Genomic DNA, 117,813 nt, shown 5'->3' with positions numbered 1-117,813 from the left:
AACCGCATCTACAAAATTCTCGAATTGTCTCAAAGACGACAGAACGTCTAGGATTCCAGACCTCGCGAATGCCAGCCAGTCTCGAAAACTATCGCGACTGGCAGGTCAGAAAGGAACCAGTGATCGGGGCTCGCCCGTAACAGTATCACGTGAATTTGGTTTCAAAAATACAACCCTATTATAGTAAATGTTTTATCAGTATTCTGAGAAATACCGTGAGAAAAAAAAAGTAGGCATAAGGCAAATAAAAATATATAGTCTTAAAAAATAATAACCCGCATAATTTCTACTAAAATTTTTATTTTTGTCTGTATTATTTTGTAAATTCACTTTGTCTGAGCTCAAGGGGGGGGTTAAACCCCTAAGCCCCCCCCCCTTGCGTACGCCCCTGGCAGGGTGGTCATAATGTAATGGCTCTTCGGTGTATATTACGCGAAATATAAACGCAATTGCTATTGGGAGTTTTTAATGGTGATAAATTCCATTAGGCAATAATATGGTGATACTTTATTTTTTAATTTTTTAGATAATGAGGAATTAAAACTTATTGTGTCGTCAAACTTTGAACTCCAGTTGGTATTTTAATTACTTCCAGTCGAAATTTCTATAAACGATTATTTATGTTTGGCTATAATAAAACCTCTATTAGGCTATAAATTTGGTATAATAAAAAAACAAATTCTGCTTGTAAATGTCAGGAAACGATTGAAACTTATATTATCAACAAGCACAAATAAACAAATGTACTTTGAGCCCCGTAACCAGTTTAAAAGTGTTTGAAATTCTAATTGGAGTCAATATGAAGATAAATTTTGTTGATTAGAAAAATTTATCAATCCATAAATAACCACATTTGCAAAACCTAATTTCAAAAAATACATTGAGAGTATTTATATTTGGTATCAAATCTCGAAGCACAACGGAGTACAGCGGGGCGGAAGTGCTACCTTCAAGCAGACATGAGTACAACTAGACTAACTTATTACAGCTCAACCACGGATGCTAAACAGTATTTCTAGAGGAGTTTTCGTTGGTTAATTTATTACTTTAGTAAGTTCTGATGTAACCGAGATAAGGTGTACAGACTTGTTGGACATTACGATTTTAGCTAAGCTAGCACATGCTTAAAATACATTTAAGTTTACTGCGTTTGGTTTACTGTTATTGAATGTTCGTTTACGTATATTTCTCGATTAACCTCACCTTTTAAATTTGAATCATGTCTCCAACGCAGAATGAGAAAGTACTCCATTCAATATAGATTTATGTTAGAAATGAAGGAGCTGCGATTTCTTCTTTAACTTATTGTGATTGATAAGAGAAGAAAATGTTCAATTAATTGAAACATATTTTAAAATAAATGTACCACCACTTTTTACCAATTGGTGAGGTTTTTTCCCATTCTGCCCAGCAAGCTCGGTCTTAAGGATGTTAGACCCATTATAATAGATGCTTTAATATTTAAAACTACATAAATATAAATTAGCATATTTTTTTTCTGAATTTGTACTACTTATAAGGTTTTTTGAACAAATTTACACTGCGTTCTGCCCCATACCTGGGGCAAAATGCAGTTTAAAAAAATTAGGGGTAAAAAAAATTAATCTTTGGATTTGTTATATGATTGCTATTTAAAACAATATGAAATATTAAGTGCCTTTAGAAACATTTGTAGCTATTTTAATCAAATATTTGGCTTTTTTAAACGTGGTGCTACATTCATTTGTTCAAGGAAATGAAACACACTATTTATTGTACAAGCTTTAATCCCGAAAGCGGAATTTGAAACACTTTACTAAAACATAGATTGATTTTCTCATTCAATATATACTTACTATAGCAATTTGGTAAACTTAAAAGAAATTGGAATTTTATTTCTTCCTTTTTTGCATCCTTACAATCGTTACGATCACAAAAGGAAAAAACTAAGATTAAAAAAAAAAGTATAAAAGCGCGAGATTCTTTCTAACATTTGAAGAAGAAGAAAAGCAACGTCTGTAAATGAAACGAAATTTTAATGCATCACTGCAACTGCCTTAAATTGAATTTTGCTCTGGTATTTCATTTATTTTTTATGTATACAAGTCTAACAAAAACCAAATCAGACAATAAAATGATTACGAAAATTCAAAAAACAATTCGTCTTCTTGTAATAATTTATAAATAAACAAAAGGATATGAACCAGATAACAATCCATTGTAATAGTTATGGGAATAGAATTCCTCCTGTTTGTTCAAATAAAATTGATTTCACTTAGGTAACTATTACTGGAACTCTAGAAATATAATCCTTTTTAAATAGTAATCATAATGAATGTAAACAAACTGCATGCCAGACATTTTATTTTTTACGATTTGACAGCATGGAAATTCGAGTTAAAAACAATTTTATGCGAACTTAAAACTCTATTTTGACAAGAAATACTAACTAAGATCTATCCTACAACAAATTACACTCCAATATAAAAAATATATCCGTATAGAAAATTTTATTCTGCATTTCGTAATTTTATTATTATTATAGTATTGTTTTCAAAACAAAAATTAAGGTATTATTCTCATCTCTGTATTTTGATTTTACTTTCACTAGAAAAACGGCTGCGTTTCCCTTACAGTCAATTCATAACTTAAGACAATTCAGTTTTAGACAATTCATAACTTAAAAAATAATTTTAACTTTGCAGTACGTGTAATTCGGGTAAAATGCATTTATATTTTAACTCGAATCTCTGTCTCTCTCTGCCACCATTTTCTCATTGAGAAATTAATTGTTTTGCACATCTTAGTGCAAGAAATTTCTCAGATTTATCTTTATAAAATATGCTTATTTTTTTTAATTATTTAGATAATGAATTCTGAATTTTGATAGTGATTTTTCTTCAAAGTTTACAAGTCTAATTAAAATAAAACTATGAAATTATTTCAGAAAATAAATATATTTCTATTACAATGCATATTATTAACTTAGCCATAATTTTTATTAGCAAGAAACTATTTATTTTGCTTATAACTAGATATTTCAATCTGTTACAACACAGAATACAATAAATATTTAAATAACTTATATTAAAGCTGAAACAAAACAAAAAACTCAGGCCTCATCCATGGGTGCAAGTTGGTAAAAAGGCCAAGACTGAAAATTCTTTGACTAAAATACCTAACATACACAATACACCCTCGACACATGCAAAATATCTAAGAAAGCTTTACCATAATACATCAAGTTTAAGTACTGTACAAAAAATATTTATTCATCTGTCTTTTGATAAAATAACAACAGGACATAAGAAAGTAGACCAATAACATAGACCTAAAAAATATTTTAAGGACAGAAAAAAAAATTTCCGATTTCCGTCTACGAGTCAGTCTTGTTTCCGTCTTTCTTACGTCCGCGGACATTTTCGAAAGACAGAAATCTGTCCTGGGGACGGAAGACTTGCACCCATGGCCTCATCTATATAATTCAATGTTTATCAACAACAATTTGCTGATTTTAGAGAATATTTATATAAACACTTTTTGTTTTGTCTGCTCCTAAAATAAGGAAATTACGATTTTATAATTAAAATGTTTAATTAATACGTTAATTTTTATTAAATTATTTTCTTATTTATAAATCTAATTTATATTGTTTATAGTTAAAATTAACAGTTTCTAAATACAACGATCTAACGTTTCTAAATAGCACGTTTTGAACATAGAAGTGAGTGAGCAGCGGCTGTGAAGTTCTCCCACACTACGCTCCTTTCTTGATCCTTAGAAATCCAGAAAAATTATATGTAATTGTAGACGAAAACTCGTGAAATATATTTTAAGGTGAACTCGAATTACATTAATCTCTAAAAAAAATTTACTTTTAATGTGATTAAAAAATTTATTTCCCCTCTATTAACTATGGGTAAGAAAACTGATCATTCTTACTTCTATATGATTATCTCGTCGACTAGGCAACGTTCGTGAAAATGCGCAAATCCTTTGGCCAGTTTCCAAAATAAACATTTCCAACCAATTTCCAAAATAAACATTTCAAACATATTAAAGTTATCGAAATAATTATAAAATAATAATAACAAAAAAAATTAAGTGTAAAAATACGTAATAAAAAAGATTAAAACAAATCTTTTAAAGCGCAAACAAGTCATTATCCTTTGTAGTCGCCGCAACATAAATTCGTTTAAATACACTAAAGAAAAGTAACTCGCGTAGTCAAGGTATACACAGTAAATATGATAAAAATTGCGGTTATTGGCGTAGAAGCTACCTTTTGGCGATAATATCGGTTTTGGCGAAAATGGCCGACGGGATAATTCCAAATTACGAAATTAGTCGAAGAGATTATGCCGAAGTATGAAAAGGTATAATGACGGGATAATCCCACAGTACTCAAATGGTCCGCGGAATAATCCCAAAGTAGCCTATATCCATTTTAGTAGATTTTATTAAGGCTTTGTTATAGTGACGTTAGAATGAAAGAGTTGTTTAAATTGAATTTGTAGAGGGAGAGTAAGCATAACAGGATACAACAAAAGTCCTTTTGTACTCTAATATAAACAGAGTTCTTTTTTTTTCTTCCCCACCTTAGGGGAGTGCTGCGTGGATGTGAATGTAAAGAAGCACGTTTTACTGAGAAATGACCACTCATATTGATCCTTTATAAAATATCGGTAGTAATTTCTCCCACACTTATTCTAAAAAATTGATATTGCTGAATTGCATTTCTACAGGTGAAGACGTGTGGGGCTAAAATTTTACTTAGATTTCACTGGGTAAAACTTTAGTTAATTTCCTCTGATGGATGCTTACGAGGCGATAAAAACTATTCGTTCTTTTGTAATGCAAAATGAAAATTCGAATCATTTTTTGGATACAGTTAATGAGTTAGAAGACTTCTGCAAATAAGAAACCAAAACAGCAAGCTACTACCGATTATTTTTTCTTACTTTTGTAACTTTACTTTCTTTTTTAAAGTAATTGGTTGCATTTATTCCAAAATGCATAGAAGTTAATATTTAATTTAATATAAAGTGCAAAGTTAAAACAAAGTAAAACATCAAAGTAAAATGAAATGGATATTAATTTACATATTCATAATATAAATTTAAGATAAAAACCACTATGAGATAACAGGTATAGATAATAGAAAATGTCTGCGTAGTGTATGATTTTCAGCAAAAAATTTCTGCACTGATAACGTGAACATATTTTTTGTCCCTCTTCGAGTTGACGTTAACGAGGTTTGACTGCATTATTTTCCCAATTATATGTTATTGTTGAATAACAAGAATTCTGACTATCAAAAATTATCTTCTCAATAAATGTGTATTCTTTATATATATCTTCAAGTAATTTTGAATATCATAAAATTATTGGTATTTTTAATTAAAATACTTGTAAATTATACACATACATGATTATAAATATGAATAACAAAAGCAGAAGATTCATAGAAATTTGTCTTTATAATCAATAATGAACTTCTTAGATGATCTTATAATATTCTGGTTTTAAAACTAACTTTGTTTTATTAAATTTATTGCAAAAAATATTCATAGAAGTACGTAAACATTATATATTTAGTGCGTGTTTGTATTCAATAATTGTTGGCTCATGCCTCTAGATATTAAAAATAAAAACAATCTTTGTACCCTAAAGTTCATTGTAAGCTAAGTATTAAACAAGTTAAAATCGCTTATTTTAGGCATTAGTTTTTTTAAATCAAGTATTTTAATAGCAACAGACAGAAACTCTTTGCTTATTTAAAATTGGCTCATGATATGAATAATATAATAAACAATGAAAAAGGTACAATACGTGACGACTAATTAGATTTATATAATTATACTAGGTCACATTAAAAAAAACATAGTTAATAACTAGAATATAGAGTAAAATAAGTAAATCACCATCATTAGTATGTCGGCAAAATGCGCCAACATCAGTGATTGCAAATTACCTACCCAATTCTTAATTTATTATTTTTTTAAATACTTATCTAAGTAGGAAATCTTAAAAACTCAGGCAAAATGATAAAAATCTGAAAGAACTAGAATTTTTTTTACTTTATTTATTCATTTTTAATTAATCAATTTTATTTCTTAGCAATATTTTTATTTCCATCAAATTCGAAAGCAAAGTTCAATTTAATGACAATAGTAACAATCATAACATAATTTTCAATTTAAAAATACATATGCTACAATATACTGAGCATTTTTTCTCAAACAATGTTATTTAATTACAAACAATTATCATTAGTAGTAGAAATTAACATACAATCTAATAGTACCATTGAACAAAATATAATAAAATTTAGATAATGAATTATTGAAAAAAATATTTAGAATTTAGTTTTTGAAACTTAGAAAAAATAAAATTTTAAACATAACATTTTCTTTTCAAATAATTAGTGATAGGATAAAACACATCAGGTTAAAAAATGATTAGTACTAATTTATACAATGCAAATCATGAGACAAAAACTAAGAAATATTGAACAGTCATTGGAGAAGTGAATTGAGGAGGATTATTACTTTTTGTAAAAAAATTAAAATGTTATCAAAAAATTGAGTTAATGCCCTAAAAAAATACTAGACAAAATGTCTTGATTTTAACAGTTTTCTGGTAAATGTCAAAGGTATCTTAAAGTCACATTCTACTTCCTCTCATCTTCCATATAAGCCTATATATGTTCCCATATCCCTCATGTTAATAATGCTTAAATGAAATTTGTTTTTCAATTTCTTACATTAAAATATATTTTAGTTTTTAAATTACTCTAACAACTTTTAAAAAAGTGTTCAAAGCTAAAACTACGATTAAACTACTTCTTAGCAAAAAAAACTAAAAGAAAAGAAACTTTCGAAATTACAATAGTAATGTTGAAAAAGTTTCAAAAAAGCCTAAAATATATATTTATCGAATAAAATTAAACAAAAAGTGGTGGTGAGTATTATTTGATAAGTAGAGAATAGGCATTCATATAATTTTTCTTTAAATTAACATTAGAAATGTGAGGTGAAAAATAATTAGATTAAGACATCTTTACCAATATTATGAAGAGCATAGTGCATAATAAACAATAAGTGCACAATAAAGAAACTTTATCCCTTTAGTATTTCAATGCTTAGCAAAACTGCACAAAATCAAGACAACTTTCTCGAAAAATAAAAAGGAATAAAACAGGTTTTTGCTGCAGAAAATAAATTTTACAAAGTGGCTGATTTTACAAACTGAATAGGTATAGCCTTATAATTTTCAAAGATAAGCTTTACAAATGCAAGTTAAATTAATTGCTACATTTTTATCTTTGCTGAATCTACATTTAACATTTTACTTAAACAATAGATTAGCTAGATTTTTTTTTTAAATTACAGAAGGGTTTAATAATATTGCACATTGTTGTTTGAAAGAAAATTTCATAAAAGTTTCTGTAACTTTCAATATTTTCATTTCATTGATGTAAAGTTCACTTTAAAATATGTAGCGCTTTTATGACATCTATTAAAAATAGATTTATCTTATTGAATAAGTTATGAGCATTGAGTTTAAATGATGATAGGAAATCTATAACATTTCTTAATTTATAAACAGTTTTGATTTAGATTTCTTAACCTTTTCTGTTTCATAATTTTTTTTAACTCCCACCCTTTAATTTTCCTAAGAAGTGTTATCTATAAATTGTTTAATTTATTAAATGAGGTCATTTTTATTTACATGCTTTCAAAACAGGCAAAATAAAGCAGAGTTATCAATTATTTTAAACGCATGCCCTATAAAATTTGATTTTACAAAATGGCAAACATGATTTTTAAATGGACGGATTGATTTACTCTATTCTAGCATCTTTTTAGAGAAAAAAGTTTATACATAAAATATAACATTACTATTAAAGTCGGATAAAAAAAGTATATCTAACTTGAGACATGTAATAGAGAAGAAAAGGAATTTAGATAAATATCACAATATTATTTTCAGCTTCACCATAAAACTATTATGGAAAAAACAATAGTAAAATTTCATTCTGTGAACTGATTTGATTATTCAATATCAAATAAGTTTTCAGACAAAACTACCACACACGACAGAAAAATTAAGTAATTATCAAATGAAAAATTTTTATATTTCATATAAGTGCAACAGTAAATAGAAAAAGTTATTCATCTATTATATTTTAAATTAAAATTCAAAAATAGACATGAGAAGTTTTAACTACAGTTTGTCTAAAGTAAGAACTCCCCTAGCCATTCATCTGAACCTGTGGTGGTGACAGGTTTTGGCTCGGGTCGGCGAGAGAAAGATAATCTTTTTACTTGGTCAACTGTGTTAGCCCTAAAGTGAAAAGAAGCTACCCTCCCTGAAATGCACGATTCTTGTTCCCATAGCAGCAGACAGCCTCAAACTTTGTGGTAGGAGGAGTTCTTACTGTAGACAAACTACACATTTTTTTTAAAAAACTGGACGGATTACTCGGAAATATCACCACATTATCAGAAACATAATAATCTGTATAAATGTAACTCATTTAAATGTTATATTTACAGTTTCCAAAATACAATAAAAGTAGCATACTTTGACTGATGTATATCAATTAATAAACAAATAGAGATGACAATTATTTTTGCTTTACTACTTAACTAATATAACGTACAAAAAATTTTAAAACTATTTTAGATTGCTTATATTTTAAGGTGAAAGTATCAGCAATCTTCATTTAAATTCAGAGCTTATGAATTTGGAAAACTGCCGAGCTTTAATTAGTATTTTGTATAACACAGAAAATATGATAAATATATCCAAGAGCTAACTTGAAATAAAATAACTTTATTGAAAGAAACTGTAAGGCAGTAAAAGGGAAAAAAAATTTTGTTATAAAATATCTATCAAATGTAATTATGAAAAAAAAAACATTAGGTTTCAAACAAAATTTAGATGGGTTTTTTTTCATTAAAATTTTATTCACTTTTAAATATAAATAAATAATGAAGATGGTAATGATTCATGATGTAATGAAACATATTTGTTACAATGATTTTCGAAACAACAAAAGACTGTAAAAATTTATTAAAAATTCATCAGATGAAAAAAATGTCAATTAAACAGCATAATGATTAAAGAACATTAGATCGAAAACTTTATATTGAATAATTAGATTTTTTTAAAAATCAATTATTTAACTTACATGAATCAATACCCTAAAACAAAAATTTTAAATATATTGTTAACATGTGCATACAATTATAAAATACATAAACAATATATAACATTTAAGAGAGATCTATATTAATATTATTAAAAAAGCAACATCTTAACATAATGTAATGTCTTATATATTATAAACATTGTTTCTTTATTCAGGATATGCAAGCATAAATTAAGGATAATGCTGACATTAATGCTGCATTGTATAATAAAGTAATGAAGTAAATCTACTGAAAAGTAGTGATTTAAGCTAATTTAGAAGGGAGATGAGCATAAAAAAAATTAGGAAATATTTTATGTATACTAAAATGGTTTAAAAAAAAAAAAACTTTGTTCTCATCAAAATTGATATTGACTGGTAGAATAAGCTTAAAATATCCTTCCTTATTAAAAGTGATGAAACGCTCTATCAACTAGACCACAACATTCAATGAGTTTAATTATTTGTGAGCTTAGTGGAAGAAGGTTCTAAGTAACATTTTGAAATAGATTGTTTTTTTAGAGATGATTTAACTTTAGTCTTAATTAAACAAATAACAACTTATTTTACCAAATCTTTAAGTTATCTTATCACAATGGATTAAGAAAGAAAGAAAGAAATTTAGTGGAAGAAAGTTCCTAATGCATTTGGCAACTATGAGTCGAGTCAACAATCTTAAAAAGTTTCACTACCTTAACCTTCAGTAGATGGCTTTTGCCATCTATTTAGGACACTAAGAGTGTAAATGCTTAGATGCAAACAGTTTTAAATATGTGTTATGGATAATAGATCTGACCAGCTAGAAACTTGTGAAAAAGAAATAAAGGCACAGCACATTCTCCAATCAAATTCTGATTTATTTTTTTTTAAATCAGAAAACACGTGTTTATCTTTACAAATAAAAATTTAATTGACCAATGACATCTAACTTCATATAAATAATACTAAGTGGAGATATGGTAAATTGGTGCCTCATATCATATAAAATATTTAAATCATGAAACTGGGATCATTATGTTAACAATCGCTCAAGCTGTTTGCTAACTGTAGATACTGAAATTTGTCACTTAACATTTCTCTTCATCTAACAACTAGTTACTGTCTCTCTCTCTCCTCATCTCACTTAACATATAAATACTCGTCAATTTTAGTTTATTGTTATGTTAATGGAAGCAGACACCATTAACAAAAGTCATTATAAATCATCTTTCATCAAAAGAGTCAAAGCTAAATCGTTATACTTTAAAATTGTAAGGTAATGAGTAATTTCTTCACAAATAAATACAACATAGATATTAAATGAAGCAAGAAAAAAAGAGAAACATACAAATTTAAAACTAAGTTAATCAATAGAACCTTCATCCATTTAACTAGTCAGTTAAAGAGAAAAGAAATACTCCTTAAATCAATTGCACAAAATTTAAGTACACAAAAATTAAAAACACAAAACAAAAACACAAAATACACCAGTTATGCAAATAACATACATCCAAAAGAATAAACATTATAAGAAAATATGACTTCATTGTTATGAAAAATGATGGATTAATCTGAACGAAAAATATTTACTTGAAGTGACAATTAATAAATATTTAATCTTAAATGAAAAAGGTAGAAATTCCTATAAGGTAGTTAAGGTTTATAATGACTAGTCTTTTATTATTCTTTTTTGTTATTAATTTTTTAAAAAAAGTGTTTTAAGTATAACACGCAAAAGAAATATGCTTAGCCTTTAAATAAGAAGCTAAAATATATGCCATAAAGAAATTCAAATATGTTCCACGTCATACAAAAAGTAAATGCCTGAAATATTCTTCTATAATAAATACAATAAAAAACAAAATAAAAAACTCATTAAATTAGCAACATAAAAATTAAGTAAATAAATATAAGGACTGATTTAAAAATATGAAATACTACAATACAATAAATGACTTAGATTTTAAAGGTATAATTAGGTAGTAAAAATATGGCTAGATAGTTATGGTTAATCCAATAAAATACAATTTAAAACAAACATATAAAAGTTACACAGCCTATAATTTAGGCTTAGATAAAATTATGTTAGTATGAGCTAAGTACATGTAATTTTTATGATAAAGATTTCATAGCTCATCATGTGTGCGTTAAAAATCATTTATAAAAAATACTATATTGTTACACCATAAAAAATGACTGCATAGTACATAGAAAAAAGACTAGACAAATTTACATTATTAACCCACATTATAACCAAGTTCTTGTAAGTTCTTTGTCGTAATGTTGAAGCTCACACTTACAGAGCCTTGAGTTCTGACTTTTGTGACTGAAATGTGAAGAGAGAAGTATTAGTATTTGAAATGAATGAAACAACTTACTTTAATTAAGTTAAAATAATCAAAGTTCCACTTAATCCAAAGAAATATTTATGCATATTTTAGAGAAAAAACAGAAGTATATACACTCTATAACAAAAAAATCGATGAACCAAGAAGGAGTTGTCCGATTGAAACGAAAATTGGTGGAGAGGAATGTACAGAATAGCAAATGATTAAAATTTCAGAACAATTGAATAATTTATTGCAGAGTTACAGTAACAAGTTCAATAAGGTGTTGACCCGCCTCTAGCCTGGATACAAGCTGCCACACGGCGTGGCATAGACCGATAAAGCTCCCGGATGGTCTCTTGCGGTATTTCCTGCCAAATTCGATCCAATTGTCGAACGAGGTCATCAACATTCCGTGCCAGATGCAATCGCCTTCCCATCATATCCCAGACATGCTCGATGGGAGAGAGATCTGGTGATCTGGCAGGCCAAGGAAGAGTTTGACAAGCTTGCAGAAAAATCATAGCAACACGTGCCGTATGTGGACTGGCATTATCCTGCTGAAAAACCAGCCCAGGGCGCTGCAAAAGGAACGGTAGCAAAACAGGTCTTAGGATGTCGTCCACGTACCGCTGTGCAGTAAGTGTACCTCTAATGACAACCAAAGAGGTCCAGCTGTCAAAGGAAACGGCACCCCAGACCATAATGCCTTGTTGAGGGCCGGTGTGGAGTGCAATAGTGAAGGCAGGATCCCCCCTCTGCCCTGTGCGTCTCCAAACACGTCTTCGATGATCGTCAGGACACAGTTAGAAGCGGGATTCGTCACTAAAGACTATACGTCCCCAGTCGGCATCATTCCAGACATATCTGTTCAAAACATTCATGCATACGAAATTTCAAAGCAATCGGATGATTGCTTCTTGGTGCGTTGATTTTTTTGTTATAGAGTGTATTAATAATACTACACTACTGTATGTGCAAAATATGGTAGTTCAATGCAACATAAATATAGCTATTATTTGGCTTGTGAAACTACTCCCATTCATGTCATCATTGATCCTAAAAGAAAGGGAAAGTATCTTTTTAACATGTTGCCCAGAAACAAGAATTTTAGTGGTAAGTTTTCATCACTGGCATCATATGCAAAATACACATCATGGTAAGTTAATCATATGGACAAGTGCATCTGGGATATGCTGCTGTTGCTAAACTCCATGTTCTGTTGCACCGATAGGAGAGAGAGTCACTAGTGTGTACTTTTTATCCTCATACTAGTGGTGAATAGGAGGAACAGTAGAGAGTGCATGGTAATTGTAAGTAAAATGCAGCACTGAACAGGTCAAAGGGGAGGAGCACCATTTGGTGAGGGTGTCAGCATTCTCGTTGCCAGCTATGCTATTGTGCAAAGGAATTCGTCGAAAATAGCCACTCCTATAATATAGATAGCCACTGTTTCTCCTCCCTCATGTCTCCCCCACAAGATTATTTTAAGCCCTGGAGCTGCACAATAGCTATTGACAACAGTCAAGGAAAGATCCCTGAGGATGATCAGAAGACATACTCCAGATCTTCTACAAAGGAGATGGCTTCCCCGCTTTGGTAGCATAACAATCTACATGCAAAGTTGAGCAGTTTATGATAGTTGAGAACAGTTATTTAGGACCAATATTTTGCACCCTCATTCCTCTTCGCAGGATGATCAAAGTAGTCACCCATCAGCTCCCTTACCACAGCCACAGATGCTTGTCTTTTTGTTCTACTAGGAACTGTGTGCTTACGATCAGTCCACTGCAGGACAAAACGTAAATAGTAGGCGTCATAAAAGAAAATCTTTAAGCATTAACCTTTTAATTATACAGTGAAACCTCCTGTTATGGACACTCCTGCAAAACGGACGCCTCTCAATACGGACATATTTTTAATTCCCCGGGAATCTTCTATGAATAACCCATTACATACATTCTCCGCAAAGCGGACACTCCCGTAACCGGACGCGGACAGTCATTTTGATCCTGAAGCGTTGTTTTTTATCTCTACAAACCGGACACTACTTTTTCTAAATAAATTGCAAGCTAAAAAATGCAACTTTTCACCATTTTTAAAGCATGTAAATAAAACTTTTTGCCTTATCCATAACTAAAAATATTGTTAAGCTATTTCACCACCGAAAAATCAATCTTTCTCCTGTCACCTTGCCTTATCTTTGTAAAGAAAGGAGAGAAAATGGTACTGCACTCCTGAAATAATTCTGACATCTTCATCTTTTGAACTTTTCATCTGGACCACACAGGTTATGAGGCCCCTCAAGTTGAAATGACTTCTCTCAATGCATCTACCCCATTGAAAATTTCTTTAATTTTCTTATCAATTTGAAGACTGTATTTAACACAACTGGGGTAAAAAAAGGAGAGCAGAAGTATAATCTTTGAGGTGTTTATATTAATGAAACATTTATTCAGACACTTGATAGCTGATCAATTGTGAATAATCATCTCCATAGGTCCTCATGACTTACAGGTATGCATTTTTTTTTCTGCGAATCATGGGAGGTTTATTTTCCAAGAAGGTATTAACCATGTTCCCTATCAAATGATAAGTAGGTGTAAGGGGATGTGAACCTAATAATTGAAACGGACTGAGGACAGTACGCTCATACGTCTAGCATCATATGTCTAACTTTAGTATCATATGTCTAACTTTAGTATCTATGCTAATAGGAAAATTACATTTATTTATCTGTAGCTACATCCAGAATTATGTATTTATATCAAACCTCTTTATATATTCTTTTTTATCTTTCTTATTGTTTAAATAAATATTCTTGTAGATATTTACAGTATCCTTGTAGATATTATTTAATTATTTCTACATCTTTGAGAATATTCTAAAAACAACGGTGTAAAATTTCGTTATTAGGGTACCCTTCCCGTAAACGGACAACTCTCATAAACGGACAAATTTTTTGGTCCCATGAATGTCCGTTTAACGGAGGTTTCACTGTATTAACATTTCCAGACCACGAAAATGACACTAACTAAAATTAAAATCATTTGCGAAAAATCATGTACCTTCAAAAATATTTTAAAGACAATGGAGGTACCTCCTAAGAAAGACCAACCTAAATTAAGGATAATTTTACGGTGGAACAGAGAGTGGTCGCTCTCGAGAGGTTATGCTGCAATTCAAATAAATTTTCGAATTGAAGGCTAAAATTGCTTTTTTCCAGCTGTCCAAACTTTAGGATGACAGCATAAATGGATCTGCAGTTATAAAAAAAAAAGACTGGCAGACAAACTTTTCATTATAGAAAAATTAAACTTTATTAAAAAAATGAAATAATGATAATTTTTTAAAAACGATAAATTAAGGTATGTTCTTTACCAAAAGCATGTACTAAGAAATGTTCTGTATATAAAACGCAAATTCAAGAAAACACATTTTTTGTCGCCAATTTATATGCAATTTTGTAAACTAAATTATTTATGTAATTAAATGTAATCTAATTTGTATGTAACTTAATAAATACTTTTTAAGTTTACCTTATGACTAATATGTAATAAAATGATTGTCATTTTTTTTTCACTGCTAAGATATAAAGTCAAACCACCTTAACAATAATGAATGGTGATAAAATCATACAAACATGGCTTTCTTTAGGGATGTTCTAGAGTCAAATTCTACATCCTCACCCTGTCATGTTAATCGATAGAGTTCATCGATATGGATACCAATGTTTTAACTACCAACACTCAAATTAATATTTTGGAATTCTTTTTGTTTCATTACTTTCATTAAAATGGAATTCAGTGACCAAATTAAGCAATTATCAACTTCTTCAAAAATTACAAAAGTTACCATGGTAGTTTTAAAAAAGGATTTTACTTTTAATTTATGGGTTTTTAAACAATTTTGTAACTTCTTCAAACTTTTTAAAAGTTGCTATGTTAAATTTGAAGTTCTAAGTATATTTTCATCAAATTTTAACAAATCTGCTATAGTAGCTATGGAAAAAATTTTTAACATGTTTAATATATTTTAATGAATAAAATAAAATAAAAATTAGTCTAAAATATTAATTAGTAACTTAATAGATAGGAAATTTGTATGCATATAATTTTCCATAAATTGTCCTGAGGGGAAGGGTATAGAGTTGGACTCAAGATCAAAGTTAAGAGAAAGACAGGCTATTTAAACTTTTAATTACGAGCTCAAAAATAATATATTCTTTACCCTCTCGACCTTCTCCTTGTGCGACAACTCGAGGATCAATAAATTCAGGTCTCTTTCCAATAAGCCAGCTGGTAAATCTTTGAAGTACAGAGGAAGATTGGGGAACAAACATTGGTATTCTTCGCCTGTGTCTAAAAAATAAAGACATATTTCATTGTTTAAATTTCACTTGATGTGCAAGAGATATGAAATCATTTTCCTAAGTAATCAGTTCACACACAATATTATAGAAACTTACTGTTACAAATAAAAAAACTAATAATATTGTAGATGTAATTTTGTTTTGTTACAAATAAAAAATTTAAATAGTAATTGTAATATAATGATATTGTTGCAAATTAAACATTTTATTTACATAAGATAATGGATGGGATAAATTGCATTAGTTGATAAAAATAATGGTTTCAGAATTGTATTAGATGGCACAGCACGAAAATAATATTATGAATTGATTGAAATAGAACCAAATTGTATTTGATATTAGATATTGTCACTGAATGTAAAACCAACGCCATTCACATTAAGATAAGATATGCTTTACTATTATTATAATGCTAATTGACATCCAAAAAAAAAAAATAGATTAACAGCGGAAAGTCTAAAATTAGCATTCAAGAATGGATTTCAAGGAATGTCTTCATTAACAAATAACAACTCAAAATAGGAATGAAGAAAAAAATCAAACAAACAATTAGGATTAAATTATTGCAAAATACACCTCACATGGAGCTCATAACAGTTAATTATTGGACTCTTGTTCTGCAAATTAACCTTTCCTCAGGTTCTTATTAGCTTTTGCAGCAAGTGAAAAGTTAGATAAAAAGTGTAACTTTTCTGCTTTAAAATGAAATTTGCTGAAGTATAAATTTAAAATAGCAATATTAATTTATTTAAATTCAATACGGTCTGACAAACACAATTTTTTTTTCTTTTATAATTTTCAAGTTGATTTCACAACAATATCGCTTCACGAAAAATTTTGGAATGTAAATATAGATTGGCTATTGAATTTTTTAATGCCAGTCTACAAAGGTTCTTAACTCGTCATCAAAAGTAAAAATTCGAAAAAAAGCTGGCAAAAAAAAAATGTGATCCTTGTTCCTTGATTTTTCACTATGTACTTTTTATTAGATTTACATGCAAAATATTTTTATTTCTGAAAAGCAAATATTTTTTTGTCTTAACAAATAATTATTCCTGAATAGCCATTGAAGAGTTTTATTTTAAATAAATAAATTAAGATAATAAATAATTTAGACATTTTATGAGTTTCATATAATTTTAAAAGAATCTTTTAGGATTTAAAAAATCTGGAAATTTTAATATGCCCCTATGAGGAATGTTATCGTATGAAACACATGTATAAATTTTTACGTGTTTGAAAATCATTTTAAATTGAAAATATATATGATGTACCTACAATTATTAAATATTACCAACTAGTATATGTTTTTCAGCATGCTACCTTAAAATGGTATTATAAACTTTTGTATTAGGTTAGTTTTGCAAACTTAGTATAAAAAATTTATTAGTATAAAAAAAAAAATTTCTTTTGTGCCATTTTTTTCCTTGCTTCATCCAGCATCTTGACAGTTTTCTTAAAAATTTTAGAAGTGCTTAATTGGTATTTAATGATATTCCTGATTAAATATTTACATGCCCAGCTAGGCATGTATAAGTAAAAAATACAAGAACAATCAAAATTTGTACATGCTTCAAGCATATAAAGCTATATAATTTTAGAGTATCTTTATTATTTCAAAACTAAATTGAAATAATATTTAGTATTGCAAACACAATGAAGAAAAAGAGGAAATAACTTTCAACCATTTTGAATTACAAGCACACAAGAAAAAAACAAATTAAAGTAAACTTAAAATAAAAAATTACTCTTGTCTTCAGACTTTGATTTACATAACATAAAAAAAATTTTATGGATTAATGTTACAAAGACTCAGAGCCATAAAAATTAAAATATTAATAAAACTTAGGCAAAATTTGCTTAGGAAATTTTAATAACATACTTTCCTGGAGCCACAGGTACATGTACAGAACCATATCCTCGAACAACATCATTACCAAAAAAATCCAAGCCATAGACACTAACAACCAGCTGAGGCCCTACGATTTGAAAAAAAAAACAAATATGTAACTGGATTTTAGTTAAAATTTTAGTAGTAAAATTGATTATATACCGAAAAATGATGTTTACCATTTATTAACTTTACAAAAAGATTTTAGAGTTAAAACAATACCTATACAAATCCTGACTCCTTTCTTCTCTACAACAACAACTATAATTACAAACAATTCACAAAAATGATGTAAATAATTTTGTAATACAATAGATTATGAATTATCCAAAGGCAAATTAATGACTTCAAGGTTCAGTTAACTTTTAGAATAAAATTTCTTGGCATAATTCTTACATGAGCATATTGAGAACAAAATCTGGCAGTGTACAGAATACTTCAGTAACTACTAATTAATTCCCATTCTCATGACCAAATCTTCATACCCAATTTTGTCTGAGCAATAATGCGTTCCCATAGATTTATGCTTTTATATTTATGAAATTTTGACTGAACATTTAATTTTTTACCTTAAATATTTTGAGACTTTTATATTCTTCAAAAATACAGTAGAGTGCCGATTATCCAAACTGCTCGGGATCGAACATGGTTCGGATAATGGAAAGTTCGGATAATTGGACAGTTGTTTAAAATCTAGCTTAAATTATTATTACTTATGCACTAACTTCCCTTCACACTTTTTCTAGGTTTAGGACTGGCAGTACTATCTAAAATAGCTCTGGCGTATTTAAAATTTTTCTTTTTTCAACTTTTAAATATTTTTTATTTATTATTTTTAAACTTTTTTTTTCATTCTAAATTATTTTTATCATATTTCAGCTTTTTATAATTTTTTTGTATCAATTACTGATCTTACCACATTTTTCTTTATTTTCCATTGCAAAAGAAATAAAGCAAAGACAAATAAAGAAATAAAGCATATTCAAAGAGGATGATCTTTTTTGAGCAGCCATATCCCTTAATTCTTTTTAAATAAATCAACTGAACTGGATCAACGTCATTTTAACGTTTTAGCCAATTCATTGCAATATCTAATAAATTGCATGCTTCTATATGAGAAGGTCCACTGTCTTGAATTTGATCACCTACTTCTTCCTCTTCGTCAGTGGAGTTCCGATTTCCATTCCAAATTTCAGCAACAATTTCATCATCATTTAAAATTTGAAATCCTGGGTCGTTTTCAGTGCCTCGACACCAGTCTTCTATTTCTTCTGCTGTATAACCTGGCATCTTTTCATTGGGGAGATCTACTGGTTCAGAAACTTCAGTTTCGTTTATTTTTTTGTTGAATTTTATTCCAAGATTTAAGATTCCAAGCACTGTAATCACTAATCATTAACCACAAGTGACAAGTACTCATCCCCCAATTGTAGAACTTCAGCACATATCTATTCATAAGTTCCTTCCTCATTTCAACCATTATAGACTGACAAATTGAAGTTCGCACATTCTTGGAAGATAATTTTCAGTTGAAAATGCTAAAGGGGTATCTAGGTTTAATTGTATAACAATACATGTATGTATTGGCTACAATAAGAAAACTGCTAAAAAAGGTTGTAAATTAAATATGGTCTTCAGATGTAGTGGATATTATTTATTCTTCTAAATTTAGAAAAATTCTCGATAAGTAAAAAATTATTCTAAACTTTAAAAAAAAAAGCAAATTCGGACATGGTTTGGATAATTGGACATTCGGATAATAAGGGTTCGGATAATCAGCACTCTACTGTATATCAATACTTGAGAAAAAAAGATATATTCTAATAATAGAAAGAAGAAGAAAAAACAGTAGATCTTTTTGAAGATTATCCTTCACATTTTCTTTTTCTATGGTTGCCAAGTCACTGAATTTTGTGGATAATGGGAAAGGATAATTATGAGATGGGATTTCAATGAAATGGCTGTTGTGCAATTTAAAGTATACCGAAATATAAAATTTGTCTGAAACAAATTTTATACTTTGAGTTATTCTTCTTAAAAACATAATAAGTATTAAATCACTCTTGATTGCCTCATTCATGTCCAATAAGTCCGAATGAATGTCCATTTTTGAATGCTTGAAACATTTCGACTTTTATTACAAGCTTCATGTTTTTTAAGCTAAGTTTCTAATTGAGGAGAGATTATTATTATAAAAAACACATGCACTAGATATCTTAGATGTTAGATTTTGAGGGGCAGGAGCTGACATAGACCGTTATCTTGTTGTAACAAAATATCGACAAAAAATTACCAGATTTAAATTTAAAAAAGGTGAAAAACTTGAAAAAATTAATACAAAAGATTTGAACGACTAGAAAAAAAGTTAATTTTAGAAAAAACAGTAACAGAGGCAATTGACAAAGAATATTGGGGAAATGATCAGGAGGATTTGTCTGGATCAAAATGGGAAAAATGTCAAAACTTCCTACTGAAAACAGCAAAAGATGCCCTTGGGAATGCAGAAAACACACCAAGAAATGATTGGTTTGAGGATAAGGGCAAGGAGCTCACAATGGAAAAAATCTGACCAGGAAAAAAAAAATTTCTCGTGGGACAAAACAGAATTAAAGGCTCTATACAGAAAAGAGGAAGATCACCTAAAAAAAATCCATTGTAAAAATAAAAAAAAGCAATTGAGCGAAACAGAATACAGGAAATGTTAAACCTTATCTGAGATAAGAAATACCTGCAGAATGCATTCTAAAATAAAAAACAACAAAAGGGAATATGAACCCAAAATGAATTTCTGGAAAAACAGGAACAAAGCTATAAAGATTTTATTTTCGCTACAAAGATTTACAAAAGGAGGCAAAGATTGTGGAACTTTTAGTGAACAAGGAGTAAACTAGATTCAAGGGTATATTCCTTCCCAGAATTCGTGCACAGCAGCCAATTCTTTCCTATTTTCCCGAAAACTTCATTTTTATATTTTAAATGATAGCAAAACTTTTTTTTCAATTGCCTGGATGTATAAATTTAATTTAGATTCACTTAAACCACTACTGCATATAAATACATTAAATGTATATGTACATAATTATATGATTATCATACATTTACTTTTCAGCTCTGGGAAAATGTAAAAATAATTTTACCTATAGTTTATTTTTCAATTTAATTCTAAAAATTGTCACTCTGAAAAAAAAATTTCAGAAAGAACTGAAGTTGTCATTTAGTGCCTTAAGATGAGGTGCTGTGAAATTACTTGGAGGATGAGAATATACCCTGACAGCAAATTGTAATGGACAGAGAAAACGGATGAACTGTGAGTTTAGGTAATACTGAACTTGGTTTTAAAAGGGTGACAAAATTTAAATATCTTGGTTCAGTTGTCACTGGAAAAAAATATTAAAACCCAGAGATGAAGAAGCAGCTGGAAACAGATGTTCCTTTAAATACTTTTAAACCATCTCTGTTCTCAAGAAAGTTAAAAGAATAATTAGACCTATTGTCACATTTGCAGCAGAAACTTGGACTACAACTCAGAAAGAAAAAAAAATACTTATTTATTACTTTTGAAAGAAAGATTCTAAGGAAAATACATGGAGCAATCAAAGATGGTTGACATGCAGAGAATTGGGAGTAATTTAGAGTTAAGTAAACTCTAGAAAGAAAGAGAATAGTAAATAAAACTGAAAAGAATACAATGGCTGAGACATGTGGAGGGAATGTGTGATGACTAGATGATATAGAGGGAGATTTAAAAAAGATGAAAATCATAAATTGGAAGATGATGGCCAGGGATAGGAAAAAGTGAAACTGTGTGGAGAAGGAAATCAAGGTTCTTCATTGACTTTAGAGCCAATGTGTAAGTAAGAGAATATTATTGCAAAAATAAACTTAATCTAACCTTTATTTGCCCCAATATGCAAAGATAAAATACAATAGAGTTACATACAGAAACTTTATGTTGTTTAAATTAAACTAAATACAATCGCGCTTTATTTTGCCCAAAATGATTAGAAGCAGATGCTTATACTAAGCCGAATAAAGAAATCAGAAAGTTTCAATTTAACAATTAAATGTAAAAATAAAAACATTTTAACATTGTGATGGAAGAAATTAACAGAATTGTAATTTATGATGTTATGATTTGAGCCTATTTAAAGTTTCTTTGAATGAAACTCATTACTAAACCATCATAAGTACTTTGCAGACAAATAGAACAATAAGCAGAAAAATAAACATAAAACAATAACATAAATAAAGATAGAAAAATCTTTTTTTTTCATTTCATTTTTAATTTTTACTTGTTCTTAGTTTTTTAAGTGAGCAATTTTATCTTCAGTAGTTCTTTTTTATTATAAATATGAGACAGAAAATAATCTATAATACCCACTGCTGTGCAGGAGGGTTTCGACAACAAGACTAATAAGTAGCCCTACTATAAGAGCATACGGTTAACAGTTTGACTTTGCATTAGACAATCAAATAGCGGTTGGCTGAATGCTTTTAAAGATAGAAAAAAAAATATGGATACTTAAATTAGTAAACAATGTTTGATTAAAAAAGAAAAAAAATTGTAGAATTCTCACTTAAAGTTCATGTATTAAATTTTTGATCGTGGAAATCTTACTTATTTATCTCTTCTGTTTAATATAATAATTGTAATTCAACTTTTTAGATATTTTTATATTTTTTGGGCCTTTTAATTTATCCAAGTTTGAATGTATTTGCTATTATAAGATTCTTTTGTTATCAAGTTTGATTTACTTAGACAATTCTTGAAATTTACTGAACATTGGAGCATGTCATCATAGAAACTCATGAATAAATTTCATGAATTTTATATAATATATTTGCAAATGAATAACCTCAATTAATGCAATTTTATTTTAAAAAAAAATGCTTGATTAGCAGTGATTTATATAAATAAACTAAACAGATTCCTTATCATTAATAATTTTCTGTAAAAACTTATACAACAGTTGAATTTTTCACATGATTACTTTGTGCTACAGTTGTAGCATTCATTATATTTTTACTATATATACATATGAGACCACTTAAAAAAAACCACTATTGGAATACATAAAACATGGAATTTTTCTATTTCTTCTCATGGAAGAATTTTATTGCCTTCTTAATAAATGTGGATCTTAAATTAATGCTTACTTTAAAAAATAAAATTATTATTTTAAACAAAAAAATTTACCTTTTGCACAAGTATTTTTTTTCATTTAATAAGATAAATATGTTTAATTAGCATTCTACTAGTATATCTAACTTATCTACCATAATTTTAAATTTTCATGCTATGCAACTGTAACTTGTCGACATAATGCAATGATTAGAACAGACCACTGTCTACAATAATGTACTTAAATGCAGATTTTCAAATGAAAAAAAAATCCCTTTACTTGACATTATAATCTTGCATTTGTGAGTTTTGATATAATCAAGATGACAAAAATTTTACTTCAATAAGAAAAAAAATTTTTTTGCATGTTTCTTCATTGATTTGTCAATTATTAAAAAAAGGAGATTAAAATCATTTGGGGGAATAGCCTTCTAAAGTACAATTTCAAGCTAAGTTTTCGTTTTTTCTTTTATTATGTTGTCTTTAAAACTCAACATAAAACTCAAAAGTAATAACTTCACATGATGTATACATTTTTTAAAGAACGAAAAAATTTTAAAAATATTTTCGGCATTTTATATACATTTTTTTACAGAATATTTAATGTTTTCTACAAATAAAAAAGGTAAAAACTTTCGTAATCAATTCAGCAACACTATAACAGTCTCCTTTTCCATTTCATCTTAAAAACACCACGAAATATTTTCCTTCTCATTTAAAATGCCATTCCAAGCAATATTATTTTCAAAATTAAAATACATCATACTTATTTGATATAAATTATAATATTTTTATAGTGTGTGAAGGTTATGGATCATCTATCTTTTTATTTAACCTAAAAATCACAGTTTAAAATCCATAATGTTTCAAATGGTATGGAATAAACATTAAAACAAAATGGTATAAATGGTATAAACAATAATATGGAATTAACCTTAAAGGTAGAATATCCAACAGATAACACTGGGGAACAATTTTTTTTTTCTATTGTTTGAGATTTTTTAACAGATCTTCTACAATCAGGAGCCACAGTTTTTTTTAATGACATTTTAGTGTATTTTTTGTGGAAATGTAAGAGTGGAAAAACATTAAAGAAAACAGGAGGTTGTCATGTAAATGCAACAAGCTTCTACGGAAGTTAAGGCACATCATAAGGATTCATGTTGCATAGAACCCCATGTTCGATAATGACTTCAAACCTCGCTAGAGACGGCTCCCTATTAAATGTTTCTTGGTGTGGTTTGGAGCACTTCATAATAGGGAAATGCCACCAGCCGCATATGACAACATTTCTAGGCATTTCCTATGCAATTTCAATCCCTTAATGCCTTAACTCTATTAAAAATTTGGTGCAATATTAATGTGATACCCCGTTGAATGTTTTTAAACTTGTACATTTTCACAAAAAGTAAACTGAAGTGTCATTTACAAAAATCTGAAGCTTTATGAGCAAAACTAATTTCAAATTTAAAATCCCTACACCTGAATTAGGCAATATCAAATATTTGAATAATTACAACAAAAAATTTGAGTAATTTCCACAGAGTCATTACAGAATCATCTTTCACTTCTTTTGATAAAATTGTACCCTTTAAACTATAATCATCCTTACAAAAAAATACAGTCAGGAAATAATGCAATAATTCCCTCCAATATATTCAGCTACTTCTTTAGTTTTGCTATTTACATGAATACAAATATTTAAAAAATTAATCAAACATGAAAATATATAATTTTTCTAAATTGCATGTTGAATAAAATCAAAATTAAGATAACAAACATCTTATATAACACTTTTATAGTTTCTCAGTTAATTCACAATAAATGTACATTAAACTGCAAAAAGAGAAGCATAAGTTGTTAAAGAGTAAATATTTTTAAAAAACATAACTACCATAAAAGCTGCACATAGTTACTGATCAAGCATAGTCAAATTATTAAAATTTTACGGGGTTCTTTTTAGGTCATAACAAAACTATCTCCAAAAAAATGTGGGCAAGTGATAATAATTAAGTGACAACATTTAATAAACGAATAATTAGAAAACTTTAAAACAATAATTAAAAACACATATATATTGAAGATAAGATAAGAAAGAGATAAAAATAAATTAATATTTCCAATCTGGCTTAAAACAAAATCATTCAAAATTTCTACTTACAGCCATAAAGGTTTGTACTTTTAAAAGAAATATCCAAAGGGAAATTAAAAGCAAATACTCCCATTCCATTATCACTTCTTTTAGAAATTTGAGTTATCCCTTCTTCAATCCCCTATAAAGGTCATAAAAAAAAAGATATTTAGAAAAAAGTATTTTATAAACAATTAAAAACAGCATTCATTTTTAAATTTTAGCTGAAATGCTTTAATTTGTATAAAATCGTGTTAATATTTGCAGAAGTACCTTCAACATGAATTACAAAAAAAACATTTACTAAATATTACATAAATAACAAAAATCGTCAAGATCATAATCAGCATCTTCAAGATTAAATGAAAATAACAAAAGAAATGTCAACTTAAAATATAATTAAATCTTTCCAAAAGTATAGACGATAGTGAATTTCAGCTCAAAGATAAACTAGTTCTCTAGGACAATTATTCACAGAGATTGACAAAAATTGTAGAACTTTAGGAACCAGCTTCTAAAATTAGTATAATTTATCGTATTTATTGAAAAATAAAAAAATCAACTTACCAAAGAAGGATTTTGCTTTCATTCAAAAAATACAGAGCTTTTACAAGCTTATAAAAAAGTACCTATTATAAATTATGTCTTAATTTTTTCCATATAGTGTGAAAAACATAGGTTTAACACTGACATTTAACTTAATGCACAAGTTAAGCAGTCAAACAAATAATCCAAAAATAAGTAAGTTAAAGCTCTAATTTCTGTTTAAAATACAATATTAATGACCGTATTTAACTAATTTATTTTAGAGAGTGTAAATTAAGTATGAATTCATTTAAAAAATATTTCTTATCATAATGTTTTAAGAAATTAAATTTTTTAAAAAATACTTGATTAATATGGAAAATAGAAACACTAAAATTAATAATTTTAATTATTTATTAAAATAGCACTGATGTCAAGAAAAATAAATTATAGTACTGCTGTCTGGGTTGGTTTTTTGATAGCAAAAACTAGTTTTTACACTGCCAGTAGCATAGCCTGGTCATAACTGGTAAAAACTGACAGAAATTAAAAAATGTCTTGAATAGTTTTAGCAATTACTAAATAATGTTCATTCATGTAAACTAAAAAATTTAACTACGTGTCATTGTTGTAAAAACTCTATATAATAATTAAAAATCTAATAGGAAAAAAATGCTAAATTACAAAACTGAAATGTTTGAAGCAAAGCAAATTCGTAATTGTTGATATTACTCTGTATTAGAAATTTTAGCCCTGTAACCCTGTGTAAACCTTGTTGTAAGTGTTTAAAACTTTTTATTTTATTATTTGTAAATATATTATTTTGTTTACATAAATATGAAGTGTAATAAATCAAATATTTATATCAAATAAAGTAATGTATTTATAATTATAAATGCTGGATTTCAGTTTTTTATTACATTAAACTCTAAAAACCAATAATTTATTTATTAAAAATGAAGCCACTTCCAAACATTGAGAATAATCCGATGGCAACAGATAACAATCCAATCATATAAATACTAACACAGTCATAATTTTTGTTGTATATAAAAAGCAACATAATTGATTGACTCACAAATGTAAACAATTTCTTTGATGTACTTAATCAAAGTAAAAATATCAACTTGTCTTTTCAGTATAGACATCTGCAGAGTGCAAACAATATAATATTTGATTTTGAAGGGTGATAATGATATAAATAAATTGTACTTTGGTTAACATTAAATTGTTTTTTCTATGGATTATCTATCATAATCTTGTTATTAATTTCAGGTCATTTTCTGAGTTTTTGCCACAAATGTGGCAGAAAGGAGCCTTTGCCATGCCAGTTTTAATCGATTTCGACCTATGATTTTAACCGTTTCGGCGACAGAAACCTGCCAGTTCTGACTACTATAGAAGTTTTTATAATATAGCATAAAAAATGGAGAGAGTGACAGAGATAGTTTTATTATTTTATTGCTAATACTCAAGAATTTTCAGAGTTGATAGAGAGTATTCTTAACAAGTTCAGGTATTCTAACAGTATTTTTTAATTCCCTGAGAATTCTAGTTTTTTCCTATTTCAAGAGGAAGTGGTAATCCTCAAATATGGAATAAAAAAAAGAAAACTTGGAAAGACAGTATGTTAAATGAAACTTCGAGTACAATAGAAACAAAAATAACATTTATCTAAAATGTTATAAATGCTACAAAATTTAAAATTTTTAAAGTTACTTCACTAAACTTTACTTACATAAACAACCATCCAATCAGAGCCATACACATAACAATGCTTACAGTAAATATCATCAATTTCTGGAAACTAAATGGATAATGATAAAAAAGATGAATAAGATTTTTTTAACAATCATATGAATGCATTACAACTTAGCAAATAAAAGAATTTTATAAATAATTTGAGATAAGATATAGGAATATAGTGATAAGACATAGAAACAAACTATCAAGCCCTTCATTTAAAAACTAAACAGCATTATTAAAACAAAATATCTTTGAGACGAAATACCAACAGGAAAAAAATCAATCTCAGTGTTTCAATGCCTCATAATAACTGGTGTCAAACAATACATTGAGATGCTAAAATATGTTATTATAAAAGTTTTCTCCATTAAATTAATCACTATTTTAACTTTAAGATGGTAAGATTTTTTTTTAATTCCTAAATAAGCGATAGTTAGGTAAATAAATAATAAAAATTGTGAAAAGACTAATTTATACTTTTGGTATTATCATGAATCTGCTCATGCATGTCATTATAAACATTCACGTTATTTTGTTTTCTATTGTTCTATATTAACGATGTTGTTACACTGCACAATATCAAAAAGTTATAAGAATAACTTAATTTTGAAAACATTTCTTTTGAAATAGATCATGGTATTATATTTGTTCTTTTTTCAATAGCACAAATTTCTATAGCTTTTGTCAAAAGGATATTATAGTTTTGAGTTGATTAATCTTACATACTTATCCATTTCTCCAATCTAAGTAAATGTAGTTAATTATATATATTTCTTTAATTTTCTTTTTATTTATTCAATTACAAAAAAAAACTCTTATCTCACTGCAAATTTTAAAAACGGTAGAAATTCCACTTCTAAAATTTGCCAAAAAAATTCTATGAGAAGCTTTAGTTTTGAATCAATTATATTAGTAATTTGAAGGTTGCACATAAATTTAAATGGAGGCTCATGAAAAAGCTGTAGTTGTTTAAAGTTAAAAAGACATTTTTTTTCCAACTTGAGATCGTAACATGTTAAGTTATAAATAGTTCGCAAAATCAACATCGAAACATTTGTATATAACTTTATTTTTATATGATAAATTACATAATTCTGAAAAACAAGATAATAGAAAATATAGGTAGCAAATGACCAATCCCGGAAAATTTCCGTATCGGTACCTGCACAAAAAGATAGACAGATTTTGGAAATAAAAAAAAATAAAGCATCATATTACAGGACCAACATAAAGGGTGCTAGTTTAAAAACTTTTTGGCGTCTTGGCGATTGTAATTTAAACGAAATTATACTGAATTGTTAACATATGTTATTAAGGTAAAACATTATAGCAATAGAATACTTGAGAACTAAGAAAATGTATATTTTACTCATCATACATCGGCCGTCTCAATTTGACCAGTGACCATCAAGTAAAAACAATTTTCTTTTTCCATAATCACTCAATTAAAAAATGAGCTTATTAATTTCTACATTTAGGATTTAAAAATTTCATAGCTGAATAAGTATGAATTTAAATCTACACTACAGATTTTTTGACTCTCATTGGTTTTTATATTTGTTTATTTTTTAATACTTTGAAAATAACGCATACAGCTGCTTATTTTTGTTTGACTAAAGAGCAAACTAAAATGCTTTTCTTTATCACAATTTGGTTGGATAAGCCAAATTACGTCGGATAAACTGTAAATTTATAATTATCAACAATTTTAATTAAAAAAAAGGTAACTATATTTTAAAAGTCCAATAGATTTGCGTATTCTTTTACAGTTTCTAAACTCAAGTGATTTTAGTGCGACTTTTTTAAGAGGCAGAGTGTATTGCCCTCTGTGCGCATGCGTCATTTTACCGTCTTGAGGCGATTTCGGTACTGTAAAATCCCGCCACCCCTATTCAGCAAAGCGTGCATCCGGGCATTTGGAAAGCATCCATTCATTCTTTGTTTTTATACTTGTCAATTGCTCTCTGAATTATACTCATAAAATTTTTATAAGTAATGTGATGTCGCATTTACTCACGATTTTAACGTTTACGTGATTTAAGCAAAACCTCGATTGATCTGATTTACTTGTTTATATTTTATTAACGATAAAATTTTGAAGTGGTGGATTAATTTTTTTGTGATCTTCATCTTCTCTCATTCTCATCCCTATGGCATCTGCTATTGTAAACGGAATTTTAGTCCAAGGACTATCGGACGAAAATGACAATTCTTCAAACACGAAAGATCAAATTTATATGAATGGGACTGCGACTGATACTTCAGATCTTTTGAAATCTGACCCGGTAAGTAATTAAATGGAAAGGCCCTCCTCTGTTTGTTAGTACATAAAGAATCAGTGTTCAGGATCATTTCAATTTATTTAATGTAATTGACAACTCATACGTTAGTTTAAATGTTATTAAATAACTAGGAATGTGTTAAATGTTTATTTTTATTTTAAATGATGTCGGTATCAGGAGTATTGTTTATCGATCGAAGTTTTTTAGGATAAGTAAAATCAGTGAACTTAATATAATGTTTAAAATTTTATTAATTTTACAAATTAAATTTATTAATATAATTATAAAGCCAGTAGACTTTTTGTAATATGTAAAATTTCATTAAATTTGCTTTCTGAATTTATCTGTACTATTATTCATTGTTGTACAACATTTGCCTTTTTTTTAGTTGAATTTAGTAAATAGCGTAGATCTATTGAGCTTGCATTTTTTTTTTTTATGATTAGAGTTATTATTCATTAGATTTTTAAATTATTCTCTATAAAATAGATGTATCTAAAAGGCAGTAGTTCATAAACTAATGAGGACATTTAAATGCTTAAGATTTTATACTTTGGATGCTACTATCATTTATAGTCGTTGAAATTAAGCTCCAGAAAAGATAAATGTTTTATTTTAAATCTTGTTTAAAGCTTTATGTTTTGATAAATTAATTTAACCAATTTGCTCATTTATGTAATGTAATATTTAAGATGCTGAATACTTTTTTTATATATTATGTATGTGAAGAAAGACCTAGTTGTTAATATTGAAAGTTCTTAATATTAAAATTGATTGATAATTAGTTCTTATCACCTCTGAGATAATGCATATCATGACTGTTTTGCATCATAAATACATTTAGATGCTCTATTTAGTATATTGGGTTCTCAATTGGTCGTTGCTAAACAGATGCTGACTCTATCCAATGATTTCTTTCGAATAATTGCACCCCTTTAAAAATTTTAATTATAATTCTAGGTTATAGGGTGCATATTTTGGTAGCTATTCTAACTGTTGCGACATGGATTTTGGTTCCTACGATCAATGTGTATGAAATTTAATATCATGATGTCTTGTTAAAAAATTCAATATTTAATTGATTTATATTATTTTACACTATTTAATATTGTTGTTGTCCAAATAAGATATATCAATATTCACAACCCGGTAACAGAAACCCTTGCGCTCAACAGCAAGTGTTGCAGATTATCGCACTATCTGTAGATTATTTTTTGTCATACGTTTCAGAAAAAAATGATTTCTTTCATTTTTAACTGCATGCACTAAACATCTCATTCTTCATCNATGTCAACCGTCATCTATGAAAAGGTACCCCGACATAGAGTCGAGTTAACATGTCTTATATACTAGTGAATTGTAGTTGTAATTTTGTAGTGGTAGATACGCTACACTCTATTTAGTATATTGGGTTCTCAATTGGTCGTTGCTAAACAGATGCTGACTCTTTCCAATGATTTTTTTCGAATAATTGCACCCCTTTAAAAAATTTTATTGTAATTCTAGGTTATAGGGTGCATATTTTGGTAGCTATTCTAACTGTTGCGACATGGATTTTGGTTCATACGATCAATGTGTATGAAATTTAATATCATGTCTTGTAAAAAAATTCAATATTTAATTGATTTATATTATTTTGCACTATTTAATATTGTTGTTGTCCAAATAAGATATATATCAATATTCACAACCCGGTAACAGAAACCCTTGCGCTCAACAGCAAGTGCTGCAGATTATCGCACTATCTGTAGATTATTTTTTTATCATACGTTTCAGAAAAAAATTATTTCTTTCACTTTTAACTGCATGCACTAAACATCTCATTCTTCATCTCCGAAGTTACTGGAATTTTTGCTCACTTAATGTTTTTTGATGTGTACCTAAGTCACAGAGGCGCAGGGTTCAAAAAACCTACCTACCCAGTAAAACCCATCTTAAAGTGGGTTTTTCTAAAATTGATTTCTTTTTTATCCTCTGTTATATTGAAGAGCTATTCTATTGAAATATATATGTAGTATAGCCTAAAAAAATGAACCTATGGTGAAAAAACTGTGTATAGAGACTGGAGAGTCACCTTGCGGACTAGATTTGACTGTATAGCCATTGATTAGTCAGTGCCTTTGATTAGCTTTCTATGCAGAAAAATTATTTCCTCAAATATTTTTTAAGATTAAAATATAAATAAAAAGTAATCTTGTGTTAAAGTAAGTTTCAAATGTGTGATGCATGTGAGTAGATACTACATTTCATATCCTGGTGTCAGAAGAAACTTTTTTCAGACTTTTGCATCAATTTATTTATATTAATTACACTTTAATTACCTATATGTTAAGTCAATTCATAAAATTAAACTTAATTGTTAATATTAAAATAAGCTTTATAAAAATAAGGTACTTATCCCTGCCCTCTCTTTTGAAGAAAAAAAACCCAATAAAACATGAAAAGCCGAATAAAACCCAGAAAAACTCACCCGCGTTGGGGTTTTTGCAACCCTGCAAGGGGACGAGTATCATTATTCATGCTATACTGCCACAGATACTTGCTAATAATGCGGGCCACCCTCACACAACCGAGGACAACACACAGAAACACCCGGTACTTTCAGTAGGATTCAAACTCACAACATTTGGCTTTATAGTCAATTGTGCTTATCACCTGGCTGACTGAAAAAAATTTTATATTGTTATTGGTAGGCTATATTGTAAGACTAAGTCCATCTTATGCTTCTTTTCTTTCCTCATTGATGAATGAGAAGAAATAATCTCTCCTATTTGTTTTTTTTAAGTTTGATATCGAAAGGAATTCATCAGGTAGTTAAAAGATATTTTTAGCTGCTCTACAAGTGAATTTCACGCATTGAAAATAGGAAATATTCATAAAACACCAGTCACGTGTGTGTTTTTACGCTTTGTTTTTTAAATACAAAATTTAAACAAGTAACCTGCATTCTGGAAACTTCCTTGATTTTTCTTTTCTCTATTTTCATCTAGAATCTACATACAAACTCTGCTATAGCATTAGCAATTTCAACTGAGTGTGGAACAAAGTTTTTAATCCTAAATGGAATAAAAATGAGAATTAACTAAGAAACAGTTAGAAATAATAACTTGATTATCAAAACAAGGATCTGAGTATAAATAACAAGATAGAAGCATTTAGTATTTTAATTTTAATATGGCTGTAAAATCAATAAAAATGCAGCAACAAAAATTTTTTTAAGTGGCCTCAGTTAATTTGAAATATAATTGTTTTTCATTCTTCTGGAGTGAAATTCCTCTTTCCAAAAAAGTCAAAAGTATTTTTAGTCTATAAAAAAAATCCCAACAGTATTTGTAAAATAAGTGCAGTCTGCTTCAGTGCTATTTTTTTATTGTTAGCTCTAGTAAAAGAAAATTTTTTAAATTAAATTTATATGTGATCAAAACATATTTAAATTAAAAAATAAATAAATAATAATCAGTTTTTTTTTTTTAGAAAAGAAAAGGTTTTTTGAATTTGAGATAATCTGGTTTGATATTCTAATCTGTTTTCATGTTTAGAATAATCTGAATTGAATTTAGAAGCTTTAGCTATTTCAATTTTCTTTTTAAGTATTATTGTATAATTTCAGTTTTGGCATATTTTAAAATCTTTTTAATTTTTCTGTATCATTTTTTAGCTGCCTACAATTCCTTTAAATATCATCTGTAAGAAATTTAGATTTTCCAAAGCAAATTAGTGATTTACTCACAGAGCATCTTGTGCTGATTTTTTAATATGGAACTAAATTATTTTGTGTTTTTCCGATTACAGACACACTTACTCTCAGGCTTTTGTTCCTAACCTTAGGCCACAAAATTATTTCGTGTGCTTAAGTGTACTAATTGGAGGACTGATACAAATGTTGTAAAGTCAGCAGGAAGAATAATACTTACAGTGTGTTGGCTAAGTTTAACTGTATTAACCATTCTTCACAGGTATGAGACCTGTGAGAGAATATTCAGCCATATAACATAATTTCAGGTTTGGTCAAAACAAACTTTGAAAAATTTGTTGACCGGGAAGATAAACAAACTTGAGTTTCAGAAAAATTTTCATGTAACGTTTTTAAAAAATGCTAAATCAATCACTCAATATGGCTTTTTTTTTAAAAAAATTCATGATTTATTATTGTTTTGTCTATTGCGCTGTGCCGTGGTCACAAAAAATTTCAGTTATGTTTTCTGTTATGTTCCAGTAATTCCAGTTATGTAAATCTTAAAAATGCTGTTTCCGTACATAGCAGTTTGCGAAAATTAAAAGGTTTTTTTTTTTACCCTATGTTGCTGGCTAGCAAACAATGAAATATCTATGAAAATGTGGTTAAAAAAATTTAGTAATTTGTAGTAGCAATGATACCATTTAAAAGTAACTGAGTTCTACATTTTTAATTTACAACTATAAAAAGCTTCCCAATCTTTATCATTAGAAACTACAAATTTATTAACAGATAGAATTAATTCGAGAACTCAGTCTAGTTTGCAAAGGATTTTCACTGTCTAAATTTTTCATTTGGCCGTTCAGAAAAGATAAATACTGCTCTTAAATTCAAATGTTAAGTAATATTAAATTAATACTCAATTGACCTATTGCTAATGTTTTATGCACTTTAAAATATAAATAAAAAAAAGGTTTTTATTCCAAGATTTTGTCTACTTTTGATCCATGTTACTTTTTTATTTTCTATAATTAAAACATTACAATATATTGATAATTATTATTTTAATTTCTAAATTTTAATCCCTGCTTTTTTAGAAGTTTTTAAGCTCCATTTTAGTAAAAGGTTTTTCTTGGGTTTTCAAAAGAATGCTGAAAGTAATGCACTTTGAAGAAATGTCAGTAAAATTTTATGCCAGAATTCAGTGCAAATAGGTTCAGATAGTAATATCTTTAGAGGTTTTTTTTTTTTTAACTTATTACATATCATTAAAGTCAGAAGCTACTGTATATCCCTGCATATAACAGGACCCTTTATTTTTAATTTTGAGATTGTAAATTTCTGATATGTCGTGTGTATAAGTCGACTACTGCTCATAAGTCGATTACTATTCTCTTAGTCATCATATACAGGGCTCATAGTTGTCTTGATTTTTCTGATAGAAAATGTTTTATGCTGATCTTTAGTTTTTTGTCCTGGTTTTCCTGAATTTTGAGTGTGTTTAAAAACCCCATTTTCTAAAAGTACCTAATGCAGAATTTTAATAATGCAAATAGATTTTGCAAAATTCCATAGTTCTATTTATGAGATTATCTACTAATTATGTGGTGGAGAGTGGGGTAAAACTAGGTACCTCAAATGTATGGGAATTAGTTCTGTTTTCCAGTAAACAAACTTTGAATTGCACTTTACTAGTCAAGAAGTACTTACCACCTTTGTGTTGTTGATTAATTCACAGTGCCTGTGTCAGCTCTCTCATGTTCTCTTGTTTTTTAGCTATTCTTGTTTATTGGTCATTATAGTTATAAAAATTATTTTTAGTTCAGCTTATGTGTTTACTAAAGATTCATACCTGAAACATTAAGAATTTAGTCCAATAGTATCTCTGTTCTGTTTCATTTTTATAATCTCTACTCTCTGCGTAAGACCTGGTACTGCCTTGATGTGTGTCTGCTGGGTCCATGAAAATCTGCAGTGCAACAGTAGATGAAGGTAACTACATCCAAGGCTGAACAAAGGTTTTACTGGCGCCTGGACAAAATTCAAAGAAATTGAAATGTTTGATTAACCAAAACAACGCATANATTTTAATATGGCTGTAAAATCAATAAAAATGCAACAACAAAAATTTTTTTAAGTGGCCTCAGTTAATTTGATATATAATTGTTTTTCATTCTTCTGGAGTGAAATTCGTCTTTCCAAAAAAGTCAAAAGTATTTTTAGTCTATGAAAAAAATCCCAACTGTATTTGTAAAATGTGAGTAAGTGCAGTCTGCTTCAGTGCTTTGCAACACAGTTAACACAACGGTAAATTTTTTTATTGTTGGCTCTAGTAAAATTTAAATTTCTAAATTATATTTATATGCGATCATAACATATTTAAATTAAAAAATAAATAAATAATAATCAGTTTTTTTTTTAGAAAAGGAAAAGTTTTTTAAATATGAGATAATCTGGTTTGATATTCTAATCTGTTTTCATGTTTAGAATAATCTGAATTGAATTTAGAAGCTTTAGCTATTTCAATTTTCTTTTTATAAGTATTATTGTATAATTTCAGTTTTGGCATATTTAAAAATCTTTTTAATTTTTCTGTATAATTTTTTAGCTGCTTACACTTCCCTAAAATATCATCTGTAACAAATATAGGTTTTCCAAAGCAAATTAGTGATTTTACTCACAAAGCATCTTGTGCTGATTTTTTAATATAGAATTAACTTATTCTGTGTTCTTCCAGTTACAGACATACTAACTCTCTGGCTTTTGTTCCTAACCTTGGGCCACAAAATTATTTCGTGTGCTTAGTGTACTAATTGGAGGACTGATACAAATGTTTTAAAGTCAGCAGGAAAAATAATACTTACAGTGTGTTGGCTAAGTTACACTAACTGTATTAACCATTCTTCACGGGCATGAGACCTGTGAGAGCCATTCAGCCATATAACATAATTTCAGGTTTAGTCAGAACAAACTTTGGAAAATTAGTTGACCGGAAAGGTAAACAAGCTTGAGTTTCAGAAAAATTTTCATGTAACGTTTTTAAAAATGCTAAATCAATCTCTCAATATGGTTTTTTTTTTTTTTTTTAAAATGTAATGATTTATTATTGTTTTGCCTATTACGCTACGTGGTCACAAAAAGTTTCAGTTTTGTTTTCTATTGAAATTTGAAAAAAAAATCTTTAAAAATACTGTTTCCCTACATAGCAGCTTGCGAAAATTAGAAGTTTTTTTTTTTTTTTACCCTATGTTGCTGGCTAGCAAACAATGAAATATCTAAGAAAATGTGGTTAAAAAAATTTAGTAATTTGTAGTAGCAATGATGCCATTTAAAAGTCATTGAGTTCTGCATTTTTAATTTTCAACTATAGAAAGCTTCCCAATCTTTATCATTAGAAACTACAAATTTATCAACAGATAGAATCAATTAGAGAACTCAATCTAGTTTGCAAAGGATTTTCACTGTCTAAATTTTTCATTTGGCCGTTCAGAAGAGATAAATACTGCTCTTAAATTCAAATGTTAAGTAATATTGAAATTAATACTCAATTGACCTATTGCTAATGTTTTATGAACTTTAAAATATAAATAAAAAGAAAGTTTTTATTCCAAGATTTTGTCTACTTTTGATCTATGTTACTTTTTTATTTTCTATAATAAAAACATTACATTATATTGATTATAATTATTTTAATTTCTAAATTATAATCCCAGCTTTTTTAGAAGTTTTTAAGCTCCATTTTAATAAAAGGTTTTTCTTGTGTTTTCAAAAAAATGCTGAAAGTAATGCACCTTGAAGAAATGTCAGTATAATTTTATGCCAGAATTCAGTGCAAATAAGTTCAGATAGTAATATCTTAACGTTTTTTTTTTTAGCTTATTACATATCATTAAAGTCAGAAACTGTGGTATATCCCTCTATATAACAAGACCCTCTATTTTTAATATAGAGATTGTAAATTTCTGATATGTCGTGTGTATAAGTCGACTGCTGTTCATAAGTCGATTATTATTCTTTTAGACGTCATATACTGGGCTCATAGTTGTCTTAATTTTTCTGATAGAAAATGTTTTGTGCTGATTTTTAGTTTTTTGTCTTGGTTTTCCTAAATTTTGAGTGTGTTCAGAAACCCCATTTTCTTAAGTACCTAATGCAGAATTTTAAAATGTAATTTTAAAAAATTTCAATATTTGTTCCAATATCTTTTTTTTTTTTAATAATGCAAATAGATTTTGCAAAATTCCATAGTTCTATTTTTGAGATTATCTACTAATTATGTGGTGGAGAGTGGGGTAAGACTAGGTACTTCGAATGTATGGGAATTAGTTCTGTTTTCCAGTAAACAAACTTTGAATTGTACTTTACTAGTCAAGAAGTACTTACCACCTTTGTGTTGTTGTTGATTAATTCACAGTGCCTGCGTCAGCTCTCTAATGTTCTCTTGTTTTTCAGCTATTCTTGTTTATTGGTCATTATAATTATAAAAATTATTTTTAGTTCAGCTTATGTGTTTACTAAAGATTCATACCTTAAACATTAAGGATTTAGTCCAATAGTATCTCTGTTCAGTTTCATTTTGATAATCTCTACTCTCTGAGTAAGACCTGGTACTCCCTTGATGTGTGTCTGCTGGGCCCATGAAAACCTGCAGTGCAACGGTAGAAGATGGTAACTACATCCAAGGCTGAACAAAGGTTTTACTGGCGCCTGGACAAAATTCAAAGAAATTGAAATGTTTGATTAACCAAAACAACGCATAACACTATTTTTTATAAAGTGTTTACGGGTGATTTTTCTTTTAACAGTAATATCTTAATGCATGCTAAAGTAGCTAAAAATAAAATCGCTAGCTTCAAAATAACTTTGTTCATTTGATAGGATTGATACAAAATAATGTAAAGTTAGTGCCAAGTAAGGAAATGTCTGCAGTCATTTACTAAGTTAATGCTAATGGGATTAACCATTCCTTACAGCGAAATTGAGCCATACAGCGAGATTGACCAGAAACAAAAATTCAAAACCAACTCTGTTCTTCCTTGTCAAAATAAACTTTTAAGAATTTGTTAACTGGGAAATCAAACTAAGCTTCTGTAAAGTTTTTTTTTTTTTAATGTTTCATTAATCACTCAGCTTCAGTCACTAATTTTTAGGTGTGAGAAAATTTCTCAAATTAAATTTTAAGAATGAGAATTTACTTTTTTAATTAATTTTTATTGTTTTGCTTATTGCACTGTTTGATGGTCACTAAAAGACTAAGGCTTTTTGAATTTCTGATGTTGGCAGATCTGCTTTCAACGAAAAAAGACACAGACATGCCCCATGGCAGTATCACGGCGACATTGTCGCAGAAAATTACAGAGATCTTGCAGAAAGAATTTTGGTTTTCTGCAGAAATTTTTTTTTCTCTAAAATTATAATAAACAGGTGCCTTTTTCTCACATCGGAGGGAAAAGAAATGCTCGTGATTTTTCTATTCTTATTTGAGAAGAATGAAAAATATAGAATAAGAAAGTTATAAGTTTCTCTTCTGGAGAAATGTTGAAAGAAATTTTTTTTTTCTTCCCTCCAGAAATCATTCTTTGACGCGCTCATTTTGCCCTGATATTCTTGTTCAATCATTCTTTAAAAGAGAGAGTTATTGCTACGGATTTTTGCATTGTTTTTTCGAAATCCCGATGTCTTTCATTGCTCAGTTATTTATATTCTCGTGAATTTTTGAAATATACCGATATTATTACTGCACGCGATCGATTTGACACGGTCGATTTGCGCCAATACTCTCACCAATCCATGCGGTATATTTAATTCGCGTGATTTCGCCGTCGATTTTTTTTCGGTAGTCACTGCTACGGGTTGCACGATTTGTAGATTTTTTTTTTCGTTTTGATGTGATGATTTGCGAAAAAGGAAATAATTAGTATGTTTTCTTGTTTAGTAAAATGTGAAAATCTCGCCCATGATATTAGAATAAAATTATTAGATTAGCTGAGTATAATTATTAGATGAATATAATTATTAGATTAAAATGATTGCTCATTAACTGAAAATACATTTTATAATGTTCAAGAATTTTTTCATGATTTTCAAACTATTTACCACTTGATTGCAGATTTTTAAACTGTTAACCACTTTATTAAAATGATTTGAAAATAAAAATTCCGTAATAAGTGAATAAAATTTTGCAGTTGAAAACTCCCAAGTTTACTTTATAAATTATAATTAATAGATAATTATTATTATACATGTATACAATTAACTTTCCTGTTTTATAATTAGGCATGTAAAAATAAAGTTTGCATTAAATGTATCGATTAATACCTTTAACTTACTTCCACTATTCAAAACGGCATAAAAAGTTTCTCCCATCTCAAGTGGTATAAACTTCAAAAAGAACTATCAATTATCGAAATAAGATAATCAAACAGTTTATAATTGTAATCTAGTCTAGATAATAATATTAATTTTATATAATATATCATTTTTTAATGAATGAAAGCTCAAAAACAGCAATAAAAATAATGGATTTCTTAAGAAATTAAAACAACTAATTTTACAATGTTTTATTTAAATGAGATAAAAGCTTTAATAAAAGTTTTATTCATGCTATTAAGTTAACAATTCACATGCTAAACATATACACTCTACTATAAAACACACGTTGAATTCACTTACGAATAGCATACTAATTTTTATAACTTCTCATACCAACTCCGAAATTAAATGTAGTTTTTTAAAATTTTGTGTAAAAAATATTTTTAAGTGGATTTACGAGGCTTTTAAATTCCTGGTACTATATTAAATTTAAGATATAGTTTTTTTTTTATTATTTACATTTGTATGTTTGCGATTCTTGGTGTTTATAAAAATTTGTATTGCTCTTTATTTAGTCCAGTTTTTTCCAGTGTTCTGGTAGAAATAGGTTTCTTCTGATTCGATGCCAATCCTGATTCATACTTAACAATAGTATAATATTTGGTTACGATATTTTTAAAGTTTATTATATAATTATTAAATTAAATTTCTGCAATACTCCTTCAATAAAAACACTGGAGGAAAGCCGCAGTTTTAATTTTTTTTTAAATTCATTTGATTTATCTTATTTCTAATATTTACTCTTTTAGTTTCACTTATTTACAAATAATTCATTGAGTTTAATGCATTTTTGATTTTGAGAGATTCATCCACTTGGGTTGGAAGAAACTTGTCATGCCTGCTTTAAAATACTACCTAACTCTTTGCTTCTAAATTTTTTAACTATTTCTAAAGAGTGTAGTAAATAAAAGATTATTTTGTTTAAAAGCAAATACTTCACTTACTAAAGTATGTAATGATACGATGGACACTAAAAATATTTTGTAACAAAAAATTCTATTCTAAGTGACCAAAATATAGAATTTTTTTTTTTTCTTTGCTTCAGACCAGCTTGTATGAAAGGTAAAGGCGTGCGGCGCGCAATGGTGATTACATCGCCGCCATCATGTCGTTAGTTTTAATATTGTAAAATCTCCAAACCGAAGTGATGTCTGTTCGATACCAATTCGTCACCGACCACAGTGCTGACGTGAAATATCCTCAGTGGCAGACGGATCATGGGTTAGAGTCCCCTTGCTGTCAGGCTAATCGTGGGAGGGGTTTTTTTTTTTCGGTCGGGCCAAAAGCAAATCGTTCATTTAGCGTTTCATAGCAGCAGGGGAAAAAATTGCACTGGAGTGTGTATTCAGTCTATTGCGGAATAAAAATTAGACTTTTCATTTGTAACTTTTAGAAAGGGTCAAATTTACCCATATTTATCAATATTCTAAAATATTATAAAACTAACATATATGCTTAGTATCTGTTTAAATAACATTCCCTCCTCCGCTGTGTGATCGTCGTCTGGGACTCGCAAGAAATAAGTCCGACCTGCTTAGATTACGTGGTGACCAATTCTTTTGACGCTTTAATGAAATGCTTAATTTCTTATTTATTTACGCAGTAGAAATATTGAAAATACAATAATTGAATTTAAATTTGAATGATGAATCAATTGGTGTGTCCATACAAAATGGCCTCATTTATAATATTCAAATGATTACATTTTATGATATTCAGGATGACATATCTTTATATTTTTGCTGTAATTTTTCTGTCTTTCAACTGCACTCCCCCTCACCTCACCATATGTGCCGTGTTATTGAGTGCTTGAAAGCATTTTCGCACTTCCACGACTTTATTTTTAGTCTTGATATTTACTGCTTCGTCTTGGATAAACGTTTGAGTAAAAAGGGAACTTTTCTTGCAGCTGTCAAAACAACTTCTCCGTTCATATCATTAACCTATTTTGAGATTTCACAAAAACTAACTTTACTTAAAATCCTTAATCATGCAGAAGGGGTGATTTGCGTGTTTTTCTTTCTATGTTTAGTCACTTAAAATGTTAAGCGTTGTTTCTTTTAATTGTTTTTCCACCCTGTGGTTGCGTGAAAATTGTTGAAAACTTGAATTTCTTTTCGTTATGCTTTTAAAGTAAACCAGTTTCCTTAAATAGTGCTCTTATAGACAGAGTTACATGTTAACTTAACACTTCCAATTAAAGATTCCTTGTAATAGTTAATTTACGGTTGGTGTATGTAATATATTTGATTGTCAATTTTGGTACTTATGCAAGTAATTTTCTATTCAAATTATATATTTTCTTTTAAATATGTTCCCAAAATAACTGTACTTCGTGGGGAAAATGTGAAATAATTATTTTTAATATGAAATAATTATTTAAAAAAAAACACTTGGTCAGATTATTTTTCAATTGATGTGTATATTTTTAACATGTTGTACAAAAACGAAAATGCACTGGTGTTTTGTTTAACCAAGCGCAGTAGATATATATTTAAATTCTGGACAGAATAGTCGATAAAATGCCCATTGTGTGGGATGGTGATTTTTTTTCCTCTCTCTCTCTCTCTCTCTCTCTCTCTCTCTCTCTCTCTTTGAAATGAACTATTGGGTGTTGCAAATTCAAGTAGAAAAATAACTGCCACTAAATTGGAAAAAAAAGAAAGCATTTAATAATTTTTTTTACATGTAATTATCTTTTTTAGTTACTGTTCGAAAATTTTTAGTATTTTGAGCAGTTAGTCGGAAATATCATTTAAATTAATAAGGATATAAGCTCATTTTGTTTTGCTATTCCGATTCAAATACTTCAAATTTCATTATAATTATTATTTTTCTCTTGTTTGGTTTGTATTTGTATACTTCGTGCTGGAATCGTTGAGTTAGTTCCGAAACATTACATATGGCTAAATAATGTTTTAAATGTAACTGTTCTTGTTTATGCTGCTGAAAAATAGTAATGGTTATGATTTTTTGATTTTGATTCTTTCAAAATGTCTGACAAAAACTCGAATGCATTTAAATGTTAGCTTGGGAAAATAACTCTAGTAGACAGTATTGTCGCGACCGATTATTATTTTGCAGTCATTATTGTTTCATTCTCTGCTGTATGATCAAATTGCATGGAACGAGTCATACGTGCCTCTATGGTTGGTTCCCCACCATTATGTTTATCGATTTTGTCTGCTATCGCCTGCACCATAGTCGCCTGCATCCTTTGAAGTCTAGTCTAAAATTCCGAGTTCATTTAGAAATAATCATTCACTTTTGCATGCGAAACATGTGGATATAATTTTTTAAGTTAACTTTAAAATAGTTTTATATTTTTACTATCCACAACTTACTTAATTAATCATTTGTTTAGGAATTACAAATTGCAAGGTGATTTTCGTTTATTAAAATTTGTATGAATATACTTAGTTCAGTTAATTATAATAATTAACTGAATATTGTTAATCAATGTCAGTTATACTTTTATTATGTCGATATATAAAATATGGCTTTCTATGAATTGTTGTGTCGAAGTTATTGGGTCGAATGTTCGAAATCGTACGATAAAGTCGGCAACGATTAATATCCTATTTCTACCGATATCGATTATAACGATATATATGCCTATTTCTATCGACACCGGTCAAATTACCGCTTTTCAAATGGACGTTATATTCTTCTCTGGTTGATTGTTAATAATACGGAATTTAGTGTAGGTAATAAATTTGAAAATAATTATCTTGTAATAAATTTTTTTTAAAAAAAATCATTTCCATATTCTGATCGTTTCCTTTTCATGCGTCTTCAGATATAGAATTTCATATATGTTACAGTGGTCAAAAGACCGCTCACGATAAATAACGGTAGAGTATATATGATTATCAGGAAAAACGAAAAGATAGATATAAATATTGAACAGTTTAAGTAGTTGCATATAGAAAAAGTGGTGCACCACCTATGGCCGTCATTGAAAAGCCGACCCAATTTTGGGTTTACGACTACCAATGTTCAACTCCGTAGCCTTGTAATTTTGAACCCTATCCAAAGAACTCTTGGATCAAGTAATGGAAGAAATTTTGCCTACGTGGAGGACTTTTTGATGGAACTCACCCGCTTTTGCATTACATGGAGAGGAAAACCACGAGTACCTCCCACAGTTAGCCTGACGGCAAGGGAACTCTAACCCATGACCCGTCTCCCACTAAGGATATTTCACGTCACGTGGTTGTGGTTGGTGCAAGCCGGGTGCGGAATTGGTATCGACCAGTCATCGCTGGGATTCGAAGCCGGTTCACCTCAATGAAATGCCAACACTCTATTCCCTGCTCAAATCGGGGAATAAATTTCTGTCTCAAAATTCATTTGACCGCTAGTAGATTTAGTGTTAGTTCTTTTATTTCATATTTTTCCCAAAACGCCAAGCGTTCCACAGAATGCTGGAATTACATATATTAAAAGCAACATATATATTGCTTTGCTATAAAGTTGCAATCAACTGTGATTCCTATCTCACTTTTTATTAAATTGTATAAACATAAAGATTTATTCTGATGATATCCTTATTGTTATTTAGTTCGTATCTGTGGCAAAAGAGGTCCTTAATTTTCTTTTCAAGCTATTTTCACTTGTATATTCGAATGGTAATAAAATTGCTGGATTATTCGTTTCACGTGTTTTAAGCTATGTGTATTGATGTTTTGAACGGAAAATTCAAGTAGAAATTATGTGTATATATTTATATATGTCCGCTTTTAATAAACAATAGCATTTTTTTTTCCACTCATGACTGTGTAGTACAATTTAGTTGAGATAATAATTTCCATTTGATACTGAAAAGTATTGTTATTTTCGTACATTAACGATCCTTTGTTTAATAAAATGAGGTATTCTTTGAGATTTTAACAATGAGTGCCGTGAATATGAGATTGATGAAATTCCAACTCCAGCATGGTTAAAATGAAAAAAATTCTCGACTTTATTGTGTCAGAATCTAAACATTCTGTATTAAAATAATAGTTTGCAGATTGTCATGCGTTGGACAACGCATCTTTATAAAACATGCGTTTATTTCCTTTTAGGTTTGCGATAGTGGCATTCATTAAATTTACAAATTCTATGAATCGTGGACGCAATATTTATTATACCTATCAAAAATTATTGCCTATTTTAAAAGTATGCGCATATGCTTTGGCTCGTTGAATATTAAAGACTGTTTTTCAAAGACTCTGTAAGCAGCAAATAATAAGATGTTTTTTTTAACTGTTGTGTTGATATTTATTTAGCTGTCAGAAGTTGTTGCAGTTTTTCATAACTGCTAAGGATGTTGTACGTCGGAAAAAAAATTTCATGGCAACTTCTGCTTTACCTACATAAATAATTTATAGTATGAGTGTTCGAATAAGCCTAAAGTAAATTATTAAGTTTCAAGTGCTGAAAGAAGATTTTGTCAATATGCTAACAAATTATTGCATGATTAATTCCCCTTTGCGTAATTCTGAATTCGCAGACATTGGGAATTAATCATGATTTTTAAATATTCCTATCTAGATTTAATAATCTCGCAGGTTTGATAACTTTTAAAACGTTAAAGGTTCCTATTTCCGTTATAAAATCCAGATCACTCTGTATAACTGAACAGCATAGACAAAATTATAACTTATCTACGAGTTTAAACCATGTCTTTTTTTTTTTTTTTTCTTCATTTTTCTTTGTCGAAAGACAAACACCCATAAAAATTCATTTCTAAATGTTTTCTGTTCTTGCCACTTGAGTTAGATGAATGCTCACACAACAAAAGCTTAACCTCCATAGAAATAGCTTAATTAAAGATTCTGAGATGAGTAATAACGGTCTCTGCAGGAGTCCCAATTAAATGGCATTCGACCGTAGCGGTTCAACCCACTCCCCCCACCCGTTTATGACGTCACATAACACTGGAGGAGGAAGGGGTGTTATGAAAGACATTTTTTAATTTGTTGTTCCTCAGTCCTTTGTCCCTATATAATGAATCCCGTTCAATTATTGAAGAACACGATGTGTTTGAGAAAGAAGAATGAATTCCTTTTAATATCTTGCGATTCCTTAAAAGAGAATATTAATGCTTATATGAAAGCAGAGCTCGAAATTAATGGTGGGCTGTTGGTCATACCACTAAAATTGTACTCGAACCACCATAACTATCAATAATCCCCCGAAAACAAAACTATATAAAGGTATGGTATGCGGGGTTTTTTTTTATATAAATATTATTTATAAGTTTTTGTTTCGGTTTTATTTTTTCTAAAAATAGCGTATTTCATCGTAATTGTGAATATTACACATTCTCTACATTGTATTTTTTAATTTAGAATAACAATTACAATTTTTAAAATATATATATTATAGACGTACTAATTGACCAGGGATTGAACAACGCTCTTAATTACAACCTCTGCTAATAACAATAACCGATAATTTATACAAAGCAGCAACCTACTTCCATTTTACTAGGAGGGAACTATAAAGTATTACCACAATCGCTTTGCATTATAAGAATACCTTAATTTTAAACAACTAATTTTAAGTATTAAAAAATAATTTTCATCAACTCTAGAAAAAATAATTTTTCCCACTGCTTATTTTAGTTTTGTTTTGTACAGAATTTTAAAATGTAAGAGTAGGTTTCGTTTACATTGTTTGATTATAAAAACTATCTTGCCTTTTCTGATTGTGGTTTGTGGTAGTATCTATGTTTTTTTTATGGGATTTTATTTAGTGGTTATAGTTAAATTCGATTATGCCATTTTAACGATTCTTCATGTAATTTAAAATTAAACTTGGCAATACTAATTTGCTTAAAATATTGAAAGACAGTTTTTTTTTTCTTAAGACAATCATTTGTAGAAAGTTGTATAAATAAAGTGGGGAAGAAGAAAAAAAAGAGTTTTAAAATCGAATAAGTATCAAAAGTAAATAACATTTCCAAAATTCCAATCAACACCTTCATATTAATCTGAGACCGTAAAAGTAGCTTTAGAGACAAATTTTGTTTTCAGATTTATTAGCCTTTAAAGTTAAACATTAAGTAAAAAAAAAATAATAATAATAATCTCTTTTATCCATAAATTATTATCTCTCAATATTAAAAAAAAAATCATTTGGGCATATTTTCTTGGAATTCAAGTAATAAATCTTTTTGGAATCTATTAAATCATGCATGGAAGAAATTTTGCCTACGTGGAGGACTTTTTGATGNATCCATAAATTATTATCTCTCAATATTAAAAAAAAAATCATTTGGGCATATTTTCTTGGAATTCAAGTAATGAATCTTTTTGGAAGCCATTAAATCATGCAAGCCGCCGTAAGTATAACGAACATTCGAAGTTCCCCCTCCCCCCTATCTTTTAGGTATTAACATATTTGTATTATCGTATTGAAGCGACTTATTCTAATTCGCCAAATAATGAACTAGATCTTTATATAAGCATATGTTGTGACTGAAGAACAGATGGTTTTCATAATCTTTAACCTCTTACTAGTACAGCTGTTCGCGGAGGTTTTTGTTGCGCATGTTTGAGACATTATGCGCAGTTCCTCCTCCCCCTTCCCCCAGTAATGATGTATTTCCTCTGTGTTGGTATAATTTAATAACTTAATATTTTTATTTTAAATGATGTTGTATATTCCGCCAAGATTCAAGATTGGCACCTATTTACTTTCAAATATATCTTTAAAATGTTCGAAAATTTAAATACAACGTAGATCAGTAGAGTTGGAACATAGCTGCTAACTCTACTGGATTTTCCAGTAGACTGCTTTTACATATTGTGTCTACAGTGCTGTGAAATCGGTTGTTGAAACTCCAGACTTTTCTTAAAGTCCTACACGGCCATATACTCTATTATAATGCTTGTTCATTTTTTTTTCCTTAAATAGAATTAGGTAAATAGTTATAATTAGGAAAATCCAATTTTATCAACTCAGACTTTTAAGCAACCTTTCTTGCCTCTTCCTTGATACTCTTGAGTTAGTGAAATGCGGACCCCACCCAGGCTCAACTCTCCAATTTTTCCCCCTTCTTTTTTTTTTTCTCACATCCCTTTTTTAGCCCCCTCCTCCCCGCATCTATCTCCATACATGTGAAGTAACACTTTGTGGTGGCATCGATCTCCCTTTCGCTGTTTTTATGTATCTTATTTCCCTTTTCCTTTCTGTATTGCATGAGAGGGAAAAGTTAGGAAGGCCATCTCGTATATCATATTTTGTTTCACTACATATATGTCTGTTAGAAAGAAAAATCACTCTTCCACATCCAGCATTTTGAGAGGACATTAATACGCATGTAAATTTCATGTTGGGTTGGTTGGTTCACTGGCCATCGTATCAGTAGTTTATTTTCTGGCCTTATTTACAATGGTTGAAAGAGAATTTTTGTAATCGCTATTCTTTTCATCGAATGCCGTGGAACCATGTAGTTAGGTGGTTCAGTCGCACCTTGCTACTTTTTATTGACACTTTTCTTGATTTTTCAATATTACTGATAATATTAATAATATTACTGATCTAAATTACTGATAATAATCAATATTATTGATCTAAATTTTATTTTAAAAAAGGGGAGTTGATTTACTTGTCGATAAAATTGAATTTGTTAAGAAATTAGCTTAGAAGAATTTTTTTAATAATTTATTTGTAATTAAATTTATTTCAATTAATTATTTATTAAATACATTTAATGTTTAATGTCTCAAGTAAATCCGACCTTCCACTCTCTCTCACTCTCTCACAAAACGAAATGACGATAACTTATCATGGGTGAGTTTTTAAATCTGGACATAGCTCGAAATGCGTGTCCATGTTGCGTAGCGTTTTTAAAAAGTGTGTAAAGGTGCTTTTTTTTTTCATTGTGTGTTTTTAAAAAGAGCTTAATTTTGCCTTTTCGAAAATGAGATTTTTTTTTCCCTTACCATGTCGATTTTCATCACGTATTAGGAGCTGGGTTCGGTGAGATTATTGCACTCTCATGTGTAACTCTGCTACGTACTGGAAGTCGATACTCTCAATTTCANTAATTTTCCCTTTTCGAAAATGAGATTTTTTTTTCCCTTACCATGTCGATGTTCATCACGTATTAGGAGCTGGGTTCGGTGAGATTATTGCACTCTCATGTGTAACTCTGCTAAGTACTGGAAGTCGATACTCTCAGTTTCAGGCTTCATTTTCCACCCTCTGATATCGAACCGAAAAATCAAATTTATAATGGCTAATAGAATCAAGAAAAGAGTTCTTTATCAGAAACTACTTATTTTATCATGATCATGTAAAGTCTTTAAAAATTATTTTGCATTTTGTTAATGTATATAGTGCTTAAAATTGTTTTTTGAGTTCTTAAAAAGTACTTAAAAGGTGCTTAATTTTTGTTGAGAGATTTGGCTACGCACATAGGTGTCTACGAAAATGGACATCATAGCATTTCATTCCGTTCTACCAACTTCTTTTATGAGTGTCTATTTTTTATTTGAAAAGAAGAAAAAAACTAATAAATCAAAATAAATTCGTTATGTTATAGCGTCCATTGCTTAAATCACTTGATACTTTTATTCATTTATTTTAAAAGACTTAAAAAGTCAAACATGAAGTTTTAAGGGGGGTGGGAATACATGTAAAAAATGAATTCGGTGTGTCATTTGTAACAGAAATGCCTTTGACTATATCGTACTTTTAAAAAAATTAACTATCACTTAGTATTAAAACTTTTCAAGGATTTGATGAAAATTTTTATTGAATATGAATCGGAGTCGAACATTTCAATTGCAGACTTCACAGCTGTAGTAGAATTACTGAAAATGTTTCCCTTTTTTAATGAATTTATATTTTATTCAATATTATATATTTCAGTTTAATGTGGATGGCATATTTCGATAATTTTATGTTACTGCGTATTAAGGGTTTTCATCGAATAGAAAAGGAATTCACTTCCACCTCTTGTTTAACCGAATTGCCCGAAATTCCTTTATTCAGTAACTAATTAATATTTTAAATAATGACTGTTTCATTTCATTTATTAAAATGTTTTCTGTCGACCTTAATCTTAGTTAAAAAGAAGTTCATAGTTTTAGAAGTTTTAAAAATATTTAGCTTTCTCGTTTTAAATTTTAAAGTTTTAATTTTTTTTAAATTGACTAAGTGTGGACTTCAAAAATGCTTTAAAAATACTTGGAACATTAAAAATTAAAATCCCATAACTATGTTCAATGAGATTATATTGCTTAGTTATTTAGTAGATATGGAAATTCCAGGCGTACAATTCTTGCTAGGTTAACATTTAGGAAATAAAATCCATTTTCTATGATACAGCTCACATTATCTCTCACTGGTCAGTTTTTTATTTCTCATATTACGATTAAAATGCCTAATTAAATATTTTTTATTAAATAAAATTTATGCAATCTTTTGTCTAGTCAAATGTGATAAAAACAAAAGAAGAAATGGATCTATAAAAATACTGACTAAGCTTTCACGTTCTTCGACCTTTAAACGTTTATATTCTTCTTTCCTCTTTGGCTGCACGTTCATCCATTCTGTCATTTTATGTATTCGCGTGAGGTAAAAGTAGTACTATTTTTATTATTATTATTCATGCCACCTCCTCACTCATAAAAATCAACATTTCTTCGCCCTGCTGCTTTCTCTTTATGCCTTCTCTTTTGCGCCATTTTGATTTTTGGAAGCGCTTAAGAAAAAACAAGACACTTAACGTGGTGTCCAGTTTCTTTAGATGGAAATTTATGATAAATTTGGTAAAAGGGTCGTTATGTAAACGTGATGGGAAGATCGTAATGCTTGTGAATTGCAATTTTTGGGTGGATATAGTTTCTTCTCCATCAATTAATGCCGAACGTCCTTTTTTACAGGCGCTTACGGAAATATAACATAAGTTTACAAAGATTATTAGTTTCGATCTAAACTTTTTCAAAGCAATTATTTATTTTGAATCTTGTCAAAGGTATATCAAACGTTCAGTTTATAAATACGCATTTTAATTTTATTTATATATTTTTTCAAATTTGATTAAAGAAATTTTCTGCAATGTTTAAATTCTTGAAAATAAAGAGTTCAGAATAATTATTTATGAAAATATTTCAAAGTATTATAAAAATTTAATTGAAAGAATACTTTTTCCTGAGGATTTCACATAATTTTACAGAGGTGCCTACTATCATGGTTGAGTAATAAAAATTACTGTTTTTGACCGTATCAACCTTCTTAAAATGGGGGGGGGGCTCTACTCTTTAAACGATTCTAAAAACAAAAAGATTTATTTAAAACTAGAAATTTTTAAAAATAAAAAATAAAAAAAAAAACTTGTCGATCCTTCGAACAAGCAATTCTGAAACTTTATCTTCTCTCCTTTTAGAAAATTAACAGAGGTGTGTGCGTGAAATTGGATGCTATTGCAACAATTATTTCATGCATACAACTGTTTTAAATATACTCGAATTGCCGTAATATAGAGTGACATAATAACCCGTTCCAAACAGATTAGATTGTTTTAGTTAGATTTAGTAACGCATTTAAATTTATTTAAATGTCATCCATTTTGTTTATTTTTAGTTTCCTCTTGGCAGCTTTTAACTGCTTCTCACTGACTACAATTATCTTGTCCCCAAATAAAAAGTAATTGTTAGCTGGTGTTTACGTAAATTTTTAAGCTCTTGAAAAGGAGAAATCGGGATAAATTAGTATCCAATTTCCTGATTATGATTAAATGAAAACCTTAATTGCTTTCTTTCTCGATATTTTCTTATCATGAAACTGAGACAATACTCCCCCAAATATTTGGTTTGCTATAGTGACATGAATCTATACATTTTTTACCTTCTTGCTATCAAAGCAGTGTGTTTAACAAATAAATAATCACGGTACTTTTCAAGTGCTGATGAAGAATTGTGTACTCACTCATTTAATCTAATTATTTTTATCAGGGGAGCTTTTTCGATGAATGCATCAAAGATAAAAGTGATGCAAATTAGCAGCAAATCCCCTTATTAAAAAAATGAATAAATATTTTCTTTACAGAATTAAAGCTGGTCAAGTAATCTAAACTGGTCGTTTTTTGGCCTATTAATGCATGCCAGCACTATGACATATACTCCGTAAAAAGGTGAGTTCCTACACGAATTAGCCGTTATTTAAACATAAAAATTTAGTATTTTTGGTTAAATGACTTTTTAAGTAAAAATGAAGTAATACACATTATAAAAGAACATTAGTCATTTCACTGAAGTGCCCAAAAACAAGAACTGGGGCACTTCTAAATGATTGCTTTTAAATGCAACTTTCTTCAAAAAAAAAAAAAAAAAAAAAAAAAAAAAAAAAACGGAAATAAAAATGATAAACATCGAAAAAATAGCGGAAATTGAAAAGATATAAACATCGAAAAATTTCGTTTTAGAATTGAAACGTTATATAATATCCCTATTACAAAATTTCGTTATTGTATGAAATTCGGCGCGGGGAAGTTTTTTATATTTTAGTTAACAATTTATAAGGCAAATTACCTCCGATTGCAACAACCACTATTTCAAACATTGTTTCAAAATTTTTCGATCTAATCAACCATAGGTGAACTTATTGCTATGGCCATAGATGGTTCACTATAGCGGGCCCGACTGTCTTTAGTATTGTTAATGGAAAAAATTAGGATTTTACTATTCTTACAAAGGTATGTTCGTTACTTTTATTATTTTATTCCTTTTCCTATTTTTAAAACGCCATTTCGAACCGGAACATCAATACCTGTTTTATTATTCTATTAGTTGAAGCGTCTTATCCACACAACTATTTTTGCTATAAAATACCAAAAATACTTTCAGATCAATATTGACCTAAGTGTTTCTAAGAAAGGTGAAAGAAACATTCTAAACAACCCTATTTGCATGAAGATATTTTGTTCTTGCTTCATTTAGTGCACCCTCTTTCTTAATGGTGAAACATTTGCGCCATATTGGAAAGAAATGTAAAAAGTAATCTCAAATATATTATGGATAATTTAATATGAAAAAATTAAAGGAAAATATTTTATCAATTTTCTTATAATTTATTGATCCGACATTTAAAATTTATAACACAATAGTTCAGTGTTCATCCTCAAATAAGCAAATAACTATTTTTCATTATTTGGACTAACTATTTTTTATTATAACTTTTTTTTATTATTTCACTATTTTTAATTATTTTTCATATTCAAATATTTTTAATTTATTTTGGCAACACCGTTAAATTAGCTGATTTGCTTAGTATTCGAAATCCATTCTCATTTATTTGAAAGAAAATCAGTTATTGATTATAGTATGAATTAAGCGTGAGCAGAAACTGGAACCTAATATAACAAATAATATCAGTTTTAATATTCTACTCAAACTAATCTTATACATTGTGTCCCAGGACTATTGAGACAAATTTGAGAGGAGGTAGGGGGGACATTACAAAGATTTAGATTTGCATAACAACAAAGGATCGGAAATGTCTTCGTTCGCCGCTAGATGGTGTTGTTAACAAGAGCATTGGAAGAGACAGACCCCCACCATGCTCTCCTGATTTAAGAAGCCTGAATTTATTTCTTTGGGATGCATTAAAAAGTACTGTGTACAGAACACCTGTGGATTCTGAAATGCTTCTGGTTGCAAAAGTCGTCTGTGTTGCTGCGGATATCCTACAAAATCGAGTGTATTTGAGCTAGTCCATGGCGCTACGGTATAACGCATGCATCGTTAGTAATGGTAGAAACTTAGAACATCTTTTGTGATATTTTCAGCTATCATGAACCACAGCGCGTGTAATATCTTCGTTCAATAAATATTTCAGATGATTTCAATCTTCTGTGTCTTTATTTCTTGTACCTGGCGCACTTCTTTCCCATGACGTTTTCCGACCCTGGGCGTGATGTCCCCTACCTCCCCTTAAAGTTTGTCCCAATAATCCTTGGACACCCTGTAGATTATTGAAACTTTCGTTAATCAATCAGAACCTTAAAAAAGGTATAACCACTGCACTTATATCATGAACCTATGTTATTTACTTATATTAGTATATTTGGTGCAGTTTTTTTAGCACAATACCTAAATCAAAAAATGATCAACTTCGCAGAAAAATTAAAGTTAGGAGCAAATGGTGGCGACTGAAATCTTGATGAAGGATTTTTTGCGAGTGAAACAGCTAACATCGGCATCCCTCATGTTGTGATAATGTTTCATGAATAATGTTAAATTAACTTATTGCTCATTTAAATGAAAGAAGAAAAAAAAATTTCTATTAGTTACCATTCATCTTTTTTACTCATGACAAGATACGATTGTATCGAACCAATCGCCGCGATCAAACGTTACGATGAAACACGACGGCGTATTCGCACATACGCGCGTATTGAATAATCAAAATTGCCTCTTTATTATTTTATCATTCTTTATCAATTTATTTAATAAACTAGTGAACGTTGTTTTGTCGAATACGTGCAGAACGTCTAATTTTATTAGGTCTTGTTGCAAAGAAATCAGAATATTAGATACAATTATGCTCCTGGGACCACGATTAATTAAACAATACTGGCATAACAATTTTTTACTGAGTTCATTATCCAGTAATAACTGTTATTGTTTAATATATGTATAATTTCGACTGAAAAAATACGTAAATCGTAAAATAATTGTCAAATACTCGTATATCCGAGTTCACACGAACCGCGTTAACTAAGGCATTCATTTAGTTGTCTTTATAGTTATGTTATTTTTTAGTTTTATTTATGTGTGATTTTACACCTGAAAGAATAAGTGAAATGTAAAATGAATGCCAAATGTCAGGTGTGTTTATTTTAAATACGGGAAATGGGTTGGCTGTACTTTTTTTTTCCCCGTTACTTAATGTTTTGGAATAATGATTTAAAATATTACCGAAATGAACATTTTTACATTTAGGTGTTTATCTTGTCTACCACAAATGTTTATTCACCCTTTTCACTTCAAAAAATAATAACGATAAATAAGTAAAATAAAATATTAAAAAAAATAGTACGCACATGTCCCCGATGATGCGAAATACCAGACCTGCTCTCATCCCGTCTTTGCATGCGGCGTAGAGTGTATTTTTAAACTAGAAACCCCGCTGAGTTATTTTTGAGGTAAAGATTCCAGCATCCCTTCCCGCTTTTGTTCTAACTTAGAACACTCTCGGCCCTCATATCGAATTGTGAAAACGTGGCTGGAGCTCTTTTTTCTGTTGCAGGCAGGAAGACGATCATAATAATAATCTCTCTTTCTCTCTCTCTCTCTGAGGATGCTAGTGTACTCGTAGTCCGATCGCACGCCTTGTCGGTCAATAAAAAAAAAGCAGGACCTTTTGCTTGTCCACCTCATCTTGTTTGTTTAAGTTGCCTCTCTATTGTTTACTCTTCATTGTGCCATCCTTCTCGTGTGCATTGTTGTGAGGCACTCTCGCGAGATTACTTTTGATTTTTCTTTGAGGAAATACCCATTCTTTCGCTATGACAGCTATACCTAGTGCTGTGTTCCCGAGGCTTTTGGATCGACAAAATTTAGGCCTCTTTGGATTCCCTCTATTACCTCAAGTAAGTTGTATGAATTGAACAGATTGATATCATCCTTTTATTGAATTTATCTTTCGCCTTTCGGAATGGCTGTTCATTGGAATCTTGTTTTTAACCTGTATCATTCATGCTGCACAAAATGTTACGTTCCTTTTTTTTTTATTATTATTAATATTTATTTACTGTAGGCATTTTAAAAAAATGCACCCATGTAATGCATATTGACTCGTGTGCTGTGAAATAAATAGTTTTACGTTACCTGCCGGAAAAATAAAATTAAATTATTGTTCAGAAACTAAAAACATAATTCGTCTGACCATTTTTAACTTCCAGTTGCAGTGCTCAAAGTTGTCCTTAAGTTTCCTTTAAAAAAAGAAAAAAAGTGTTTTTAAATGTTCTGACATTTTTGTGATTTTTCCAAATTTTTGTTGAAGTTAACAGGAAGAAACAATATTATTTATCTAAAAAGGAATTGAAGAAATTTCAAATTCAAAAATTATGTTATATGTCATAAAACTAAGTAAATTGTCTTCATTAACGCATCAAGTACGATATTAATCTACTTCCAGTATTAAGGACAATTACCCTTGATTTGATGGTATCAAAGAATTCGATGTAGGTGAAATATATAAAAAGTTCTCCTTCCTCATCAGTATATCATACTCTACAATTTTGCTGCTACTTAACGATTTTCCATATTTAGACTATTTTTCACTCTTTTTTTGTGTTTAAAAAAAAAAAAAAAAAAAAAAAAATTGCGTAAATTTTTTAAAAATTATCCGAGTTTTTTTTATTTATTTTTTTTTATGTTTCTTTTTTCATTTAAATGCAGGAACTACTTAAACTATTACCAATTGTATGTCTGCAAATCCATGTTGGTATTACAAATTGCTCCCATTAGAGAATCAGCATCCTTTAATTGTCCTTAATTTTAGAAGCAATTTTGTTCTTATTTTTTTATATTTTGGACTTCCAGTTGTAACCTCTCCATTCCAGTTTAATTGTCCTTGCATTAATATACCAACTATTGAAGTGATTTTGAAGATATTGTTGTTATGAGAACCGAGGAGCCTCGGATTTTTGAGAGATGGAGAAATTCATAATTTACCGAACTTCTTTTTATATTTCTTAGATTAGTTTTAAGTCTTCCAACAAATAATGTCCCCCCTCCTAAACGTGTTTTAGCGGCAATGAGAAGAAAAGTTTTTAAATTACAGTTTATGTGCAGAAGTTTTTTTTAAAAAATTTCTCGTGTTTTCAAGACTACACTTTTAAGCTAATGTCTTTTCTTTTTTTTTTTCTCAAAGTATTTCTAGTTCCGTTTGCAACGCATTCGGCAAATTTACTGAACGTTGGACAAAGTTCCAGAATTTAGAAATTTTTAAGAGGTCGTTGTGACCGCTCTTCGCGGCGCCCCCGTTTGAGAAACACTGATGCTACGCATTTTAAAGAAGAAGAAAAAATTTATTTTGGGAATTTCGTTTCCTGTACTTAAAAAAGTAGTAAGTATTTCAGTAAATAAAATAATGTCCCTAATCATCATCTTACATGACATCACGCCCCAATTTTAACACTTAATTATGTCGCACCACTTCTACTTAATACACATAAATAATTTCACTTTTATTTTTGTAGTGCCTTAAAAAGCTACTTGTACGCCCTTCAGTAAATTTCGCTCTTTCCAAAGCAGTTGCCCACCCTTCATTTATAGCAGTGTTTCCCAGAATGTGGTAAGCGTACCCCCAGGGGTACGGGAACAGTTTAGTGGGGGTACGCTTTCTTATGCAAAATATCTTGCAACTAACGAAAATTTTATTTGAAAACAATGCTAGCCATGGATAATTACGATTACGTATTTTTCTATTGGCTATTTTTGCAGAGTTAAAAGTTAATAATTAGTGGTGTCAACAGCGAGTTACGATATTTAACTTTTGTGCAATTATTTTTATAGTAAAAAATACATTCATTTTTTTATTAGGGTACACAGGGTTACGAAAAATTTAGAAAGGGTACGCAAAAGTCATAAGTTTGGGAAACACTGATTTACAGTAAGCGTACCATTCTGCCGGCGATATTATGTTAATTGTTCTTTACATCGTCTGGTGAATTCTATTTCTTTTGTGACAACACTGACAATTAAAACCATTCACCTCTCATACCTTACATGAATATTTATCAATACCTTTTTTAAGAATGCCGGCGAATAATAATAACTCCTTTTATTCTTGTGTCAAATGATGTTGTTAATATTTTTATGGCGAATTAAAAAAAGAAAAGGATGTTTAACCGTGACAATTAGGAAGTGGCCCTGAAAATAAATTCGTTTAAGTAGGCTCTTCGTGATACATTGAAACTATTGTTTCATCTGATAAGCTCTCCGAAGATTCTTCCGCTATGGCCTGTAAAATGAATGATTCAGATATGAATTGATACTTGTTGATGGTAATTTTTAGAGCTACTACAGGACTAGTCCATCATAACAAATCTAGATTAATATTTTTTTTTAATTATTTTATTTTATTTTTTTAAAAATCAATTCAAACCTGTCTCTATTTAATGTGTGACATTATGCATCATAAAAATATATTTATAATTAATAAGCGGAAAATTCTTTAAATATTCCAATTCATTTAAAAAGTTGTTTAGAACAGACTAACAGAAATAACCTTGCTTTTTGCAGTCTTTATATGTAAGCACATTACTTATAAAAATACATATTTTATTTTACGGAAGAAATTATTTTCCACATTTTATAGTTTTTACAATTGATATTTCATTATATGCTGACTGCTTGTTTAAAAAATATGTAATTTGACATGAATTTTCATCTGGAAATCGGACAACTACCCATAATTCTAAAAAATAATAATAGCATTGGCGTAAAAATCTATAGTCTCTGAAATCTAGTGAACATTGATTATCTCGAAACTATAATTCATGCCATTTCATTTACAATTTCAATTAGTACGTTCTTTTAAATTTTAAATGAAACAGGAAGGATTTGTCGATCACAAAAATATTTTCTCACCTGGAAAATTTATAATACACATATACAGTTTCAAAATCTACATGAAATCATTCCAAATCTTTTTACTTTTTTAAATAAAATTAAACTTTAAACTAGGTAACTTCATTTTAAATTAATAAGGATATTTATTTTGTTTTAACAATAAGTGAAATGCTGCACCATTTGCCAATTGGATTTCAGAAATATTTCAAGAATGCATTATGTTTTATATAAAGGTAAGGGTAGCCATATCTGTAGCGTCAGGTAACGGTTACTCCTAAAAAAAATTTAATGACAAATAGGAACATACACTTTTATATTTTCATTGTGTTTATATTGCAGGATTTTTTATTTTTTTTTTAACTTTTCTGTCTTTGAAGGTAAGGCAGAATTGGCTGAACACCTTTCAGAATAATCTTTGTTTCCTTTTATTAACGTTCAAATGAGTCATCTAAGAGAATCGCACTTTTACATATTTTTCGTAGGGTTTTATATTTTAAGTGGTAGCAATATTTATGCTTCTCTTTCCATATCTAGAATTTATCAAATTAATTTTAGAAGGATTTTGTCCACCACTAAATATAAATGAGATCATTTATATAAATGCTTGATAATCATATAATACTTAGTTTAAATTCTACCAAAATGAAAAATAATTTTGCCAGCTATTGTCCTCTAACATAATTTTGCCAACAATTGTCCTTTTGGAACAAATTATCCTCGGGAAAAAAATTTAAAGTTGGTAGGTATGTCCAGTGTTTCTCAATCAAATTTACTCGATGGACCGATAAAATATTTCAGTTTTTTATCGCTGGTTGGACTAATTTTTACTTATGCAAAATTGTGGCACTTGAACAATTTTTTCACTAGTTTGTTTCTGATCTTTTACATACTCACTACAATGGGAAAAAATTTTGAGCCTTAATCTATTTAAATATAAATAACATTTATCTAAATTGTAATTAAGTATTGATATTGCTAATAAAATAACGAAACGGAATTATGTAACCTAGTGTACAAAGTAAATTAAGAAAGGAAATAATAAACTTCAAAAAAATAAACTGAATTTTATCAGATTGGTATTTGTTGCTTACTAACATGTCAATTCTAGGTGTCAAACATAGTTACAGCGACGCGTAAAGCAGGCACAAAATTAATTCGATTTTGATGTTTTGTTTTTATAACACAAATAACCGAAAATGTAGTTTGAAATCTTAATAGCAGCTTATGGAGCCACGTGCTCTTACAAAATATCGTATTATTAACGTCTGATCTAATAAATATTAAAGTAGCCAATGAAGGATTTTTTTTTATAGAGTAGTCTATATTTTTGCTAATAGAAAAAATAATATCTTTATTGAAAAAATAACAAATTTAAGGTATTAGTGTGCAGACCAGTGAATAGAATAGAGCTTGCAGCCTGGCACCAATCCTGTTGAGAAATGATGAGGTTGAGATGCTCTAACCTACTCATTCCCTGCTTTTCTTTTTTTTCTGTTGTGAGCATTTAAAGGATAATGTTTATGAAAATTTTCTCTAAACAATGAAAATTGTAAAAACTTTATGTGTGCGAGAAAAATTCCCAGTATCTTTAAACATGTTTTTTGAAAAAGGACAAGCCTATAGCACAAAAATCTCAGTAGATATTAATTTTCCTTAAGTCTTTACAACAATGAATCTATGGTCATTCTATAAAGCAAAAGGCGAGAATAAAAAAGCACTTAAAACTGCTATAACTTACGTACAACCAATAAAAATGACCCTTTCAAGCGTGTCACTTTCAACTCTAATTGCCTTTTTCTGGAATACAGTGCGACCTGCGCGGTGTTTTTTTACTACAAAAATTTATTTTAACTATCAATGTGAGTTGAAAACACCAAAATTTTAACTTTTTATTATACTAATTTTATTGACTCACCTTGAAGGATCGAAATCCAGAGAATGTCGACTTTCAGCGGTGAATGTCGCTTTGGTGAATGTCTGAAATATTTGTTATATCCGATTTGATACTAATTTATTCGTTGATATTATATTTGTTCGATATTTTAATATCTGCTGAGGATAGATTAGGAGAAACATCAGTGTTCGGAGTACCGGTTAAATGCTTACTGGACAATGGCACTTGACATTTAAAAAACATAGATGTACGGCATACCGGGCAGTGGCACTCAACCTTAAATAAACATTGATGTAATGCATATTTAGGACATTTACCAAAGCGACTATGTGATTGTCAACAACCACCAATTAAGGTCATTCACAGTAACATATGTATCAGTGAAGATGCACTACTATCTAAAAGGATTATTTTTTTATGAAGGAAAAATAGAATTGAAAAATATAATATGCCTTTTCATACTTTTTATTTTTACCTCATCAATTTTGTGTCTTCAAAATTTTATGCCTATGAATTGATTATTGTTATCCTATCTGGTGAATTAATTGAAAGATACTGTTTCTGTAAAAGGATTTATTTCTATTCGATCAATTTCAGAGAAACAGAAAAGCCAACATTAACTAAATTTATCCTAACTCATTGTTACTGGATATTTTTAAACTGCATTATTATTGTTGTTTGTTATTATAATTGTATTTCTTTATAAATCATTAGTTGCCTCATAAATTTCTTATATAGTAAGATGGATGAAAGACCATCGAAAAATTAAATAACACTTCTAACAAAATAATTTAATGAATTCATATAAGATTTTGAAGAAGAAAAAATTTACTTAATTTCAAGAATCGGGTAACTCTGTTTTAGAGAGAAGATAATGTTATGTATAAATAGCATAACAATTAATGTAAATTTCCCTTTACTCTTTGTGGTTTGTTTAAAGAATAAAAAAGAGAAAGAAATAAAAGAAAACCAGGCGCCTCCAATTATCACCTGCCATACTGCACCGGCTAAATGCTCATGATTGGTTCAATTGTTCGATTTAATTTTCATATTTAATGTCGGCTCTTTTTTAAAAAAAAAAAGAAGAAAAAATATTACTCAACATATTACAAATGAGGCAGATTACCTGATTTTAAATCAACTGAGGATTTCCTACATTTTAATTGAAACACTATTTGTGTATAAGAAGAATTATTGGCAACCCTTAAACGCAAAATTGGGATTTGGAAAAGAATCTTTTAGCTGACGATTTTTTACGAATGTTTTTTTTTTTCCTTTAAAAACAAAAACATGTGATCTGCCTTAAAAATCAACTTTCTAAGCATTTTGCTTTGCATGCTATAAAAAAAAGAAAAAATTAGCTTATGCTAATCATGATGATGAAGAAAATTATCAATAATAGTGTTTCAAAAATGCAAACTGAGCTGGAAATCGAATGGATTATTTTGAATTTTGAAATCTGGGTAAGTTGCATCTCCTTCTCGAGATTAATGTTTTTATATTAAATCCCTGTAATAGCATTCAATTTCTAAACACAGCAGTATTTTATGATTCAATCCAGCTTGGATTGGAATCGATTTTCATAAAGGAAAAAATTATAATTTGTTTTCAGCTTAATAGCTTTAAGTTGAAATTCTCGTTATTTACGATATAGCATTCTTTCAATGTGTATTTTTGGTTCAATTTTTGAAACAAAAATTAGATTAAACTTCCACCTACAAAAATTGAGAAATAATTATCAATAATCCTATTACCATATTATTTAAAAATTTGTAAGGTAAACTTACCAACTTTCTAAAATCTTAAATAAATGGAATTGGTGTGATAATTCTTTTCATCTAATTCAATGAACTATCGTCTTTAATCAGCTTAATTTTACACGGCCCTAACTTTTGCAATCTTTATGAAGTTAAACACGATTTTTTTTTTATTCCTTTTCAATGAATATTGTTGATATATTTTGTTGTTAAAATGTATTATCTAAAAAACCGCCCGTCTCGTAATTTTAAATGTAAATGGAGCTGCTGCTCTGAAAAAATAAAACAATTTATTACTCCAAATGTAGCGGTTAGAAGATTAAAACGAATTTCTCTTGCATGCGTCATTCATTAAGGTTAGAAATCGAAGTATTCTAAATTAATCTTAAGCAATAATTTATTCTTTAAAAGAAAATCTCGATCATCGAATGTTAGTGTTTTTTGGTTCACAAATGAACTCTAGATACAAGAGGATATAGAATTTTTTTCTTTGGGGTTAATAAAATTCTAATTTTCTTTAAATAATAAAATTAAAATTCTGAGTTAAGTAGTTTAGTTCTCAAAATCGACTAACGTCTATATCTATGAACAGAACCATGATAATGGCCCTTTAAATAATTTTGTTTTAAGAGTGCCCCTAAAAAAATAATTACCTAGGATCCCAAATTTTCGCCTGTCTTGAAATAATTATGATTTTTTTTCCCCTCTCTTTTTCACATTACATTCCTCAAACGTTATAAATTTTGTATTTTCTTTTAATATTCATATTTTATACTATTATTTTATATCTCCAAATGGATATTCGGGAGTGAATTTCCTCTTGCATGAATAAATACATTTTTATTACATGTGTGTGTGTCAAAGGACCTTGTTTGGTTAGGGTGGATTTAAATTAAAATCCTGCATGTTCTTAGATGTAGATCCCAAAATTTTATTTAAAATAAAATAAAGGTGCTAATTTCTCTGTTATAAATACAGCAGTCAATATACAAATTGAAAACTTAAGGCATGCCGATCATTTTAAGTTCTGATTAGAAAAATGTATACTTAAACTTTATACATTTTTGGGCCTACGTGTATTTTTTCTTGATCTTTCATACCATGCAAACCATCTTTGCTAGTGAAAAGATGATAAATGCAAATGCTCCTTAGATGTATGCATAGCGTTAAAATTTTCAAATGGGATTTGTGAAATATTGAGCAATTAGGAAATATTGAGTAAGGGCCACTAAACCAGTGTTTCTCAACCTTACTTCTTAAAAAAGCTTTAAAATATTTCTTTTTTTTTTTTTTTTATTGTAGACCGGTAAAAATTATACCAATAATCCTAATAGTTATTTGGATTATTGGCATAATTTTGATTTAAACAATATTGTGACACATAAACCTATTTTCGAACCAGTTTGCTTCTGATCATTTACATACTCTCTACAATGAAAAATATTTTGAGCCTAAACCTATTTAATATTAAATAAAATTTATATGATCTAAAAAAATTATAAAGCAAAAGAATGCTAGTAAATGCGAGATAAATAAAAAACATCTAAAAAATAAACAATAATCTAATTCGATGTTGTTGTTTTTTTTTTTTTTTTTTTTTTTTTTTTTTTTTTTTTTTTTTTTTTTTTTTNACAGCAGTATTTTATGATTCAATCCAGCTTGGATTGGAATCGGTTTTCTTAAAGAAAAAAATATTAACTTGTTTTCAGCTTAATAGTTTAAGTTGAAATTCTCGTTATTTACGATAGCATTCTTTCAGTGTGTATTTTTGGTTCAATTTTTAAAACAAAAATTAGTTTAAACTTCCACCTACAAGAATTGAGAAATAATTATTATTAATCATATTATTTATTTAAAAATTTGTTAGGTAATAAACTTACCAACTTTCTAAAATCTTAAATAAATGGAATTAGTGTGATTATTCTTTTTATCTAATTCAATGAACTATCGTCTTTAATCAGCTTAATTTTACACTGCCCTAACTTTTGCAATCTTTATTCAAGATAAACACGATCTTATTTTTTTATTGCTTTTCATTGAATAATGTTGATATATTTTGTTGTTAAAATGTATTATCTTAAAAAGTGCCAGTCTCCTAATTTTAAATGTAAATGGAGCTGCTGCTCTGAAGAAATAAGACAATTTATTACTCCAAATGAAGCTATTAGAAGATTAAAACGAATTTTTCTTGCATGCGTCATTCATTAAGGTTAGAAATCGAAGTATTCTAAATTAATAATTAGCTGTAATTTATTCTTTTTAAAAAAATCTCGATCATCGAATGTTTGTGTTTTTTGGTTCACAAGTAAACTCTAGATACAGGAGGATTCATAATTTATTCATTGGGGTTTATAAAATTCTAATTTTCTTTAAATAATAAAATTTAAATTCTGAGTTAAGTAGTATAGTTCTCAAAATCGACTAACGTCTATAGCTATGAACAGAACCATAATAATAGCCCTTTAAATAATTTTGTTTTGAGGGTGCCCCTAAAAAAATAATTTCATAGGATCCCAAATTTTCGTCTATCTTGAAAAAATTATGATTTTTTTCCCCTCTCTTTATTACATTACATTCCTCAAACGTTATAAATTTTTTATTTTCTTTTAATATTCATATTTTATACTATCATTTTATATCTCTGAATGGATATGCGGGTGTGAATTTCCTCTTGCATGAATAAATACTTTTTTATTAAATGTGTGTGTGTCAAAGGACCTTGTTTGGTTAAGGTGGATTTAAATTAAAATCCTGCTGGTTCTTAGATGTAGATCCCAAAATTTAATTTGAAATAAAGTAAAGGTGCTAATTTCTCTGTTATAAATACAGCAGTCAATATTCAAATTGAAAACTTAAGGTATGTCGATCATTTTAAGTTCTGATTAGAAAAATGTTTACTTAACCTTTTATGCGTTTTTAGGCCTACGTGTATTTTTTCTTGATCTTTCATAGCATGCAAACCATCTTTACTAGAAAAAAGATGATAAATGCAAATGCTCCTGAGATGTATGTATGCATAGCGTAAAAATTTTCAATTTGTGAAATATTGAGCAATTAGGAAATATTGAATAAGGGCCACCAAACCAGTGTTTCTCAACCTTATTTGCTACTACAAAAAACTTTAAATTTTTCAGTTTTTTTTTTTTTTTTTTTTTTTTTAATCGCGGACCGGTAAAAATTATACCAGTAATACAAATAGTTATTTGGATTATTGGCATAATTTTGATTTAAACTTGGACCAGTTTGCTTCTGATCATGCTCTCTACAATGAAAAATATTTTGAGCCTAAACCTATTTAAAATTAAATAAAATTTATATTATCTAAAAAAATGATAAAGCAAAAGAATGCTAGTAACTGCGAATAAATGAAAAAAGGAAATAAGAAACTTCTAAAAACTAAATAATCTAATTCGGTGTTTTTTTTTTTTTTTTTTGTTTTTTTTTCCTTCCAGATAACATTTATACCCGGTAAATGTAGTTTAACATAAATAAGTTGAAGAAAAGAGGCAATAAAATGTTACTAAAGAAGAAGGTATTCTTTTCTAATTTTCATCCAAAACTGCTGCGTGCTCATTAAATTGTGATTTTAATCCTAGATTTGAAAATATTTCGAATAGTTCTGGGGTAGTTCCCTTTAAAGCCATTTTATATTATTTGAACAGGTTGTGATTAAATATGTTTGCCCATTTTTACCTTATACTTGCTTCGTTCTACTTATTTATTTATTTTTTGTTATATAGCTTTTATTAACTATTTTAGTAAACATTTTAAATTCAACTTTGATTATCACAAAAATTCTTTTTTAAACCACTTTTTATTTAAAAGAGTAATAATAATGTCATAAATAAGAAATGCACTGTTCATTCGCCTCAAGAAGAGCCTCAGATCCTTAAGAAAAATTAAAATTTTTGAAAACCCCCGGGGGGGGTGTAAGAATTTGAAAAGATTTTAATTTTAGGACTTTTTTAACTTTTACATTTTTATGTTCTAATGTCATAATTTCTTGCATAAAATCCTTCCCTTAAAGTTAAATTGTTATTTTAAATTGATAGTTTTCTTATACAATGATGAAACTTAATAATCGAACTTATTTACTGTAATGTTTGAATGTATTTTTTTCTTTACAAAGTTGGAAATTATTTAGTCCAAGAGCTTGATTTGTAGGACTATTTATATGTGGGTATAGTATGATACAATCCTACAATCATATAATATGTAGAAATGGCAATAAATTTGTATTGTTACTGATTCATCACTGACTTTTTTTAACTGATGCATTGCTGCGAACAATATTTTTAAAAAAATTTATCTGGCTAATGAAGAAAAACTGAGGAAAATTTTTTCTTCATAAATGAAGTAACAACTCTGAATCAATTTTGCATCGCAAGTATTAACGGTCTACTTACGATTAAAATGCTACTATTTGCTACGAAAATCAAGAGGAGGTGACTATAGCTATTATTTCTGAAAAAATAAAAAATCAGCGACTTTTTTCAGAAGGATGAGGAATAATTTTTTTTTTTTAAAAAAGAAGGCTACTTTTTTTAAGAAACAATATTGTTGGCAAACAGGCGGGTCGATAAATAATAGTCGAAAAAGCAATCGCAAAACGACGTGAATTTACAACGCAATTGTCGCGTACAGAGTGCATAAAAAGTGATGTCTCAAAATCGAAAGCTTGTGTAATTTACGGAATCGTATTTTAAATATCGGAATATTGAAAACTAAGTGGAAATCTCTTTTTAAAAAAAAGATCTTGCGTATATACGATGGAATGGTCGTAAATCACACGCGTCAGAAAGGAATTATTCTTTTTCAAAATTCAAGTGCCCTAATATCACATTTAAACTATCGGAAATTTGAGAACCATGTAGAAATGGTTTTAAAAAAAGGATAAATAAGTGCCAAAAAAAACAGTGGGAAAACGACGTAGATTTATGATGAATTTGTCGCGATCTTTTTCATTCAGATTAGAGCGTGTTAAAATTTAATCATTAAAATTACATTTAAACGTAATTTTAATGATTAAACTCATTAAAATACTTAGAAACTGCTGAAAAACGATGTGGATTGACGGTGCAATTGGGAGAATTAGGAATATCTAGAAAAAATCTCTACTCATATATTAAATTTCCAACTTGAAAAACCACGTGAAAACTACTGGGGAAAAAAAGTAACTGCTGAAATAATGATCAAAAAGTGATAAAAGTTTACAATAAAATTGTCGCAAAAGAAACTCAAAAAATCATTGAAATTCTAGAGTCATCACAAACCCTAAATTTGAGTCTCGTAATAACAACATTCTTTACCATCATATCAAAATATATTTATGTTAATAAAACCAAAAAAACTACTTAAATTCATGAGGAGATCGGTAATAGTCGACCCTTTTTTTATTGAGAGTTTAAGCAGGGCAGCACTTGGCTTTGAATGTATTATGTGGGGTGTTCCAAAAAGACCGCTCATAATATGTGTTTTTTAAAATCCTTTTCAAAAGCTGAAAGCAAAGTATACTTATGCAGGGTCAGAACTTAATATTTAAGTGAAAGATGATCAAATAACGCTATTGTGATTTGACAAATTACAGTAGAGAGAGCTGAACATCAAAACAGATTTTTATAGGAGGTTGAAATTTGGTTTTCTTATATTGTTTAACTCATTTGATTCCTCAGGCAATCAAACCAGTCTTGCTCGCATCCAGCATCATTCGCATACTGTACTCTGATCGAAATTTTGCTCGCATATCGCATTTTTGTTTTTACCAAGTTAAATAATAATTTGTGTCTTCTACTGTGTATACCATTTTGTTTTTATTTAGGGTAAAGATCCTTAAAAAAACGTATTAAGGGCAGTCTTTACTAAACACTATTTATTATACCTACTTTTTTAGATTTCTTTAACCTTATATGCTATTTTTATTGCCAGAGGGTACTATTTAAAATACTATTATTAAATTTTGCTGCGTTTCAAAATTAATGCTAGAAAAATTCACAACCTTCCCTGCCATTTTCCAAAATTCTCAAAACGTAACACAGGTACCCTTCTTACATAAAAATTAATAAATAATTCTATCTCTTTTTCTTTTCTTTTTTTACTTTGTTAAAAATTTAATATTATTATTTTTTTTAGCATATGGTTAACCCTCAACTTGCTCCTACTTATTCTCAATACACAACTAGTGCTGATCAGGCAACAGTTCAGACGCATAATTCGGATGCAAAGGATCTGTTTTCATCTTCTCTATTAACTACTGCAAATGGAATTGAACAGCAGACGGTATGGTGCTTATTTCATTTTTATGAAATCTTGTTGGTTGGTTTTGATTAATAGACATAGATATATTAAGTAATTATCAAAATAGACAATAGTTTTTATTTATTTTGTTTCCCAGTTTTAAATTCTTAAGCTGGACTTATTTGGTAAAAAAGAACTATTAAAAGCTATTGAATTATACAAAAACTTGAAATTGGAGTAAAACCTATTTTTAAATTATTATTTACTTCAAATTGCTCTTTATTTTGTGGTTATTTTCCTTTCCATAATTTTGAATTTTTTAACTATTTCAATTTTGTAACAATTCTATAAATTTATTTAGAGGCTGAATTTAGAACAATTTTTTGCATATTTCTATAATCCTGATTGTTAATATTTATGTATTGCTTCAATTCGGATCTTGATTCAATTATTTTAAAACTACTCTGAAAAATTTTCTACGGGAAAGTATCTCCATTATGTTAGAAAAATAACTACCCAACTAAGGATGAATGTGACAAGGGGCATTGTCTTGGTGAAGCAGAATTTATTTTCTTCTCATATGACGGTGTTTTTTCTTGATTTCCACACTCAGTTGATCTAATAATGTCATGCAATATTCGCTATTGATAGTTTTATCATTTTTCAAGATGTCAATAAATAAAATACTGTGTGTGTCCCAACATAAAGAAGCCATAACTTCACCAGCTGACTTTTAAGTTCTCGGTCACTTTGGACGTCTTTCACCGACTGCTGTCCACTCAGTTCAAGATCTTTTTCATTCAGATAGTAATGACTCCATGTTCTATCCTTTGTCACATACCTTCGCAAGAAATACTTTTTTATATAGCTTTAACAGTTCCAAACAGTGTTCTAAATCGTCGACATGTTCTTTTCGATTAGGTATTTAGTTCCTTCCATTTCAAAAGCAACTTGCACGTGCTCAAATTTTCATGTAAAATTTTTGGCGTGCTACCTTTTGATATCTTTACTGTGTCAGCTATCCCACTTTCACTTTATGATTTTCCAAAACTATTTTATGAACTTTTTTGATGTTTTTTGACACAATTGACTGATTTCAGATGACCGTAGTATTCAACATCATCAGTGTCTTTACGTCAACGTTTATATTCAGCATACCAGTCAATCATAGTTGTTTTCCCTGGTGCAAGGTCTCCATAACACTTATCAAGCCACTGCCTTGCTTCAGTTTTTTTCTCCATAAAAAGAATGCTTTATTTTATTTTTTTTTTTTTCATTTTTTCTTTTATTTTTACAAAACTAGGGCTTTTAAAACCATTTGTAACCTCTAAATCAATAATCAGAGTGTCATTAAGTGTTTATTGTTTAAAAGTTGCTTCTATCAAGAAATCATACGGACAACAAACAATAAGCTTACAAATTACATATGGTGTACTAATTTTGATTTGAAGAAAGGCCCCTATAAAAATTCAAATTATCCAAAATTTGAAATAAAGAATATATGCATTTTTATTGTAATCTAGGTTGGAAATTTATTATAGGCAATATCTCCCATTATTTATTGTATACTTCATGTTGTGATTCTGCAGTTGTGCAGATTTAAATATTTATTATTTGACCTCTACATTAATGTTTCTTTCAAATAGAAGGGAAGCTCTATCGACTTATATACAGAAACAAAAAAATTTCAGCCCTGGATGTTGGATTAAAGTTGCAAGTTTATTGCAACTGTATTTAAATATGAGTAATGAGACTCAATAAATCTGCCATGAATTAAGAAAACTATAGACATTGATTAAAAAAAANAAAAAAAAAAAAAAAAAAAAAAAAAAAAAAAAAAAAAAAAAAAAAACATTATAATTCAAATAATATTTGGTAAATGTTATTCTAAAGAAACATGAATTATTTTGTTAACTTCTGAGAAAATGATGCTTTAAAAATTAGAAACTGCACTATTTATGCAACCAAATTACCAGTAGAAGAAAAAGAACTAATTTAAATTAATAAGAAAAATATTAACACAGATATCAAAGAAAATCAGAAATTTGAATTACCTGATCTTAGAAATTACTCATGTTTAAGCATCAACTTTATATAAATTATAGATTCTAGCAGTAAGTTTATTACTTTCCAAGTAATTTTATTTCTTTAGTGCCTGAGTTTGTTAAAAGTTAAAATGCTGAAATGTAATAAGGTGGTTGAAGCATAATTCCATTAATGGCATTGATCTATCTACCATGGTAGTTATTTAATAATCTGCATTTGAAACTAAAATAAGTATTTTAAAAAAATATATAAAGAAACAAAATAATGTGGTAATTAGCTGAAATATATATCTACATGTATTACCCATTTTTAATTTTCAAAATCTTTTAAATAAGTATGATATTAAAAAATTTCCAAAAGAAAAAATATTCTGGGCAATGTTTAAAATTTTATTTTTTTAAATCAATGTTCCCTTCATTTTTTTTTCTTCACATTTCTAAAATTGTATTAACTGTTATGGAAAATAAATTTTAAAAAAATTTAATATTTTTGTAAACTTTACTGTGCTATATATTTTTAATGTAACTTTTGCAAATTGGCCACCTCTTATCTTAATGATTTGGGACGTTACATTTTGAATTTTTGCTGGCGTGTGAATTTTTTTTTTTTCTGAACAGTTAATAGGAATGATGCATTAAGAATGAATTTTTAATGCTTACTTTGAATTTTTGCTTTTGTAAATCCAGTCATTTTTTACTTTAACTACTATAAAGTGAATGAATGCTAACAAAGCATGCAAACCAGTACTTCTTAAAATAGAAGGAATTAAGGTGAATATTTTTTTCAATTAGTAATAGAAAATGATGTTAGTTGAATTTAACTCACCACTTTTTTTTATTACTATTTTTCAAAAGTAATATTTACCAATGTTAGAAAATTTTTCTGATTGTGTAATTTTTCTATCTTATTTGAAAGGGTTGATCAACTGTTGTTTAATGTGAGAGAATATGATAGAACAGTATATACTTGTTTCAAAGAAACTAATAATATTTATTATTTTATGAAAAAAAAAAATTACTTTTACTTGAAATATCTATCTTTCTCTTAAGCACAAAGAGAAGTCTCCACTTGATCAGGAGGCACTATGGTGTCAACTTTATAGGGTATGTAAATAATTCTTTCAGTCGTTCTCATACCTTAAGTTTAAGTTGGGAAAAGGTGGATGGTCATCTAATACTGAAAATAATACCTTTTTCCATTAACCTAAAGAGTGTGGAAGTACTGTTTTCTTGCTTTGAACATATATATTTTTTCCTTTTTAAGTAGTTACCAACCTATGTAAGTACCTGCTTGTAATCCTATATGCTTTAGCTAACATAAAACGGTAATAGAAATCTAATACACTTTGTTTTGCTGGACTTCCTTCTTTGACTTTTTCCCAGTTCTAACATTTCACTGTGCACAATTATCCTGTAAAAAAAAAAAAAAATTCTATGCACTTATTTATGTTTTAGAAAATTTTGTGGTGTTTTTGAAATGAAAGAAAACAGTAAAGTATGTTTAACTAATATTTACTTATTTAGATTTGTTGGTCGTGTTATAATGTGTTGTTTTTAAAAATAAGGCTTTCACTTTTTTCTGTATATAATGCTGACATACTCAAATATTCTTAATATTACTATTTAAAAAAAAAAAACATATTTACTTTTTTATGAAAGTGGTTTTTTGACTAATAAAAAAAAAATTAAATCAGAATATATTTTACAAAAATTGTTGCTAGTGAACATCAGAGAATATTTTAATATTTGGGTAGTCACAATAAAAAATATAATTTAAATGCTTCCAATTAACTATGTATGTAACTGTGGGAGACAAAAAGTTACAATTTTCAGCTTTCACTCGTAAATGTCTGAAGTATATGCTAGATCTGATTTGATATTAATTTATTCATTGATATTTGAATTTTTATTTAATATTTTAATGTAATATATGTTGGGAATACTGTATAGGTTTGGGAACAATAACATGTATTCTCTACCCTTATTTTTTTAAAAAATATTGAATTTTAAAATGCTTTGCCTTGTATTTAATTGTAAAGAGAAAACAAAACAAGCACTATAAATAAAATCCAGTTACAATGGTATGTACAGTAAAAAAATAAAAACATCATTTGAAGTAAAACAGTTCAATAAAAATTTAAAATCTGTATAGCAAAATTTTTTCATTGCGTAACATTATGACTATTTACAACAAACTGATTCATATTTAAGGTAACAGAACAATAAATTGTATTATTCAAAATTTTATGGAATAAAACAAACAAGACAAATCTCTACAACATGATGGAACATAAAAAATATTTTACAATACCAAAACAGGAAGATTGTGGGGTTTCCACAGGTTCAAAGAATCAAGTGTTTTTCTTGTCTTGATCTTGAACATTTCATCAATTTTTCTACGAACAGGCTTTAAATCAATATAAATAACTTGAAAAGGGTGATCTAGATCTTGAAGAACAGAAGATCTACACTGATTCTATTCCCTAAATTATTTTTTTTTCCAGTGTTAAGCGCTACTGCCCAGTATTCCCAACACAGATGTTTTGCCAAAATGGATAATAAAATATTTAATAAATCTTAAAATTAATGAATAAATTATTTTGGGCATTCCCTGTGTGATTGTTGATCTCCAGATTTCAGTCTTTCTCTATAACATATTCTTTCATTGATTTCTAAAAAATAGTTTGTAATTAATCTATTGCTATTTTTCTATCATTAAAAACAAACTTATATTATGTCTCATGTAAATTATAATCATTCCATTAAATATTTGTTAAGATATTGTGGGGTGATATTATTAAATACATTAGAATTAAATCAAATTACTTAATACTTTCTTTCATGCACAAAATTAAGAAAACTTTACCGCTGATCCTAAGGACGAATAATCAAAAGCTATTACTAGTCAAACTTGTTTTTACCGGTCCGTTTTGATTTCACTATTATAATAGCTAAATCTAGATTAAATTATTTATAATTTTGAAGATCTATTATATTTTTTAAAGAAAGTTTGTAATTAATCTATTGCTATTTTTCTATCATTAAAAACACAAACTTATATTATGTCTCATGTAAATTATAATCATTCAATTAAATATTTGTTAAGATATTGTGGGGTGATATTATTAAATACATTAGAATTAAATCAAGTTACTTAATACTTTCTTTCATGCACAAAATTAAGAAAACTTTACAGCTGATCCTAAGGACCAATAGTCAAAAGCTATTACTAGTCAAACTTGTTTTTACTGGTCCGTTTAGATTTCACTATTATAATAGCTAAATCTAGATTGAATTGTTTATAATTTTGAAGATCTATTATATTTTTTAAAGAAACGTAATTAAAAATGAATTTAAACAAAAAGAAAAGTACAATATAGATAATTTGTAAAGTTTACAATTATGATAAAATATGCCATTTTAGACAACCCTTTACATTGATTGCTATCTGGAGTACTACTGACAATTATTTTATGGTTATCTTAGTTTGATGACTTCAGACTAACTTACCACTGTTAATTTCGAGCCCAGCTTTCATGTTGCTGTATAGTTTATTCGAAATTTTAAGGTGCAATAATATATTTTATAATATATATTATTAATAATATAATTATTAATAATATAATTATTAATAATAAAATATTGAAAAAATTTATTTTAAATATGTTTTAATTAAAATTTTCGTTTTATCTGTGGTTGGGTAAAAAAAAATAGTATAACATGAGACTTCACTTGTCTATTTCAGAATAAAATAATTTTCAATTTAAAAGCAAAGGATTAAATCTTGAAATTTAGTAAAAAAGGTTTTGTTCCTTCCTATCAGTTTTTTGCAGAACTTCTAATTTCTAAAAAAAAAAAAGTGTTTTTTTTCTTTTTATTATTATTATTATTTATTTATTTTTTTTACTTTTAGATGATCTACCATTAACTCGTTCTTCAAGCTTGTTCACACGTTACATTTTCTTTATAATTCATCAATATTCAAAAGTTATTTACACTTGATTCAAATATATATGTGTGGCTTTTTGCATCGTTTTCATCGTCACCATCATGAAATGGTCAAAATTTTAAAATCTAATAATTAGAAAGGAATACTATAAGCTCACAACAGTTAGAAAAATGAAGAAATTAAGAAACATTATTTCATATGAGAACTTCAAAAAGCATCCTTTAAGGTTAAAAGTAATCAGTATAGCAGACAATTATAAAATCTTTTTGAACAATATTTTCTCCAATTAAAAGAAATTTACCATTTAAGGACAAAGTATGTGGTCTTTTCCGTCTTCTTAAATATAATTATTTAATTGATTTTGTTTATTCATTTAGCAAACTGATTTGGATAATGAGATTAATGGAAGTGCTAGCCAAACCAGTACCAACTCTACGACACTTACAACAACAGCCACTACTGATTCTACCAAAGTCAGCCAACCAAAACGACTTCATGTCAGTAATATCCCATTCCGTTTTAGGGATCCTGACTTGAGACAATTATTTGGGGTATACATTTTTTTTTATGTGTTCTGATTATATGCTTATAACAGAAAAATTCTAATATTCTGTATTTCATTAATTTTCCATAGCTATCGAAAACTTTCTAATGTGAAAAATTTTTTCTTTTCAAATCAATATTTTAATAAATTTAAGTTGTTTTAACTATTGTGTTGAAATACATTATCATATGCATAACCTGATAAAAATGATCAATTTAAATTTAATACACAAAAATCTTGTGGAATATAAAGCCAATATATATTCTAAACTATTCTTCTAATTTTATTGTTCTGAATTAAAAATATGAATGTTTAAAATATATATTTATTGATAAGTGAAAATAAAACATTCTATTATTTTTTTCTTCTTGGCTCACAGTTCGTTGTATATTTTGCATATCAATTTTTATAAATAATTCCATTTTGAAAATGATAAGCAATTGACTCCTTTAAGCTTATAGCAAAAATGTTTATTAATAAAATTTTACTTTAATTCTAATATTTGAAGTAGTATATATGAAACATTATCAATTATGGGGCGTGGCATTAGTAGTTCTCACATTAATTATTTTTCATTATTCAATATGATATGTTGCAAAATATTATTTAGTTGCTAAATAATTTTTTGCATAAATCTGCTTAATTCCATATAATTAAATCTTTTTTAAATAGTAAAAACAATTTCTTCAACCTGCTTAATACCAGACACTTAGTGTGTTCTTAGTATTCACCAACTGAACTGAATTATCGTAATTTTGTTAACATTCTGCAATTTCGAAATAATTTAAGTTTAATATTTATAGAATTGAGAAACAAACTGTTTTGTGTCTAAATGCTAAATAAGATTTTAAAAGAATAGTTCTGTCCTTTTTTATTTGTAATTAAATGTTCTATATAATTGAAACTTCTTGAATGAATAGCTTTTTTTCATCAGTTTTTAAATTGTTCTTGTCTTTAGCAATAAATTAAAATACAATTAAGGCTTAACATTGTTTAAAATAATGTATTTTTTTCATTTTGTGTTTGCAGCAATATGGTCCAATTTTAGATGTAGAAATTATATTTAATGAAAGAGGATCGAAGGTATGTAAGATCTCTATATAATAAGTAGGCTGTATCAAGGGCATCAGCAAACCAGCATAATGAGGATAGGCATCTACAAGTACTTAACTTGTTTTTGCTAATTTAATTCTTATTTGTATACATCAACACACATATTTCATTTTTCTTTGGAAAGGTAAAAGACCACCTTTGACTACAAAAATGACAATGTTCATGTTTTTTTTTTCTTTCTTTCTTATCTCTCTCTGTAGTCAGAAAAATCAATTAGTTATTAGCTGTGCTCTGAATTGAATGTTTTATTATGCATATGCTTAAGATATTTGTGCTAAAAAAATTATAATTTTCTTTTTTCCTACTAAATTATTGAAAAATTGTTTTGCCTGTGAAGAATTTTTTCCTTACATTCCAGGACTTCTTTACTTAACAATAAATTACCTTAAAATAATTCTTAAGAGTTAAAGAAAATTTTGAATCGTATATGAGAGATAGAATAAAAAAAATTTTCTGGTTACCTTAATTAACAAAACAACCACAATCATTAAGCAGCAGTTATAAGATCAAGTATCCTTTTCGCAAAATGAAAGAAAATAAATTTTTGGATGTTCAAAGGTGGTTTTTCTCCTAATAAGTAGGATTTTTTCTTTTCTTTTTATAATTATTCACAAACTTAGCAGAAGAAAGTTATTGGTCAATTTATTAAGCATATTTCAATTCAAAATTGTATTATAACAAAGATCAATCGTTCATTATAATATAAATTCAAATTTAGAAAAAAGTCAAATTATGAAAGGAAAAAAAAAGAAAAGATTGTTATATTTGCCATTTTTTAAACAAAAAATATTTCAAATTATAAAGAGAAAAAATTACAATTGTATTCTTAAAATTCAAACAAATTTGTTTTTTCCGTATGGCATTGATATATGCATTCTCCTAATAAGCAGGATTTTTTCTTTTCTTTTTATTCACAAACTTAGCAGAAGAAAGTTAGCGGTCAATTTGTTAAGCATACTCCAATTCAAAATAGGATTCTAACAAAGATCAATCGCTTCATTCTAATGTAAATTCAAACTCATAAAAAAGTCAAATTATAAACGAAAAAAAAGTAAAGATTGTTATATTTGCCATTTTTTAAATACAAAATATTTTAAATCATAAAGAAAAAGAAATTTACAATTGTATTCTTAAAATTCAAACAAATTTGTTTTTCTGTATGGCATTGATAATTTATTTTAAAGCAAGCATTACCCTAATTTTGAGTGCAGGAAAACCGGATAGCAATAAAATAATTCTATGGAGCTTTTTCAAAACATTCCTCATTTGTTTGAAACAATTATATCCGGTAATTTTTGTAGGTATAAATTTTACATTTTAAAAAGAACAGTAATTATTTGTAACTCTAAAATTACATGACATGATTATTTGTTAATGTTCATTTTATTTGATTGTTTGAAATACAGTAGAAAGTCTCATATCTAGAATCTCTAAGACTTCAAAAATACTGGAAAATAGTATTTTCTGGGCAATAAATCTTTAATTGACTTATTCAGAAAAAACTATTTCTTATACAATAGTTTCTTATATGAACTTTTATACATAACTTTCTCTCACGTAAAATTTTGTACCACATCAAAAACGCTAAAAAGAGATAGAGAAATTGTTTATTTTGCTTGTTAAAAAGTTTTCAGGTTATGGCATTTTTTACTGTATCACTATAATGTTTTTTCTAACTTTTTCTTTTTATTCAATTCTGGTAAGTATATTTTTGATTCCATTTAAAATTATGATTTTGTATTATGTGTGTTTAATTAAATTATAGTGCAGCATTTGAACTTGATGCATTTTAAATATTGATTGAGAATTAATAATGTAGTTTAGTACAAAGTTGCCTAAGATAACATTTTTTTTTAAAAAAAGTTCTCTCTTGACTTTTGATTGCTTGCTTTATAAATGTAACATTAAATGTTAATGATAAAGACATAATTTATTGCTCTTGGGCTTTTAAATGAACTTTTCTATTCTTAAAGGAAAAAATTCAAATGTATATTTTAAGGAAACAATTCTTTTTAGTTGAACAAACAAAAGTAAAACAGTTGGATTTTCTATTGCATATATAATACAGAAGTTAATTTTAATTAATGTTCTTTTGAATAAATTACTTTTCTTAGTCTATAAAATACATTATTTTATTACTTTCTTAATTTTAAAAAAAAAATTTCTTAACTTGGGGCACCCTTAAATCTAATAATAGTTTTGCCCTAAATTTAAAAATTATTTTTTATCATGTTTAGAGATTTCATTAATTTGTTTTTTATAAAATGTACAGATATCCATTGCCGAAAATGTATCATTCTCTGTCATTTAACTTTTTAACATCAGCTTTACAAATTGACTGTAACTTTTAAATAGTATTACAATAAAATAAAAAAAACTATCATGAAACTTATGAATTAAAACAGTATTATAAATCTAACAGTAATAAGTAAAATATCGAAACTAGCTTGAAATGTTGAATTTTAGAAAACTTTAAAATCCCATATGGGTGTATTTTCTTCATTCTTTTAATACAATAAAATTACTTCTGAATAATTCAAAATTTCTAAAAATCTTTTATATTCAAACTTTAAAATATAATTCCCTTTTAAAAAAACTAAATAGGAAATATTTTTAGGCTTTAAGAATAAGCAAATTGAATCATAATCAAAATTTACTTGTATGCATAATCTCTATTGCTATCATTTTGTTTCCTGAATACTAAAAACGCTAGGTCTAAAAATTGAGTTTAATAAATGAGTCTTTGACATATTTAGTAAATCTTTATCTCTCAACTTTCAATAGTTGTACTGATATAAAATTACAGCTTTTATCTCTAGTAAGTTTTTTAAATGTGTTACATAATAAATTCTTACCAGTGTCTTAATATTTTTCATTTGCAAATTTTAAAACTTTTATTCAAGAATTGTTTATTGTCATAAAACTAATTAATTAAACCCATTTTATGTTTGATTCAAAATTTCATCAATTAAATGCATGAATTTGTTCAATTATGAAAATTAATTCTAAAATCTAAATCTTTGCAGTGATTTTTTATGTTATATTTGAACATGCCAATCACTTACCTATAGTAGCAGCACAAGACTTAAGATGCATTTCTATGTACCAGTTGTATTGAGTTTATAATTAATAGTTGATGCATGCATATTTTGTACATTGTTTATTGTTATATAATAATGCCATTAATGTTTATTACAGTATTTTTTGGTCTTGAATCAGTGTAATATTTATTACATGCTTATCTTCAAAATGTCTTTATATTAGTTTTATTGTATCCCCACTTAGCTTCTAAAGCATGGTGCATGAAGCTGTGGGTAGCCATATAATCATATGGGGAAGGGGTGGCAGGACCAAACACTTTTCTATTATTAACTGCTGTTATCACTCAATAATCCAAATAAGCATTCCCTTGTATTTTCGCCTTTTGTGTTGTGCAGCTTGTTCTTTTAATGACATCACCATTGCTTTTAAATTATTAAATTCTCTTTCAATTTTCTTTTCTATCTTAATTTAAATAAAAAGGTATTTCCATATTTTTTTTAGATTCAATCCAGTTTATATATATTAAATTTTATTTGAGTAAAAATTTAAATACTATATATAATTAGATATTATATTAGGTTACATTTAGAAATGTGTACCGTATATTTCCAAACATTGGCAAAGTATTTTCGGAGAATTTTGATTGCTAAAGTCATCACTGAGAAAACTTAAGATGGCACACATAAAAATGTGTAAAATAATAATTGAAAATAAAACACCTGAATATAACAATTGAAATGAAAACTTATAAAATTTAAAATAGAAAACTAAATGAATATTTTTTAATAGAATTTACTTTTACGACTTATTTTTCTCATAAAACATCAAGCGAGCAGAAAAAATTAATCATGCTAGCCTCAGGATTCAGATAGCTCTCGATGTTGGCATCTGATATACTCTATCTTTTTGCAAAGTTGAACTGCTGATGAATCACACTCAATCAGAACTGGCATGTTGTAAGGCGTAAGAAGATAAGGGTGTGAAGAAAATAAAGGTTCATGGATCTTTTGATAAATTTTTATTTCTAAACTCAGATAAACAAATGAACTTAATTATCTGTAGTTAGGAAAGTTAAACGTTGCCAACATAGATGGGGTGTGTTATTTTTTTTTCTGTTGGCTTATATATGAGTTTAAAATTTTAGGTAAATTTTAAAAGAAAAAGCATTCTTTCGACTGGATTATGTTCAGAAATATACAATATTTAAATTCAGAAATATGTAGAGGAAAAAAATATTCATTTTACAAGAAATCAGTAAAGGAATTACATCCTATAATAACTTGCAAATCTAATAATATTTTTTTTTAGTTGCTTGCTTATATGACAAGTAGCTTATTCAGCTATGTAGTTTGATTTTTATATTATTTTAAACTTTTGATATTGACTATATTGACTTAGTTTATTAGATTAAATGCAGCTTCACTTAAGAAAACTATGAACATGTGCTCTGTTGAAACTGGATGACGTTTTATTTAAATATTTTTTATTTTATTTGCAAAAATATAATATATATATATACATATATAGTGATATTTCAGTTCTTTTTACTGATGCCCGTGCAGAGGGTCTGCCTTGCATGAGGGCTTTTATATTTTTATGACACTGGTTTTTATACTGACTGTCTGAGTGAGCTGATGCCTTTGTCCTCACTTGTTTTTTTTTTAAAGAAAAGATATTTCTCTGTACTTGTTCTTTGCAGGCATTACTTGTTCTGGTGCACGGATCTTAATGCATGTTTCTTGTTTGTCTATTTGCATGCAGGGGTTCGGGTTTGTAACTTTCGCAAATAGTGCGGATGCTGATCGCTCGAGAGAGCAATTGAACGGCACGGTGGTAGAGGGCCGAAAAATAGAGGTGCATGAATATTTACCTTTGTGATAGCACTCACTTATTTAAATCATATGTCATATTTATTCAGCAAAGAAATGTCCATCCTGTTTTTCCACTTAGACTTTGCATGAAAAAAGTGACAATGAAAATAAAATTGCTTTATTAGTTTATTTCATCATTTTGCAAATGGTAGATTTTCTTTATACAATGCTTTAATCCTAATTTTATTCTTAATTATACACAGATCTTTTTTTTTTTTTAAATTTTAAGTTATTTCAATTGGTTTTTGGTACTAATCTGTCATGTTACAATTATTGCTATTTAATTATATTTTCCTCTTTACTATCATTATCTATACTAATATTACTATTTATCTGATTAAACTAAGCTTTTCATTTGTCTCCTAATTGCAATTAATTAAGTTAGTTTGATTAAAATTTGCAATTTATTTACCCATACATTTATATTTACCTAATTATTGAATGAAAATATATTAGATTTTACTATCATTTAATTGAAAGTTCTTAATGAAGCATACATAAAAGAGTGTGAAAGTACTTTACATTTGTATAAATCGCAATAAAATTAATTAATTATCCTTTTTAGTGCCTGAAATTTCTCACCATTTCACAAAACAAATAGGGTTTTTTATGTGTTATGGAAAAGCTGTAGAGGAGACTTGTCCAGAATGTTAATTCTTAGAGGGTAAATATGTTGAGATACTTTAAAAATTATGTACAATGTCTGTGGCAACTTAAAAATTGAGTAGATATGTACATGTATGCTGAAAGTAAAACATAAGCTACATGAACAAGGTTGCTGGACTTTAAAAAATAGCAGTAATTCTGAACTACTTTTCAGATTTTTTATTAAATGCTGATTTCAATCTACTAAATTCTAGTAAATGTTAACTAGTTATTCCTAAAAAAAAGTTGAATTGATTAAGAGGCATACAGTTTAATATTTAAGGTGAAAAGTAAATAGATTTAGATATTTATTTTAGTTTTGTTTCATAAAAAATCAATTGCAAATACAAGTAATTTACAAATAATCAAGAAAGGTTGGTAGGACGTTGGACTTGTGTTCATGAGATCGGAAGTTCGAATGAAGTCGGCCAGATTTACCCTGTGTATTAAATGCTAGCTTGTGGGCATTAAATCTTTTAAGTTCATAAAGTCCCCATAATAAATCAATACCTCTAGGGGTACTGATCCAGGAGTTCTCTTGTGTTCTGCGTTGGGTTCAAAATTACAAGGCTACGAAGTTGAACATTACTAGTCGTAAACTTAAAATTTGTTGGATGTTCAATGACGGTTACAAAATAAAATAATCGAGAACAAAATTCAGTGAAGGATAAATGTCAAGAACATCAAGATAACAAAACAACAACAATAACCATAGCAAAAGTTAACAAAAATAACCATAAAAATTAAATTTTGCGAAATTTTTTTTAGATCCTTAAACCATTTAGTGTTTTTCTTCCATTTTCGTTTGTTATTATTACTCATGATAATAAACAATCTGAAAGACATATTTTTACCTCTTCATTTACGGCACAGTATTTACATATCACTTTTTGCCTCTCTGTGGCATACTGTGGTTTCCAGTTAATTGGTGTTTGTGGGATACCTCTGAGTCGTAAATGGTTGTAAATCGTGGATGATATACGTACACTTATCGATACATATTCTTATTTAAAAATAAGAATGTGAATGAAGAAAGAAATGTGTAACAATAATGTATTAATAGATTTTTACGTGATAGAATGATTAATCACTAAATAAAGGAGGAAGAAGTTAATTAATAGTAGCGTATGATAATTTTTTAAAAAGAAATGTTGAATGATTGCATACATTGATTTAAAAGTGTGCATATACGATATTCAACACTTTTAAATTCTTGAATATTATCATTCTATCACCATATAATCCATGAATGTCACCAGTAATAGTAGTGTGGATTCATGTATTATTAGGAATGTTGAATGATATGCATGCTAAAATGGATAGAATGATGAAAAAAGAGTTTAAATCTAATGTATGGTTAATAAATTAGTAAGAATGTTGAATAAGTTGATGACGAGATGAATTTTGAATGTTACATTAACTATTGAATATTGAATCATTATTTTAAAAGTGTGACTAGATGAAGAAGAAAATAGATGAAAAAATACAGAATATGTTGGAAAAAAAATTGTAAAAGTAATTGTAATTTAAATATTGAATGATATACATAGATAGAATGATGGCTTACACTAATTTAAAATACTGAAGGTGGAAAATGAAAGTAAAAGAAATTTGTAACAGTGTATCGAAATGCTTAAAGATTAAACAACCTTGACCCTAACACTTACCCTGAATATGCTAAGCAAAAACAAGTGTTAAAAAAATGTTTCTCTGCAAAAATAACTTTACTCTCAATTCAAATATTCAGATGTTTAAAATTTGCTTGAAACCTTATAAAATCACAAAATGTACAGTGTGGTATGTCCACCATAAGTTTCGTTGTTACAGGAGGTAAGCAGTGAAATGATTTTTTCCCAATTCTCGTTTTTTATCTGATTTCCCCTATTATATGATCAAAAAATTTGGATGTTTTACAATCATTTAGATATAAGATCAGCATTTCATTACAACATGAAGCGAAATAAATTTCTTTTTTTACTCTTGTCTCACTTAAATAACTATTGCCAAAAAAATCATGCTCTCGATTCCAGAACACCCAAAACATATTGATTATATTTTTGCATATTGAAAAAATTGTGAATTTGAGATGAAATCAGTGTAACTAAAGTGTAACTTTTTTCATTCTTTTGTATTATGTAGATCAGAGCAAATAAAATATATTATTAGCAATTTTATGGTTTATGGAATACAGCATAAACACGGGCGACTTTCTCTGTGTTGTAGGTAAAATCTTCCAAACACGACTCGCTTCCTATTGATAATTTTTCAAATTTGCAATTGATTAGATCTAAAAGAAACAGTTTTTCATAATTCATGTTTTTTTTCAATTTACAAAATCAATTAGTGATGAATTTTTGAATATGAATGAATAAAAAATTTCTTTTGGATTTTATGTTTTTACAGAAATAATTCTGATAATCTAACAGATTTCTTTAGTAATTATTAGACTGTTTTTTTATAATTAAAAAATGCCAAAATATAGCTTTGCTTGTAGGACTATATATATAACAGACACCGGATTAAATTTGAAAAACTGTGTAAATATGTCGCAATAACTGCCGAAAGTGATTATTGTCATAAAAAAAATTTTAAAATTTTGAATTTATGAGAAAATTGGCTTGCATGGAAAGTATGCATCTCGTGATGAATTCGATAGTTAATTCAATGAATAATAACAAAGTTAAGTTAAAATTAAAGAGCATGTTTGAAAATATTGGCTAGGGTACATAGTAGTACAACTAGTCTGCCCCTAGGGTGAAGTAGGTTTAACCGTTTGGATGTTTGCCTTCAATCAAAGAGGTTATGTAAATTTTGAAGGGGATAGGGCTCTAATAACAGAAGGGAATCAATAAAATAAAAAGTAATTGAATTTGAAGCTATATGAAGACATGAATGCAAAGGACAAAACTGATGGACATGTTATCCTGAATATGATGCATGAATATGTTCTGTAATTTACGTACTCAATCCAAAAAAAAAAAATTTAAGAGATCACCTTTTTGTCTATGTTTTCATATGACATTTTTCCTCATTTAGAAATTGGTTTATTTTATTGTTTTATGAAAGAACATTTCTTAATGTTGAAAAAAGAAATTTAAACATAAAAGTAACATATATCATAGCAAAAATGTGTTTAAAATAACTATTGAATTCATTATGGAAGTATCATGACCCATCTTGTTACCTAAAACATGCAAACAGCAGATATCCAATTTATAACTGGTCTAAAATTTTACTCTTTTATGGTTTAGTTGTTTTAAAATAAAAATACAATTGAATTTTTTTTTTTTTTTTTTTAATAGTAAAAATTTTGCTTTTTGCACTCTAGTAGGCAATTTGCTTTTCTAAAATATTGAATGCTTTGCTAATAGTTTTTAATGATTCTTTAGCAATACAGCATTTATCCAGTCATTTTGATATTAAATGTGAAATTGTTATTTTTTCAAATTTATAATTAGTTTCATTTATCCGCTCACCCATACTACCAAATATTTTACAAATTTTTAAATGGGACTGTAGCTCATATGCATTTTACAAATAATTTAAAATTTGACAAAACAATGGTACTTTAAGTAATTAAGAGAGTCTGATATTTTAAAAGAAAGAAAAAAAAGGATTAAGCTTTCAATTAAATGTTATAAATTGCACGTAATATAAATAGAAATTTGAGAAAATTTTACTATTTAAAGTTCTTAAATAATGATCACATAATGATAAAATGAATTGCTCAATTAATTTTTAAACTTTTTTTTCAAATCTAATTTTTAATAATTAAATTCTAGGTTATATTTTAGCTCTTGAAATACAAAATTTTTTTGCAAGTATAAATACTTTGTTATAAATTAGTCTGTACTTTTTTAAGTAAAAAGATATATATTTTTTCAGAAAAATTATCCATACATTAATTTAACAACATCTTAGTTTAAAATAAACTTTGCTATTAGAACTGTTTTAAAGAAAGAGAAATGATTTGTAGATTTTATGCAAAATTCTCATTTTGTTTTCTTACAATGTTAAGGATGAAGCATTTGTAGTCTTAACATAATAATCTTTTATCATGATGATTTTAATGTCATTTTAAGTTTTATGTTTATTTTCTATTATGAATTTTCCATAATTACTATGGGAAACTATTTACTATAGTTATAGAAATTATAATATATGGATTAGAGTTGGAATATCTAAAATATTTCTTTAATGCTTTTTTTTTTTTAAATTTTTCCATATTATTACACCTTTATTTTTTTTTATTCTTATTAGTTTTCCTGCTGACATAGGGTAATATTTTACATTAAAAGTTGTAAAATGTTTTTTATCATTTAAGAAAGGAAGATCATTTAAGAGCAACGGTTGTTTTTATATTTTACTCTATTGGAATGCACTGAATCGTAGTTGCCGTGCAAAAAAAAAAAATTTATTGAAGGAATTTTTTTTTATCTACGCTAAATTTTGATACGAAATAGTTATCTTAACTTCTATTTAAAGCCTATTTTTCTAAGAGAAATGTATAACTTGAACATATATATACTTTCACTCCTATTATCTTTAAAAGATTTTGCAATTGGATGGAATACCAAATTAAAATCATACTAAATATAATTATTTAGTATTAAAAGTTGTGTTGTGATAAAAGAATTATTTTCTAAATAAGTTAATTTTTAGTAAAAAAGGAAAAAAATAAGCTCATTGTATCTCTCACACAAGGACATAACTGTATGAAGCATTAAAATTGCTAGTTTAGTTTTAGTTTGTAGATAAATCTAAATCAATTTAGTTTTAAATTATTTTTTAAGAATAATGTTACTTAGAGCATTGTGATTTAATATCTACCATTGTTTGATTTAACAGTAATGCTTGAATATTGTGAAGTATGAGAATCAAATACATTCATTCTTCACATTGTTGTCTGTTATAGTTCAAAAAACTTGTTTTTCCTACCTGCTCACTCTTTTCATGCATTATTCTTGGTATTGGATTAAGAATGTATTTTATAATCCATGTTTCGACTGTTAAGTTGTTTCTTATATTTTATTCTAGCAGCAACTGTATTTATTTTGCACCAAGCTATTTTATGCTTTGGCTATGAATGATTATTATATTAGTTTTTGTATGTTGGGCTCTGATAAAGTGCCTCACCCAATAGCTGTTCTGCTTATAGTTGAAAGGGTTTGTTTTAATAAGGTCATGATTTGTGTCTTAGTTGGACTTGTATTATTTTTTTTTTTTTTTTTTTTTTTTTTTTTTTTTTTTTTTTTTTTTTTTTTTGTGCAACTTAATCACTGCTTGGCCTCGGTTATTATATAGAGCCTTGCTCTCATTGAAAATTGGATAGACATTTCTTCTGCTGCTGTTATAAAATTGTAAGTTTTTATTTTATTTCATACAGTTTTTAGGCAGAATATAAAGTTTTATAATATTTTCTTTTGATCTTTTCGTTTTTATAGCATATAGAGTGACTGTTTCAAATTATTGAATTCTATACTAGGTCGCTGGAAAAATTAGGTGTCAGGTAAGAAAATGGCAATAATATTAGGGAAATAACTCAAAGGAAAAAATTAATTTTCCAAAGACTTTTTTTAAAAAAAATTTTATAAATAAAAAAAAGCAAAGATTGCCACTCTGTTCATTTAAAACTGCTATCTATAAAATATTTTTCTTATAATTTGTTATTAAATAAATTAGCTATCAAAACTTTTATATTGTCCAATTTTTTTTACAGGAGAAATAAAAAGCATTTATTCATATGAACTTGAAGGTTTAAAAATATGATAAATCTGTAAAATGGTTTTTAACTTTTTGAGCTTTAAATTCTCTAGTTTGGTTTTAAAACAAATGATAACATTTAAAGTATTTTAAGAACATATTTAATATTTGAAAATTAAATTCTCTTCCTTTTTGGTAGATATGTTTTTATTGTTTACAAATTTTTCTTCATATGATTCTGCCTATGAACTATATGTTTTTACTGCATAATGAAATGAAATATCCTTCAATTATCAAAATGCCAGGTACTTAATGTAGTTACTTTATGAATTTTTGATATTTTCAATTGTAAAATTTTTCAAAAACATTTTTTAACAAATTTAATCAGCTGTCAGAATTTATTATATTCATAAGCTCGAAATCTTTATAGTATACTTTGTATTGTGATTTTTGAAGGAAATACTTTTTTTAATTTGTTTTGTATTGATTGCAATTGAAAAATTCACTTGTTTTAATTATGTTTGAAAGTTTTCAGTTTTTATTAACAGAAGTATTAAAACAATTAAATTTACTTTGTAATTATATCATTAAAATTTTTAATAATTGTATCTATTAATAGAGCAGATTTAACTTAAAACATATAATTTATTTTAACTTTTTATTTATTAAGTTTAAACCTTGAAGAATTTGTTATTCTAAATTTTTTGGTTGGCATTAACATAAAGTTAGAAAAGTTAAATGGTGAATTAATTACTCCATTTATTTAAGAAACGTAATATATAATGCATTTATTTCTTTTAATAGAGCAAATTCTAAAAAATAAATTCTAAAGTATTTGTTTTATTTATTTATTTTTTTTTTTAACCAGCCAAATGATACAACCTACAGTGAAAAATATAAATTGAAAAAATATTTTCATTTTTTTTACTAGTATTTATTTCCTTTTGATACATATACATTTATTAACTATTTACACATATGTCATTAATTTTATACTTATTGTTTATGATTTATACTTTTTATTGCTCTTTAATATTTTTGTATCCATTATTTATTTTAAATCTTTTTTTTTAATCAGTTGATGACATGATTCACAAGGATAAAATTAATTCACATATGAGACTAATTAGATCTCAATTTTTACTGAAAATTTAAATTATATAATCTAAAACCTCTTAGCATATCTAAAAAATAGTATTTCTTCGTAAGATTTCCCAAAACTTTTTAATTCAGTAGAAGCTCTTGTAAACATAGAAAAGTTTTAGCAAAATTTAGTTTAGTGCCACTGTATGCGTTATATGAACCGACATAAATATGTTAGATTGGTTAATTTATAATTTTTGAGTAAAAAATGAGACAACTATCATTTCTAAATTTAAAATAAAGTAGAATTTGAGGTTATTCAGAATTTAGTCATTTTAATATGCACTTTTTTTTCTGATTAAAATTTTCATGAACAGTATATCTCATTAGACAGCCTTTCAGTTAAAATGAATGAATTGAATTCTTTTTTCTGAAAGCACAAAATTGTCTGAAGACGAAATGTTTATAGAAAAGGTGGTTTTAATCTCATTGGCTTATTTAGCGAAATACTAAAATTAAACACTTAATAATATTTATTCTGCAGAAAATCGTATCACAAACAACAATCTTATACCCAAACAACCTCATTTGTTTTAACTCATTGAGCTTTTTTTTCTGATTAAAATTTTCATGAACTAGTTTTTCAATCAGTAAATAGTATTTGGCTTTTCAAATTTTTCTTCCATCAGTTTTGTCTCCGATAAGCGTCAAAATATTACTTGAAACAATTTCATCAAAAATCCTCTTTTATTTTTTGTTATTCTGTCACTTGAGCACAGATTTTGTCACCTTATACGATTCAACACTTCTTTTAGTTTCTTGTTTTCACTGGAGAAGTTAAGTGAATAAAAATGCTACCTGTTATTGTACTTGAATGTTGTTTGTTCGACTATGATTATTTCCTGTATGTTTGGTAAGGAGTAGTTATTTACTGGAATGTCAATAAACTGATGAAAGGGAATATCAGTTTTAATTCATTCTGAACATCTTCTACCTTTTCAATCAGTCTCTTGTTAAATGAGATTTTCTGTAAAAATAAGTATGCACAGAGACTCTTCCAGTTGTTCTTCTTTTACAGTGCTTCATAATTTTTGTTGCCTATATGGAGGATCTGTTAGATTTTCTGGTTCTTATGCAGTCATCAAATTTCATGATATATTGTTAAAAATTTGACCACACTTCAATGAAAGTTTTATTTCCAAAGATATAAGGGCCATTATCATCAAGTCATAATCAGTGACTTTTTCTGATATTTTGTGAAAAAATGTCAAAATTCCCCTAATGTTATTTTAAATCTTTTTATCAGAAGTTATTTTACTCTATCATAATCACGAATAGTTTCTTCATTTTCTTTTGCGATAACGTAACTCACACATCAGTCCTATTAAATGTGATACCCAAACTTCTTTTTTAAATTCCAGCTCGATTTGTTTGTCTTCCTGTGGCATTTGCTTCTGAATCAAGCTTTTGTAAAATATTATGGCTCCGATTTTGGTTTAAATAGGAACTTTCATATTTGCAATTTCTGTTATTCTAAAATAATTTCTGAAATTTAATTACTTTTTTCAGCTGTTGCTTTCTTTAACTCCATTTATGGATTTTTAAGTCATCTTTGTGACTTTGGTGTTGAATTTCTTTTTACAAATTTTGTTTTCTCCTATACATTTTTAATTTCAAATTCTAAACGTTTTCATTATCAGCAAGTCTACTTCATTACTTCCTGCAAAGAGTGCCATGTTTTTAGTTATAAGAAATTAAAATATATGAAACACAGAAATCTTATATATTGCGGTAATAGTATAATAGTGCGGTAATAGTAGTTAACAACATTTTATTCAGAAGAAAATCATAGCACAATCAACATTTTTATGCCGAGACACCCTCAGAATAGAACTGCTTCCTTTCTAAAAAGAATTTTGCCACACTCAAAGAAAAAAACTCGATGGAAGTGCCATCTTTAAATTAAATAATATTCTATATTTAAATTAATAAAAATTCTAATATCACTGTGTTCAGATCATTTAATCAGTTTTAATTACTGAGAGTGTCCTAGCATATTGTGATAATTTTTTTCCCTCTAACTTAACATTTGAGTGAATATTTATTTTATTAATATTTATATTAAATTTTTTAGGTAAACAATGCTACAGCACGAGTACAGACAAAAAAAGTTCCGACTATACCTAACGGTAAGAAAGTATAAGCTGAATAGGAAATTAGACATTATTTAGAAATTCAGATAAACATTTAAATCTAAACATTAGTCTGCTGTATTTATTTAGCATATAACTGCGTGTAATTTTTAATTACTACTTAGCAGTTATATAAGCTAAATAACTGCCAGTTTAATTCTTAATTTCCCACTTATTAGTAAAATTTTTTATTTATTGTTTTAAAAACTATTACTTAGAGACGTTTTAAAATAAAATTAACTAAGATTTTTTAATTGTAAAACTGCTGTTTAAACTTCAAAAATCTAAATTTTTCTGCATTCCTAACAGAACGCAGATAATTGACAGAAATTTTTATTGTGGGTAATGATATTGCCTTGACTCATGTCTAGTTATGCATTAAAACTTGTAAACGTGAGTTGAGTAAAAATTATATTCTGAAAAAATTAACACAGTTAAAATTTAATTTGAATAACATGTAATTACTGTTTTAAAAAAAAATTGGAATTAATCCATTTGCTTTTAACTAAGTAATTAACTAGGTTTTTTTGTTAAAAAAATATATAACAACTAGGAGGCTCCGCCCCCTGCTCGCCAACCCCCGAGAATTGCTACGCAATCCTATGTGGTTCACGCCGTGAACCATGGCTCGCTGCGCTCGCTCGCCAATGAACACAATGTTCTAGCACAAAGACATAATATATTATCATCAAAGACATAGTATTTTATCATCAAAGACATAGTATTGTACTTATGTAGAAGAATTCTACCAATGTTCTTATTGGCTTTTAAAAAAGTATATTAGCTATTTAGATTGTACATGGTGAAAAAATCAAAACATTAGCTAAATAAGAAACATATTAGCAAAATAAATTATCAAATATTGCTTCACTAATATTCTGCATTTTAAAGCGTGAAAATTCAATGCATAAATAAACGCGAAATATAAAAAAATTCAATGCATTCAATACAAACACTTAAACGTTTTTTAGACGTTTAGGTAGCTCCCAGTAGAAAAATATCAATTCAACAGCGGCCTTTTAAAGCATTCTCACTTCAATTAATTAATTAATTCCTAATTGAGTTTAAATTAAATATTGTCATGTTTTTAGTGCATGAATCTGAATTGAACAACCTGATAATGCTCACTCTGGTTATTGTTATCTGGTTGCTCACTATGTGCTCTTGCGCACCGAATCCAACAATTAAAAATGAAAACTGTTGCCAGCGCGAGAAAAGAAGTATCATTGGTTTTATTGATACATGCGTACATATTAGCGTTTTATATAATATAGATTGATTAGATTTAAAAAGAATTTTTTTTTCTTGTATTTAGTAAAAGTTGGACTGCTCAGCATCTGTTGCAAAACCTGAATTTTATTTTTAAGAAAATTCTTTCATTTTCAAAAGTTTTGCTCAATTAAAGAGAAACAGCAAAAAATTATTATTTGTTCACTTTTATGTTATTAAAAAAAGGTATCTTCAAAAGAAATCTATTACCATGAAAGTAAAGATCCATTACCATGTATCTTTACTTCGTTTCAACAGTTATTTATATGTTAAGAAAAAGGCTAAATAATTATCTGCAGTACCCGTTACTGTTCTACATGGTTTCTGCTATCAGAATTAAAACGTATTATTAAAATTGATTGATACTTCTATCAACAGATCGTATCCAGGCCTGCCAACTACTACGCTTTTTGCAAAATATTTTAATGAGTGGTGGACATTAAAAACCCAAAGCTTTCATAATTTTTAGCAATTTTTAACATTTTAAAAGCCTTAACAGGAAAGAGCTAGAACTAAGTGATGTTATATATGAACTTTTAAATCATTTATATGTAGTGGTGTGGAAAATAAATCCATATGAATAAAAATAATACATTAAAACATCAACTTGAGTGGCACTAGCGTAAAATTTTTGCAAAAAGCATAGAAAGTTGGCAGCCCTGCGTATCAATCTTCAGTCACAGATAATTAAATATCCCATAATATTGAACCTAAGAAATAATGAATATTTGTTATTGAAAAGTATATTATATATTTGTTTCAGTGGCTGCTCTTCGTGGGGTAGCTATACAGAGAGGGCGGGCTCGAGGTGCTCTAGCTACAGCATTTGCTCGTCATGCATCCCCGCTCACTGCTGCTGCAGCAGCAACAGCATTGCACGGTTATGCACCGTAAGTAATTTGTTGAAGTCCTGAATTTTATGCATTGCGTTCTTTATAATGTGACATAGGTACCAACTCTCCCTATTTGACTGTTAAGTAAAACAATATAGATTTTTATTCATTTTTTTGTAATAAGTGTTCATTTTTCACTTTTTTAGCATCTTTTCAAGTCTATGCTGTGTTATTTATTGGTATTTTATCTAAATGTGTAATGTAAAAATTATTTTATTTTATTAGAAGTAATTATTGAAATATAATGTACTCTTATATTTTTATGTAAATTAAGTTTATATTCCACAAAACATTTTAATATGTCTTTTCCATTCAAAGAAATTTCTACTATTATTAATTTTTAATGATATTTTTCCTTTGAACAAATAATAAAATAAAAACAAATTTGAAAAAAGAAAAGCAAATTAAATTCTATTTAATTTTCCATTACTGCTTTGAGATATTTAAGTTTCAATATACGTAGTTATCCGATAGAAAAAATTATCCCTTTCAATATTTATGATGGGTGCATTATCAAAGTTAAGCAGTTTACTTTATTAACATCAAAGTTTACTGTTAGAATTTATTCTACTTTCATTTTGTAAACTACATAATGTGGGCAAATATCCTCTCTCAAGACACATATGGCCTGCTAAGTATTCCCATTCCTTTTTTTTTCTTTTAAGTATGTTTGTCTTATTAAACTGTATTAAGGTTTCTACCTGGTCCCAAGAAAAAAAATTATGACATCAAAACAAATTTTTTATTGAAATTATTCAATGTAGGTAAATGTTATTGAATGCAGTTTACATTCATGTGATTAATAAAGCAAAAAAAAAAAACCGGCAGACTTTTTTCTACTTCTTCAAAAAGTTCAACTTTTTCCTTGAGAATTGTTATTTTGAATTTTCCGTGTTAGAACATTAAGCTTCAATTAAACTAAATTTCCAGTATTTTTGCCCTTAGTCTGAAAAATTCTTGTTTTTTGACGAAAACTTTGCCTGGTATATTAAAATACATATATATATATTAATTAAAAAGGTTTATTTTCACAATTTCCTCGAAAAAATCCATATGGTTTTTTAGCTATTTCTGTTTAGTTTTTCATATTTCAAAATTTTTAATACTTTGTTATTATAACATATAAACTTCAAGTTTGAGTTATCACTTTGATATGTACGATACCATAGTTTCCAATTCCCAATGCTTGCATTTGTTTTTTGTAGCCATTTCTGTATATTTTCTTCTTTTTTTTCCCAGCTAATTATGACTCAAGAATTTCATTGGGTTATCACTTTTTAATGTGGTAAATTTGAAACGATTCTATCGTAAATCCTTTTTATATTTCTGAGGGTTTTTTTTTTTTTTTAATTCTGTTATTTTTAATATGATGTTACAGCAATGTGCGAATTTCAATGTTATTACTACCCGCAATTTAAAGATATTTAGCTTGGAAGCTGTACCGCATAACTTTGTTTCTAAAGGAATAAAGGATAATAAAAAAATTTAAAAAGAGTTAACTGTAAATACTTCTAATAAATTAAGGTATGATTTTTTGTTTTTTTATTTAATTATTTTATGTTAAATCAATATGAGGTATAAGGTTTTCTTTCTTTGTTTTCTGCTTACAGGTCTTGCTTTCTAGAACAATAATTTATTGCACTTTATTATTATTATTTATCTATTTTGATTTATTAGAACTTTTAATTACTTATTATGACTTTCAGTCTATTTTCTAGGGTCTGTTCTGATCCTTTCCTGGCATATGCTGGTGCAGAGAGGTACCAACTTCCAGTAAGTAATTTAATGATATGCATATTTTTTTTAAATTTAAATTTCATAAATATGCCATCCAATGTATGATAAATTAAATATTTTTTCAGCTAACATCATTACGTAAAAAACAAACTTTAAATTTCTCATTTTATCACTTCTCTCTTATTGTAGAATGCATATTGTAACATGTTGAAAATTAGCTTATTCCAGTTATGGCAATCTAAACAGTTGCATTGTAACTAAGCATTTCCAATTTATTTGCTTCATTGAAACTTTACAGGCAGCTATTTGTATATGATGTTTTCTTTTTTAGGCTACTTATGCAGCCAGTGCTGCTTACACCGCTGCTGCAGCTAGAACTTATGCTGCTGCTGCCGCAGCAGCTGCTGCACAACCTGTTGCTTCATATGCTGCTGTAGCAGGGTAATTAAAATTTTAATCTTAATTTATAAAACATATGCTGTTAGAACTCTGTTTTCTTGTAAGAAATAATTGTGATTTTATAACTTTTTTTTAAATGTTCACTAAAACAACTACTCTACTTTCCATCTTGGAAAACATAAAGTTGCCTCAAAATATAAAAGTGTGGTTTTTAAAATACCCAAACACCGTTTCTCCAATGTTTTAAGATAAGAATCTATTAATATTCACTCACAACAAAGAATGTAAACAGAAATGTTAGTCTCAAATTTTTGGTCCATTCAACTGCAGTATATGAGGAAGGAGAGTTTTTCTATTTTTCCCCCCTCAAAAATTTCCTCTGAAATTTTTATTCTTTTAAAATATTCTGTTTTCATCAGCATTTTTAAATGAATAATTTTTTGAGAATATCCGAAAATTTACACTATTGAAATAAAAGCATTTCATCACTCAAAAATTAGACTGCCCACAGTAACCTGTATAATATTGGCAGTTACTTAGAAGCAGTGGGTGTTTATCCTGAACATAATACCTGTGGCTAAGATTTCCATTTTGATAGGGATAATCAGACATTTATCTACTTATACTTCTATGCTTTACTGTAAAGTTTATCAATATTATTACTAAATATTATCTATTAAATAAATATCTTTTTTAACAATTTTAGCACTCCATCATTGTATTATAGTTATGCAAGAGATTATGCAGATCCTTATTTAGCTCACAGCATAGGTCCAGTTGCTGGATATGGGGTAAATTACTTAACCGTTTTTAATAAATTAAATTTCAAGTTAGATTTTGGAAAATAATTTCTCTATTTCATTTTTCCAGGCTGCTGTCTATCGGACAAGATTTACTCCATACTAGAATCGGAGTGTACATCAAAGTAAAATGCTCTGATGCACATGTATTGAAGAAATGCGAGAGCACAAAGAATAGTCTTTTTTCATTAAGGACAATACCTGACGCACATTTTAGCATTGTGGATTTTATTTATTATCTCGAGTCTGTGAAGTGAGCTCAGGACTTTTCACTGAAAGTCGTGAAGAAGAAACAAACATGAAGTATTTTAAAGCTTAGTGAAAAAGAAAAATTAGATCTGAAAACTTAAAATTAACCTTTCTCATTCAGCTTTGTGACAAATGTATTTTGTTTCTAGTCACATCTGTTTTATTGTTGTGCGACTCCCTAATGTTTTATTGTCGATTTTAAATGCATCATCATGCTTGTCTGTTTTTACTTTCACTGAATCTCGCTTTCATATGAACTTTTTGTGGATTATTTTACAAATCTCAGTATTCAATATACATTTTGTTTTTCTTCTTCGGTGTTTATCATGTTTTGCAAAGCAAGAAAAGTGCTTGTTTTGTGATCTGAAAAAAAATGTAAGCCCTGCCTGCTATAATTATCTTTGTTTTGCACAACTTAATTCAGTCTCAAGAACATTTTTTTTTTTTTTTTAAGTTTAAACCATTTGTTTATTGTGTTCTATTTTCTGTGACAAAAGCTAAAAATAAATTATGTTTTAGTTTTAACTTGTACAAATATGGAGATTGAATACTCAAAAAGTAAGAATCTCTCTCTTTTTTTTCCTTTGTAATTATGAGTTAAATTGTAGATAAGCTGGCAGCTAATGAGTTACATCAAAAATGATGTGTATAATATGTTTTACTATGTTGCTAGTAATACTTCGGTCTGATTAGTTTTATCAATGCATTTTTTAAATAAATTTCTTTTATAAAAATTAACATTTAATCTGGAATGAAAGATTAAAATTTAATCACTAAAATTGACAATGTCTTAAAATTGTGTTCATGCTTTCATTCTGTATAATTTTTCATTCTTCAAATCATTTGCATCATCTCTAGAAATCATATGCAATATATCAAATCTCTTATAACTATATATAGTTTAACATAGCAAATCTTACAAGAAAATTATGTGAATCATAAAAACAATTGTTTGTAGCTAAAATGCTTGTACATTTTATTTATTTTGAACTAATGAAACAATAGCATTCCTGGATACATTATTTTTAAAAAATTTTGATTATTTTATGCCTGAACCTGTTTCACAAATAAAAAAATATTGGTCTAAAAACTTCTTTTATTTATTTACATTGTGTACAACAAACATACAAAAGAACTTCAGTACATGATATTTAAGTAGCACAATCCAATTTTCAAAAGTCAAGCAGCTAGAAAAAAGGTTTGATTACTACTAAAAAAACATTCTCTATTCTACTAACAAAGCAACTACTTATTATGCAGAGTGGTATTTGTAATTAAAAGACCAACGGAGTCTCTGAGTTGGAGTGCCGTCGAAACTTGAAATTTATGTGTGTTAGGAAGCCTGCTTTTAAAAAATTAGTTTACATTGGCTATAAAAGGGGGCTTCTATCAGGAACATGAAGCTTAATTTATAATGTATTAAATTACATTAACCAACATGCTACTTAAGTCATATTTTTTTCGTACATTTATAACTTACATTATAAAGAATTTTTTGTTTATTACTGCTTCCATAATTATTTAATTTTTTTATGAAATTTTAATTTACCAAATATCCAATTTTTGCATGTCAACTACAATATTAAACTTTTGAAAGGATAAATATAGCACTCTGTTAGGCATCAAATTTTTATTTTAAGGTTCAAAAAAAAAAATTTTTTTTTTGGAACATTTTAAAATTCTATTTTTAGATTTCATATGATTCATTGAGTTATCTTGTGTCATTCAATTGTGATGACACTGTGTCATCATGTGAATCAATGTGTCTAGATTCAACTTCTGTTGAATATGCAGGTGGTTATGCAAGACATGCCTTCATTCATTATCAGTATTTTACTCTTATGTTGAAAAATCCTAACTATCTATTAAAAAAGAAATTTTTTCTGATAAGGTCATAGCATTCAGGAGGCATACTTTTTCCTGTATTATTCGACAATGATAAAAGTTTAAATTTAACATAAAAGGGTTTTTTTTTTAATATGTTCCCAACAAGGATACTGAATAGATTGTACTATTTAGTTTTTCCATCCACAGCCTTGTGATTTATATTATTACCAAGATGCATTTGTTCTGGGTTAAAGGATAGTGGGCACTTTTTTTTTAAATTATATAGCTGCCAACTTTTCCGATTTTCTTTCAACTAAGGGCTGATCTAAAAACTCGAAGCAGTGCATGTGATTTTTTCACGTATCTCAAGAACATTGATTCGCAGGCTTCTATAAGTCAAAACTTCTAATCTGACAAATTTTGAAACTTAACCAAAATCCCGTTGACGAAACATTTACATACATGTGATTCTTTCGCCAATTATATTATGATGGGACGGATTTATGCCATTTTGGATTTTTTAAACTGCGCTAAAATCGCGACTTTAATATCAAGCATCGATTTTTGTATTTATATGCTATAAAATTTACGCTTTGCAAATCAATCACGCGATTTAAAAATCGTACATCGCGATTCCTGTTCACGCAATTTAGAAACCCAATATCGCGATTAGTATTCATGCAAGTTTCAAATCCAGTGTGCTTCGTATACACGCGATTGTAATATCAAACATCGATTTTTATATTTATATGCGATTTAAAAACTAAGCATTGCTATTCGTATTCACTCGATCTAAAAATTGTGTATCATATTAACATGATTTAAAATAACAAAATTGCAATTTATATTATCGATTCTTGTAGGAAGCAACCCTCTGTATCTCAAAATACCTAGTTTCATCCAACAGAATGGACACAGGTCTTTTATAACTTTAATTATAACCACTCTGTATTGAGGGATTAGGTACTCACCAACTGGGGTAAAACTTTTTCTAAATGCTGATTTGTGACGACTGGTATAATGCCTTTGTCATCTGAAGATTCACTCTGTAAGTATTAAAATATGAAATATTGATGAAACACTTTTCGGGTCAAAAGATACATACATTTGAGTTTTTGTTAAAAATTAAAATTTGATTACCCTTAAACTTCCTGACTTTCGATTAAAAAACATGGCAGAAATGCAGATAGAAGTTGAAAATTACATTTTTTAAAAAAAGAATACAGGATATTTTAATGTTTTCTTTAAATAAACTAAACTGCATGATCATTTTCAATGCAGTAGCTATGTTATATTCCATACTTTTATTTTTACATGTCATTACAATCTTAATTTAAGTTAATTTGATTTGTGTTAGAAATTTGAAATATACAATGATAAAAATATAAATTATCAATAAATAAAATAATGCGAAATTTATTTATCATTAAAATTGTAACAATCTTATAAAAGGGAAAGATTTTTATTGATATTTTTTAAGTAAAACACTATTTGTTGGTATTTTTAAAAGCATAGTATATTAAAACAGAAGTTTTAACACAAAAAACAATACGTATAAACTACTCCCGTAACTGCCCTCACCAAATATTTTATTACCCTTCTTAGTGAATTGATATAGAAACATTAAAAAATGGGAATATGGACTATACTTTCGTATAACAATAAATATAATCTTATCAATTACTATTTTTTAAAGAAATCAAAAGCTGCATTTTTACTTTTTTTTAAAGAAGAAAAGTGAGGAATACGGACATACTGTTAATATAATTCCTCTTGCAAAATGTGGATATCGCTATTTAAAGAATAAAAACAGGAGAAAAAAAGCAGCTATAATTAATATACCACCATGCTTCAGTGCCTATGATTATCCCTTTTTTAGGTTAATTTAAACAATGCAGTTAACTAATAGCTACAGCCATTGCATAGATATAAATTCGATTGTTATGTAATTATCTTTTTGCAGAGGTAATTGTGAGCCCAACTCAATCCTGAAAACTTCTTGAGTAAAATCATTAATGATGCATTTCAAAAAATTTATGTTTTATAAATTTAAATCATTGAAATTTTCAAAACATGAAATTCTAAATAAATTATATGCAGCATAATTTAAATGAATAAATATGTATAAGTTTACTTTTATGTATAATCATATTTAGATGTATAAGTTTACTCAGTGTTTTCATCATAGAAAAAAAATAGGTGAGAATTTCTCACCCTTTCTCAAAAACAGGGTGAGATTTCAGAAAGTTAAGTGAGATTTCTAAATACTAAAAAAATACCAATAGACATGAAAAAAATTATTTTATTATAATACATTTTTAACGTCTATTTTGTAAAGCATTGAATATTTTTGCTGCATCGTCATAGAAGATTTTGCCTTAACTACGTATTTGACCATCTTACTTTAGTGCATAAAAAATTTGAGCGTCTTACATGAAAAAACCTTACCTACGTTAAACACGTGGTTGCAGAGAAATGTGTTCTGAAAGGGGTTCCGTGGTTCGAAGGGGTTGTGTTCTGTTGTTCGAAAAGGTTCTAAACAATACTGGTAAATAGGGAAGCTAGATAACAGGGCAAATGTTGAAAATAACGACTAGAAAGAAAAGTGAAATGGATTTTATTCTAAATGGCGTAATTCGAAGCTTTTTCCAAAATGCGAGAAATTCGCGAATTTTGAAATTGATTTATAGAATGCGCGAATTTCTCGCGGTAATAATTTTTTAATGCGAGAAAGGAAAAAAATATGCGAGATTCTCGCGTTCTCGCGCTGTAGTGAAAACACTGCTATTACTGTTATGTATAATCACATTTATTATTCTACCAGAAAAAATATTTACAAATGAAAGAGATGCCAAGTATAAATTCTAGTTCTAGTATTTTTAAATAAAATATGCAAGAATTTTTATACATAAAAGTGATCGATCATCTCTTTGAAACTTCTGGACCTCAGATAGCGAAAAATCCAGATTTTTTGCGGTGCACAATCATCTCTGCTTTATGATGATCAAATTAATTATTATTGCTGTATACCAATATTTTATTAAGATATAATTAAATTTTCAAAATGAAAATTATTTTACTGACCTGTGCTTGTACAGCTGATCGTGCAGCAGCTTCTAAAAATAATTATAACTTACTGTGAAAAATTAATAAGTTTTAAAAGTGTACCTTATTTTTGTAAAAAAAGAAAGTTACTACATTCAACAATCTTACAATATTTATAAGACAATTTGTAACAGTGGGCATTATATAAACTATGCATACATTTATGCAACAATCCATAATTAGTTATAAGTTTCCACAAGAAGTAAACTAAATTATAGGATAATTTAATTGATTAAAACAAGCTTAACCATTTTTATGAAATGTTCAGTGCACAAGAAGTAAATATGCAAAAGAGAGTGGAAAGTTGCATTGTGTCTTAAGTCTGCTAACAACTATGCTTTTTGTAAAATATTTTATACAGTGGTAGACGATTAAAAACTAAAGCTTACAGAATTTTTGCAGGGTTCCCACTCTTTTAACAAAACAAAAGTTAAGGACTCTGGACATTTTTAAAAAACTCAATGATTTTATTTTTGAAAAATTAAGAATCTTAATAATAGTTGTTTATCCTAAAGTATTCATATACCCTCAGTAACAGTGAAAATTATTGACCCCTTTTTTAAAAAAAAAATTGATAAGACAAGTACTGATACAACTGAATTTTTTACGAGGCTTTGCCAAAGTGTAAAAATGAAAAAAATATTGAAGTAATATATAAAATAACTTGTAAACCTATAAAACAAAATGAAAATTATTTTGATCAAGTGCATAAAACGTTTCTCAACGAAATTAGGTTTTTTAAAAAAAGCTTTTAAGTATTAAATGCGCATTTTTAATAGATAATTTGATATTACAAAAAAATATATTCCTCACTGTATTATTTGTATTTCACTCTTTCTTATTTCTATTAAAAATTTTACTGCATTAAATAACAGTATAATGAATTTGTATCTTATTTACATTCCATTAAAACAATGTCATTTTAACATAAATTATAAAATTGGCTAACTAAAGCATTCTAATATTTAAAGCATTGGAATTTAACTTTTATTTCTTTAACAAGAAAAGGTTGTGTACAATTAAAAGTGAAATTTATAAATATATTTATTTTTTTTATGGCTAAAGATCTCAGAAAAGTATTCTGTTGTGAAATCAATATAACAAAAAATTCAAAATTAAGATTTTTATATACTTGGCATTTTTTTATTAGTGAAATTTTTTTTTATTCAAACATAAAATACTATTTTATAATTTTTTTTTTTTTTTTGTAATTCTATTTTAGCATTTATTGCATTGGCGATACGCGAAAATATTTGTCAAACCACTTTTCTCAAAATCTATCATGACGCTATTGCATTGTTTTGTTGGGAATAGTCAAACATTATGAATAATAGACTATTAGACGTGACATAATATTAAATCATACTTAGTAGGCCTTAAGATAAAGAAATTGGTCAACTGATATGAGAAAATAACAGATTTATTTACCATTCTTTGTCCTGTTTTAGAGTTTAGATTTTTTTAAATACAGAAGTGAGTGAAAGCTGATTTTTGAAATGGTGCAAGAATACATATTGTCAAATGGGTTAATGATTCTCATGAAAATTCAGAATTAAACATGAAGTTAGAGTGCAAAACTGTTTTTTAAAAGAAAATATTAATGTACAATTTTATGTCACTTGTAGGACAATTTGGCATCATACTTTGTTACACATAGCTTACGGTTTTTCTTAATGATGAATAAAGTTTTAATACCTCAAATTTCAAAAAAATTGAAGGACGTAAAATCAAATCTTTCAAGGACCTACAATAGTTAGTATGCTAATAGTTAGTTAGTATGCTAAAATACATGTCAAACAGATTTTATTACATTGAAACATATATTAAGTTTATCAATTTTGCATTGTTTAATAGTTGTGGCAATTTTTTTAATATGTGTAGCCCACAGTTAGCAATGGAAATGGTTTGATAATTACATTGTGATTCAAATCAATTTGAAGATTAGCAAAAAATTTCCAATTGACATTAGCATACTTGCCAACTTATGGCTGGCTAAACATTTTCATGAAAAATTTTAATGAAGCATATTAGAATTAATTGAAAATTAATATTTAGCATATCTGTTTCAATTTTAAAAAGACAATATTTTTTTATTACCTCATAATATCAGTAATGTATTTCGGTCATAATAAAATCTTTTGTAGTACAATATTTTGACAGATAAAAAACTTTATTTTCTTTAAAATAGATCATAAATCGCAAGACATAATGTTTTGAATTGTGTAGATACGATTCACTATGCCTAATTTTTAAATCGTGTGTAGACAAATCACGATAAATTACACGTAAATCAAATTACATGAAATGTGTAGCAAGCCTCGAAGATCGCATAAATTACGTATCACAACGTATGACTTGCAAATTGGAATGCAGCGTAGGTTTCGTAAATTGAAACAATATGAGTAGCAAATGATATAGTTTGAAAAATGCACAAAGTAACAAGTCATAAATCGCAGAAGGATACATAAACCACTTCAATGCAAATCGCGTGGAGTGATTCTTTGATTACTTTAATACAAAATACTATGTGTGATTTACTAATCATTTTTATGAAAAAATCTATGCGTAATCTGGTAATTAATGCAATGCAATAAAAAAAATCCATCATTTCCCTAGAAGTTTCTCTTTTTTTTCCCAAACTTTTTTGAAGGGCAGATTATTATTCCTAGTTTGAAAATTACCCTGAGAAAATCAAAAACTTTTCAAGGGTCTTATCACAGAATTCAAAGAATTTTCGAGGCCATGATATTTTTCAACAAAATTCAAGGATTTTTCAAGTATTGTGGGAACCCTGTTATATGCATTAACATTAGGAAAAAGATATTTCAGGTAAAATATTAATTAATTTGCATACATCAAGAACAACATTTAATGTGAAATTAGCTATGAGTGTAATAAAACTAAAATTTTATTTTCATTTAAAACAAGGCATGTAAACACATCTTTTTTTAGTGTTAAAAAAATTAAGGAACTACCTTAATGCTTAGTAAACTAAATGTAAGCTTAAATGTACTTTTTAAGTATTAAATGTACTTCATAATTGTTACATAAAATACTAATTGAGAACTAACTAAATTAATATTTTATGTGAAAATTATAAAAAATGTGTTGATAACAAATTATACATACCCGCTATAAAAACTCCTAAAACTTCAGTGGTGAGCTTTACTGCATCATTTTGAACTAAAAATATTTAAATTATTGATTTAAATAAAATTGTTCTGTATAAAAAAAATTTTATTAGCTATTATTATATATAGATTATTTTATTATTTATTCAACTATATAAAAGAGTGAAAAATCATATTCAATTTAAAACTTGTTAAAAATATATATATATGTATATATATCTACAATGAACTATCAACAACTTAAAAATTCAATATCACTTTTATAATGTAATAAATAGCTAATTTTAACCAAAAAGAAGAGAATGTTCACCAAATTTACATAAATAACAGTCATAAGAGGGACAGAAGAAGATTTTTTATTATTCAACAAGATTAATTTTGTCTTGTGAAAAAACCAACATTTGCAACAGAAATGGTACATACAAGTAACAGATTACTGCAAAATAACAAAAGTAAACATAAAAGTAAATGTTGATCGCTAAGTACACAAAATCAAAGGCCTAAGTATAAGAGATGGTTATTTTGTTTAATTATGATAATGACGCGTAAAATTCCACTATTTTCTCAAAAAACATGAAAAAAATTTAAAATTATAACAGAATTATTAAAAAATCTTCTAGGTGACCAAAATCATAAAAATGGAACCATAGACTGAAAAATGGAAACATACTTATTGCAAAGTAATAATAATATCATCATAAAATAAGGTTTCGATATCATACACTCATCATAAAAATAAGAAAATGTCTGAAAATTTAAAAGAATATAAATGTACCAACAAATGACTGTCTTTCAACACTAGAATACCACTTGCAAATATCCAACTTAATGTCAAATTCTGTTGCGCTAAAGTCAATATCTGTTGCCTAAAGCTTAACTCTATTACTTACTCGGTTGCCAATGGCGAGCTGGCAAATGGAAATTTCGCACAATAGATATGGTGCATTCAAATTACCTAATTAAAAGTAGTTGCTAGCTGCAATTATTAGTGTAATATTTTATTTTGTTGTTAAAGAAAGACAGAGTTGCAGTAGCTCAAAGGATAAAGCATTCACCTCACACTGATGGTTCGAACCTCAGTGGCGGCTGGTTGGTACGAATTTTGCTCCCGGTTTGCACTGAGCACAGTGCTGATATAAAATATCCTCAATGGTAGGCAAATCATGGGTTAGAATCCCCTTGCCCTCAGGTTGACTGCGGCTTTTCCCTTTGTGGTTAGTTTTATCACCCTGATTTGTTTTATGAAAATAGCTCTCCATAAAAGCTAGTTTAACCCAATGCTTGATCTAACAGTTCCTTTGTCTTCTGGATTTGGTTCAAATTTACAAGGCTAAGGATTTAAACATTGATAATTGATAACTTAGAATTGAGTCTGGTGTTCAATGCTGGCTATAGAAGAAATAAAGACAAAGTTTTAGCAATCACCAATGCAATATTAATAGCAATATGGTTAACTAGGATAGTAATCTGAAATTGAATGTGTAGGGGCACTGTCTGGTATCCCCAACATTGATGTTTAACAGCGATTGCCCCTTAGTTCTTTCGCAGACGTTTTTTTACAGTTGTACCAAAGTGTAAAATGGAGCCCTGTTTGCTATAAAAATTTGAATATCTTCTCAAATTAAAATAAACATCAAGTTAATAAAGATACTCTAGCGGACCAACTGCAAAAGGTGAATAAAGCAGAGGAAAACTAACAAGCAGAGTGATGTGACCCTGGGCAGAGGAACACAAGAGGCGCTGGTTGATGTGTTGGATTAATAGAGTGGTATGTGGAAGGATATGGAACGTGCTAGATAGACTGTCAACAGTCTTCACTTGGCAGTCAGAATTAAAACAATAGGCTGATCACTCATTGCTGGTTGCAACTGAGCACAAAACTGAGAATTCAACATGTTTTTACAATTCATCTATTTTTAAATGTTTTTATAAATTTTACAGCAATTTTAAATTAGCATCAAAGTTTAGTTGTTTTGAGAACTGTGTTATGGGTGTTCTATGTTGACATTTCTACTGCTCTTTCTTTACACTTTCTTTTCTTTTTCTTTAAAAAAAAAAAAAGAAAGTAAGTGTAAAGAAAGAACTGCTAAAAAGAATTTTTTATTATTTTTTAGTCATAAGTTTTTATAACTGTATTGAGAACGTAAAGTAGAAATAACTTATCAAAAACAAAACAAAAAAAAGCTTTGAATGCCAAAGAAAGAAAATGAACTAAGGGGCCTTAAACCGTCAGGCAGCCTGTTGACCTCTCATAATAATGAACCTAACCTTCAAACTTTTGTAGAAATTTTTACAGACCACCAGGAGCAAAGGTTTTGAATGTAACCTTGTCTATCCTCCTCAAAGACATTTGAGAAATGCTAACAACCTTAAGTATTTCAGGCATATGGTGGAAGTAGTGGTCAGAAGTAGCGCAACTACTGTTGTCAGTATTTCTTTTTAGTTTGTAGTGTTGTGCGCTGCTTTTTAAAAGAAGTAGTGTAGTGATATACAAAAAAGAAATGGTAGTTTGTAGCGGTTCCCGACAACTGCTTTTAATGTTATTTAAATAAACGAAACAAAATTCAAATGCCAAACAGTTTTCAAATCTGATTGATGCAAATCCTTTATGTGCTTGTCAACGTAGGCAATAAGAATACCTCTGTAGCTGAGCGCTGATAAGATCTACGTCTGATGCTTGAAAAATCTGTGCAAAATCAGTCAAGTTGTTCTTGAGAAATCGAATTTTAAATATCTGACTTTTTCAAAATTCGATTTCACAGGAACTGTAAAGTACATTTTTGTGTCTGATTTAGTAACTTAAAAGATTGTCTGCATTAATTAATTAGCATATTTGCGGTCACCCCCACAAACCATTAAGATTGAGTCCTAAAACGTGAAGATTTAATATTGACTTTTATGAAGAACAATTATTCATCCCGGAAAAATTTTATCCAAGCATTGGCAAACTTTTCAATCATATGATCAAATAAAAGAGGTTTTGTTACTCCTCACTCTATAATAATGCCAAAACTTTTCTTATAGTAACATGATTATAACATTTTTTTTTTAAATATTGATAAAGATCTTTTGAATTCATTTCTGCATAAGGTATTATGAAATATATCTTCAAAATGGTTTATATATTAGGGAATACATAAATTAAGTCATTTTCAAATGCCTAAGAGAACAATGCCTAGGAAAAGAACATAATAATTTTCCTTTTAGTTACTTTGCTTAGAAACACCAGGCATTAAATACAATGCATAAAACTTATTTTATGGTAAAGTGTGTTAATATCACATTGGCAACTGCAATCAAAATAAAACTCATTAAAAACTTAATTTTATGTAATTTATATATTATACAATATTTTAAACATATTTAAAAATGCATTATTTTGTTACTTAATACAATGGTGGTAAATAAACATATTTGTGAAGTAGTTTTGAAAAACATTGGAATAATAAATGTTTTTACTCACTTTTAGTACTACTGTTATGAAACTTCATTTTTAAAAGTTTTTCTACGGTTTTCTAAAAATAAAACAAATAGATTATATCAATAAGAAATAATTAAATGCTCATTTAAAACATTTATTGAATAAATTGTTATATTTTCAGGTGTTTTAATGTAAATAAGTGAAGTGAAAATGATAACTACTCTGTGCATTCTCATTGGTCAAATAAATAATATGACATGACTCAGTTTACAGACATGAAAATCCAGGGTACTTTGAGAGTGGTCAATAAAAATTTAATAAGTTATACAGGTACTGTTTCAGGAGTCTAGGTTTTTCTGAGAGGTACCTATTTTGTGAAAATTTAGACATAATTTGTGAAAATTTAGGCATAATTTGTGAAAATTGAAAATTATATTAAAAAATCAACACAAAAATATGGATTTATCGTTTCTTATGGGATGCAAAAATAAAATTTTAAGAAAAAATATTTTGTGAAACTACCGTTTGGGAAAATACCGCTAAACGGTAGTAAATTTGGCCTAGACAAACCCTTGTGTTTACTCCTGATTTAAAAGCTTTTACTTTTTTATATTTGTTTATCATCCTTAGAATTCTATTTTATTAGTTTTTTATTTTGTTTATTATCAAATGCTTGAAACTAAAAACAGTGTTGTTTTTTTTTTAACTAAAGTAATCCCATGATACAACCTTATAATGCAATATTTAACGAGAAACTTATTTAAATCAGAATTTAAACCTATGAATGATTTTAAAACTAAACCGAAAATAACATTTATTCTTATTAAAAGCTTTGGGGAAAACTGCTCACAACATATGCCATTAAAATAATGAATACAAAATTCTATAACATTAATTTGCCACACTATTTATCTTTAACAAGCGTTTTAAATCACCTTTGAAGTACGAATTATCAATACAATTTTCTTCATAAAGTTGCAATGGTGATCAAGCGAAATGATTATGTTTAAATTTCATCCCAACAGAGATAAAAATTAAATTCATGAAACACAATAACAAAGATTTCTGCAACTCGGAAAAGAGAAAAAGCAGGTTGTAAAACTATTTCAATGTTTCGAGAATGAATACAGAACCCTGATTACCAATATATGATTTTTCTCTCATTTTAATATTTAGGAATATGAAATGAAATGGTTTTACTATCAGTTTTTCAGTTTTCCAAAGGGTAAACACCTCTATTTTGGGACCTAATAAAGTAATTCCTAATTTCGGTGTAAAATCAATGAATGGTTCAAAACAAAAAATAGTTATGCATCAATCATGCCCTCTACTACATCAGCCTTACATTTTTTTACTATTATAAGTTAACTTTCGAAAATTTTAATAAATTTTGTGCATAGGCTAAAATTAATTATTATCATACTATGGAATCAAATTTGCTAAAAGCATGTTGCAATATTAGCATTTATTTTAATAACATAATTTTTAAAAGTAAAACAAAATATTCTTTTTTTTTTAATTGAAAGCCTTTTATTAACAAATTACATAATTATTAAACCGAAGTATAAAATTGTTAATTTTTCATTCACACACATTAAGCATTTTAAAAATCAGCCTATAGAATGTCTAGGATGAAATTTTTCAACTCATTTTAGTTAATTGTTTCCTCTTTATTTTATGTAAAAACAAAAATTATAATAGTTTTCCATAATTAACTCTCTCAAGTATCAGGATCAACAAAATTCAAGGAATGATTGTCTAAAAACCTTCATTTTACAAGTAATTCAGTAATCTGAGATGTTCCCTGACTATATTTTCTGGATAATAATTTCCAACAAAATCTTTATTACATGATCTAAAAAAAACATTTACTACTCAATACTACGAAACACTCATCTACCATAATTATATTTTCTCTTATCTAACTTGCTTTTATTAATTTCCACATGAGCCTCTAATCATTTCACAATTTTTTACACATACATCAATACACACATCGCCATATATCCAATCAACAACAGTTATTTCTATCTCATATTGGGGATATTTCCGTATCGTGATCCGTGGCAGAATAATTGCCATGTCTTTGCAACTTCCAGGCAGCAGCTCACAAGAAACTAAAAATATCATAGAAAGGGACCAAATCGAAAGATATAACTCGTACCCACCCCTTGGGCAATCATCTGCATGTTTTTTCAAAAGAATTCGCAAGTTTAAAAACTATTTAGCGATTATAGTTGGCGTGACAGATCATAATTCGGAAATATCCCCCATTTTCATACTCTTTTCAAACACACCTACTGTTNCTATAGAATGTCTAGGATGAAATTTTTCAACTCATTTTAGTTAATTGTTTCCTCTTTATTTTATGTAAAAACAAAAATTATAATAGTTTTCCATAATTAACTCTCTCAAGTATCAGGATCAACAAAATTCAAGGAATGATTGTCTAAAAACCTTCATTTTACAAGTAATTCAGTAATCTGAGATGTTCCCTGACTATATTTTCTGGATAATAATTTCCAACAAAATCTTTATTACATGATCTAAAAAAAACATTTACCACTCAATACTACGAAACACTCATCTACCATAATTATATTTTCTCTTATCTAACTTGCTTTTATTAATTTCCACATGAGCCTCTAATCATTTCACAATTTTTTACACATACATCAATACACACATCTCCACATATCCAATCAACCACAGTTATTTCTATCTCATATTGGGGATAATTCCATATCGTGATCCGTGGCAGAATAATTGCCATGTCTTTGCAACTTCCAGGCAGCAGCTCACAAGAAACTAAAAATATCATAGAAAAGGACCAAATTGAAAAATATAACTCGTACCCAAATACCCACCCCTTGGGCAATCATCTGAATGTTTTTTCAAAAGAATTCACAAGTTTAAAAACTATTTATAGCGATTATAGTTGGCGTAACAGATCATAATTCGGAAATATCCCCCATTTTCATACTCTTTTCAAACACACCTACTGTTCCTCAGAGACAGTTTTCAAAGATGACCATCTTTACTCACACATAGCCATCAGTTCACTCCCTTGGTTCATCTAAATGCTTTTCTTTCAAACAAAGAGGTCAAAAATAATGAGAGCTACACAAACCTTCATGCATACACCAGTCCTTGGCCAAAGAATACGTGAAAAGGCCTTTCCATTTCTCTTCTAACCTTCAGAAAGAGTTTGGTCCGAACATGGATGAAATGTAAAGCTCCTCCAAAACCAGTCTCACTGTCTCCCCTACATTTTTGGTGGGGGTACGTGTACTTCCTGGGGTGTTAAGTAACCCGAAACTAATCGACTAACCACTGTCACAGAAAAGGGGGATTGCAACCTGCGGGGGTCAAAGATTTTCAAAAAGAGTTGAACAGAGTAAAGGTATTTGGGAGGGAGGGAGCAAGACACCCTATGGAGAAGATTAGTCCGCAAACGTCTCTTGGAGAATGAACTTGGGGGTGGAAGTTGCCTTCCTCCCTTACTCAAAGGTAGAAAGTGACTTGTGTTTTAAAGGCTATATTACAAAAAGTAATAAAGATAAAAAAAAAAAAAATTGACCTACATTTTCGTGGATAGGAAAGATTGAAAAAATTATTAGTATTTTTTTTTTTAATTGATCACTCCGATTCTTAAACAAGAAAAATCGATTCAAAGTATGACAAGCTCGTCATAGACTTTACATGTTAAAAGCAGAATGGAGGAGTCGGCTTTGTTCAACTTGCCACGATTGGGGGAGCCGACTTTCTGATCATTTGAGCTCGCCCCGTGCTCTTCGTTCCCCAAGCACCAGTCAATAACAGATTTCTTTCCCCAATTCTCTGGTTAGAAAAGAATATCATGGTAACCAGAAATATTTAAGATTTCAGCAAAATCTGTACAATAGAAATTTGTAGTTAAACCAAGGGTTCAAATTCTACACTAGTACAAAAAAAATCGTTTTACACATAAATTGCCAAATAGTCGCTAAAAAAATTGGGAAAATATTAAAAATAACAAAAAAAAGGAAGGAAATCTACAGTATGATTCAACCGCCAGCTTGAAATTTTTTACCAAAAAGGGAACATTTCTACCAGTTCATCTTTAAACAAGTTTTCAGAAACCATGAGAAATAATTAGAAAATTTAACATTAAGAAAGTTGTAAATAAAAACTGAATATTGTATTTCAAGTATACTAACTATTCGTGGATATTCTCTGGTTTTTTTCGCGAACATTTCGCATTATTCTTGCGCAAAAATTGAATTGTAATTTTAAACTCGATTTAAAATTTCATGTTTACATACAGCCGGAAATCTTTCAACGTTGCCACTTCAAAAAAGAGAGGAAAATAAAATTCTCGATTTGAATCACTAACGTCATCTCCGGAAATTTAAACAAACATTTTAAGAGGTTGAATGTAAGAGGGAATTACGTTAAACCATATCCTCGAGGCAAATCGAGCAGGTGTTGGGAGGGGCATAATACCACTCCTCGAATGGCAATTGCGAATCACGTTCACCACGACACACCAACGCCTCTGTAAAATTGTAGCCTATCAGAAACCAGTCCACAATCTTTCGCTGNTAACCAAACAAAATCTCCCCAATAACCCCACAAATTTTATTAACCACAAAAGCCAGTTTTTTAAAGTTGGGCATTGTACCCAATTGCACATCATTAGTTCCTTTATTTTTAAGAAAAGCAAAATAAATTATTATTTTATAGCACAACCATAAGTAATATTAATAAAAAAATAAATAAGTATCTGAATTAGAATAGTTACACAAGATACTAACAATGCCAACAAATGGTTTAGATACATAATCATTAAATATGTAAATAAATTACATTTCAACTTACCAACATGAATTAAGACAAAAACACAATCGTCCCTTCACAACTGCACACTTAATTTGTCCACACCGATTCCAGGGTGTGCAAACATCGATATCCCATTTTCATTCAGCATTTAAGTAATTAGCCAAATACTTCTCCAGGGAATCACCTAGTAAAAAAGTATTTTATGAAGAGAAAGAAGAAATATGAAAAGTTTGCTTTACATTGTCCACGTAAACTGTCAAAAATCTTAGGGTAATGAAAAAAATACAATTATAGATATAGTTTGAGAAGTTAAATAATTGAAAAAATTCAATTTCATATTAATATCCAATAAAGATAACTTAAATTTAAGATAACTTGCTAATCTGAATTATCTTCTAATTTATTATAGTATTTGTATTATGTATTTTAAATAAAACAAATTATTGAGTACAAATTGTTTTGCACATAATTGTGATACACCTATAGAATAAAAATTTTTTTTGAAAGTATGCATGCTCATAATTTATTCAATAGTTAAGACAACCTAAAAGAATAATAATGAATGCAGTAACTGTGAATGAAAATGATAAATATTATCTAAATTTGTTCCATTTCTCTCAGAATTTTTTTTTAGATTAGTTTACAATAAGATTGAAACAAATTATTTTAGACATGATCAAAACCCTCTTCACTATTTTTAAGAAAATTCAATATTAATCTTTCTATATATAATAAATTTTAATTAGCAATATATTTCATAGAAAAAAAAGATACCTCTGTATTATGTCACTAAAATAAACATTAATCAAGTAATTCAACTAAATGAAATTTCATTACTAAACTGCTTCACACAATTTCGGCAGATCAAACAAAGGATTTCTAAGGAAGCAGAGAAAAACTTTGATAAATGAATTTTTATAACGATTTTCTTAAAATACATACATTTTACAAACTATTTACTTTAAAATCTAACGCGTGGTATTCACAGATATTTAATAAAATTCATTAATCTTTTTAAAAATTTTATGTAATTTTTTTATATACTGCTATGAAACGTACACTAATATTATAAATCTTTAATTAATAAGAATTACCTGTAATTAAAACTTTTATGATGATAAAATATAAAATCCCGCGCAGCCAAATACAGAAAATGGCTTCCTCTAACAATAGCTTTTGTTTAAACAACGCCAATTGCTTTGGCGAAAAAGTTTGCTCACACAATCAATATAGGGTTATAAGAAGATTGATGGATAGAAGCTAGCGTCAAGCTCACTCCGCCCAGTTACCAATTCCTAAATTGACCAAATATCCATCATACTGCACAAACTTTAGAAACACACCTCTCACCTGAACACTTTGAGATAGCCGTCGAGATCGAGAAATTGGAGCACTGGTAAAGAAGGTAGGTAAGGTAAAGATTCGAGTGGTGGCAGTGAAGCCTCTGCATAATTACAGTCATATCTGTGTGGAAAGCGCTTCTCGGCTTGCGAGCTTTTTTATATAAAACAGATGGCGCTAAATTCAATGGATTCGCCCACGACGTCACACGCAATGGAATCTTCTAAACTAAACGCTACGGGCTCTGCATTTGAAAAGGACAAGATGTCGTATCGCAGTGAGGGGAATTATAAATCGACTATGTCAACCTTCATCTATCAAAAGGTACCTCTTGATGGATTCAAGTTAACGCGTCTTATATACTACTGATTTGGTATTTAATACTACTTGCGTCAGAGTGTTTTAATCTATCATTTCTTGTTCCAGCGTGGCAATTCGACGTTTCAATGTATTTCTTTCCGAAACGCCATCTGCATTGAGTGTTTGCATCTCAATTCTTTATTTCTCAGTCATATGCTCAACGATACTCATTTGACGGAATTGCTGTTTATTTAAAGTAGAATAAGCATTTTTCATTCGTTGGAGCAGAATCTGATAGGTCATGGCCTCTATGTGATTCATAAATGTGGGTTCGACATCCATTGGTTTGTGTTGTTCTCAAACCAAAACACTGTGAAATCTCCTTCTGGATGAGGTTCCCAATCCCATCGCAATTGACAGTCTCCCATATCCATAATGTCGAGCAGATGCACACGATATGTTTTGCGGGGGGTCCAAAACACTTTTACATTCTAATCTAGTACAAGTTTATCTTGAAGGTTTTGTCTTATCCATTCCGTTATACAGTTGCGCCACAAACTGGTCATGGACATGACTCTGTGACCGTACAACGTGCGATTGATGCAAAAATGTCCACCTCGCCCCACTTCCGGCTGGTTGGATCCGGAACATTGAGCTTTTTCACTGGATACAATACATATTGAATGGTATTGACCAAATGGATGGCCGTCTTAATCTTTTTATCTCCCTTGCAATATCGCTCTGAAGCGTGAGACACGTGAATCTTGTTCCATGTTTTCAGATAAGCGGCTCGATAGCACACTGCCACAATCATGAGGTGATGGAGTTTATGACAAGCCATGACATTTCGGTTTTCAGTCCTGCAGCCATCGCACAAGCACCAAAAGGACGATACCACCAGTCGACTGGCTTCAACCACGGACACTTTTTGTTTGAAACTGGAAAAGGCAAAAGATCGAATAAACACGTGAAAAAACGTCCATGTCTTGGAAAAGAACATTCGAAACAAGGCCGTAACCTCTCGACCCAAACCACTCTCTTCATTAAACACATGAAACAAACCCGTGTCTTGCAATTCTTGAAAGTTGCGTGGGTAGTTATCATAAAATCCACACTCTTGCCAATCTTCGCCAATGTCTCGATGGTTGAGTCAACGATAAAGGGATGAGGGGTCAAACTTAAGGCATATACGTAATCCATGAGATGAGATTTCGAGAGTATCGGCAGCAGTACTGGTTCCAGCGTTGATCGTCGTGGTTAAACATTTTTCTTGGTGCTTTTTTATTCTTCGTTTTAAACAAGTCAAAGCATTCTTTTGTGTAGATGTCGTCCGCCGTTGAATTTGAAAAATTGTATCTTCCGCAAAAAATGCATTCAATCTTTTCATTTAAACCATGTTCAGATTGGGAATGAGTCTTTCTATACTCGTCCAATCTCAAACTCTTGTCGCAAAATGGATAATGGATAATCTTTTTATTAAAATATCGGTATGACTCATCTTGACGAGAATATACAAAGTGATTCAGACTCTGAGAAGTTGAATGGAATACTGTGAAGCTGAGAAAATTCTGTAGACACTGGGGCCAGCAAGACTCGACATTCGCTCATAAGAAATTTTTTTTTTTAGCTTTAGCTCTCGACACTATTTTTTCAGACCCATTTTACAAATTGTTCATCTTAGCCATGTTCACCATACCCCCCTCCCCAACCCAGGAACAGGACATCCCAATCCGATTCATCTCACTCCCCCAGTCCAGGATCTCAGAGCCACACCATTTCCATAGAGTTTTCAAGTGATCCACGCCACGCAACGACCCCACCACTGAGCCGTCTCAAAGATTTCAAAGCCATGCCATGCCCTGCGATGTCTCGTTTTCCAATAGTTGAGATGCACCCAATCAGAGTGGTAGAACGCTTAGGCATTGGAATGCTTTGACCTATGAGACCGTCTGAAAGATTTCAAAGCCTGGTCTCGTTTTTTAAATGGTTGAGCTACCCAAAGTGGTGCAACGCTTAGGCATGACAGCCAAGCGTTTTCAGTGGATCATCGGGAGGCTTTGACATTCCATGGTTTATGGAACTGCTCCCGGTGATGATGTTACGAATGGTATCGCATGGCCTCAGAAAACCTGGTGCTCTGGACCCCTGGACTGAGCATTGCAGAGAACTGCTGCCCCCCATCCATGGGAAAAGCGTTGTGTTGACATGCATTGGGATGGGGGGAGGTTGAAATGGATTGGGTTGCTCTGTAATCGTGTTACATCTTTGGAAAAACTTGGCTTCGAAACACAGGAGAGAAAGAGAGCTGTGAGAGATGTTGGGATGCATGGACATTCATGGAGTTGGGAGGGGGGGTGCTCTGAAATCCATTGCGCTGGATCTGAAACCCAGTGGAATGCTCGTAGATTTGGGTGGGGCTTTTAAACGGGGTTTTCTGATCTTTTATATTTCATCGTTTTTTTTTTTTCAAACTCATTGCTGGAGACACCCGAGCAGGTGTTGTTGATGGAGGAACCAGAGGTTGTGGTATTGGGGCGTGCCGCGCATCCAGTGCTCCATCTCAACGGCTATCTCAAATTGTTTCAGGTGAGAGGTGTGTTTCGAAAGTTTGTGCAGAATGAATTCTGCCCAATGACTTGCATGTCGGGGAGCCCAGCCTATCGGATATGGAATACATTTGGCATGCGATGGCTGTGAAAGATTGTGGATACCCGGTTTCTGAAAGGCTACAATTTGAAAGAGGCGTTGGTGTGTCACCTGGCAAATGAGATTCGCAATTGCCTTTTCAGTGTGCCCTTTCGAGGAGTGGTATTATGCCACTCCCAACACCTGCTCGATTTCCCTCGAGGACATGATTGACATCCCCACCGAATCGTTTGCAAGCATTTGTATCACGAACAAGGTCTTGTCAATTGGATGCGTCATCGTCAAACGACTTGACCCTGAGCCCCCGAAAAAATAGCTGCGAAATCAGGCACCAAAACGAACTTTTACTGAAAAATATGCCTTTCTTTCGACGAATTTGGATTCTTGACGCTTAAAATACGGGGATCATTCGCAATCTGTGAAATATGGCCCGATAGTTTAGGCAGAAAAGCAATCAAAAGTTTTGACCCCTTAGTGTTAATTTTTCCCTTTGCGTATTTCGCCATATCTCCAATTCTTCTTAAGCGAAGCTGAAACTTTTTGAAATATGCATACAATCATAAAAATTGTTCACCCAAAGAAAATTTACCCAAAAAATAATTTTTAATATTCATTTATTTATTTTACTATATTGTTTAACCAACCGAATATCTGTTCTTCATACGGAGAAAAAATAAGCAGTCAATATATTATCACTGAACAACTCTGCAAAATCCTGCACAAAACTAAAATACATACACCAACACTATAGATACTAAAATAATCCTATTTTTTAAAATTTATCGTTATAACTTACCTTTTTCGACGGCTTTACGTTATTAGATTAAGCAAAACGCAATAGTTTATCCCCTCAAAATAAAGCTTAACAATATTCAGAATCATTTAGCATGATGCTACTTGTTCGAGACCAACTCATGACTCATGATAGATAAAATTTATCGTTAATCTTTAAAGGGACCGTACAAACTCTTTTCACAGTATTTGTATTAAAACTTCCCAGTATTGATGCAATTTTAATGGGTACCAAATGTACTAATAAAGCTTTTGAAGCATTATAATTATATTTGTCGTATCTATTAAAAATGCATTTATTACCATAATACCAGTAGTGCCTATTACAAAAATTAAGTATTATTGGTGTCAATAAAAATATATCGATTTTTTTATATCTCTCCAAAACGAATTTGTGCTATTTTTTTTACATTAATTTTGCTTTGTAGTACTTACTCTATAACTATTTTTTTATTATTATTATTTCAGGTTGAATATATTACCAAACTTAAGTTAGCATCATTGGCACCAACGTAATAGTTTCGCGATTTTTTACGCTTCTCTGAAATTGATTAATGCCATTTCTTCATTAATATTGATTTTAACGCAATTTGTTTTTAATTTTAATTAATGATTATTACCAGTATATATATATATATATACATATATACCTAATCATGGCTGTATTCACTTCTTTTTTAAAGGCAATTTATGTAAATCATCGATCAAGTTGTACAAATTTCTAATCATGGTTATTTTTATGTTACCACACTGTTACATAAATCAAAATGTTATATTCACTGTAATAATATTTTTAAGATGGATGGGTTAGGGGCCGCTGCGTGG

At 28.5% G+C, this 117,813-nt stretch overlaps 3 protein-coding genes across 13 annotated transcripts; 1 reads left to right on the top strand and 2 right to left on the bottom strand.

Moving 5' to 3' along the window:
* Positions 1–9,688: 9,688 nt before the first annotated feature.
* LOC107437191 (B9 domain-containing protein 1) lies at positions 9,689–28,864 on the bottom strand. The gene is made up of 6 exons (XM_016049107.3): positions 28,650–28,864; positions 27,264–27,332; positions 25,031–25,142; positions 17,739–17,835; positions 15,715–15,845; positions 9,689–11,483 (listed from the first exon to the last, which is right to left on the bottom strand). The coding sequence occupies exons 1-6, from the start codon at positions 28,704–28,706 to the stop codon at positions 11,395–11,397; spliced, it is 555 nt and encodes a 184-aa protein (XP_015904593.1). The 5' UTR covers positions 28,707–28,864; the 3' UTR covers positions 9,689–11,394.
* A 237-nt stretch (positions 28,865–29,101) lies between these two features.
* LOC107437190 (RNA binding protein fox-1 homolog 1) lies at positions 29,102–96,694 on the top strand. Of its 11 annotated transcripts, none has more exons than XM_016049100.3 (12): positions 29,126–29,556; positions 67,966–68,112; positions 71,166–71,219; positions 74,442–74,615; positions 75,638–75,691; positions 80,525–80,617; positions 90,200–90,254; positions 92,290–92,416; positions 94,138–94,192; positions 94,488–94,597; positions 95,262–95,346; positions 95,426–96,694. In XM_016049100.3, the coding sequence occupies exons 1-12, from the start codon at positions 29,422–29,424 to the stop codon at positions 95,459–95,461; spliced, it is 1,125 nt and encodes a 374-aa protein (XP_015904586.1). In that variant the 5' UTR covers positions 29,126–29,421; the 3' UTR covers positions 95,462–96,694. The 11 variants fall into 11 exon arrangements, with proteins under 11 accessions (XP_015904590.1, XP_015904586.1, XP_015904585.1 ...); XM_016049099.3 differs by having other exon boundaries at positions 94,126–94,192; XM_071179926.1 differs by lacking the exon at positions 29,126–29,556 and adding an exon at positions 54,790–55,196.
* On the bottom strand, positions 96,683–111,517 carry LOC107437192 (centromere protein X; the record flags this gene model as incomplete). Its single annotated transcript, XM_043048963.2, is given in 6 exon segments — positions 96,683–96,791; positions 98,403–98,477; positions 100,516–100,547; positions 103,666–103,719; positions 107,131–107,182; positions 111,288–111,517. Coding segments are annotated over 6 exon segments (264 nt in total). The 3' UTR covers positions 96,683–96,776.
* Positions 111,518–117,813: the final 6,296 nt, after the last annotated feature.

Source organism: Parasteatoda tepidariorum, chromosome 4, assembly GCF_043381705.1.
Source record: "Parasteatoda tepidariorum isolate YZ-2023 chromosome 4, CAS_Ptep_4.0, whole genome shotgun sequence".
Lineage (NCBI taxonomy): Eukaryota > Metazoa > Arthropoda > Arachnida > Araneae > Theridiidae > Parasteatoda > Parasteatoda tepidariorum.
Note: the sequence above shows the minus strand (reverse complement) of the source record. Positions and strands in the feature narration are given on the sequence as shown.

Coding starts and splice junctions, on each gene's coding strand:
- LOC107437190 (XM_016049099.3), top strand. CDS start 29,422: ATGGCATCTGCTATTGTAAACGGAATTTTAGTCCAAGGACTATCGGAC. Junction 80,618..90,199: donor TAGAGGGCCGAAAAATAGAG/GTGCATGAATAT, acceptor TAAATTTTTTAG/GTAAACAATGCTACAGCACG. Junction 92,417..94,125: donor GCATTGCACGGTTATGCACC/GTAAGTAATTTG, acceptor TATGACTTTCAG/TCTATTTTCTAGGGTCTGTT.
- LOC107437191 (XM_016049107.3), bottom strand. CDS start 28,706: ATGGAAAAAGAAAATTGTTTTTACTTGATGGTCACTGGTCAAATTGAG. Junction 25,143..27,263: donor CTGATTGGATGGTTGTTTAT/GTAAGTAAAGTT, acceptor TGACCTTTATAG/GGGATTGAAGAAGGGATAAC. Junction 17,836..25,030: donor AAGTACAAACCTTTATGGCT/GTAAGTAGAAAT, acceptor TTCAAATCGTAG/GGCCTCAGCTGGTTGTTAGT.